Genomic DNA, 144,179 nt, shown 5'->3' with positions numbered 1-144,179 from the left:
AGCGGAGCAAACCCACTTGGTGTTATCAGCTGGTACTAACCATTTTGCAGGTTTCTCGGGTCTTTTTGACCCTATTTTATCAGTATTGGCACATAACCTCTTTTTGTGTTCTGGAATTTTTCCTATATACAGGCCTTTTCCCGTCACTTGGGTTAAGGTGATTCCTGGTTTTTCTGTGTCCCACATACACTGCGCCGGATTAGCACCATTTAGGCATTTAGGTTTCTTAGTTACTCCAGCAGCCTCATAAAAGGGTGGTTTCACCCCATAACACAACCAACAGTGTTCCGTAAGATTTGGACTGGTTTTGTTCAACACCAAGTAACTAGCATGGCATTAACCTCCAAAGGGGATTAATTTCAGGGGTTTTGTTAGGGGTTGGGTTATTCCCAAGGGTTTCACCAGGAGTTTGGGTGATTCGAGTAATCTTCATTTCAGGAGTTATCGTTATAATATTGTCTATTTTAGGAATTCTTGTTGTACTATCCATTGTTCCTTCAGCCAAATCATCAGTTAATATCTGGCTAGGGCCTACTGGCAGTGGATCATTTGGGACCACTTCCTTTTTTATGAGAATTAAACTGCCCTTATCTGTCCCTGGTTCCGTATACCTCACTCCCCACACTCTTCCAATTATCCATCCTACGTCTTCAGGGCTGGTGACATTTAAGAAGAGGTATTTGCAGTTTCCACGTCCTCCCCACCCTTGTGGTGGTCTGCACCCATATGGACGCCACTGAACCTTTAGGTACCTGTCTATACCACTACTCGGTATCCAACCAGGGGCTATAGTCTCACAACCCCAATAACTGCAGTAATATTGATTACTGTAGTTACAACATCCCTTTCCAGGAATCAAACTAGGGCACATATAGAATCCCAGGTATTCCCAGCATCAGGGTCTCGAGACAAGCTGACATAGGGGAGCATTAAAGCTTGGTTCTCCCGGTGTTATTTGGGTTGCGATAACCTGTTGGTCCTCAAATCGGAGTAAGGTCCACTTAAACGGCTGGTGGGGTTGGTAGTTCATTCCCTTAGCCCATGTTTGTGGTATACATATTATAAATAGAATAAACAGTATGCCTAGGATGTGCCAAAAAGGGTGGAATTTTTTTCCAATTTTGTTGTTAATAGTTTTGGATCAATTATACCAATATTATCCCTCCAATTAGAACCTTGGATATACTTTTTATAAGGGACTTTCAAGTCCCTTTGGGCATTGAAGTGGTTCTTCCAGTACTCCCGTATAGCTCTAATGACAAGAGTCAGTTCTCCACAGTATTTTACGTCTCTACCTTGCTTGTCAACTCAGCTGCTTCGAGCCACAAGGGGTAACATCGTCTCGGTAGCAGGGGTAGTCTTCAGGAGAGGGAGTGCTATTTTGGGTGTTTGCCTCCATTTATACAGTTCCCTTACCTGATTCCTTTTGGAGTAATATTTTGATATATTCAATTTATATATATAACTTATTGTATTCGATTACCACCATTCTTGGCACTCTTACAGACAACCGGTTTCACACCAACCTCAAAATGTTATTATTGTTATTTCATATCCCAGTCCCCTTTATGTCCATTTAAACTGTCTTGAGGGTAACTTTCAGATCTCCAGGTGGGCTCACAACTTCCCAAGACTGGTCCGAGTCTCTGATAGGTCCTTTTACATGGCTCGCATGAGTCCAACCCTTCTCTGCCGTCCGGATGGCGGTTTCTGTGGTGAGTAAAACAAGACAGGATCCTTCCCAATGAGGGATTAGTGGAGATTCCTTCCAAGTTTTAATTAGTACCTTATCTCCTGGTTTTGTAGAATGAATGTGCATATTTAATGGAGGTCGTTGAGATATCACACCTTGTTTACGTAACTCCTCTCTTCGTTTGGTTAGATGAATTGGGTATGGTCTCAACATTATGTCTTCAATTATTGGATGTTCAACTGGCATTTCTGTATTATAAGGCATACCATATAACATTTCAAAGGGAGAAACTCCCAAATTGGACCTGGGTTGTGTTCTGATGTTTAACAAAGCTAGTGGTAGACATTTAGCCCAGGAGAGTTTTGTTTCTATCATGATTTTAGTTAATTGTTTCTTGATTTCTCCGTTCATTCTTTCCACCCGTCCTAAGCTTTGGGGATGCCAAGGGGTGTGATACTCCCATTTTATGCCCAGTTGATTGTTTCCCTAATTACCTTTGAAGTAAAATGTGTGCCTTTGTCTCAGTCTATGGCTTCAACATTTCCGTATCTTGAAATTATAAGTTCTAAAGGAATTTTTACCACAGTTCGTGTCGTTGCCCAGGAGGTGGGAAATGCCTCTACAAAATGGGTTAGATGATCTACCATCATTAAGAGGTATTTGTAGTTACCACTCTTAGGCATTTCAGTAAAATCAATCTGTATTCGTGAAAAGGGTCTTACAGCTAATTCGCAACCTCCTGGAATTGTTTTTCGTTGATGTTGTTTGTTTACCCTTTGACAAGTTAAACAGGATCTATTTCCTTTGCTATATCATATATTCCTATACACATATACTGCAGGGCAAATTGGTTGACAAGGGCTTGGGTTCCCCAATGTGTTTTTTCATGTATTCTCACCACAATTTGGCGAGCTGAAGTCTTTGGGACAACTTGTCTCCCATCTTCTAATTGCCATTTTCCTTGTTGCTCTAATAGACCCATTTTAGTCAATTTTTCTTTTTCTACTTGAGTAAATTTATGTGCATAGTTTATTCTTTCAGACTCCATAGAGGAGTTTGGCATTATTTTTACAACCCCCAGAGCTGCCGTTTTGCCTCCATGTCTGCTAAATTGTTTCCTCTCATCTCAGAGGTTGTTCCTTTTTGGTGTCCTTTTATATGGACTACCGCAATGCTTTCAGGTTCTCTCAGGGCCCGGAGGATTTGAATTATTAGCTCTTCATGGATTAGGCCTTTTCCTTGAGAATTTATCAATCCTCTTTCCTCCAAGATTTTTCAAAAAGTTATGTACTACACCATATGCATATCTAGAGTCTGTATATATCGTGCCCCGTCTATTCTTCAATAGTTTTTAAGGCCTGTAATACTGCATATAGCTCACATGCCTGCATGGACCAGCTGGGGTTCAGGGTCCCAATTGCACACTAACGTTTTTCCCGTCTATAATGGCATATCCTGACTTCCTTTTCCCTTCTATCACTCTTGAAGAACCATCTACAAAGAATTTTTCACCTCCTATTAATTCTTCTTCCTCCAAATCTGGGCGTACTTTTACTTGTTCCTCTATATTACGTATATAATTATGTGATAATTCTTGAGCTGGTTCCCCATATAAAAATTGAGCGGGGTTTTGGAAGCTCATACTTTCTAATTCCAATTTAGGAGAAGAAACTAGAATTCCTTCACATTTGAGGAGCCTAGTATCAGTAATCCATTTGTCAGCCTTCTGCTGTAGTACTCCCCGAATGTTGTGGGGTGATAGTACCTTTAATTCCCCCCTGAATGTGATTTTTCTGGCTTCTTCTACCAGAAGCGCAGTGGCCACCACGGCTTGTAAGCAGGTTGGCCACCCTCTACTGACTGGATCTAACAATTTTGATAGATATCCTATAGGTTTTTTCCGTCCGGCCCAATCCTGCGCCGAAACCCCATACCCGGTACCCTCATCTACATTTACGAACAAATAAAAAGGTCTTTTTAGATCAGGTAAACTTAGGACAGGTACATTAACTAAATCCTCTTTCAGTTCCTTATATTTGGGGTAATTTCATGCTTCTGAATGTCTCCCCAACAAACAGCTGCCTCACATTTATTACTACCATCAGTGATACGTTCTAAGTTCATGTAAGAATGCACAAATCTAATAAGAGATGTCTACTGCCATGAAAGTATAATTAAAATAAATACAAGGAATTCTTCCTTAAGAATAACCAACTCAAATACACCTTTCTTTGCTGCAAATCCATCTAGCTATAAGTGGAACACCACCACAGACAATGCCATTGTTTAGGTTTCAATAACTAAGATACTCTTTACCTTCATTTTTTTTCCCTCTGTTCCCCAAATTTCTCTGCTTTTCCCTAAGTGCTGAATTTTAGCTGAAAAATGCAATTGGCTGGATGTTGGTTCTTTGTACTGCCTGTAACCCCATTAGAAACCAGAAAGCTGATCATCAAGTGTCAACTTGATAATCCAGAAAACAGCAAAGCCTGTTCATCACCCTCTTTGCCCTGAGTTCACCCAAGGCACATTTTTGATGAGTCAACTATCTTAGAGTTTTTAACATATTACGTTTATCACATCCTGCAAATTCCCTGCATCTTTTCATTGCAATGTGTTGAATCATAAAAATACTTTTCTCCTCTAGTTGGAGAATGGGCTTTCCCTTAATGACAAAACTGAAAGTCACTTGTGGGAAATGTACATAACCTAATGGACAGCTGTAATTACATTAGAATAATAAACAGATGAACAACTTAGCTCAGGAATACCATCAGAATAAGTCTGAGTCCTCTAAGCCTTCAATTATTCTTTATACTTTTTTCATACAAGGAATTTCATGGCGTATTAGCAGTATAACAGATGACTTTATGGCTATTTCAGATAAAAACTGTGAAAGGAAACAGATTTGTCAATAAAACACACAGCTTGAACTCAGGAAACCATAATACTGAATTTGGCACAGGTGAAGGGGAATTTTAAATGGCTTATTCCACTATGATATAGGAAGTGAAAAATAAAGGGCTAAATTAATAGTTGCTTTAAGTAGATGTCACTGATTCTTTCCTATTAATAATGCCTCTTTTACTCAGCATCTCTTCTCCCTGCTACAGACAGGTCATATATTTGCAGTTCATTTAGAAATTAGAAGACTAGAGACTGAATCCTCTTCCATGAGATTCATTCCTGTTTCATTGCTGCTTTTGCTTATCACCTTGGACATGGGGTTGTTTTTTTTCTGTCAAATAGCAGAGTCACTGTGATACTGTAATGAATCAGGCCAGCAAAACAGCTGTGACTGCATTAATGGTCACATTAAGGTATTTATGGAAGCAAAAAAAAGACACAGTAAAACCATGCATTTATTTTCCAACTAGGGCTCATTAATTGATGGCATTCTTCTAATACAGTTATTTGTGATACACAGTATAATTCAAATTCATAGCTGCAGTCTCAAGAAACAATTAGGAAAGTTTGCAGTGGGGGTAAATGTGATTCTTGACAAAAAGGAGGTATTTTTTTCTGTTTTAAATAAGCCTGGTCTAAGTCGAAAGACTCCAACAGACTGTTGTGGGCTCTCATACCTCTTGCCCTTATTATCTAACTTCTGCTTCTATTCCTCCTGTTTTTCTTGCTTTTTTCCTTTGCCTGACAAACTTGCCTCTTTCTGTTACATTATTTTTCTGCTGTGTTTCTTTTCCTCCTACAAACTAAACCAACGATACATATCTTCTTGTGGATTAGAGCATGCCCTTATAATATACCAAACATGTAGCTCTCAAACAACTGAGTGGATTAAAAGATGACAAGCTATTCCCATGAACATTCACCTACCCATGTTGTTTGCTTTCCTCTCCATCATCTTTTCCACAAGGAAATTTAAAGAATTTGCTGCAGTTTTCATTACATTTCAGATCAGAAGGGATCATCATTGTCTGCTGCAACAGCCACCCTGCAAATTTAAACTGAATTAAGCATTACCGTCACTAGAATAAGACACATCAAACTGTCCCAAGCTTCTTCAATGGTACAACATGGATCACAGAGCCTGTGAGGATTATCTTCAGGTGATCCCAGTAGGAAAATCTGATCTACTGCTTTCTGCTAAATTTATCTGAAAGGCTGCTTACTCCAAAACCATGCACAATCAAATTTTAAACATGTGATCAGACAGGAACTAAGACTTTCTGATCAGTAAAAGACAACAGCCCCTTTTCTTTAAAATTCCTCTTCAGTTTAGAGTTATCTTTGGACTGAGAGGAAAAAGTCTTCCTAATGCTACAGGAGATCAACAGAAACCTTTGAATAACAAGATCATGCAGAAGGGTAGCGATCAGCATAAGATACAACACTGCTGTGAGCATTTGCATCTGTGTGTATAGTTTAATCCTGCAAGAGTCTGCTTGGACAGAAGAACATACAAGCAGCTACTGAATACACCAAAACTGAAATGCTGGCAGCTGTGTGCCAATGAAAACAGAGGTAAGGAACTTTACAGTCCATTTACAGCCATAAATTTTGTTCACAGTAAATCATTAGCAATATCCTTTGCAAGTGCCACTGCTCACCCAGTTGCTTCAATGTTCTTAAGATCTTCTCTAATCAAACTGCCAATCATCTAACTTTTCCAATTTTTTCCTAATGTGGATCCATGAACTAGCTACAAATTGGGCCTTAAGTAATGCTTGCCCAACCGGCGTGTCGGGGTCTACTCCTGAATATAGCTGGAAACTCTTTCGCAAACGCTCCAGCCATTCTGTGGGAGTTTCATCCTTTTTGTGATGTTCGCTAAAAGCCTTATTGATATTCTGGCCTCTGGGGACCAAGTCTCTTATACCTTGGATTATTATAGTCCTCAGATATTGCATATGTATTTCATTTTGGTTATTCCAATTAGGTCTCTGTAGAGGCCGTTTTATATCAGCTGTGGGACCCTGTTGGTGTTGCTGGTCCCATATTCTCATACCGGCTTTCCTGATCATATCCCTCTCCTTGGCTGTAAACAGAATCCCCAATATCGCCTGCAACTGCTCCCAGGTATATACATTAGGCCCTAGGAATTGATCCACTCTCTCTGCAACCCCCAAGGGATCTTCCAGCAAAGTCCCCATTTCTTTCTTAAATTCCCTAGCATCTGCTGAATTCAAGGGTACTGAAACATATCCCATTTCTGGGTGTGCCCCTCCCATTGATATTTCCCTTAAAGGGTATAGTGGGGCTTCAGTTTGTTTCTTGCTTTTACTTCGTGTGACCGGTCCCTCGGTCTCAAAAGTATCGGGGGGTGCCTCCGGGTCCTCACATGGAACACTTGGAACGTTAGAGGGAGTCTTGGGTGGGGGGCAAAGGCTGAGGTAGAGGAGGAGGAGGTATATATGGTGGGGGCGACATGGGAACCTCCTCCTCTGGCCTAGTCTTTGTCCCCCTTTTTCTTTTAAGGGGTATAGATTGGCTCTAGTCTCTGATCCTATCCACAATTGGGCATATTCACTTTCTTCCAAATCAAAAAGCTTTTTCGAATTGACATAGATATTCAGGGCCTGACATACCGAATTTTCAGAAGACCCATATACTGGCCAATACAGGTGATCAGTCCTAATCGGTTTACCCCCCCATACTTCCATACAATACTGTATCATTTTTGCCCTGTCTTTCCCTTTTCTTGAGGGATAATCATTCCAATACTTAATCATTAAACCTAAAGGACTATCTGGAGGTATCTGAGATAACTTTAATCTCTCCTTAGAATCTCCCATGGGATCAGAACCCTTACTCTTTGTCTGTCCCATCTTCCGGTGTGCCTTGTTTCACTCAGTCTTTCGTACGCCCTCTCCTCGTGGCCCAGTCCCTCGCGGGAGATGGGAACCGCACTACTAAGAGGTCCACACTCGCTTCGTCCGCACTTGGACGTCTCACTCATGCGCACACCGGGATCCCAACCCCAACCGAACGGATCTCAGTTTCGCAGTATACTCACGTCCTCGTTTCTGTCCTCTTCGTTCGGGCTTCGTGCACAAAATTAAGGTGTTGCCGGCTTCATCTTTTATCTGCTATCGAATTTTGGGTTCGTCGGTGGAGAAGCTGGCAGAATGAACCACAAACAGGGGGCCACTCCTGAGAGTGGGGCGCGCCCGGCGCGCCCCCCCCCCAGAATGTGAGTCCCGTCAGAACTTCTCCATCCGAGTCACGGCACCAATTTGTTATCAATATTGTAGCCAATTTCGGTTTAAAGTATAAGTTTTATTAAACTGAGGAAGCGAGAGCTGATAAAACAGCTCTGGGTGCGCGGAGGAGTCCCCCCTCCGCCCAAGATGCGCACACGCGGTCCCTGGGAGGTGGTCCTTTATCTTTTTCGGTTCAAGGCTCCAGCCAATCCTGTCGCCCCTCCTCACTCGGATGTTGACACGGCTCTTCCCCATTGGTTCTCTTTGTTGCAGGGGTCTCATTACCGAGAAGTTTTGGGAAGTTTCGAGAAGCTCCCAGAGGCTTCGAGAAGCGTCCACTGCCAGCGTCCTCCCCTCCAGCGTTGCAACAAGACACCACTTCGAGCCACCCAGCCTTTTTCTCTCGCAATCCTGTGCAACGATACAACTGACCTCCCCCCCATTACTTACAGAGTACAACAGATAGAGTCAAAAAGGAGTATTGTTTCACATAACGACAGCCACAGAGAGCCTCCCTCCCCCCAAACTTCTTGATGAACAAACCCCACACATTACACATTGTAAGCCTATGGGGTCTCTATGGGTCCCAGCACCCCCCAGTGTCTCTTAATGGGTCCCTATGTGTCTCTGTGCCCACACCCCCACCCCCAGTTTGTCTCTATGGAGTTTCAATGAGCTCTCCATATGTCGCAGCACCCCCCAACATCTCTCTATGGTCCTTAGGTGTCTCTCTCTGTCCCCCCAGTGTCCGTATCCTGAAGGCTCCAGGGTGGTGGTGCCGTGCACGAGGTAGATGCCGGGCCCGGGCAGCAGCGGCGGCGGCAGCTCCCGGAGGAGCTGGGCGGCGATGCCGGGTGAGGGGACCCGGCCGGGTCCCGGAAGGCTGCGAGCCCCGAGAGGAGGGAACGGGACGAGAGCGAAACCTCTACCGGCACCACGCTCGCCAGCGGCATCTTGAAACACGGCCGCCGTGACGGCGAGGACATGTCTGGACAGGAGGAGGGGGTACGCGCGCTGCCCGGGGCCATGGAGGGGACCGCTTTCTCTTCAGTACCGAGACTTGGACACACGCCGGCAGCAGCGAGCGGCGCCCGCAGCCACTCCCACCCCTCCCTATCTTTGCCACCTGCAGTACCACGTTTGGACACATGGTGGCAGCACACTCTCACTTTTTCGATACCGCGGAGACGACGGGCTCCGAAACTCCCGCTCCCCGCCCAGTTCCCATCCTCCGGGGAGTGCTCCTTGGAGCAGTCTTCGCTGAGGGTTTTTTCCCGTTTTGTTTGTTTGTTTCTTTTTGCTTCGGGGGGGGGAATAAAAACGGGAGTGTGGGGAATCTGGGGACGGATGGTGTCGTTTGGGGTACCCCCGTGTCACCGGTCGGGGGAGCGATGATTCGGCAGAGGAGCAGGTGAGTAGAGGATTGGGGCGGGACCGCTGAAAAGAGGGCTGGTTTGGGGCTGATTCCCCCCAAAAGCCCTTTCTATGACGGGCTGTGCTTGTGGAGCCGGAGCCGCTGTGGTGGCCCCAAAATACTCCAAACCCCTTGATTCTGGGTCTGCAAGGGTTGAGGCAGCGGGGGATGGTGGAGAGGATACCCCCGCAAAACTGGGTGCAGCAGGTGGAGGAGCGCGCGGTGGGACACCAGGCACCGCTCGCTGCTGCCGCCCTGTGTCCAGAGCTCGGTACTGCAGCCCGGGCTCCGCGTATTGGCCGTGGCGCTCACTTTGTCCCCGCTGCTGTCTCCGGTAGTGGCCGGTGCAGCGGCGTTGCTGCTGGCTCCCGGTGAGCAGTGGCACCCCAGTGTCGGCGGGGGCACGGGGTGCTCGTGGCCGCATCGCGGTGTCCGCGCACCCGTTCCGCTCCCTCCGCGCGCCGTTTCGGTGTCGCATGCGCAACTCCCGGGAGCAGCATGGCTGCGGGCAGGGTTCTGGTCCCGGCAGCGGCGAGTCTCAGTGTGTTGAGAAGGGCCAGAACCTTTATTTGCCCTGCTGCTGATTTCCCCTGGTCATCGAGCTGAAGGCTTTAGATGTGGGAGCAGTTGATCTAGGGCTTGTTCATGTAATTTTATGCCATCTAAAAACTAAACGGAGTTTCTCTCATTAAAGCTCTACAAATGCCCTTTAAATCCTAGCGCTTTTAATGTATGAGATAGCTGTGGATGGCCCGGTACACAGGCTACGCGTACAGCACCCTACAGTACAAAATATGTATGACCTTCCTGGTCCCTGCGTGCGGCTGAAAATGAGTGTGGTGTCACAGGAGGTTATTTGAGGATGAACTGGAAATGTTCCAGGCCTTGTTTCTGGGGAAGTCTCTCGTTCCCAGGTTGTCCTGGTGCTCTGTGGACAGGCTCCTGGCCATGTGTTGTCTGTGCAGGTGTCCGGGAGGCTCCGTGCTTCGTCACGGAGTCGCGTCCTGCACTGAGGTGACTCTTAGTTACTGCCGTAGCTCAAGCACAGGCCCTCGCCAACGGCTGCAGTCGCTGTGAGTGCTGGTTTTTGTAAACACGTTTTTTTGCAGGGGATTGTCTCTTCTGTGAAACGTTTGCATGGGATTTCTGTAGTTAAAAAAATACACAACTGCTTTGTTTTCCCCCTCTGCTTGCCTGTGGTGAGTAGGAAGGAGAAGGAGAATGCCTGGCAGAGACGGGTAAAGAAGAGAAAGGGGAAGAAACAAGCCCAGAGAAGCAGTGCGGAAGATGCCAGTGAAGAGCAGGGAGAAGAGAAGCAGCAGCCTCCAGCAGGTCAGGCGAGAAAGTGCCCCTCCCAGAGCAGCGTCCCAGAAAAAGGAAGGCGGCGAGAAGTTGGAGTCTCAGGTGAGCCTCCTGCTGAGGGAATGGGTCGTGGGTTTTGGTGTCTGAGAAGTTGAAGGGTGAGAAGCAGTCTCTAGGTTCAGGCAGGCCTCGGTCAGACACAGCAGTGAAGCAGCTATTTATTTAACGTTTGTGCACAAACGGGTGTCCTGGCAAGCAGGCACACACAGCAAAGGCAGAACTTTGATTTGTATTTCCTTTCCCATCCTCAAGTTCCCTCCCTTGTTACCCCATTGGTTGGGGACTCCAAGGTTTACAGCCTCTCCGACGTGTATAATCTACGTGCTAACTGTCCCGCCTCTGGTTACACCTCCCCTTACTCAGTTTCGTACACCCCTTCCTCTTACTTCTTTCTTTCTCTCCTTTTAGGGTTTGATTTCATAACTCTCTGGCAGGCACATGGTACCCCAACTTACTGCTTAACTACAGCAGCAGTTTGCACCGGCTTAGCTTCATAGGCTGTACAAAGATAGCGTTCTTTTGCACCACAGAGCGTGTCTGTTGCCCACAGATGCCGTTGTCTTTAAGCACAGAGTGTGCCTGTTTAAGTCACGGTATTTCAAACCCTATGTTTCGTTCCCTGAGTAACTTAGCCCCAGCCCCAATATTGCAAAGTCTTAGTATTACAACAAAGAGGTATTCCATACCACAGCACGTCATGCCCAGTATATCAGCTGGGGGGTGTTACCCAGAAGGCCCAGATCACTGTTCCGGTCAGGCTGGATATTGGTCAGTGGCTGGTGAGCAATTGTATTGTCTTCCCTTGTTATTCCCCTATGATTATTATTATTGGTGGTAGCAGTACTGGTTTTGTATTTTACCTTAGTTACTGGACTGTTCGTATCTCAACCCGTGGCAGTTACATTCTTTTGATTCTCCTCCCCATCCCTCAGGGAGCAGGGGGAGGAAGAAGGAGGGGGCAAGCGAGAGGCTGCGTGGTTCTGAGTTACCGGCTGGGCTTAAGCCACGACACCTGCAAATCTGTTCCCTTGACTGAGAATGTACTTTTTCTGTTACAGGATCCCAAAGGAAACAGAGAAACTGTGAAAGTGGAAGAACCATCCAAAAGGTCCGGTGACAGCACAGTTACTAAAACAGAGGAGGGGAAGAAACACCCAAGAAGCAGAAGACTGTCTGGGAGACCCCTGTGGAACTGGTTGCAAATGATGTGCCTGACCTGCTGGAGGGCAAACTGAAGAGCTTGATGAAAAAGGATGTTTGGAGTGGCTCTGCCGGGTTAAAGCTCCAGGTAAAGGAAGTGAATTGTTTTGGAATTGGTGGTGGCTCACATAGCGCTGCTGTCATCAGAAGCTGACGGTATATGGTGTGCTGTTTAGCTAAAGGCACTTGCAACTTTTGATTTTTGTTCTCTTTACATCCTAGACTCCCAGAATTAATGATCAGAGATCTAGAGAAACAGGAAAGAGAGAAAATCGGCCAGCAGCTTGGAGTCATTCATCTTTGAGACCCACTTAAGAGAGGGATATAAAGAAATGAGAATGCCTGGAGAGCAGGCATTCCCTCATTCCTTGCTATGCCTCCCCATCCAGCCACCTCTCCCTTTTTCCCTTTCTCTCCTGCTCTGTGACCCCTTTTCTCTCTTCCTCCGTCTCTGTCCTCTGGCCCATTTCTGGTTTTAGTTTTTCTCCTTCTTGGTCGCTCCTTACAGAGCTGACACTTTATTTGTTGAACCCTTTGTCCTCTTTTCTTTTTTTCTCTCTGTCCGCATGTCCTGTGCCTCACCACTGTCCTTGTCTCTCCCTTTTTCTTCCTCTCCCTCTCCCCTGCCCCCACCCCAGCCTCTTTATGCTCTGGTGCTGCACTCTGTTTTCTTGCTCCATCTCTCACTGACTGTACCAAAGATGGTGAAAAATACTTTTTTGTTCTGCTCAGTCATAGCCTTCACAAAAAAAAAGGAAGCTTTAGACTCCCGCCCAGCTTGCTGGTAAAGGTTTTTGGGTATTTTTTTGCTTTCCCAGTTGGATGTCAACTGCCACCATTTCACCATGGTCACCCTTTCTTTTGCCGTGGAAGGACAAAGCAGAGGGAGGAATCCATTGTGGTCTGCAACACAAGGTACGTCTGTGACGAGTCTGCACTATTCCTAAGGTGCGTGTAGTATGGCCTTTAAAGATGACATAAAGAACGTGCCCAGTCTCCTCTGTTTTTTTCTATGAAAGATTTAAAGGCAAATACTCAACATAAGGTCCATTGTGGACCATGTTACACCTCTGCAAAGCTTCTTTTAGTTTTCTCTTCCTGAAAGAAGTGCCTGTGTAGTTAATATTAAATGATAGTGAGAAGATAGTTTTGCACTAAAAGAGGAAACGAACTTATTTGTAAGAGTTCAGCTGTTCAGAAGAAACAGATGTGTGGCTTTTGGGCTCAAGCGCACACTGAAGTGGCTCACGTTCAGTTTATCATTGACCAACCCCCAGCCCCTTCTCCGCAGGGCTGCTCTGAATCTCTTCTCTGACCAACCTGTAGCTGTGCTTGGGATTGCCCCAACCCAGGTGCAGGACCTTGCACTTGGCTTGGTTGAACTTCATGAGGTTGGCATTGGCCACCTTTCAAGTGTGTCAAGGTCCCTCTGGATGGCATTCCTTCCCTCTAGTTTATCAGCCGAACCACACAGCTTGATGTCATCACAGACTTGCTGAATGCACACTCAATCCTGAGTCCATGTCAGCGACAAAGATGTTGAACAAGACTGGACCCAACACCAATCCCTGAGGGACACCACTCATTACTGGTCTCCAGCTGGACATTGAGCCATTGACCACAACTCTTTGCATGCAGCCCCAGCCAGTTCTTTATCCACCGAGTGGTCCATCCATCAAATTGATGTCTCTCCAGTTTAGAGACAAGGATGTCGTGTGGGACAGTGTCAAACGCTTTGCACAAGTCCAGGTGGATGACATCAACTGCTCTACCCCTGTCCATCAGTTCTGTAGCCCCATCATAGAAGGCCACCAAATTGGTCAGGCAGGATTTCCCCTTAGTGAAGCCCTGCTGGCTGTCACCAAGCACCTTGTTGTTTTTCATGTGCCTTAGCATGCCTTCCAGGAGAATCTGCTCCAAGATTTTGCCAGGCGCAGAGGTGAGACTGCTCTGTAGTTCCCTGCGTCATCCATTTTTCCCTTCTTGAAAATGGGGGTTATATTTCCCTTTTTCCAGTTGTTGGAAACTTCTGCTGACTGCTGTGATTTTTCAAATATGTCACCTTTGTGCTGCACAGTTTCATGAGCCAGATGCAGAGGATGGCAGAAGAACTCACTGTAAAGGATTCACTGGCCACAAGCGAAGGCTGTTAGTCAGTGAGGCTTGCCGTTTGTTGTTGGTCAGGATGTCCTGTGGTCCGTTTGTCTCACTTTTTCATGTCTTAGCATGTGACACTTGCCTGCTAAGTTGTGACTCCAGCTGAGACATATATAGGTTTCAGTCAGTTGGGACTAATTAAATGTGCCTTCCCCTTATCTGAGAATGTCTCATACCGCAATGAGAACTGGAGAGTATGCTCCAGGCAGGTTGGCTCTGCCAGGGGACTGACAACCACACTGCCCAAAGAGAAGGTTGTCCAGGGAAACACTCCACGTATTTGCACTGTAAGTGCCTATCTTGATGGACTTCAACTAGATCTTAAAAATACAAATTTTTTATTTTATTTTTAACCCAAAGGAATGTGCCTTAAGTGGCTTTGGGCCAAAGTTATGCAGTTCATCACTCTCAGAGCTTGTGGCTATTAGAAAGGAGACCAGCAGATGGAGGTGGGTAGCAGTGCCAGTCTTTCACTATATGGGTAGTAAATATGCTGGCAAAGATTAGGTTCTGCACTGGGCCTCTACCACCATCATTACAGGGCTGTGGTACCCACAAAGGAAAATACTTCAGCGCTGTGGAGCTTCATCACTCTTATTTCTACAAGGGTTTAATTCTCATTTCTCTCCATCTGGTGCACATGGGATCTTGGTTCTTACATGCACTGAAAAATACATAATCAAGTTCCTGCAGCCACAGCAGGGGAGGTGGACATGGCAGTGACAGGAACAGGGACATGCTCTTCTTTCCTTCTTTGCTCTATCTGTACATTCTCTAACTTCTCCCTGCTGACCCTCTTACTAATATGGCATGAGCTGGCAGAAGGCATCCCAGCACCAGATATGTAAGCATCAGTTTTCCATCCTGACGTTCCTTCTTTCTCAGGGAGTCAAGGAAGCTTTTGGCATCTTCTGTGTAATTACTTCACAGCTCTTTCCAGGTTTTGCTGCTGGATCTCAAAGTTACTAAACAGGGTTGAGATACACTGTGCTGAGTCTTTGGAAGTAGGATGCAGGCAGCTCTTGGTGTATTAAGCAGATTGGTAGATCATGTGGAAGGGGAGAACTGGATAACCCATGCACAAGTTGAAGCACGGTCTTGAATTTGCTTCAGTGGAAAACCACTGGGTATTTACTGCCTGTAAAATACAAACTGACTTTATTAAATGCTCCTTATGAAAGGAACTGGCAATGGAGGAGGGAATTTGTTTATCACCTGCATGTAGAAACAGGGTTTACTGAAGGCACTTCGCATAATCAGGGATAATGTGAGAAAAACAGAACCAGGAGATCTAACGATAGCATAAGGATCATCCAAGTGCCCTGGGATGAAATGTAGCAGCTGTTTTGACACTGCTGCTACAGAACAGTTTCAGACAGTAAGTGAAAAACACTGTATCCAGTAGGAATAGTCAGGGAAGGGAACTAGACAAATATAATTATGGAGATGGAAAATTAGCCCAGTGATTGTGCTTAACGTGTTTTCTTTTGCAAAACATGCTGAAAGATCTCCAAGGGAATAACCTGACTGAGCCACTGCACTTCCAGCAATGCTGCTTTTCCAGTTCAAGGGGGCAGGGGGAAAACACCATTTTCCAACAATTGATGGAAAGGAACATACATCCTTTGTGAATTCACATATACTGTGAATATTTGAATTTCTGTCTTAACTAGGAACTGAACTGATGTCCTAGATGGAAAATCCCCTAATCTTAGAGGAGCCTATAATACACAGCTGGATTACAAAACTGCAGCTGTGCATGAATAACCCTACCTCTTCCTGTATTTTTAATCTGTATTGGATTATATTTTGCAGAACAAAGTGGAACATGAAGTAACCTCTTGAAGCTTTCATATTGCAGTGAATTTCATTACAACCTTCCTGCTTTCTTATAATGACCCTGCCTAATGCTTGATTGCATTTACTGTTGCCCTCAACCACTTTCAGCAGTTGCCTCAAGATGTAAACACCTTCATATATCGATGCAAAGCCATTAGATTATGAAAACAGAGGTCACTGCAAAGGGTACAATCAGCTGCTGGTCTCAGCTCTGAAAGCTCTATCCTCCATTAGTGAGTGTTCAGGTAAAGTTAACTTTCTTCTCTTTAGAAGTTATCTGTGAGCCTGTTTTTCCTTTAAGGATAGGCCAAATACAAGATAGAATCATAGAATAGTTAGGGTTGGAAAGGACCTTAAGATCATCCAGTTCCAACCCCCCTGCCATGGGCAGGTACACCTCCTACTAAACCATCTCACCCAAGGCTTTGTCCAGCCTGGCCTTGAACACTGTCAGGGATGGAGCATTCACAACTTCCCTGGGCAACCCATTCCAGTGCCTCACCACCCGTACAGGAAAGAATTTCTTCCTTAAGTTATTAATGATGAAGTATGAAAGACCTGTGCCTATGTATAGGACAAGCAATTAGTGTTTGCCAGGGAGATACTTTCTGATGGGGTGTGGGGATGAGGGACAGGCAGTTGTTTTCATCAGCCAGCCATGCTGAGCATTCCCAGCTTGATCCCCAGCACTGAAGAATTCTTCTGAATCTTGCATGTATGAAATCCAGATGCAAGCCATGATCTGGTGTTTATCAGTCAGCTTGGGACTGAGGACCACTCTTCCCACTTCCCACTATACAGGTCTTCACTGTGCTTGTCACAGTTTCAGCTGCTCATCCTATTAAAATTGATCCTTTGATAGCTCTTGAAAGTATAGAGCTGTGTTCAATGCTTTCTATTCTGCTATAGAACAGACATATTTGGTAGTGATCAAAAAGGTGCTAGGAATGTTTAGAAGAGGAAGAAACAATGAAACAGATACCATTATTCTCACAACAAAAGCAATGCTGTGGTAACACCTTTATTACCATGGTCCTGCCCCATGTTAGAAAAAGGCTATAAAATAGAAAAGGTAAAGAAAGTGAGGACACCTGGTTTGTTTAATTGTTCCTTAGACAAAGTGTTCAGCTGTCCTCTGATTCTAGAACAGAAGATAGGAAATGAAGCTAGAAAATACGAGATTTAAAACGGACAAAAGTGGTGTCAAAAATTGCTTTCATGCAATGCATGGTGAAGCCATAATGAGATGAAAAGTTTAAATAGATTCAGAAATTGATTCAGCACATCCATGAAAGAAAAATCCACCAAAGGATTTTTAGCACAACAGTACCATTTTTGGCTACAAATGAGCTATGCTGGAGAAGGATAATTGAATACAAATGAAGAATGCTGGAGAGTGAGAGCATTCTCAAGGAGTACAGTGATAAGCTCATTGCATTCTCATACTCCCTGCTGTTCATCCACTTTTGGCCAACAAGACACCGAGCCATTGGTCTGACCTAGTACAACAGCTATTTATGTTCTTATGATGCTAAAGCTAAGCAAACCTTCTTCCATGTCTTCCCAGGATGTTACAAATTTACTCACTGCATTATCTTTACTCAGGTTGTAAGAGAGAGGGAGAGAGAGGAGACGACCTGTCGTTTGATCCCACCCTGTTACTTCAGGGGCAAATCAGACATGAGCTGGAAACTTGAGCTCAAAGACTGAACTTCCTCTCTCTCTCTCTCCACCTTCCCTCCATTGAGTCCTATTTAACTGATAACACACTGCTCAAATTCTGCCCCCAGCACAGACTGTATGAAAAAAACCATGGGTCTGCAAGTTTTGCCTCATTAGAGGTAAGCATTAAGTAAGCATAGGTAAGCAGCTAGCCAATTACCTGAATAGTTATTAAGATTCCAGCTGTAAAAAACACATCGTTTTTCAGCTTCTCAGTTTTGTTGGGTTACCTGTGTTTGCCTGAGAACCAAAACAAGTCCCTCTGCAGCATCCAAACACATTTAAAAATGTCAAATAATCACTGCAAGTGTTACAGCAGCGGGGAAAAAAAAAAGAAAACAAGTAGGCTGTGATTTTTATGGGCTCCTTTATCACATCTGTGCCTAAAATAAATCACCAAAATAAAGGTTTTAGTTCCACCTTACAGCAGTTTGTTGAGCTTATGGCTGATGGTTAAGCTTTACGAATGTTTAATATTGCATAGCTGCAAGGAAGGAAGTACTGAGGACAGATGTTTTCAAAGAGTGATGATAGGATAATAAATTACTGCAAGGTAAAGACAAACTCTCAACACCATAGACTTATTGCTCTTATTTAGGGACCAAAAATACCTTAATACATTTGGTAATAAGTTGGCAGCAGTGTGTGGCTGGTGCTGCAATAGGCAGAGATACAGCGTACCAGCCATTTGTCGATCCTCTGTTCATCCAGGCATAGTTCTGTACATTCAGTATGGACCAGCTGGGACAAGCAGGGATTCCAAGCAGCCTCTATGGTATGAAGCATGCCACTTCTCACAGTCACCTTCCTGCGTACTGGCTGTTTTCTACCAGGTGAGAGAGGGAGTACGAATTCTTCTGGCAGCAGCTATGTTTTGGCACATACCACCTGGGCGCATTCCTCAGCATGCCTCTGGCAGCTGCCAGCACTACACACTGCTCAATTAGCTCTCTGCCCCATAGGGATTTTCTGATTTTTTCTGATTTTCTTGTTTCTTCCCAGGAAAGTGTAAGTGAACCTGACGGAGTAGAAGGTGAGGAGAACACCTCTCCATGGGCACTGGTTTGGAGCATGAAGTTTAACTTCAGTTTACCTACACAAGGTTTAACTTCAGCTCAACACACTTTTGCAAAGACCTGTGAATATTACCAAACAACAACAGAGGCTGCAAGCGAGTGAAAGGCTTATTAAATTTCCTTTTCAGTTTAGGAAACAGAAACTTTCTGGGAGACATTTAACAAGCATGGGAAAAAAATACATTAGGAGCAACCAAAGCATCCTCCTTTTATGCCAGGTTCATTGCTTTTCTGTTGCTTCTTCACTTTTATAAAGTAGCTTCTATCACAAGAAAAAAAAGGTGGAAAGGCTGAAAGTGCTGTTTCCAGGTGAAAATGTTTCCATATTGCAAGCCTGTAATGTCACCTCATCTTACCATGTTAAACAGTTGAACCCACAATGCTACTTTAATTCAAGCCTATTGATAATGTTGGTAAAGGAGGAGGAAAACAGCAACTACAATCTGAAAATAGCACTGTGAATACCTTTGTTTCACACGTGATGAAAACAGATGAAAATGAAATCATACAAATTGTAGTGCATGTATGAGGTGGCTGTATGAGTCACATGTGCATGCTGTGTTCAGCCTGAATGTAAGAGTGTTGACTGGAGAGACACTTGTTTATCTAAAACCGGCACAGTCCTCTACACAGTTTATCATATGATAACTCTGTGGTCACTGATCCTGGTTATTAGATCTCAGAATTTAGTCAGCATATTAGGGAACCAGCTATCGGAGACCTGCCCTGATGATTTCTAACTGAGGGACAACGAGGGCTCATGCCCTCTCTAACTCGTGGAGAATAATGCATGACTCAAACCAGTATCAGGAAAAAGCTTAGTAAGGCAAAGGGGAATATTCCAGCTCCACAACCAGCTATAAGCCAAGCATGCAGCAGGAAATAAGGAATAGTTGCTGTTGCCTATTTTAACTGATGTGGTATTTCTCATGCTCAGGAGAGAGACTGGAAGCAGGCATTGCAAAGCCACCATTGTTACATCCTTCATTTGTTAATGAAGTTTTTAAGTGTTTGTTTTGTTGAAACGGCACAAATTAATAATTTCTACCTTTTGCCCCCCTCCTCAAAAATTTTCAGACAGACTGGCCTTTTTCAATAGAAATCCTTTTTAGCTGAAGTGTCACGAGTAGCTGTTACTGTGAATAGAGGCCTGAGAGTCCAGGCCATAGTAGCAACACAAAGTGTCAACCCAAAGGCTATTACAATCTTGAATGGAGCTTGATGTCTACCTCAGGCACCAGTGTGCAGGGGCTGGAAAAGTAGTGTTACCTCCCTATTTAAATAATTCTGCTCTGGAATGGAGGTAGCCAGGGAGAGGGGTTTCCCAGAATTTCTTATCAGCATCTTGTCTGATACAAGCAACTAAGGGTCTTACCACTCCCTTTGCAGGAATAAGATAATTCATATGTGTATTCATTATTTTCTGTGCATCTTGCAAATATATTAAGAGAAACCTAAATTTTCTCTTTAGTTGATACCTGTACTAAAGAGAATTGATCTGGAAAACAAGGTTTAAAAATGTCTCAATTCATACAGTTCAATTTATTTTTCCCCCTTTTGCCTGAGGAACTTTAAAGCCAAATGCCTGATTGTACTCCTCCCATAAGGGAAGTGATACAGCATCAGTGGACTCACTCCCAGTCACAGCTGCCAGCCTAGTTTGAATGTCTCATACTGGGTACTCAGAGCTAACTCTTAAGCCATAGATTGGTTTAATATTTAAAAAAAAAATGGGCAGTTTGCTATCTGCCTAAAGACTCTGCACCAATTTATCATTATTAATTTCATTATTAATTGGTACGTAATGCTCTGAGGCAGATTGCACATACATGCAAAACAGAATGTAATGAAGGAAGGAATCAATGTCCTCTTGGCTCTTTGGTTTGCTACTAAACCCTGATGACAGTTCTACTTCGGCCACACACCTCATCATTTAGCTTATAAATTCATGGTTTCCATTGTAATCTTGCTGGGTCTTAGCACAGGTATAGAAAAGTCTTGTGCTCAAGCTGAGCAGTAAATAACTGAGCTAGCAATCATGAGAACTAATGTCAACATTTCCATGGACGTTTCATAGTGCTCTGTTGAACCAAGGCATGAGATCTCTATTCTTTTATTAGCTTTCCTGAGAGAGATATGATTGTTAATATTCATCTTCCTCTGATACGATTTGGCTTCAGAGACTCCATGGGAACCAGCCAGAATAGAATAATAAAATAACAATAAATTGCTTGTGGCAGAAATTGTATATAAAGTCCCTCTAATACATTCAGTCTCTGGACAGCAACAAGAACATGATAACTGAATTTGACTTTTAACACAATTTTGATGATTGATGAAGCAAATACAACCTTTAAAACAAAAACTTCTCCCTCCCCCCATCATGTCTGAGCTGTCATTAGAGAAATCTGGCCCACCTCTTTCATGAATTATTAGGAGAATATTATGAAATATTCTCTATTTATATACTGCCTTTCTCAGTGTTCCCATTTGCCACAAGCCCAGCCAACCCAGCTTATTTTGTTCTGGCATTATTAAAACTACTATTCCCATTGCAAAGGCTTCCACGGGAGATAATAATAACAGTCTCTTACATCAGATTCTGTCAGTTCCTGGGGTGATTAATATTCCTGTCTTCAAGAAGCACTGTATAATTTAGAGAGAGCATATTGCTTGGCTCATATGCTATTCTTCATGGTCTGTGAAGAGTGTATTGTGATCTGCCATTATTGCGTTACTGTTTACACAGCTTGAGATGCCTCATAAAGCAGTTAGGAATGAGTCAAAATTCATATAGATTCAGATCTGGGAAATGAGAAAACCTGACACAAAGATCATCAGCCTGTTTGTCCCTCTTCATCCCCCATGTCACATCCCTACTAACTGTTGCTGTTACTCTTTCTCTGCCTGGGATGCAGATGGCAGCTGTGTTTCTGTATGTACGTCCAGCGAACCCATCCTTGCAAGGATGATCGCAGACAATCTTCTGTCTCCAAAGCATCAAGGGCTCCTTAGAGTTGTTTTCTATATAAATACCATACCGTGTCTGTGGGGAACTGCTACTCTATTTTGAGACAAGTCACTTCAACTCCTTGGCAAGAACTGTCTAGGAGGAATCAAGATAAGTTTTTATTTTCATGGAAATAGCCATAATTTGGATCACCCCAGGAAGCCTGGTGATCAACTCTCATTTGTATAATACAGAAGTGAGTGAAGCAATCTTTATTTTGAACACAAGCTGTTCATGGAGTGTATTCCTGAACACTCAATGAAAGTTACATTTTAATTTATGCAGCTTATATACAGCGTGTGGGTTCAACAGCAAGTTGCCATGGCAAATCCAAGGGCAAATCTTGCTTTCACAAAGTCTGGTCTTTGACGGCCAGAAGTATCTGATTTTCCAGTCTGGTCTAAAACTAGAAATAAAAAATGTCTGGGAAGATTTGTCTTCTCAACATCAAAGGCAGCTGATGGCTCCTATGCATTTCGTGCATATGTTGCAGATTTTTAGATCACCTTGTTTCTGAAGTGGTTTCCCCCAGAGATCTTTATGGAAGTAGTCAAACCTTACTGACATGATGGGGTGAAAGCTGCACAGGAAAGGAGTTGGGGAATCTGGAAGGATGAGTGGATTGCCATTCAGTGACATGCTGGATGCAGATGTTGGAGCAACAGAAATAACATCTTAATGACTAAAGAACTCACCAATTCCCTCTCTTGGATACATACCCCTATAGACAAGTGTAGGAATGCAAGCGAGGTAACTTCCCCTCTAACTCTGGAGCAGAATGCAAGCTGTGACCTCTGGGTCTGTAGAATATGCAGCAGTGGAGAGGTGGCAGGAGTGCATCATGTAGTGTCAGAGCAGTCGTGATAGAGGACAGGGCTGGTGGTGTGGGAATATGGGGGAAATTAGAGACCACCTCCCCCAGTCCCCAAAGTTCTATTATAACACTGAGGAAACCTTGGGGTAGAATGCAGCTGCTGCTCCCAGGGTGGGACGTAGCTGGTGTATCTACCTGGTGATAGTTCCCCAGGCAACCTTGGCATATGCCAAGAGAAACTGACCAGAGGGTGGAGCGGAGTGAAGGCCCTGTGGCCAGGCTCTGTTACAGTCCCTGCAGGAGTGGGAGAATGAAGGCACCATGTCCTCATAAACCACGCAGCAGCTGCCTAACAAGGAAACTAGACTTGTATTTGTGAAAGCAAAGCGAGAGGATTTTACACCCATCAGTAACAAAGTGTGTGTGACTGGAGCCACTCCAGCTCCGCAGTCGTGGAGGTAAAAATTGAAACTCGCGTTACTATGAAGAAGCCTCTCCTACAAGGTCCAGATGAACAACACAGACAAACAACTGATAGTGGGAGAGGAGGCTTTGCCCTTGTGTAGGCAGATTAGGAAACAAAGCTAAGGAATCTTTAATCAGGAGAGACTATCCTTGAAGCTTGGTAGGTCCTGGGAGCACATGGACTTCATCAACACATGGCTTCACGCACCAGCAAAACATGACTCTAGCATGTGCTTTCAAAGGAAATGATGTAACTTCATGGAAATTTGGTGACCATTCCATACATGGCAAGAAGGTTACAGGAAGTTACTAACCCTGATCAAATTGTATAAATATGTGAAATTAGGAAAGGGAAAGCAGGGAAGACTCCATCATAACTTCTGGGATCAGTCAATGGGCTGAACCTGTCTTGTCCCCCATAGTGACACCCATTGGGTAAGAGCTTTATCTTCTGTGTGCTAGATGACTCACAGTAGCTGTTATTAGTGATTATAGTGTGGTTGTATATCACTTCAGGCTTGTGTTTGCCAGAAGATGCCAGTACTAAACACTTCCTTAGACATAAACGGTTGACCAAGTCTGAGACTGGGATTGAATCCATCCATACTCAGCCCCTCTAATACCTGAGGATTAGCTAGAAATCAAAGGGGATCCTTTCTGAACCTTGTAACTCAACGAGAGGATCTTCCCAACGCATCTTGTGCACTGGCCTAAGGCGACCACCAATTCTGTGAAAGGTGGCTACAGCAATACTCTCTGTGTCTAGGATGGGGTGGCTGTACAAGGTACTCTCTAAGCCACGAAAGATGGCAAACCTACTTCCAACATGGATATAGGAGAGGTATTCAAACAACAGGTACTTGTTATTAATCTCAGGTGCCATCCCCATTGTCTGGCTAATTATTTAATGTTTGGAAAATAGTGAATTACCCAAAAAGTGAAACTTAACGTGGACTAGAATTACTCAGGTCTGACAAATTCATAAATTTTAAAATAAATCAAAGGGAAGACCTCTCTGGAACACATGAAAAAATAACTTCAATGCCTTTAAATAAATCATTTCATCTGAAAACTACAAAAAAGTTTCTTCTAAGTGTTGCCCCAGACTGATCTTTCCAACTCCTCATTCTGAAGGAGCATTTTTATTTTAAAATCTGTCTGAAGGTGGAAGAAGAAGTTTTGAATACACAGATAATCACAGAAATAAAAGGAAAATTGAAATATTTCACTGAATTTAAAATCCACTTTGGGTGGATTTTGAGATTATGTTTTCTGAGCTGGATCTCTGTTCTTGCCCAAAATAGTCAGCTTTAGTTTAGCTTAGACTAAATGAGTCTTCCTCATATCATCTTCACAGGTTTTTTGACAAGACACTGAACTGAAAAATGGAAGTTCGCCCAACTCCACCAATGATCTCACAAAGTAGCAAAGCTCTAAAAAACATGAATCATATGAATTTATTTAGCACCATCAGACCAAGGTTAATATTTCACCAGAACTGGTGTGGAAAAAAACAGAAATCCAATCTTGTCCATTCACTGAAGAGAGCCAATGTGACCCTGCAGTTCACAAGTTTCCACTACTGAGGTAGAAGCACACCATCAAACTTCCAGTCTGGAACACATTTTTATAGGTTCTATAAAAGAAACACTAATGAGCCCTGAATATTCAGTGGATACAAGTCAGCACTGTCAGGAAAACCAATTAAAATTGGGAAATCCATGGCCAGCAGATACGGTCTGGTCACTGGTACAAGGCATCCACTTTGTGGCATGCAAGGACTCCAAGGGAAGCATTGCAGGAAACAGAGGCAACAGAGAAATTGTGTAGCTGGCTTGAACTTGGAAGAACTCCAGAAAATAAAGGACTCCATTGGTGAGGGACACAAAAGCTGGAAGACACTGGATCCACCTTCAGTGCCTTACAGGAGATACGGGCTAAAATAGCTCCTAGGCCAAGTTGTTCAGTGTTTTATACCTCTGTACAGTTTATTCCATAGGCTTGCATAGATACAGGGGCAACTTCTCTGAGACTACAGCTGTCCCTGGATATGGAAATGAAGACTCAGCAAGGTTCACACCCCCTTTTATCGCTTATGAGGGGTTAACTGTATCCAACCCTTTCTGTTTGGACAAGTTTAGTCTTTTTAGAGAAAGGTTTGGGTAGGTTGCTTTTTGTCATGTGTAGATTTTTGACATGAATAGTTATGATATTTCCGCAATAAATCACCTTGCTTGCATTCCTCGGGTCGGCCTGCTCATCAGGTCACAACCTGAACACCTGAGTCAAGCTGGAACCACATCCAGGCTGACAAGTCCTTTCTTCCAAACCAGTCAACCACCTGCATAAACCTGCAGGAATCACAAATGCATGTCTGCCTTCAATCCCACAAAGAGCCTCAGTCACAAGAGTGACTGCTCTTTCAGGCTCCTGAAACAATGCACACAACCCCTGTCTTAAAGATTTATATTCTGTAATTTAAAAAGCTGTTTCTCACGCAGATACAGATGTCCTCTGAAATCATATTAACAGAAGTGTATGTTTGTATTCTAAAAGCTTTCCCACTCCAGCCTGTATTCAGGTAGACACAAGCACTTCTGATACCCAGCAGAGGTCAGAGCCTAGAGTGCACGTCAGGCTTCAGGTCATACAGATTTCTTACAGTAACTGTTATTTTTTAAGTTGACTTCTGCAGACAGTGAGAGGGGAAAAAAAAAAACCAAAACCCAAACGAACAAATAAAACCCACCCCAAAAAACCCACCCCAAACCAGTTTAATTTAGCTGCTGACTTCCAGTAAACAATGGACAGCGTGACACAAGTCCTGCAGGAGCTGGCTGCAAGCGCAACTGCTCTGCCACCCTTCCCCTTTCACCTTCCCTCAACTGACATATACAGCTCACAAATTTACTGAAGGCTCTGACAGTCTTGGGGACAGCTGTAATTTGCAAGCATTAATGTATCTTTGTGTCTGCGCAGTAGATACTGCATAGCTCAGACATTTCAGGGCAGTGCAAACACAAGTTCAGATGCTGGATGCAGCATGTGCAGCATTTATGGTCAGCAGTGGTCAAATCAACTGCAGTGAGTGCTTGTGCTCAACTGCAAGGAGTAAGGCTGACCAACTGCTGTTCAGTATCTCATAATTATCTTTGGTGCTGGATTTTGGGTCCTTACCTGGCTGAACTGTGTGCTTTTCAACTTGCCTCATCGTTACTCCAGCAAAACAAGGAGACACTGAATGGTTCCTGTTTCATTCCCACACTGTGTTTTTCCTTCGCAGAGGTACACAGACATCGGCTATCAGTGAGTGTCACCTCGCACATGAGGTGTTCCTTGGGAAGCTAAATTAGCTAAGCTACCTTAGCTTGGGAACCTAACCTGAGCCATATGTGAATCACACTGCTACAGGAAGAGTCCTCTCCTTAACAGGGTTGAAATAAGCTAAATCCAGTCATTGGAAGTGGATTCAGGGGTTTCTTCATGCCCTGCCTGGTCTCAGGGTAAGAAGGAAGGCTGAATTTCTCTACAGCCACTGTGCTTAAGCTCATCTTTCTAGCCATGAAAGCTGACTATGCTCCTTCTTCAGTCTCTGCTAGCTGTACCTATGAGGTACAGATCTTTGCATCATGTCCTACTTCCTCATCTGAGGCTAAATCAAAGCCTTCAGTTTCAATATCCACACACCTGGAAGCTTCATGCTTTTTTTTTTATGTATTGGGAGTAGCTAAAAAATGATGTAAAAACATAGTGGTATTTACTTAATAAATCTTATCATTAACTAAATATATCCAACCAATGTGTTTTGTTACGCTTCATACAAGCCTGTCATGAGTATAAAGGAAAATTCAAGCAGCTTTGTTTATACAGAATTCTGTATCTCTGCAGCATACTCCATAGTGGTCTATTGCTTGTCATGACAGAGACATGAAAGATACATGCAATTATATCTCCCTGAAGATCACCATAAGCAAGCCATCCTTGTGCATGCAGGCAGGAACAGGAGTCATGCCGTGGAAGCAACGGTATCTCAGACTGTGGTATTATGTTGAGGTGACTTTCAAGTTCCCATTCAGATTTTAAACCCACTAGTTGTCACCTAGCATCACTCCCACCTCCAGACAGTGCAAAAAGGTATTCTGAGCCTGAAGGAAAGGCAAAATGGGAAATGCTCCCATTTTAACAGTGGAAGCGCATGTCCTGTCTGAGGATAAGGCAAAGAATTTGATGAACTAGTGAGTGTAGAAAACGCTTCCTGAACTGAATTCGCAAGTCTTTGGGTACCAGTAATACTTAGGACAAGTATGGCATAAAGACTTTTTTACTAAAAAAGAGATTGCAAATTTTTCGTGTTTGTCATAGGGCAAATATATAGTATCCCCAAGGCTTGCACTGGAGCTTCCCTCCACCATAAAACATTTCAGAGCTGCAAGCGATAAATGTCAGGCACTTAACAGTGCTCATGTTAGTGCTGTAAGGTGATATACCATTCAGAAAAACTAGAGGAAGGGCCTCTAAATTTCTAGCCTGGCTGCTTATGCAGCACAGATATGTTTAGTCCCAGTGAAGAACAATAGAGCTTCACAGACTTTCAGCAGAGCAGCTGCCATTTACACTGAGAGACATTTCTCTCCATTAATTGTACATAAATTGACCTAAATTTGAAATGGATAACCTCTAGTTACGGGCTTTATCCCTGATCTTTCAGCCAAGAGATGTTTAAATGCTGTACATCTCTTGGCAGTGTACCTGCATGAGGGTTCATGACATGGAGGCCATGTTATGTCTTCTCCCTAAGGCACATTAACGCTTTCAGGTTGATGCTGCAAAAAGGCAGATGGTTTTCCCTGCACCACTGCCTTCATAATGCCAGAACTCTGTGATTGCTGAAGTAATTTAACAGTAACTTATCTCATCCTTTTGGGGGGGAAGCAAACCTCCCTAAGAAGTACTTGCACAGACTATCCATGCATACAGAACAGATGGGGTAGAAGGCAGGTCAGAAATGTGCAGTCTTTTTGGTTTTACTTGCTTATGCAGCAAGCAAATTCTGCACTTGGTCCAGCTTGTATGTGTGGAAGAGGACCATACTGTCCAGTACCTGACTGAAAAAACAGCTCTGTCAAAGAGAGGAGAGAAAAAAAGATAATAAAATGTGAAATGAGAAAAAATAGAAAGACAATAGGAGGAAATTAAGTCAATGTGAAACCAATTATGTATCTCCAAATTTTGTTGAAACCAAACAGACAAAGTTTCATTCTTATGGGCATATTTTGCCATAGGAAGTGTTTTAATTGCTTTCATTCTAAATTGAGGTGAATAATCACTATCATAGCTTCCACCGGATATTGCATTAGCACAAAATCATCCCAAATCAGAAATGGGATGGTCTCTTGATACTGTACACAAACATAGCAGGGCCAATCCTTACCTCAAAAGGGCCTGAGCACAATAAAGGTGCACAGTGCCCACAGGACACTGTATGCTGACCTGAACCAAGATGTGGTGGTGTTTGAAGGCATACAGCATTTTCCCATTCTTCTAAAGTTAAAACTGAAACTTGTCATAGAAAGGAAATATTGTCACTGGAGCACATCTTTTGCTGAAAACTCAATTTTTTTTTCCAACACAAAGCTTTTTCAGTCAGTGGACTCCAAGCTGGATTCCATGTGGTGGTTTGTGAGGCCACAGAAAAGATGCTCTCTATGAAGTCATTGCCTTCACACCCTTTCCAGTTAAACCTTTGGTGTAAATACTACTTGCTGGAATCATTTGTACATGGAAAACAGGATCTGAAAATGTTGGGGAATCATGGGTGTAGGTGAAGCATTTCCAAACCACTAAAATGTAGAGGACCAATGATTTGGCAGTTACCACATTACTCCACAAAACAGCAACTTCACCATTTGAAAGAATTCCCTGTTCTATCTGCACATTTTCATAAGACTGCTACACACACGGACACCAGAAGCTGTGAGAGACTTCATTACTTGTGTCTCTAGATTTAACCTAGAGGTAAGTACCTGCTTTTCCCAAGTCGCTGAAGAAGGATATGCACTTGCATAATGCAACATCTCTGATGGAAACTGCTAATAGAAAAGCTCAGTTGGATAAGATGACCCTTCAGAGAGAAAACCCCATCTGAAGCTATCAGAAGTCAGCAGGGTGCCTGCATCTTATCAAGCTTGTTCTGAAAGATTGCAGAAGAGCTGGTAAATAGGAAGGCATTCTTTTATTCTATGGCTTGGCTGAATGCCTTCATTGTGGAAAACAAGCCCTGTTCCAGCCAGCTGTTATCATTTCATCCCCACCTCCCCATGCTTGTTTCCTTTGAAATGGAGCAGAATGTAGAGATTTCCAGAGACCAGTGTGAGCTCCCCATACTCTCCCTTAGCTAAACGGTGTAAAGGAACAGCCTTCCTCCCCTACATAACCTTAACCACAAACCTCACAGCAAGCCAGAGAGTCAGCCAAGAAATGTTTGTAATAGAGCAGTCGGGAAGATGCTGAAAGACCCAAATGCTGTAGTTGGGAAAAACACATTTCATCCTTCACATCTGGATCTTACAATTGATTTGGTCACCTCACGTGAGGCCAGAGACACTGCTAACACACCTAGGAAGTTCACTGCTATCTCTCAAAGGTCACACTGCATGCAGCATGGCAGAATCAAAAAAGAAAGCGTAACTGGAGAACAGAGCTACAGCAAATGGGGAAGAGTAATTACACCTCCTATATTTAGCTCATCTTTTCAAGGTGTTAAGTTAGAAAGACAGTTTTGAGGCTCAGCTGTAAAATTCACATCTCGTTTGTGTGCTTTTCTTAAAGTTGTGTTCCACAAAAACGTATGAGTCACGTTCTTATATAGTTTACCAAAAAATCCCAACCAACCAAACACAGAAGTATTTGCTCCAGGAAAACAATTCTTGTCGTCTTCACTTTCAAAGTTTCTTTAGGACAGCATATGCATGTTATTTTCTTTAATTCTTATTTAAAAATAATTACCAGTGTGTGAATATTTACACACAGTAATCATATATATATATATATATGCACACAATAATCATTGTTTGCGTGTAAATACATATACAAGTACATATGTAAGATCAACTACGTCATACTCAAAATCGTATCATTATGGGAGCACAGTCCTGGGAGCGGTCTTGAAGGTAAACATAGGACCAAATTCTCTTCTGGAGTAGTCCTCATGAGGCCATTGTTAACCTGCTGAGAATAAGCATGTCCTATTAGAACACGAAAGCTGTGTTCTTGCTCAGTGGCAGTCGTTCATCCCTCTGGAGGGCACCAGTTTATCCTCCTGATCTTTCCAGCAGGTTTATGGACGGATTTCTGTGAAGCTCAGGCAGATTTTATCCAACTTGCCTATTACACCTGGATCCATAGTCCTTCAGGGTTGGCACCAGAACTTCATTACCACGGTAGCAAGCTTTGCAGCACTACACAGCACCTGCTGTTCTGGAGCAGTTTTCTCCCCGTCCCTGGATCCTACTGCAAAGGACAACTTTGGTAGCCAGGCTGCTAGAAAGTTAAAACTTCCAGGAAGTGCCTTTTTGCCATTCCGCCTTCTAGGCACAGAGTCCACCCTAGGATCTACAACACTGTGTTATCTTGGGGCCGTTCTGCTCAGAGGGTGCTTAAAACCAAGCCAATAGCAGCAGAAGTAATAAAAATAACAGCGTTTATCAGCTTCTCGTACACTGTTACAGTTTTATTTAAGGTGTCAGCTCTCTGGGCAAGAAAAATGTATTTTTCCTCAGCATGCTTAACAAATAATAACAGTAAATTGACCAACAGATCTTCAGGACACACGGTACCAGTACACACGTTCATACTTTGTTCCCCCTTAGACCTTAGTTGTAGGCTTAATATAATATAGGCTATTGTCTTCCTAAATAAATCCACATATAGACCCATGCTATATAGATTCCATTTCAACTGATTATTTTACCACTTTTTGCACTATAAGTACAAAAACGATTTCATGCTAGATTAGTACAGATTGAGCAGATTAGGGTCTAGATATGTGTGGGCAGTGTATGCGATACAAAGATGTGATGGATAAATATGCACATATTTTGCCTTTGCATTGGATTCTTTGCAAATCACTTTCTTAAATTCTCCTTCCTGTTCATTGCAGAAATTTATTAATTCATTAATCTATATGTGGTCAAGGACAAAGGAGGCGGTAGGAAAATGTCAGGAGCTTACTCCTGGTCTAAAAAAGAATGGAATGTACAAATTGCCAAGAAGCTCAGCTGGGCAAGGGAGTTTTACAGGTAGATCGTATAAACTAGGGGACTTGAAAGCAGGAGAAAACCATGCACTGAAAACCTATGGAGACAGAAATAGGAGTGCTGAATTATGACGTGAAGCAGAAGATGATGCATGAATTTGAAGAGCACAGGAGACAAGCAAGGAAGGTGATTACCAGCTTTGCGTCATGCAGGCCACAATGGGAGAACATGACTATTACTTAATCTGAAAATAAGGAGGCTACAGTAACCAGGAAAGTACTAGGGTTTGGGTAACTTCTGTGTCTGAAAAGATAGTTCAAGAAATTTCTAGGGATAAAAATTCTGCAAAACAGAGTCACAATTCCCCTGCAGAATTCATAAATAGCCTAAAATCTTGTTTACAGTTGTCATTTCTATTTGATGGAGTTATTGTCAAAGAGATTAGCAACTCCTTTCAGTTCAGAGACATTTAAATTTAGTAGCAGGAGAAAGAAGTTTGTGAAGTGTGGAATCCACCCCTGCTGGTCCAAAACAATCAGAAACAGGAAAAAGTAATCAAAAGGGAGTTTTAATGAGTTATAGAGCTATTGTTTACTGGGGAGGGTTGAAAGCCTGAAGCCCAAGCCTGGAGGACCTCTGTGACCCTCCACTGCCTCTCCGTGGCAAAATATTTGCTTGAAATTACGTCAAAACAACACAATGTGAGTGTCTGAAGGCCAGCGGAGGGGGGAGGACGTTGAGAAAAATAGTGGAAATTCCCTGAGCCTCTGAATGTACTGAGGACTTTCCTTGAAAAACAAGGCAATAAACAGCAGCTGTATTTGTACATTCAAGCTAACATGGGCAGCGTCTCCCACAGCCCTGCAAAGGGGAAGGCAGCCCATGAGGCAGGAGCAGCTCTTTGCTCCCCAGCACCAAGAGCGTGCTGGGCTGACCTTGCTGGGGCACAAGGCTGAAGGGGGCAAAGTGCCCCCAGGCAGAGTGGGCTGCCAGTGTGACCGCAAAGCCCAGACCCTCCATGGGCAGCAGGCCCAGGGTAAAAAGATGCTGCCATTGTCTCATGGGGCTGTCAAAGTGAAAGCTTCTCTGGGGAATGAGGAAGCTCTTCTGAAGAGGGTCTGAAAACAGGAAGCTAAATTTTCCAAGGAAATTATAGAGAAGTGCTGGAGCTTTGGGAAATGGGACTTTTGTTGCTTTCCCATAACTTTCCCTGAGGTAAAAAAGCACAACATTATCTCAGCTCTCGAAAAGCAATTGGACAATTTTACTGTGGTGCTCACCAGCAGTTATTTAATCAGTAGCATGTGCCTGAAAATAGGCTGCTGCACCTGCCTGCTCAGTGCAAGAGAGCATTCTTCTCTGCCTGTCCCTGGTGGCTTCTTGGGTGGTAAGATCTTTGCCAAAATGCTCCTGACTTTCATTTAATGCAAGTCATGCTCTAGGGAATGGGTACAGACCCCATCAGCCTTTCCAGAAGCACGTGGGCAGGAGGAACTCAAAAGGTATAAAAATAAGCAAAAAGATGAACATTTCCCAGGGAAAATGGTCAAATTAAAATAAACAGCAGAGCTTGCCCTGGAGAAACAGCAACGAGCTCTGTGAGTGGCCCCGACAGTAGTGTTACTGGTGACAGGGGTGCAACATGCAGGTTTAAGTTACGTATTGTGACAGATGACCTGCTCAGCCATACACTGCGTGACCTGGAGAATTTGTTTAGCTGTCCATCAAAGTAACATTCCCAAGACAACAATCTGACCTGGGTACCAGCCAGATCCTTGGGAAAAGGGCAGTAAGTGTGATGGTCATGAGCTAGCTGGCCTACCAAGGCATTCCTCTCAGTCCTCACAAAGTGCCCTCATGCCAGCTGGTGGCATGATGCACAGCTTTGCAGCATCCCAAGAGATTCCCCTGGCAGGTGGGAATGGACACCTTCTGCACACCATAGAGCTAGACAGTGAGAGACGCACAGCACATTCCAGGTTAACAGTCCCTATGCTAAATTTGGTTCTTCCAATACCCAGATAAAAAGCAAGCTTCTACATATCACACCCTGGCCTGCATGATGTCACTTACAACCCTTAAATTTTGTCATTATTGCCACCAATAATCAACTGAAGAAGACAGTCTTTTGTCGGAGTCAACTGCTATTTGACACAGTACTCAACACACGTTAAAATTGCTATTGCTTTGTACATCTGTTTCACCAGATAAACTACCAAGTCAGACCAAGTATTTTAACTTCACCAACACCTACTACACTAAAAACAGGTCTGTTAAGCCCATCTTTGTTGAAGTTCCAAATAGCCATGTTTCATCTGCCCGAGGTCACTTAACTGGGCATATGCCTTTCCAAGGAAATGTAAAACAATAACTTTATCTAAAGTCATATAATTTTCTATTCACTCATATCACTCCATCAATAAGTCAAAATATTTTACTAATTAACGTGTAAAGTCAGGCTCAAGTAAGAGTTTAAAAGCAGAGAACACCCATAAAGAAACTTTCAAAGTGGCCAGCAAAATACAGATTCTTCAGCATTTTGCAAGGCCAGTTAATGATTTTTAGCCCATTAACATCCACAGCACCTACTGCTGCCACTAGAGCTCTAGACAGTCAGCATTTCTGCAGGTCAAGTTCAAATGAGCTGAGGCTGTACTCAACAAAATTAAAGCACTCAGGTCCACTGACTGCATCTTAACATTTCATACACACTCAGTAATACACGCTTGTACATTTACACACACACACCTGATTTTCTAGAATGTGCAATCATGAGCAGTACTAAGACCTACCAAGGACCTGCACTGCAATAAATGAGCATCTATCTGCAAGTGTAGTTCCATTTGATATATCTATACCATATACATTAAACAGCTCACTTTGATGTAAGATCCAAGATCACATTTACAAATTACTCTATGAGAAGTAAAATCTACAAAAAATACACTAGACGTGAGCTAATACGAAGTTTCTTGGCTTTTACCATGCTGGCAACTTGAGGTCCATTTCTGAATTCAGAATCAGGTTATGGATTTGCACAGATACACCAACACCTCTAAGAATATTCTGCTTATATACATAAGCAGACGCCTAACTGCAACCATTCTTAACATTTTTGGTGGTTATTTGTCAAAACTACAAGCCTTCACAAGCACTCATTCCATTGTCAATCTGGAAAATGCCAGCATGTCTCAAAATGTTATTTTCAAATGAATGCAGGTCATCCGCTTGACCTTTGAACCAGAAGAATACACATACACACACACGCATATATATATATATTTAAGCCAGCAATAAAAAATAGCTGTAATTTCCTTTCTTGATGAAGGAAAACATGTTTTGCCTTGTCTTGTATCTGTAAGCAAAACTGGATCTTGGAAAAAAAAGACATATAGTAAAAGGCACAACTACCCCCGCCTTCCTCACTGCTCACTCTCTCCTGCAATTGTGTGAAGTAAGGAAATAAAAGTCCGGTAGAGACCGAAAAACATGTTTTTCTTTGAAAGTCCATCCACAGAAATATTTACCAGCCATTGGCAAAACAGACACACACACAAAACTAATCTTTTTTTAAAAGCCAGAAACAAATACGTCCTACGTTCACTGAAAAAATGGAGAACATTTGAAGCCTCTGCTGTGAAAAACATGTTTTCCATTTGCTGCTTTTGTTTTGTTTTGTTCTTTACTGCTCACTCTAAGTCACCAAGGTTTTTTGCTGCTCAGATCAGTAGTACTGGAGAGTAATTCAGTGTATTTTTGCCTCCTGGTCAGTCACAGTCTTCCTTCTCCATGAATGGCTGCCACCAAAGCTGTACACGAAGAAAAGAATCTAAAACTCCACTCCAGTTGCTGTAAGTAATTGGCTAGTATAATGATCAGCAAAGGGTGGGTACATAGAAACATTCTGTGTCCGCACCATTCAGAGCAGCTGGAGCAATGTGACTCCTGGCAGACACGATCTGCAAAAAGGAACTTAAACTCCTCTTCTACAAACAGGTCGTGCCCAAGGAAGGAAAAAAAAAAGATAGAACAAAGTCCCTTTCTTTATTTTTCCCCTTCATTTTCTCAGTGTCCATTATGCTGAAATTGCAGAACTTCACAAGACTCTGAAGAATCCTTCATTAGGGCAGGAAGAAGGACGTTTAGAAAACACGGAGATGCAAAAATGTCCCAGAACTAGCATGACTTGAATTCTAATGTCACCAGTAAAGAGGCATACAGAACACTAAAAGAAATTTAAAGAGACTACTGTATCTGTATTGCAGTGATATCAAAATAATGGGCTGAACTCACCCTGAAAAACAAGTGGTTCCATCACCGTTGCCTTAACTAAGGCATACAAAACCCATTCTCATTCTGACCACGAAAGGGTCCAGTTCAGCCATAACTAGAGGAAATCAAAGGTGTCCTGGAGTGATGGAAACGCAGGTAAAATACTGTCCAGCTTTCTGAGAAAAAAAAAAAACAACAAAAACCACAAAAAAAAACAACCAAACAAAAAAACCCCAACCAAACAATATCCTGATTTTAGGAATGCAAAGTACCTTTAACCATACTGAGAACATTTGAGCTAGGGGCTGCTCTACAGTCCTGAAAAATGATGCAGGGCAGGAACATTTGGGAACATATTGGAGTCTCCTGCTTACATGCACTGGGAAGGGATAGAGACAATGGCTACACTGTTTCCATTATTAGAATCAATTTCGTTAATGGATATATAAGAAGAGAAAGTAGGGAGAGGCCAACTGCTTCATAGACATATGAATAATGAGGTGTTAAGTGTGCCATATCTGTCCTTACAAATCAAAACACTTAAGAAAATTAAATAGCTTCCAATAATGTTGTTTGATTAAATTGTGTCCCTCTTTTTTTCTGCTTGGATCAGAAGTGGACCCTGAGGTCTCTGACCCAGCTTTACAGGTATCATAAATACTATCACCCAGCATACACAATTATTGTGTGTCTTGCCACTTCAGTCCTCCATATTCAAATTACTGCAGCTGAACTTTCTCTCGATATCCTGTCACTGAAGATCTGAGTCTGGAATTGGCAGGTGGACAAAAGAGAAGAAAATAGAACATGGGAGAAGTTGCAGTATGAGCCCCCTTCTTTATCAGACAGTAAAGAATTCAGAAAGTTTAACAGCCCAGCTGGAGGGGAGATCTTTAAATCAGACTTGAAATTATGTTTGACTTGAAAGGTAAGTGTGACACAAATTTATGAGAAGTTTCTTTAATTCCAAGGCTCGAGACTTCTGAAAGTACTACTAGTAAGTGAGCAGAAGACACTCTTGCTCTTCTTTCAGACACTTTCTTATTTTGTGTACACTTTCTTCCCCCAGTGGTGTCTAAAGATATTCAAAATCTATAACCAGGAACTGATTAGTTCAAGGGCAATATTTATTTGGCAGTTGTGCCTACAGAACAAAGAAGTGCTCCAAAGAAGTGAGTCACTCAAATACCTTCCACAGAGAAGATGAAGTCTGACCCTATTGTCAAAATTAGGAATGAAAGGGACCTTTACAACCCTGAATAGCTGCAATGGCTTACAAATGCTTGTTGGAGGCAAAGCAATGCCAAGCAGAAGAGAGAGATCTCAGTGTTGATACTTCCAATGAGGAGCATACCTGAGTGCATTGGTTCCATAAGGCTTTCATGTGTCCCTTGTTGCTTATCCAGCAAACTATGATCAATATCAGTGGGGCTTCTCACCATACATACTAGTACCCAAGAGCAAGCTAAAAAAGTTAATCGCCTGGTTCAGTGAGTGAGTCAGTATTACAGGAATGGCTCACACCCTTCCTCACATGTACTTCCACTTGAAGCACATTGACTTGCACTGCAGACAGGCCAGGAGCCCCAGAAGCTGGAAGGCACTTGTCTACTGTAGACATGGAAGAATAGGGAGAAAATCATCCTGGCTGCCTATGAGAGAGACTGAAGAAACAAGAAGGAAGATGCTCAAGATAAGACATTTTTGGCATTTCAAAACTTCATCCCAGTTTTGGCTCCCACAGCAGAGCTGGCTCCAATGGATAGATATATCACAAGCAGTTTATCCCTCAATCCAGGCCATTGTGAAAAATGTATCCATCCATATAGTTTAGACCAGCTCACTGCCTTAGGGACCATATTCTTTATACTGAATAAAATCCACTTCTGATATTGTTTCAAAACCTACCTGTCCTGGTCTCGATTAGGGTCCCAGTTAGGACTGGCGGTAGGTACATGAAGATTCACTATACCTGCCAATGTGCCTGCCATTATTTGCTTCTCTACTGCAGTTCGAGCCATATGAATAATAATATCCCTGTCAACACTCTCACAAACATGATGCATAATTACAGCCACTTGTTTCCAAATATTCAAATCTATGATGGTAAAGGGAATCTTTATCATGACCAGGGCATCATTGCCCACAGCTTGTCTTAAAGATGCAATCACAATTTCCCCTTGTTTCCCCCTAGTTTGCCCTGCTGTAGGGTAAAATCTTTCAGCCCCCTCTAACATCTCCCTTTCTGGTGCCTGTGCTTGTGCTTGATTCTCATTGTCAGCACCTTTAGCCCCATCACTTGCAATACCCCTTCTCTGGGGCATTATCATCAAATCCAAACCCTCCTCCACATTCATCAAATGATCACACCACTTTCATCTTACCTCTACTCATGCAGCATAACATCAACTTCTAAGAGCTAAGTTTAGGAGTTTTTCCCCAAACAAGTCACAGAAACAGTGATGAACTGGAAACACTGCAGCAGCAATCCTGAGTCTTATAACATTCTTCTTCAACTTGTAAGTAGGCTAAACCAAGAAAAGGTACATCCAGTTTGTATTTAGCTTAAAACCTGCTGTTTCTTTACCTAATCTGGTGAGGGGAGTGAAGATGAGCTTGTCTGCTTTATGATTGGCCAATCTATCACAATAAATTGCTTCTCTCAGCAAACTTTGCTTCTCTGTTTAAAAGTCACTTGTAGTGAAAGGACCCACTCCTGGGTCTATGAAAATCACAGGAACTTTAATGAGAAAGTCTTCTGCTATAAGGCCTCTCTATATACTCCTGGTAAATGCATTCAGGTGGCCCAGGTAACAGCAGACATAAACTACAAATACACAACAGCTTCCCTTGTGATACACTGCAGATTACTGTTGCTACAGAGGTATGTGAAATAATTAGCCTAGAGTTTGAAGGCAGGCATTCTACAATCAACAGCGTAGCTTGCTGACAGGAAATTGGAGAGCCTGAGGGGATCCTCCCCTGTAGCACTCTCAGAAAGTATTTGGTGAGAAAGGAGCTGAACGCAGAGGAAAGGGTTACTGAATGTTGCTATGTCCTACTGCTCTATTTCCTTAAGCCTGAATACCAGGAAAAATACTCAGACATCCTAATGTCTCAGTTTTATGGGTGGAGCACACAGGGACAGCTCTGCAGATCCATATTTGCTGTGAAAAGGTGATTGGGTAGATAGAATTTATGTCCAAACCAAAATAAGAACAAGGATTTTTCACTGTTTACCATTTTCATCTATTGTGTTTGGTTTTTCTCCGTAAGTGCACTTTAATGCCCATCAGATACAGATGACCTGCATGCTTTTTTAAAAGAACCTACCAAATTTAAACTTTAAATCCAAATTTTTGACTCTTTGTGCAAATACAAAATTACAGATGTTAATATTCATTTTGACTATGCTCCACGGGCTCTGCTAGCAATGGTCCTTCAATGATGCAAACTGCCTACTGTATATGTATATGTATAGTTTTCTGCAGGACTGCAATGGACTGCATTCAAACCATAAGCGATTTTCTGAAATCTGCACTTCAGAACTTCTCATGGAGGCCTGATCATAAGTGGGAAATTACTCAATGACCAAAGCATGAGATGTCAGTATTTTTTAGTCATGCAATACTTGTAGGATTCAAGAAGTGGTTATTTGGGAAAAAAAAAACCAAACCAAAAAAAAACAACAAAATAAGAACCCCAAAACCCAATAACCATAAAACAAACCCCAAACCCAAACCCTACATGATTCATAGATACATGATTTTCATAGATACATTTTTGAAGATACACCATGCAAAAACCCTGAGGGTGACAGCATTGCCATGGTCAGTCACCTCTTTGATGTGAAGGTTGAGGGACAATATTACAAAATGATGTTCCAGAGGTGACACAGGATCAGTATTTAGTCATGAAGATGGAAAGGGTTTACAAATGCTTCCAATGGATGGGATTATCATCTGCTAATTAACCTTCAGGCTGTTTAAGGAGGCAGCAGTGTGGGCACTGAGGGGCGGGAGCAGCAGCGCACAGACAGGCACTTTCCAGCCTTCAGGGTGTAAATCTTCAGCTTGAATTATGACCTCCCACCATATCTGGTATGGCACCCCAGTGGTTAACAAGAGCCTTCTTTGTCCAGGGGTTGCTGTGGAGAGGGTTCCTGTACCTCAGGAAGCAGGGAGAAGAGAAGTTTCCTGTTTTGAAGTAGGTTTAAGAACTATTTTCCTCCAATCAGGCAGCACATGCCTGGGCAGGAAATGGAGAACACAGCTGCCAGCCCTTCTCCAGGTCAGTGGCTGTGCTAATCAATGCAGCCAAGGTTTACCCTAGCCAAAAAGGCCCCAGTGATAAGTGCGTTGCAGAGTTAAGGGGAGGACTTGTGGTGGAAGGTGCCTGGAGTGAGACTGACACTGGAGCGAGACCAAAACAAATCCAAATACTGAGAGGAAATGGGTGTTTGGCTTCCTCCCTATATGTACTTCTCACACAGCACATTGCGCCCAATATATGGCCCTGATAAAAAAGAGGTGTGTAATGAATTGTTGTGGCTCAAAACAATGCTCAGAGGCAGCAACAGTCATCCTGGTCACAACCTTTCACTGCTGAGGGAGACTTGCATGTACTGGGGGTGTCAAATGCACAGTCCCATCAAACACAGGAAACCAGTCAACATTTCTGCAGCTGGGTGGCGGCTTCCCCCCCCCCCACCTTTTCACATGAAATTTAGCAAGAGTGTTTGCTGACCTCCAGGAGTGAGATTCAGCTCTGGCCCCAATGAAGCTAGAGCTGCTGTTGACTTTGTGCCAACTCTCAGCCTTTTCACTTGGTGCCCAGTTTTTCTTTCACTGACATCAATTTTACACCTGTGTAACATCTGACCCTCAATGGTATTGCTCCTCACTTACACTTGCTCACCCTGAGTGATGTCTGAAGCATCCATCTGCCATCCTTCAGCTCCCAACTCCCAGTCTGATTCTTTGTGATGTTATTTCCTCTGGTGTTTAATGGAACAGGCAGCATCTCAGAGGGTGTGAAAGGCTGGAGAAAACCAAGAGTGACTGCAGTAGGCGAATCCATTGTAGTGTATTTTCAGCTACTTCTGTTTGTTGCCAGAAAACCTCTACAGGCATTTTGCAAATACAAGCACTAGTGCTTTGCATGCAGGATCGTCACATCCTATTGAGTAAAGATAAAAATATTTCTGGACACATCCTTGCCCAAGCTAAGTTGCATTAAACAAAGCTCTGCCTCCATAAGACATGGGCCAAAACTGATCAAGGACTTGATCAGTTAGGCATCTGGGCAGCTGAGAAGGAAAGCAAATATACATAGCAGTGAGGAATGAGTGGACCCAACTGTGGCATTGTATAAGCTCTCAGATTTTGTGCCATTGCATACAAATTTTATTTTATGTTATTTTTATTTACAAAAATGCTAAGCAACAGAAATCTCAGAAACTTCTTGCATCAGAGAGCCTTGGTGGCACCATGAGTCTGAACCATGAACCATGAACACACAAACCTCCTTCCTGAGAGGACTGGTGCTTTTGCTAGGGTACGTTTATGGAAAATGCTGAGTGAAACAATCAGATGTTAATTTGACTAAGTAAGAATCAAGGATATATTTAGAGTATTTTACAGTTGTGTTCCTTTGTAAGGAATACAAATACAGACTGGTTTCCCAGGAACTGACTCCACTATCCTTCTAGCCTCCTTTTCCTAAAGCATTCCAGAGTCTGTACACAAAAACCATCCTTGAAAATCTAGTATCTCCTGCAGTCTGTTGACTTTGGGACCAACTCCCACAAGTAGGTAATGGACAGCATGATTTCAATGTTGGTCAGGAAAAACTGGTAATTGTAATCCCTTTCATTGAAAAAAAAAAAAACAGGTACTGCAAAAAATACTTGCTACGAAGTAACAAACTGCTAGTACAGGAAAGAATATTCATCATCTTGTTGCTGTAACTCTCCCATTCTTCTCTTCCTCTCCACTCCCTTTGTGCTTGTCTTCACTTGTCTTCTCTTGCCTTTGACCAGGATGTAAACTCTTCTGGGCCCAAGACTGGGACATATGTTTGACAGGTCCTTTGCTATTAGTTTTGATGTAAAGAAGAGCACAGCTATAGAGTGAAGGCAGTGAGCAAACTATCCATCATAAAAGGTACATTGGTGTTCAAAAATCAGAAGACATGATCTTCATATGCCAGAAAGTATTGTACAGCACCCCCTACTATTCTGACTCTGAGCCTTGGTGTGAGGTGAGCTTGTGAACAGAGAATAAAAAGAAACCAAGAAAGTGAGGCAGAGTTGACATACCAGTCACTGAAGGATTGCACGGTTCTACAGACACAGGAGACACTGTCTTCAGGCAGTATGACATCAGTCTATAACTGCCCCCAGTGCTATTCCATAACAGCAAAAATAAATACCTGAAAGGTGGTTACCTATCAGTAGTTACTAGAAGTGGTTACTACCATACTCAACTCATCACAGCTGCCCGTATTTTACATTAAATTTCACCTGCCATCCCAAGGAATCCATGTGGTTATTAACATGCATTCACTTTTTCCCATCCTGCTTTAGTAAACAATTTCATTTTTTGTGACATGCAGCACCAGCTTACCTTTGAATAACTGAAATGCTTATGTACAGTGCAGACATTCCCCCATACATTAAGCCTTTCAGATGTCCCAGGCAGCCTTACAGAGATAAACACAAGGGACTAGCTGTCCTACGTCCTATGGATCTCTGTGCCTGGGCTTTGGGATGAGTGCTGATGAACCTATCCCTCTCTCATGGTTTCCCAGGTAGCATACTACCAGCTCAAGTGCACCAGGAAATATCAATATATTGTGAGTGCACCATCAATATCAAAATACCATCACAGTAGATGATTTCTCAGGCAACTAAGACCAGAGATTTATAAGGCAATGTTGGTTTCCAAAATTGTACCTACCAGAAAATAGAAAGTTTAGTTCAATGTAATTCTGGAGGTGGTTCTCCCTATACCACCCCCCCCCAACCCCCAATGCTGTATTGTTAGTTTGATGCCAGAAAATTTCTTTTGTTAAGGCCACTGACACCAAATAGTGAAAAAGAAACCACGAATCACAAAACCCAAACGTAAAGATCCTAATGAAGAAGAGATAGCAGGGTAGAAGATCATGAAAAAATGCCCTGAAAGACTGCTTATAATGAAACAGACCTCATCTTGAAGAACACATCCACATAATAACATCAAGAGGCTTAAAAATAACAATTAGGATGCACAGGTAGTATCATACAATAGACAGAGTCTGTAGAGCTTCATTAAAATGACAGAGTGCTAGTTTATGTTACAAGGATAAAAAATAAGACTCCAACATGCTAGACAGCCCTGATCCACAGCGGTATGTGCATTAGCACTACTTGAAACAGATTCTGCACTTGCTTAGATTTTGGCATGGACTTAAAACTGCTTGGATGAGGCTAGATGAGGACCTTTAAGCCTAGAATGTTCACCTGAGTTTTAAAATGAATCAGACTTATTAAATGGATAGTTGGATTATATTTTGAAGGAGATATTTTTTAAAAAGTTGACATTATTAAAAATTAGCTGGAATTATTATTTTTTTTTAAATATGCTTCATTCATCTCAGTGATTGAATAATGAAGTCTGAAAAATGGTTCCTTTGCATTACCCAGATCCTCTCCCTGTTTCTTCCTTTAACACCATCTATAGCTGTCAACCTGCAGGACCCCTGAGAGCACAGCAGGGTACATCCTCACTAAGTGGCTGGTGAGGCACTAGCCTGGGGTGCCCAGAGAAGCTGTGGCTGCTCCATCCCTGGCAGTGTTCAAGGCCAGGATGGACACAGGAGCTTGGAGCAACCTGCTCTAGTGGAAGGTGACCCTGCCCATGGCAGGCAGTTGGAACTCAATGAGCATTAAGGTCCCTTCAACCCAAATCATTCTATGATTTCACTTCTAGACAAGTAAGTCTCAGATTCTCCCTGGGGAAGATGATTCCTCTGTGCTGAACTCTGCTTGCTCCAAGGAATGTTTTATATGGTATGGCCACTCTCCACTACAGTTTGCTTGCAAAAGTGGATATTCCTCTTTTGACTGCAAAAGTTTGATTTGACTCTTTGGGTCTCCTGAACATGTTCACATGCATTCACCTTCCCATTCATCTATTTGTAACACAGATTGTTCCTTATTATTTTTGAAGAGAGTTAGAGGATAAACTGAAAAAGTTCAAGCAGTTCTTTTATGATTCTTATTTGCATTTAGCTATAAAGCTCCTAAAGCTTTTCATCATTTCACTACAGGAAATTATACCCTTGATTGTCTTTTAGACTGACAATAAAGAGAGTATAAGCCTTTTGCTTACTAATTGTACTTTTGGATTTTTTGAGAGATGGATCACTGCACAGATATTTGTTTCTTTTTCCCTACTGTACCCAAATTTCAGCTTAATTGCTCATGCAGCAGAGTCTTTGGGGTCCAAAATTAGACTGAACTGCTCCTGAATACCTTCCTTGGTGAACAGTGCAGGCAGGAAGCAGATGGAGAACGGGCCAAAAGGAACTTGTGAGAAGCACCCACTCTTTCCAGAGCCAGGTCACAAAACTAACCATGGGTAGTGCCTGCCAGCAGCCAGACTCTGAGCTACTGGCACAGTACAAGGAGCAGGGGTTGTCCCCTTGTCGCTAAGTCTGGGTTCTGCCGGAGTGTTTAGCTCCTTTCACAGGAAACAGGAAAGAGAAAAGTCCTTATCTGCTCCATGACATTTTTCACAAATTGGTTGTTTGCACCAAAACCTATGAAGTATCATAGTTTTTTGTCCTGCCGCAGACCAAAAAGGATTTTGAGTGAAGTGCACATTAGAAATAGCACAGCAACTACAAGACCACTGGATCTCTTTTACAAAGGCTTTATTTTGCTAGCATCATACTTAACTGACATTTTTCCATTATGTATCTAGTGATGAGAAAACTTTGCTATTTAAGACTATGTTTTTCAGCTGACCAGGAAAATTCCCCAAATTCTACAGCCCGCATTCTCATGAAAACATGTTTCTTCCCTTCCTGTGTCCCCCTCCCCTAGCACATTAGTATTTTGCAGCAGTTTAACCAAAATGTTACTCTCCTGGAAAACATTTTTAAGGTATTTTTTTCCAAATCAACTATACTGTGCTTGATTTTTTTTGTCCTTGTGTCACATAAACCTTTTCCCACACTTTGCTGAATAGATTAAATACTATATCTGTATTCCTGAAGCAGCTTCGGATGATGCTTTTATTGACATAAGTTATTTCTGTTGATTGACATGGACATCAAGGCTGTAGATCACAAGAATAAATCAGGGACGAGCACACGAAGATGGGAGAAGGGCAGATGACTGCTGGTCATAGGTGGGCCAGGGAAACACATTTAGTTCCATGAACCAGGGCACACACCACATCTCATGCTACAATAGAATCTGTAGGTGTTTCCATCTCCTCATCTACACCAGTCAGAGTATTAATGAAAGAGCTGCTACTGTGACTTTATGCATCTCCAAAACCATACAGTATTGCAAATGCTTGCTTAGAGGTGTAGTGACATAAGCAGGGTCCCCTACAGAACCAGAACCCAGCTCCATGTCTGTCCTTAACATAAGAAGGACATGGAGCTGCTGGAGCATGTGCAGAGGAGGCCATGAAGATGATAAAGGGGCTGGAGCACCTTCCATATGAAGACAGGCTGAGAAAGTTAGGGCTGTTCAGCCTGGAGAAGAGAAGCTGCATAGAGACTTCAGAGCAGCTCCCAGTTTGAAGCTACAAGATCTCATGGCTACAAGGATACCAGAGAGGGACTCTTAATCAGGGACTGTAGTGATAGGACAAGGGATGATGGGATCAAACTGAAACAGGGGAAGTTCAGGTTAGATATAAGGAAGGAGTTCTTTACTGTGAGAGTGGTGAGACACTGGCACATGTTGCCCAAAGAAGTGGTAAATGCTCCACCCCTGGCAGTGTTCAAGACCAGGTTGGACGGAGTCTTGGGTGACATGGTCTATTGTGAGGTGTCCCTACCTGTGGATGAACTAGATGATCTTAAGGTCCTTTCCAACCCAAACCATTCTGTGATTCTACTCCTGCATGCCAGCCTCAGTGAGAGAGACTGAAGCCCACAGAAAGAAGGATTTCCCATTTCCCTCACTGCCTGCTTTCTCTCTTCAGAACTCTGTGCACTAATGTGCAAGGCACTCTGCACCCTATCAGTCACAGTGAGACAGCATTGAAAGGTCAGAGAAAAAAGCTTTGGCTATACTAGAGCATCTGCCAGCAGGATGACCTTACTCATTAGGTACTTTGCAAAAGCAGAACTAACAGCATCTAAAGTGAAGTTGCTCAGGATGGTGTTAGCAACAGTCCTGATTTCTGTAGCATTCAGAGCGTCAAAGTAGGACCTGAGTGCTCCACACGCACCCTGCCTGGACGAGGGGCAGCTACGATGTGCTGCTTCTCCCTCTCTCCAGCCTGCTGGTGCTGCGCTCTGGGCTGGCTGCGGACCACCAGCCTGCCCTGGGGAGGAACGGCTGTTTCCTGAGTAGGGAGGGACCCACGGGGACAGCTCAGTGCTCCCGGGGGTCCTCTGCCCGGGGAGGGAAATGTGCAAAGTTGCTCTTTCGTGTGTGAGAGCAGAGCTCCCCGGGAAAAGGCAGCAGGGCTGTATTATGCCTCCATTGAGAGGAAGGGGGCGATCCAACCTTGCCTGGGGGTTAGAGCTGCTGCTGCCCACCCGAAAACAGGGCCCAGCCACAGGATGCTCGTGTTAACTTCACTGAGGCAGGAGCTGGCTTATGGGCGAGGCGGAAAGGCAGCAGCCTGGCGCTGCCTGAAACTGCTCTGGGTAAGAGTGGTTTGCGTGCGAGGGACCGTCCGCGGCTCCCCCGCGCTCGGAAGCCGCTTCCAGCGGCAGGTGACCGGGGTAGGGGGGACGACTCCCGAAGCCTGGCGCCCTCGGTGCTCCCGGGGCGGGCGGTCGTGACCCGTGGGGGAATGGAGCGGATGGGGGCGTGGATGCCTGGGTGAACGGATTAGGATGGATGGAGCGGGAGAAAGGTCGAAGAGGAGTGAAGGATGGTCGGGAGGAAAAAGGTGAAGATGGGGAAAAGGATGGAAGGAGAAAGGATGGAGGGAGGAGATACGGTGGGAGGGGAGAAGGCAGGAGGGGGAATGGAGAGAGGGGAACCAAGGAGAATTGCAGAGACGGACCAAAGGCTGTGGAAAGCGAGTGATGAACGTGAGACGTGAACACGCGACAGCGGGAAAGAAGGACAGGGTAGTGCTCTGCTCCCTGAAATGTTCGCGCCCTTGGGCATCCGTGCTCCTTCCTCGCCGCCTCTTCCCCCCGTAGGAGCCGGAGCCACCGGACTCGCTCCGCGGCAACGGATGCCTGGACTGGACTCCACGGGCCGAACCGGACCGGACAGAACAGGACAGGACAGGACCAGACCCGACCCGACCTTACCTGACCTATCCTATCCTATCCCAGCCCGGCCCCCCGCGCCTTTGCACTGACCGCCCCCGCGCCGGCCCCGCCCGCCGCTCCGGCCCCTCTGCCCCGCCCGCGCCGCTGCGCCGCCGTGCCCCGGAGGGGCTGCAGGGCCGGGCGCGTCCGCGAGGGGCGAGGGCGGCGGCGGCCCCCCGGGACAATGCGCTGAGCGCTCGGGGCAGCGGCAAGCAAAGTTGCGGTAGAAGATGAACAACGCCGGTAAGTGCGGGGGCCCGGCGGGATGGCTCTCAGCCTCCAGGCATCTTTTCCTCTGGGCTGGCAAGCGCCGGGCGGGTTTCCTTCCTCCGGTACCGGCAACCCTCCTTCCCTTGGGCCGGCACTCCCCGTCTCCAGAGCCAATACCACCGGGATGGCACACCCATCCCTCCTCGTCCGGGCACTGCTCCTCTGGGCTTGCACCCCGTCCCCGTCCCGGCATCCCTCCTTCGGGGCCGGCAGCTTCACTAGGGTTGGCACCCCTCCTCCGGGCACCCTGGGACTGTGTTTCCCTTTACTCCTCCTGCCCGGCAGGTGCTCGCTAGCTGCCCGCGTCGCTCCCCGCACCCCGGCGTTGTGCGGGCTCCATCGCTCGCCCCGCCGCACGGGGACGAGCAGCAAGCTCGGGCGAGGCGAGGGTCCGGGGATCGGCGGATCGGGAAGGCCGCGCCTGGTGGGGGCCGCGCTCTGCGCCCATCCTTCCTTTGGGAACACTGAGCCCTTCACAGAGCCCGTAGGAAATCTGCTGTTATCTTGTTTCTGAGTTTGGAGGAAGTGATGCTTTTTTTTTGCAGAATTTTCTCTCCATGGCAAACCCAAACCCTTCCTCCACTAACTTCCCAGAATTTTTGGAAATTAGGAAGGTGAAAGAGACAGGGTGAGAAGGGAGCAAATATCAAAGGCAAGGTGTTCAACCGTTAAAACATTAAAGGAAGTCACTGGAACATCGGGTCAAGCTTTACATTTTTCCGCAACACTTTTAGATTTTCAGGGGCGAGCCGTGTGTGTAAAACCCTAGCAATCCAGATAACAACTGTTGCTAACTCGAGTCATTTTGGGAAAATCTAATGCTGCGTCTAGAACCAAAGAGGAAGATGAATGGTCCCTTTTGTGTTAACCTGAAAATTATGGTGGGCACCTCACTTGTATGGGTACATCTTGAAGCCTCAAGATTTCACCGCGAGATACCTTGCCTTAAAACTTTAATGTCTTGGGAAACTGTGAATCATTGTTTGCCAAAGCACAGGAGCATACAGTCGGAAAGGACCTTCTGGGTCAGACCCAGCCCTCTGCTCCCGCACCACCCCTCTGTGTTTAAACCAAAAGGTTCTCTTTCCCCTTCAGATTGAGGAGTGTGACACCCTCCTAACCAAAAAAGTGGTGACATTTCCATTCTATTTTCTGATCCTGTCTGGACTGGACTCTGTCCCTCCCAGGAGACAAACTTAGTTGAACGTTAAGTGGGCCAGCCAAAAATTGCTTTATCTGTGATGCTCCAACCTCTCTTTCCTCAACTCTCCATTACTTAAATCAGATTGTCTCTAATTCGATCTTGTTGTTAGAGAAAAAGCAGTGTAAGAAATATCAGATGTATCCATTTGTAAGAACTTAAATTAGCAGGTTTGGGTTTTTTTTTTCGGGAATATAGACTGAATGGGACTACCTTCATTACCCAAAGCAGAACCCATTGTTACAGAACACAAGGTCATGTTACTCCTTTTGTTAATTCATCAAATTATATCTTAAACCAAAACTTTTTGGGTAGCTCTCCTCCTATCGCTTTCACAAAACTGAGAACCTTTTACCATGGCTAGTTCTAGTTTCCAGATCAGATTCATCACTATTTATTCTTGTGATTACACTGTCCTTTCGCTTAAAAATAGTTCTTTTCCTCCTCTGGTGTTTACCTCCAGGCTGTATTTATAGAGTGCTCATATCCCTTCTCAGCCTTTGTTTTCTACATTCACACAATGCAAGGAATGTCTCTCCCATCAGTGCAAAGCAGAACTTCCTACTGAATCTCAAGGAGAGGGGTATTTATTAACCAACACAACTCGGGGACCAGCGTTAGCCATCTTTGTATGAGAGTGAGTAAACCACAGCCCCAGTACACGGAGTTGTATGTGCAGGCGTATATGGAAGCCTTGATGCCACAGAAGCTAAAATAATGACAAACGGAAAACAGGAAGGGAGATATGGATTATCCTCAGAGATGCAGAACTGGTATGAAAAGAAAGATGAAGCAGTCCACCCAAGGTCACAGGAAATCTGTGGTATGAGGCAAGAGACAGACCCCCATCTCCCAGTCTCATAGGAGCTTCCAGCTTCTGAGTACAACTTTGTTTGCCAGGAGTTGAAGTGGTGCTGCCAGGCAGAATGTACATATGTTAGACTCCAGATTGTTCAGAGGTGTAAGCAGACTATATATTCTCTCAGCTGCTAATGAAAGTGATACAGGAAAACCTGCCTGTCATGGTTTAAGCCCAGCCGGTAACTCAGAACAACGCAGCCACTCGCTCACTCTGCCACTTCTTCCTCCTCCTGCTCCCGGAGGGATGGGGAGGAAGATGCCTTATGTACCTGTTGGAGAACTGTAACCAACATCATTGGCTCCTAGGAAGCCATATATGAAACAACAGGTGTACATAAGCTGTCCGCTCTAGTAGGAACTTCCTGTTGTGAAATCACAGCCAAATTGGAAATACCACTAGCACTTACAGTTAGACACATAAATGGCAAGATTAGAACAAGATCAGTTAACTGTCATGTACATGTGGGCTTTCACAGTCAGCCCCTTCCATCCCTCCAAAGTCTTGTATGTACTGTCTGCTAGAGACAGTGAAAATGCTTGAGAATTTTCAGGGTCAAGATTTTTTTGTGTGTGTTGAAATTCATCCTTTTCTTATTGTTTTGTATTTAGATGTTTCCCCTTTCCTAGCAGTGTTTCTCTGTGGGATGTTATGCTGTTGTATTACAGTTACAGATAGTTGCAATGAAGTTACATAGTAAGAAATTTGTAAGCTATTGAGCTGATATCCCAGAGTCATAATGCACTGATCTAGTCATAGAGGATGGACTCCAATAACTGTACAGAACAGCATTGTATTTCTGCAGAGTGAGATGTGCTCTGACAGCCCATCTGTTAATATTTCAATTAAGATTTGTAAGAAGACAACATTCCCATGGGATAGTTAACTACTGACTACCAGTCTGTCCTCCCACTAGTGGAACCTTGCTATATACAGAGTACTTTTGGTCACACATTTGGAGAGTATGCACTCCTAATTGAGGACAGATGTTTTTCAAAATTATCAGATTTATGCAAAAGCTGAAATCACAGAATCACAGAACGGTTTTCATAAATGTCTGAGGCATTTGGGAGCCAATCACCTGCTGGCTTTGAAGAGAACCTCAGATCTCAAGTGCTTAAAACCCCAGTCCTCAGAAGATGCTCGAGTATCTAATTCCTGTTCAAGTCAAACGGGACTGAGGTCCCTTGTGAAAGGAAGACTTGCACTCCTATGTCAAGAGAAAATCTTAGTCTAGATACCATTTCCATTCTAAGTGACTCCCATGCAACCTGTTTCCATTTTTTTATGTAACTTTTGTCATTTCAAACTTTTCTCTGAAATAAGTACAAAGTAAGTGATGCATTTACATGCTGTAAAACAAAGAACTACTTTTACAGCAAATACTGCAAAATTCATGACATCTCAGTTATTTACAGTACATCCTGGGGTCCTACCAGTGACAGCATTGGTGTTTTATGAGTTGAAACCTTTAAAGAGATTGTGCTTTCCCTGTAAATCATGCTACCTCATTTATTCAATCTCCAACATATTGAAGCAGGTTACACAGTTTATGCTGGGTACTTAATTTAGAATGACATTCAAATGGCTTATCTATATAGGCAGCTTAAACACACTCTCACTGTCTGACTTGGACAGCTGGCAGAATTGTAATTACAGGTTGGAACTTACAGCTTCCTGTATTGGAAGAGTAATAAATGAGTTTTAGGCAACTCTGCTTGGTTTCCCTTACATTCCTGGCAGCATTACTATAGGAGTTGGTGCCCATGTTCTGGCCAGTTCCAAACCCAGTGAAGCAGCATGTGCTGTTTCACTCCCAGTGGAGCTCTATGTGCTATTCTGATAGGAAGCTCTGTCTACATTCCCTCAGACCAATTTCTTCTGTGAGGAGTAAGCACCATGGTCAAAATATAAACCCATGTATTAGACAAGATGAAACAGAAGTACAGAATTTCTCCTCTGTCCTGCTTTGTGAGAAATTGGAGTTGTTTTGGTAGCTGAGGTGTGGAAATGTCTTCATTTGACTGTACAGTGCAGTCACACTGTTTCCAGAAGTTTCTGCATTTGTGCAGCACTTGGCACATGTGGCTCTTGTCAATGGTAGTAGTTCTTAGACAGCATTGTCATGCTTGTATGTGAGAGGGAGTGTGAGCATGATGGCTGCTGGTGCAGGATAAGTACTTTGTTGTTTCATGTCGTTGCCTAGTTCATAGACTAAAAGTGTTACCATGAAATAACTCCTATCCCTCCCGGTCCAAATAATTCTGTGTCTATAATAGTGTTTCAGCAAGTGACATGGAAATGAATTCCTGTGTTTACCATTATTCTTAAGTTTGCTTATTCTCATTTCCTCAATAACTGGGACTTAGGTTGCCTCAAATGGAGAATTTGATTCCAGTCTTTGGAAGAAGTTACAGATTTGCTTGATAAATGCAAAGGCATACACTGATGGTTGTGTAGTATTTTAGCAGTGCATTCTGATTTAAAAGGAAAGCATCTATATAACAGAATGGGTTAATTAGACTGAGGACTGGCTAACTGGCAGTAATGGATCTTTGTGGTACTAACCTCTGTAACATCATCAAATGGTGGGATGCATAGTTCTGGGACCGGGATTACATTGTTACTGTCCAACATCTTCCTTAGTAGGAGAGCAAATAGGAAAGTATCAGATGACAAAGTTGACTTTGTGGTATAAAGATTAGTGAAAGGGTAATTAACAAAGTAGGCAGTGCAGTTATATAAACAGATCTGGATCCTTAAGTTGGATCCATTCAAACAATTTACACATAATTACACAGTTTAGAGACAATGAGATCATAATGGACAAGCAAGTCAACCTGATACAGTAACAAGTTAATGGAGAATAGTGAGAACTGGGTGAAAGACAGTACTGAACTCTGTAGATAGCATCATCTGTACCCACTGTGGAATTCTTTCCATAGGTCTGCCCCATTAATTTTATAGGGACTATTGGAAAATTGGAAAAAATCCAAAAGAAAAGACTTCAGGAAAGGTGAAACTGTCTAACTGCAAAGATCTAATGAGTTCATTTGTTCAGTTTACCAAAAGGAAGACTGTACCAGGACATAGCTGTAGGGAAGTATATATCTTCCCCAGGGAAATACTGAATAATATAAGGAGTTTTAACCCCATGGAAGAAACAATAACAAATGCTGGACATAGAAGCCAGGCAGCACTAACTGGAAATAAGGGCTTTGTTTTAAAAGTGAGCAATTCATTACAGGAATAAGATAAAGATGTTGCTAAGGTATATAGTCCACCTTTTGCTGACTTCAGAACAAAGCCTTCTAGAAGACAAGTTTTAATTTTATTCTGTTACAGCAGAGTGAAATTATGCAGCTCCTGATGGAAGTTGAATGAGACTTTCTGATGTCCCTGTTTGGATATTCTCCCTCTACGACCTGTTTTTCAGGAACTTTCCATCTGTGGATTTCAATACCTTCTTTCTGGGCAGAATCAGCAACAGACAGGACCTGTCTGCATTGGTTTCCACTGGGGTTCTAGGTTTGATGCACTGTTGCAATGTGGTCCCTCCACCTGCATTATCACTCCCATCCAGGAGCTCTGCAGATCACTGAACTATGCAGGGCATTTCTGTCCCCTGTCCTCAACGTCTCCTACTTCAGCACACGTCTGAGTTCAATTAACATCCAAGGCCTGAAGAAAATGCAGGTCCACAAAAGTTCATTGGTCAGAAAAAGTCACTTTCAGCATCTTAAAAGATGCCTGAACTGGGTTGTGGCACCAGTCGAGGCTGGGACTAGTGTCTGGATTGTGGAGCTAAGTAATTGCTTGGGCTGCCATCAAAGACCACAAGCCTGGGACAAGTCTACAAATATCCCTGCAAATGTGAAACCTCAGTGTTTAATTAAGTGTTCACCCCAAAACAAGCTGCTTGATGGGGGACAGGGGGTGGTGGTAGTGCATATGGTATCTCATAAGCCTTAATTAAATTGTAGGCTAATTCCTAAATCTGGACAACATTTGAAAGTGGGCAGTTGCAGTGTTTCAGACAATACCCCACTCCAAAAAGTTTATCGTTTCAAAGAAACACTTGAACAGTGATGGCTGTATGGGCCAGTGGCCAGTTCAGGAGAGCCACCAGGCTACTGTTCACTGCTAAGAAACATGGAGGGCAGGAGAGCAATGTAATTTCATATGGGCCATGGCAGGAATGAAACCATGCTGAAATGCAGGTTTGCCTGAAGGAAGGTGGGTAAGGAGAGGAAGCGGTCCTTGTCAGTACAAGGAAACATTGAACAATAAGGGGAGGAGCAGGCTAAAGAAATTCCTATTCCCCAAGAGTTTCCTTTTAAGCACAAGGTGGGTGTGTCTCCCTCCAACATAAAACACATCCTAAAATAAACATGCACAATTATTTGTGAATATACACATTCCTTATGGTATGTGTATGGCAGAGTTGTTTTGTGTCCAGGACCTTTCAAGTGGCTCAGACAGCAAAGGAAGCAGAAACTGAAGCAGAATGAAATTGTGGTGGTAAAAGGCAAGCAGCAGGCTTTCTTTTCAGTAATTATTTGGGTTATTTTTTAAACAAACACTAGTACTCCTCCCTCCTTGTTTAAGGAACTTTGTGAAAGGCAAGATCAACACACGGAGGAGTTAGGAAAAACTATGGAAGGAATCAGTAATGACCAGTAGCTGGCACAAGTGGGTAAGAGTAGGACAATGCGATGCCTGTTATTACCATACTATGAGCAGGGTCCACTACCTTAAGCTCTCTTCCACTAGCAATGTTACTGAAGGTGGCAGAAGGAAAAACTCAAGGCTACTTGATTGCTTTTGCTGTAGACATTTATCACCTAAGACATTTTCACCTAAGAGAAAGTGCATAACTGTGCTTAAGCTATACTTTTTTAAGTGGATGTCTGCATAGTTATTTTACATAAAGGAAATGAGTTCAGTACATAATTTTATTTCAAATTTCTTTATAAAACAAAGTTTGGGAGATCCTGACATTCTCTACAGTTTGGTCTTCTTCTCATTACTCAGTGTTTCAGTATAGACACTCTGTCTCACAAGAACAAGAACGAGGATGCAGAGTCTGTGCTCAAGCCTTGTTGCATCCCAGGAATGGAGTTGGTATATCCTAGGAAAAGCCAGACACTGCAGGAAGTGGTATAATACCCCCACAGTGATGTTTCTTCCTTGGAGTTAATCCTGAAACCGCCTTGTTCTGGTAGTAAGGGGTCCACTGATTTCTGGTGGGAAAGGTGTAGGGACTCAGTTTTAGCTGATTTCATGCATTTTACTAAAAGAAAGTTAGTTTAGGATGTTCAGTTGAAATTGGTTGCAATATGGACAGTGGGACTGAGTGCACCCTCGGCAAGTTTGCCGATGACACCAAGCTGTGTGGTTCAGTTGATACACTGCAGGGAAGTGATGACATCCAGAGGGACCTCGACACGCTTGTGAAGTGGGCTGATGCTGACCTTACGAAGTTCAACCAAGCCAAGTGCAAGGTCCTACACCTGGGTCAGAGCAATCCCAGGCACAGCTACAGGTTGGGTGGAAAAGAGATTCAGAGCAGCCCTGGGGAGAAGGACTTGGGGGTGTTGGTCGATGAGAAAATGAACATGAGCCGGCTTCAGTGTGTGCTCACAGCCCAGAAAGCCAACCGTATCCTGGGCTGCATCAAAAGAAGCGTGACCAGCAGGTTGAAGGAGGTGATCCTGCCCCTCTACTCTGCTCTTGTGAGACCTCACCTGGAGTATTGTGTGCAGTTCTGGTGTCCTCAACATAAAAAGGACATGGAACTGTTGGAGCAAGTCCAGAGGAGGCCACGAGGATGATCAGGAGACTGGAGCACCTCCTGTATGAAGACAGGTTGAGGAAGTTAGGGCTGTTCAGCCTGGAGAAGAGAAGGCTGCGTGGAGACCTCACAGCAGCCTTCCAGTATCTGAAGGGGGCCTATAGGGATGCTGGGGAGGGACTTACCCTTTGCTAGGACAAGGGGTAACGGGTTCAAACTTAAACAGGGGAAGTTCAGGTTCGATATAAGGAGGAAATTCTTTCCTGTTAGGGTGCTGAGGCACTGGAATGGGTTGCCCAGGGAGGTTGTGAATGCTCCATCCCTGGTGGTGTTCAAGGCCAGGTTGCACAGAGCCTTGGGTGAGATGGTTTAGCGTGAGGTGTCCCTGCCCATGGCAGGGGGCTTGGAACTGGATGATCTTAAGGTCCTCTCCTAAATAGTCTATGGTTTTATGATTCTATAATAAGTGATGTAAAACTCCAAAAGGGAGATCTGGCTGGGGCCGGATTTACAAGATACTCAATACACTTCTATTCCCTCCCTGTTTTTAACTGGCAAGTTTTCAGCACTCTGCAGCCTTTGACTGCAGCAGACTTGCTGCTGGCTGCAACAGAAGCAATGGTACTTCAGTGACGGACAAATGTTTGGCACATAATGTTTCCAAAATAATCTGGAGGGGAAGTTTAGCTCCCCATTCTGTGACTGCAATAATGAGACATGCCCTGCAGCTCAAAGCAGCAGTGTATACTGTGAAGCAGCAGCATACACTACAGTACTGGAGACTGGTGAATATGCAGTTCTCTCTCCCTCCTTTTCCACAAGTTCTTGAAGCTGGACTAGATAAAAGCCAGATACAGAACAATTCTTAATCAGTACATGTGACTGATTAGAACAGACTTTTCACTCCTTCTGTGCTAAGATCACTTACTCAGTTTTAAACTAAATCTCTCTGATGTCTGATAATTCTAGAAAGACTGTTTTCTAACTACAACAGAATGCCAAACTGACAGCATTTTTCTGAGTGCAGAAAGAAATTTCAGCAAGGTTAAGCAGATCAGAAGAAATGGCCTCTTACATCTCCCAGGGTCTAACGAAACAAATGTGCCAGCATTAATTTAACGCAGATTACTCCAGTTGAAGATAACAGTAAGAAAAGTACCATGACAGCAAATATCGAACAATCAGAGAATCATTTTTAAGCAGTTTGCAGCCAGCATTACTTCATTTCAGTATGGTGCACAGCTGAATTTTAACTGTATTCACTTCCAGATGTCGAAAGTCTGCATTACAAAATACTCAAAATATAGCAGCACAGTAGCTACACTCCTGAACCTTATACTGTGATTTAGGATAGGTTTTTGCATAGGAACCATGTCCAAATGGTGTCTCTTGAGATGATGTTCTCCTATTTCATGTGTGTAGGGCATGAAGATTTTGCACAAAGAATTGTTCCTGTCTCTCTCATGGTGAAATAGTTTGTTCTGTGCTTTTTCTTACAATGGAGAGCTTCCCCTTTTCCACTAGAATGTGTTAATTAAAAATAGAAAAAGAATTAAAGATTTTTGATGGACTGACCATGTAGTTACCTATTGATGTCTAGGAAACCTTAGTAAGAGCAAAATGCTTCTCTTTACTTCTTACCATCTGTAACCATTTGGTGTGCTGGCTTCTTCACACCACATATTTCATCTCATCTAAAATCTCATGAGGGAAGATCCCTATTGTTGCCTATTTATGTGGCCTTTCAGCATTTCATTTAGTTATTTAAAGAATATTCATTTCAGGATGAAGACAGCTAGAAATGGCTGTGGCACGTAAACTGCACTGTGAGTAAAATGGCCATATATGACTTAATTCGTCTAGCTTCAATCTAGCTTATTGTCAGTCTGCTTGAATTCCCCTGCACGAGTGTCAGCACTTTCACTAGAAATAATCTGGAGACCCTGGTTGGCCTTGATTTACAAAATAATTCACTTTTTTAAACATGTACTGTCAGTGCAGATTGTACCTGCAAGGGATCCTAGCCTTTACGGGAGGTTAGAGGATATTTTCACTAAAGAAAGGATTGAAGAGGCTGTACAGTGAAAACTTAACCTAATAACTCCATATTTTGGGTTGAGGTATTTCATCCAGTGCATTACAACTGCATAACCAGTGTAAACTATTAGTCAAGCTTTTAGAAAATCATCTTAATACCTCAGGATTATGTTGGCTGACAAACAACATGTAACTCCGTATTGTTACCAGGGTAAAGGCAAATGGGAAGCCTGTGTGTCTGGGCACCATGTGTTCACTTCGGTTTGCCTGGGTTGAGTTAAACCTTGATCTGTTGGTAGAAACTAATTTTGTTCAATGCTGAATTCTGCAAACTATGTGTTGAAATTAAAATCATTGCTACAAAGTGCTTGTACTGTGTTACAGGAGCGGCTGCTATAGCTGAAAGACATTTCTTACATTGCGGTGAAACACTTCAGCATCACTGAATCAAAATGTTCATATTAATCTTAGGGCAAAGAGATTTCTGGGGCAGAATCAAGAAGACTCTGATGTCATTAGTACTTCTGAGTGCAGGGGTACTGGTCATCTGCGGGTACCTGTGTATGGTACCCTCTTGGCTCTGCAGCCTTACATCTTTCTTTTCCCACATGTGCTACGGCTGCATCTAGTTCAGAACAGTTCAGTTTTGACCTTAAGCCATGTTCCCTGGAACAGCTACACGTAGTGCCACATAGAAGCACAGAGTATGTGCTTCACTCTGTCAAGTCTCTCTTAAGTGCTGAACCTTTAATTGGTTGGACACCCTTGGCTTTAGAAGTTGCTGGTATAAGATAACATCTACTGCAGGGTATATTCTGCTGGCTTTAATAAGTGTGCTGGGCTCAGCAGTAGCAGTAATTTTTTCTCCTTAGTAGCTGGTGCAGTGCTGTGTTTTGACTTTTGGCCTGGGAACGGAGCTGATAACAATGATGTTTGAGTCTGACCAAGGACTTTGTGAGCCTCATGCTCTGCCAGGGAGGAGGGGAAGCCGGGAGGAAGCAGAGACAGGACACCTGACCCAAAGTGACCAAAGAGGTATTCCATACCACAGCACGTCATGCCCAGGATGTCACTGAGAGTTAGCCGGAAGGGCTGGTAGACTGCAGGGTTGGACGAGGTATCGGTCAGTGCTTGGTTGGGCTGGGGGGGGGAATTACTGCTGGTGCTGAGGTGTTGTATTCTCTTCCCTTGTTATTTCCCTTATCATTACTGGTGGTAGCAGCAGTGATTTGTGTTATGCCTTAGTTACTAAACTGTTCTTATCTCAGCCTATTGGAGTTGCATTCTTTTTAATTCTCCTCTCTGTCCCTCTGGGAACAGGGGGAGGGCAAGAAGGGGGGGAGGGGGGGAGTGAGTAGTGAATGAGTTGCCTGACTGGTTTTAAACCATGACAATAAGAAACCAAGATGACTGACATGGCTTTTCTCTCTTTTCTCCAGAAATCACAAAGCCACCACTAGCACCGAAACCAAAGATTATTGGTCATCTTTCTCCAGTAGCTGTCTCCAAATTTTCTCCTTCACTGCCAAGGGCTGATATTCTACATAGCCCAAACTCTATGTCGAGGGGTCCCAAACCACCTATCGCTCCCAAGCCAAAACTGTCAGCTGACACTGAGGGCAAATCAGGTGTTTATACCAACAATAACTTAAATAAATGCTCAAATGGGAAACTGGTATGTCTTGATGGAGAGCTGTATGAAGGAAACCAATGCAGTGCTGATTGCTCAGAATCTGAGGCAGAAAATGAATACATTGTAGTTCCTGAAGCTCAGCTGACCAGCAAAGACTGTGATGACTTAGAACATGAGCATGATCAGAACCTAGATTCCTCTGTGGAAAATGAAGTCTTGGGAACTCCAGAAGAGCTAGAGATGGAAGAGAATATCATTGCTAATGATGAGGATACCAGTGATCGAGAAGCCATGGAAGATGAACACCATAACTCTTCAGATATTGCTGAATCAATGGAACCACACTCTGAAGAGTCAACCAGAGACTGTGACCAGTCTGAAGCACTTTGTGAGGAGTCCTCAAATGCCCCTGATGGGGATAGTGATGCTTCCAAAAATGTAAATGAGGAGGAGGAGGACGTAGGTGATTATAGTGAAACCAAAAACAAGGAGGACACTTCTAACAACCTGGAACTGGTTAAGGACAACAGTGATTTTAAGACTGACACTGATAACACTATAAATAGGGATGAGGAACTAATGGGTGATATGCTTAAAGATACCACTGTAATGCCACTACCTGCAGACGAATCAATCCCAGGTTGTGAGAAGGCAGGACAGGAGGAGGAGGAACTGCTGGAGATTTTAGAAAAGGGAGATGGGTGTCTAGCACATGATGGTGACCACACTGCACATGCAAAGCTTGATTTAAACATAGAAGGGGACTTAGAAAATGATGGCTGTGCAAGCCCTGACATGCTGCCTGATAAGGCCAATGAAGAAATCACTCCTGGCATAGAACCATGTGAAGATGAACCCAGTGCTGAAAGTGGTTTAGGAGAGTCCATCCACCAAGCAGTAGCTGAAGAGGAAGAAGCAGACCCAAATGAGTCCAATAATACAAACACAGGAAATGACGGGGATGGCTGCCAGATCACTGAGAGGAGTGATGAGAAGACATCAGAGGTAGCCTGTGAAGCAAGCAACAACTCTGGGAGAGGAGAAGAGGAAACTGTGAATGCACAGAGTATGGATGATAGCTGTCAAAATGCTCCGTGTGAGAATGAATGTGATGAGGAAATACCCATGGGACATTCAGATGAGAATCTTCAAACAGAAGGGATCTCTCTGGATGAAGATGGTGGGATCTCTGAAAGTCTACCTACTAGTCCAGGGATGGAGCCTGAGCTGGAAAATGTGACTGTTGAAGAGCATGGTGAAAGTATGGTGGAAACCTCTAATTCAGATAAGCTGCAACTTGAAGACAATGAGGTAGAAGCAAACAGCCTCAGTCAAAGTGTCCCAAGTCCACCTCAACAGATCCCACTTGAGGAAGAGTTAGGAGTCTGTAAGCATGGCAAAATGAATGTCGAATGTGGGACCAGTCATGTCTTGCATGAAAATCTAGCAGTTCCTGAAGTGGTGATTGTGCCTGAAGAATGTGAGGAAAAAGAAACTAACAGCGATTCCCTAGATGACCCTTACGTGCTTCCTACAGAAAATGAAATTGCTTATGATGGGCAGACTGATTTAGGAGCTGATCACAATAAACAGGATGAATTGGGCATGGATGGTGAAAACAACTTGCTGCCCATTGATCGTAAAAGTATTGTCACCAGGACACGGTCGCTCTCTGGGAAAATGCCAGGCTACGTCCCAGAAACAGTGCCAGAAGAAACTGGACCTGAAACTGGTTTGCCATCTTCCCACAATGGCCCTGGTACAGATTTAAGCAATAGCTTTTTTACAGTGGAAGGAAAACCAATGGAAGCCAACAGGGCATTACGAACGAAGTCAAGACGTTTCATTTTATATCCTCGATCTTACTCTGTTGAGGGGAGAGAGATACCTGTCTCTGTTTACAGAGAAAGTGATGGCTGTGTACTGGACGATGGTAGAATAAAAAGGACAGAAGACAATTTGTCGTTGCCTTGTGTCAATGGCTCCTCTGGTAGTTTTTCCCAGAGAAATCATCCTTCATCATGTGGCCTATCTACTCCATCCTCAGTTGTGGATATACCACCTCCTTTTGAACTTGCCTACATCACCAAAAAGCCAATCACTAAAAGTTCCCCTTCACTTTTGATAGAGAATGATTCACCTGATAAGTATTCCAAGAAAAAGAAGTCTTCCTTTAAGAGGTTCCTCACTCTAAAATTCAAGAAAAAAGCTGAAAGTAAAGTCCATGTAGATGTTAATGTTTCCTCTTCAAGGTCCTCATCAGAGTCCAGCTATCATGGGCCTCCAAGGCTGATGGAGCTGGACAGGAGAAGCCTAAGTAACTCACCTCAACTAAAATCACATGTGGGCAAACTCCGTGCATCTGAGTCTCCCTCAGCTGTGCTTTTCTATAAGGACAGTAAAAGAAAAGGAACACCCAAGTCCTTCAGCAGGAGTGTGTCAAGAGTGGAATCTTTCGAGGACCGGACCAGACCTCCTTTCATGCCACTCCCATTAACAAAGCCCAGGTCCATTTCTTTTCCCAATGCTGACACATCTGACTATGAGAACATTCCTGCTATGAGCTCTGATTATGAAAACATACAAATTCCTCCTCGAAGATCCACCAGAGCAGGAACTTTTACTGAATTTTTTGAAGATCCCAGCAGGGCAATATCTGCTGCTAATGAGAATGATGGCTATGTGGATATGAGCAGCTTCACTGGCTTTGAGAACAAGCAGCAAATCACAGACCAGGAAACAGAAAGGTACTGTAATAAGCTATTATGTAAGACCTGTTAGCCTTGGCCAGACGGGCAAGGCCTCCCCTGCTATGTATCATAGGCAGATCCTCCACGTTGCTTGGCCTATACCCCTCTCAGGAAATGCTTAAGAGAAAGATTGGAAGAATACAAGATGAGCCTTTGTGAGTGGGGAAAAAAAACAAAAAACAAAACCCAAGCAAAAAAAAAGCATTTAAAAATACTTGGTTTATCCAATGGGTCTAATTTCTGTGGCTTGGGTGGGTGGGGGCAGCTTGCTTTGTTCTTCAGTAGGAAAGGTTTCTGACTTCTCGACTGAAGGAAAAGAGAGCCAATTTCCTGGAAGGGGTCCTGTTTCATTTTTTCATTCCAGTCAAGTTCTCAAAGCAGCAATATACACATAATTTATCTTTCCACATGCATCAGGGAAGTACAGACCAGAAAATCCCAAATCATGAGCTAATCAGACTAGACAATTAATTTTAGAAGTTGCTTTAAAGCTTATGATTATTGCCCTCTGACAGAGATGCTGATTTATAGATGAGTTAAATTGCAAACAAAAAATGTTCTTTTCATAGTTATATAGGAGGAGTGCACTCAAGACCTTTGAGTTTGAATCTGTGGTCAGATTATAGCATACAATCAGTGGAGTGCAGAGATGTAAATAAGAGTGTTTGCCATTAAGTTCATGTTAAACAGGTAATGAGAAAACAAGGTGCAAAGCCAGTAAATGAAAAGGAATGTCTTTAATGCAGTTGCGTTGTTAAATGTGTGAAAAAGATAAACATCTTAGAAGCAAGGGGTTCATGTCCATTTTCATCTATCATTCTTCTAAAGATTTAATACTTCTTTGTTTCTTTATTTGTTTCTTGTTTGTTTCTTTGCAACATTTATTTTTTCTGATCTTCTCCTCGTCATTGTGAATGTAACAAACAACGGGCATTTCACACGTCCCTCTTTTGATATTTCAGACTTGAGGAGTAAAAGAACTTTAACAGCTCTGAATAAATCTTGCAAAGGATTTCTAAGCAAGAATGATGTACAGTGCTTTGTATTTCTGAGAGAGACAAGAACTGGCAGGGGTGGGGGAGGCAAGTATGGCATGGGGAACAAGGTTGCATCACTGCACAAGCCGTGGACCCAAATGTGCCCAAAGCTGAGGAGTCTGGGATGCAGGCCTATGGTCCAGCTGTGGACATGTTGGCCGCCCACAGTGTTGGGAGCCCTAGTTCCAACACTGGGAAGTGGGGGAGCACAGTGGAGCTCCACAGCACACACATCTGCAGGGTAGTGCTGGGCAGAAGCTGTGCTAGCAGGGCCAGACAGCCTGTTCCTCACTCTGCTTTCAGCAGTTAGCACTCTGTGCAGCAGGCTGATGCTTGCGTGTGGAAAAGCTGGCCAGTCCTTTGTGTTCATGAAAAGCCGCCCATCTTAGGTAGTTCTTGAAGAACCAAGTTAAAAATACTAAAACTACGTCAATTGCTGTGACTTGGGCCCATTTATGAACTTCCTGTGGAAGCCTGTTGTTTCAAAGGGAGAGCCAATCCAAACTGGTTCAGGAAGTCTCAAGGTCAAGGCATGAACATATTTTTTCAGTCTGCTGCTTGTTGTGCATGCAGTTTTTGCTGTTTGGGGAGAAATGAAGGCTAGGCTCCTGACCAGCCCCGTTATCAAAATAACCAGGGTGGAGGGAAAGAGCATCAGGCAGACAGCAATGCATACATTGCTGCTGAGATAGCTATTATTTGCTTTATTTGTCAGGATATTTTGGACAAAGACGAAGCTTTGATGAAATTAAGTGGGTAATACACATCCAATAGCACAATATACTTGGAGAAACAGCATCTGGTTTGATCATAAAGCAAAGCAAATCCTACAACGACAAATACATGAACCTATTTATGCAAGCATATGTGATGTATGGACATGAATGTTTTATTTCCTACTAAAGCAGTTCTGCCTAAAATATCTCACAATAGATTTAAGCTCTATAATATGAATACCTATAAAACACAGCCCTACCACAACCACACAGGGATTAAAATTACTTTGAACTCCTGCCTGCTCATATCCCGAGGCATACTTCAACCATTTGAGATTACAAATGTGCTGGATTAAACCCTTGCAATATGTGAGACTTGAGCCCATGAACTTCTCTTTGGAGCATTCACCTGCAGAGCACTGGTATTTAGTGTCTGCTGATCCCTTATGGAACTGCTACATTTTTGATGAATGGCCAAGTGCAACTCTTTCATTCCATTTCAGAGAACAGAATGTGAGAGTGCTAGAAAAAATTATAATAATCCAGGAACCTCCAATATCCTGTTTGACTGGGGAAGAGCAAGGCAGGAGGGGGTTTTACAGAGATTGACAGGTGAGAAGATTCACTGTTTAATTTTCTTGCTTAAAAGTAAAGCCCATGTGGAGTAGATTCAAAGCAATAATTTCTAATTAGAAGCAATCAAGTTTATAGAAAAAGTACAATAATGACAGTGTTCTAGAAATGTATCTTAACTTAGAATTACCATTGCAAGAATAGAACTGGGAATATTGCCCCCTGAAGTGCAGTTATTGAAGTGCAGTTATCCCCAACATTTAGCTATGTGGTATCAATAATTAAACTCTGATTCAGGTGTATGACAGTATAGATCATCATTAGCCTTCTGTACAGTATAGAAATAGTGGGACATATGTGGAATTGAACAAAATTCCCCTGTTCTTTCTCCAGTCCAGATAGCCTGAATCAGACTCAATTTTCATTTGCTTTTTGAAAGTCACTTTCTAGCCCCTTTCCTCTGAAGAGCTGAGCTATAAAGTGCAGACAAGCCAATTGTTCTGCCTGAAAGCAAGAGACAGGTGTGCCCCACCTCTGGGACAGCACACTGTACCTTATGGCATTGCCTTGTCCCTGGCAGCTGTAAGTCAGAGCAATTTCACCAAAGTTACTGGCTAAACTTCCATCACATGAAAGCCAGAACTGAAGTATTCTGTCACGTCTTAAAGAATGGCTTAATTAACCCAGCTTGACCTTCAGAGCATCAGCCAAGCACATGGCAGTCTGATAAACATCAAGGGTATGGGAGACACCTCAAACACTCATTCTGTAGTCTACCATAGTACCACTTCCAGTGCTTTTAAGAGAGATGGAGAGAGTCTTTTGTCAAAGTTTTGGTACAGTGAGGAGGATGGCACAGGCTGGGTGTTTTCAGAATTTCATTACCTCGTTTTGCTTTCTACTTAGAATCCATAATATGGATTTACCAGTTTTGCCAAGTCTCAGTCATTCTTTCTGCCTGCCATAGATCATAGCCTCAGTATGCTTTCCTCATTGCCAAAATATCCTGGAGTATTTTGGAATCTTGTGGTTCACATATTCAGTCCGTCATTCAAAAAAATGTAGCTATAATTGCAGTTCATAAAACAACTCCGTTCTCCTGTTAGAAAAGAAACCAGAATTGTTTTAAAAGGGTGGTCTGCTTTACTCAAATTCACACACTTAAACTCATTCCAGGAGCATGAGAGAGCTGGGAAGGTTTCTGTAAAGGATATTAGAAGAGTTTCAGAAGTCTCTGCATGACTAGTTAGAGATGCCTTTCATTCAAATATTAATTAGACAATCAACAGAGACTTTAAAGGATTTTTCAGAAGATGGTTGGGATTAGACTCTGGCCCTGCAGATCTCTATTGCTTGTAAGCAAAAAGCACTTTTTCTTCTTTTATATATAATAAATGTTATTACCATTCTTTTCCTTTAAAGGCTTTTACTCTTTAATAAGAGGGTAAGTAGGAAAAACCTTCTTCCCCTCTAGTGATAACTCACCTCATGTGCTTTAGTCACAGATAGGTGTGTTTGTAAAAGTGTGTGTAAGAAAAGAAGTGAGAAAGAAAAAGGGCAGATAGCCTGCATGCTAGAGAATTAACTGCAGAGCTCATGCCATCCAGTGTCTATGCCTGAACTATGTAGCACTCAAAAGCCCTTAAAACCAAAACACAGTCTGTTTGGAAGGTTACTGTCATTAAAGCATGAACATAGAGATGCTAATTCCCTGCTATGCTGAAGTCCTCAGTAGATGTTGGCTTTATTAGCAGCTGGACTCCATTCTGACAGCTACTTTTCTGATCAAATTACAGTGCAGAGAAGGAGGAGTGTGTACATGTGGGCATCTTCATGTCCTGAGGGCTTGTAAGGCTGGGTAGATTTCTTTGTCTTCTCTGTTTACATTATATGAGCCAGTAACGCATTTCAGTGGGGTTACACAAGAGGAGAGAGTCCGCTGTGTATTGCAGATTTGCCCTGCATGATGGTTAGACATGATATTGGTGTGATTTAAGCATTCCCAGCACCACACACAAAAAAAAGCATGTACTGCAGACAGGGTGATGAGACTGCAGATCAGCAAGATGCAGCCTGTTTAAAATGGTCAGGTCTCTTACTGTCACTGAGTGTTCTACGCATGCCTTTCTCCTCTCCCACCCCCACCCTGAGCCTTACTGAGAAGATTTATTGAATTAGAGGTTGCACATTACAATTCTGCCGCCTTTCCAGAATCCACCGCTCAACAATACAGGGGCTATCTCTAGATTAGATTTGCAACAAACCCAGCAGAATGCTATTGCATTTTAAACGAAAATCTAATCTAGGAGTTTATGGTTTGTTGTGCCACCCAGCAAAGTTATTTATAATGTACAGCACATTTTTAATTATCCTACAAGAGTTCTTCTTTGACAGGACCCAAGGGGGTTAATGTAAAAACTGTCTTAAAGATTTGCTGGTCAGTGCCATACAACAATTAATTTTATCTTGAGCAACCAATTAGAGTTAATGGATGGAAGAATATATTTAAGAAGCAATCTGTTTTGCCAAGACCCCTTTAAAAAGAACCCTTTCACTTGAGTAATTGGCTGGATTAATTAGATGCTATCCTTAAAAGGCCTGGAGCAAACAGACCTTTCATCAGTGAACACCTTTTCGTGCTCTGGCTCATGCTGCATCAGCTTTAACAATATCACAGGAACGTCCTCAGACTTCTCCAAGGAAATACCAGTAGGTACTAAAGTACTGAGACAAGTGATAGTTGCTTGGATTCAGCTGTCTCAAATTAAATACCTCTTCAGTCTGTTGGAAGTTTGTCCTTGTGTCTTGAATACATTCAGTAAGTTTGGGCCAAAAACTTGGGTATTAACCCACTACATCTCCCTGTTGGGCCCTCTGGGCAGATGGACCTATACAAGGACAGCTAGTTTGGTGTTTCTGATGAAAGCTTCTCAGGAAGACTGGCTGACCCCCTTACATTCCAGGTATCAGACTGCATTCTTAGTTCTGAGAGTTGGCTACAAGAGCTCAGAAGAGTCTCTTCCTTAGCACACATACCTTCAGAAGAACTGGACTGCATACAGTACAACGTATCTTTTGAAGTCAGGTCTTCTGGATAAGGACAATATGTGAGCTAAAACTGAGCACCTCAAAATCTTTCCTTTAAACTTTCTGCCTTCACGCTGTCAGGCTTAATAAAATCTGGACAATGGCAGTGAAGAAAGAATGCATCACAGTGAACACACTCAGGGTAACAGCAACATATAGCAAGGTGACAAAAATGTAAAAACATGTTTTAAACTGTGCTAGACAAACAATTTATCTTGCCAATTTAACTTTGACTGCACTTCTAGGGGAAAACACTGCTTCAGTGCCTGCAAGAGATTAAGAAACGTGTGTGTAACTGAAAAGCCTAGGGACAGGGGGGGGGGGGGGGAGAAAGGGAATTCTGTAGTTCCCAGCATTTATTCTGATTGTTTCATTTGTGGGGGTGGGGGAGTGGGGTATGGGGAAAGATAGAGATACTGAAGTAAATTCAGAACTAAACCATAGTTTTGAATTGCAGAATTAAGTTCATTTTGATTTCCCAGGGCAGCAGGATCAGAATTCATTAATAGATCAATCCCAAGCCAGTGTCGCAAATCAACACAATTTTTAATCATTCCAAGCCTGATTTTTCAGTTAAAAAAGCCTCAGCCAAGCAAAACTGTAGCCAGCTCGAATTAGAATCTGGGAACTGAAACGGACATTTCAGGAGGCAGAGGAGAGCCACGCAGAGGAAAGTGTTTCCACTCAGCCTCATGTACCAGCAGTTCAGCTGTTTCTCTCTCTGGACATATTCTGGTTAACCACTGGGTGAGCCTCTGAAATGCAAGAAAATTCAGTTCACTTGATGTTTCCCCAAAATGCCAGGGAAAAAAAGTCCAGCTAGAAGGTCATGGTTAGTTTAGAATTCCAGGAGCTCCGTTTGTTTTCTTGGTAAGGCTGCAGGATAGTTGACTCTCAAATCCAGTAAGTGCTTTTAGGTCCAAAGGGAGTCCATGCTGGAAGGGCAACTTTTCAGTAATATTAAGAGGTTTCTTAGTAGTGTCAGTTCCTTTTCTATGTCTCCATATCTCTCCGAAAACACAGAAAGGGCTGCCAAACCTCCCTGCCCTTCTGATAGGGAGGTATTTATGCACACCCAGGTTGCAGGAGCTCAGGAACTTTAAAACCCAAGAGGCTGGGCACTGCTTTGTTCAGGACTGGTCTCTGTGAGGGGAGAGAAGCATTTCAAACACAGTTTCCCTTACACTACCCGAGGTCACTGAATCTTTCAGCACCAGCACTAAGAACTACTATTACAATGATGCAAGAAAAAACATTTTTCAGTGTTTTGCTACCCCATGACAAAATGGCAGGATGAGCCTATGCTGGCCTGAGAGCAAAAAACAGCTCAGTTCTCGGCATGTGTTTTGAAGGATCTGTCTAAAACCCCTCAAACTTTTCATAGTAGCAGAATTATTTTGGGGATCTTAGCTTAAGGCTAAGACATATTTACCATAAACTGCCACAGCTTCAGAAAGTCTGTAGGAGAGATTTAGGCCAGGACTGACCATCAATGAAATAGCCCTCAATAGTGAAGGACATTTTGGTCAATAACAATAAAGGTTGTATAATCTGTACAAATTCCTTTGTGCCTCTGGCTGCAAAATAGTTGGAGTAATGCTGATGGCAGTAAGAGAGGAGTTTCTTCAGTCTCACTCAAGTAAAAAAAATACTTTCTCCTCGTTTCTGGGTTGTTGTTTGTTGTTATCGGTTGGTTGGTTGTTTTTTTTTAACAGAGAATATTACTATTGTCATCTGGACAGCTTTCCTTCTGATCCTAGCTGTACTGCATTTTACCCCTGGTTTGTTCCCAGACCTGACTGCACGGCATTGAAAAAGCAGGTGATCCTGCTATACAGGGAAATGACAACTACCCTTCCATTTTAAGAGTCCTGCAGGGCAGCATGGTGTTCATTATGTTGAACTTACTGTATTTTCCATGGAAAATATGGAACAACGAACTGGCAATAAAATGAAAATAGACCATAAAGACTCTGGTTCCAAGTTTGAGTAAATAGATTACACCACCAAAAATAAATAAATAAAGAATAATCAGGAACATACCCCTGATCTCTGATCTATGATATGTGCCATTTCATCAGACAGCTTCTTTCTGTGAAATGTATCATCTCTTTCTAATTGGATTTGTTGTCCTGAAAACAGGGTCCATCGCCCAGTGTGCAACAACCAATTCACATGCAGAGCTGAAGCATTTGCTTACCCTGAGTTTGAGCAAAAAAGGGGTGTGAGGTGGTATCCCGCAGAGCTGGCACCCCCCCCCCATGCAAAATTCACAGATTTAGACAATTCAGTTCAGGTTAGTAACTCCTCATAACCCTGTCACCACTTAAAGATCTGTCAGTTAATTTACATAAGATCACATCACTACTATCTTTACTATGCATGCACAGGGAAGGGATACTTTGACCTGAAGGCATGATTTTTAGTATTATAACGAGGATAGTTGATCTGAAGGACACCCTAATCATGTTGTGCTGACATGTCGAAGTTGTATCGTGATGGTGTCCATGTGTTTCCAGGATGTATCAGTCTTCAAGGATAGTTTTTCCCGATTAGAGATTTGTTAGCCCTGTTTCTTAATCTGCCTATACAAGGCCAAAGCCTTCTCCACAGCTATCAACTCTTCATTAGGCAGTGTTGTTCCCAGGTCATCCTGACCTCTTTGGAGGCCCCTGTATTTGTTCAGGCTTTTCCATAGTAATACAAATGCTAGGCTTTTAACTATATATCTACATAAGTCCCAATTTTCTAACTATATGCCTACAACAGATTCAGAGGTCATAGTCAGAAGAGTATTGGTAAACATGGCATAATCAGAAAAGTCACTATGTAAGTGGAAACTGGATGAGAAAACGATACTGTGCCAGATGCTCATTTGGGGTATGTTGGCATGCTCTGTGGATTTGTACCTTTGAGGATCTGAGCAGCTGTTTATGATTTGACTGCCCTGGTAATTCAGTCTAGCACCCAAAACCGAGTGAGAGCAAACATTTTCCAAAAGGGAAAAATTCATAAAGAGTTCTATGTGAACAATAATCTGTTCTGAGAGAGTTTAACGGAAACCCCTGTATGCTGTAGCCTAAGATACAGAAAACCCAGTCTCTGCTTCTCTGAGGTCTGTTTTTTGTCCCAGATAATTTTTTTCATTTAAGTGATAAGTGAACGCATTGTTTAGGGCAGGGAACAGTGTACCTGCTGCAAAACATCTTGCTATGCCATACCATATAGGGCCAGACAAGGTCTTTTCAGAGTGATTAGAATTACCTCTTAACCTTTTACAACCTTTTTTGCCAGTGGCTTCAACACCACAGCTTGTAAAGTAACGCCTATCTGCAAAAGGGTTTTTGTGCGCATCAGTGATTTCCCCATGTCAGTCATGTAGCCAACCCACTGGGAGTGTGTACATCACTCAGGTTACCATATCCAGATCAAAATAGATAGTAATTTTTTACCTTCCCACATTGCTTTAGCCTCTTTGATGGACTTGGCTGTTTTGAGGTAAATGTAGAATGCAGATCTCAGAACTTGAATTTGAAAGGAACAGGCTGATAGGTTTACAATATTTCATCCTGAAAATGTCAAATATCACTTTGGGGCCCCACCCAAATCAGAATTCTTTGGTTTAAAATTAGCACCTGGACCTCATCCCGTAAATCAACTCACTGTGGCTTTTTCCCCCCATAAAGTTTACTTTGGGATCCACTGATAGTTCAGAACCTTAAAATCATTCATCAAACCTCTGAAAGCCCGACCGAATCTAACCAGATTATTGTTCTGATGTATTGTAAGTTGAAACCAGTCCTGTACACACGTATGTCATCCTGCACAGTAGCTATTTGTTTGTTGCTCTTCTGCAGAGTTGGTAGGCTGGGATGCAGTTTGACACCTTATCAGGATACACTGTTCCTATACCTCTCCCTTAACTCCCTTCTAACCCCAGCATGATTCTCAGCCTGAGACACATGTCAAATGAAGAGTTTATGACAAGTTACTGTGAGGCTAATTGTCTGATTGCAGGATGTAAATATGTAAAGCACTGTGTGAGATCTCTTTGCCAGCTGCTGCTGAAGGTACTCATGCTGCATACTTGGACACGTTTATACTGCTGGATCTGAAAGACTGATGTTACTGCATTGAAAGGGACACCTTAAAGCCATAGAAGTGTCATTTCCACTTTGGAAATGGCCATTACAAGTCATGGGTGTCTACTGCTCTAATACCACTTTTGAAATTCCATGTTCTGCCTTTATTTCCCCATGTGCATGACCAACTGTTTGGTCGAAATTGAAATCAATAATACTATGACAATGCTTAGAGATAATTCTCTTATCTGGACTCATTATCATGCAAAGTGTTTGTAACTTCATTTCTAAGCACGGCATTACTTGCAAGAAATTCATAGGTTGTCAGAGTATCCCAGCAGATTCAGACTTTGTCAGGTATTGGTGGTGTGTTCCTGCTTCTTCTCCTAATTTAAGACTAAAATATGCCTCTTTAGAAGAAAGGAAAGAAAAGAAAAACTGAAAACTGGCATTACCTGCTTTGGAAGTACCATTTTCTCTGTTATCTAAAGTTGTGTCTTTCCTGACACAACTCTGAACAGCTTAGAAAAAAGTCCAAGAATGTTTCCCACCACAAAGCCAAGCCCTCTGTCTTCCACCAGTTCTTCTGTCTTTTGGAACTGGGTGCCAAGAATTCAGATTTCCATTAATAAGTAGATCACTAAAAAATCTGGCTGCAGCAAATGATTATTAATTCAAGTTCAGTTTTGTGTTTGCATTACACTGACACCATTTCCAAGCTGGCATTTTCCTTTAAGTTTTCACTTCTATTACCAATCAAGAATTATGTTAAGCTGGATCTTCCAAAAGGATTATAAGGAGTTGGATCCATTTGCTACTGTAAGCATCACATTTGCCTAACTGACACCTAATCACATCTCAGTCCAGGCTAGATTCCAGAATCAGTAGTGTAGTCCCAGCTGTACCATATGTGCAAAAGTACAGAGTGGATGCTATATTGTACAAATATAAAGACACTAAGGAACAGGACTTGCCAAAATATTCTAGTTCTGTGGTTCTTAGCGTAGTCAATAACCTCCTTGTGCAGCCATGAAACACATCTAGACCCAGGTTTTTACCTATTTAAAACTTTATTATGGTTGTAGGAAAGCAGAAGCATTCTGCCAACACTAGGTATCACCAGAAGAGCCCACACTGCACCAGAAACATGCCTTTGTTCTGCCTAGCTCCATTTGCAAAACTCCTGCAAGTGCTTTGTGCAGACCACAGTGTCCAAAGCCCTCAGTCTTACCTGCTTTTTAAACATGACCTTGCTCTGGGATTAACCATTTCTGTTACAGAAATGACAGCCAAAGCACAAAGTTGTTAAGAAACATGCTGAAGATAATGATAAAGAATTTGCAGTAGGGCAGGAGCTTCAGCTTTGCATCCCAGATCGTGGTCTCCCCACAAAGGTGTACTTCTCACACTGAGAGGACTAGCTGAAGATCACTTCTTACAGGAGAGATCTTCTCCTTATTAATGCAGTCCTATGTCCTGGCTCATTCTGTCACTGATTTATGAGAGGAATAAGTCTTTCAGGGGGGTCAGAGTGAAATCAGAGGGTCTTATTCTGCTCAAAGATCATAAGTATAAATATCAAGTGACTCCACTAAAGTCAGGGTAAATTCCTCCCAGTTTTTCACCACCATATCCAAACTCAGACTGTCACTAAGATATTTTATAGAGGAGAATAGGGCAAAAGTGCTGGGTGGTTTCACTGTCAGAGGCCATTTGTGTTGTGAGTAGGGGTTGCTCAGCAAATCACTTGAAACCCATCCTGATAATTGGTAGATATTTTCTTTGCTATCTTCTGTCCCTTGACAGATGTGCAATATGGCAAGTTCCAACATGATGGAGATGTATGGCCTGCATGGTCTGGGAAGGAAGAAGAGTTTCACAGCACAAAACAGAGACTTTTGTCAGTGCCAAGCACTTGGGTCTTTTTTGCCCTTCTCAGTTCAGGTTTCCAAGCATTGGAAGGATTCAGCATAGCAAAAGTTTGGCAGAGATGGGGACCAGTAGTATACTGGAGAACAACAGGGCTGTGATTTAGCAAGGGAAAGAAGAAAAACAGAAGCATAAGAAGAGCTGTACTCATTGCTTAAGGAAAACCTCTGCTGGTGCTTTTGGATAGCAACGTCCTAGGTGCCTGTGAAGCTAATGATTTAATGAAAGTAAAAGCTCTGTGGTGGCTGACATGCGATATAAATAATGTGCTCAAAGGAGTCTATAAAGGGCAGAGCTACCTTTAATAACCTATTATGTATTATCAGCTGCCCCATTGTACCTTCTGGCATGGTGGGGCACTGGGTGCGGTCCAGCCAAGCGTCAGCCCTTGCTAGTTCATTGCCAGGTCATCTCTGGGGAGGAAGTGTTCCTTGTTTACAGGAAATGCAGGACAAGGGCTGGAGCACCAGGCTGAGCACAAGCTGAGGCTGCCACAGGTCATGGAGAGGGGTGTCACTTGTCCAAGGCCTGAGTCTACTGTGTTGTGTTTTCTGGCATGTCCAGCTTTTAGTGTTGCTTTGTTTTTCCTAGTGGTTCTAAGCCACAGGGCTGGGGAGGGGAATCCTGCATCCGGAGTACATGTGGCTGAGCCTGAAACATGGACTGGCTGCACAGGTTTGTGCAGGAGCCTCAAGCCAGAGCAGCCTATCCATCTCGGCACACCTGGGACATGGCTGGTAAAAATTCACTGTCAGGCTTTCTCTTATCCCTCCTCTGCTTATCCTGATCCAGGCTGGGCCAGAAGACATTCCCTGAAAGGGAGCCCAAACCCTTGCCTGGTCCTCCCTGCCTGCCCTTCCAGAGCAAGACCTGCCCCAGCTCCATTGCTCTGTGAGCACCTCCAGGAGCATTGGTTGAAGGTGGGAGAGTTTTGTCTCTAAAGCTGTTGAGAACTGAGCACAAGCCTTCTGCACCCGACCAAAACTCCCCGTACCCTCTACTATATCCTGCACCACACCAGTGCAAGAAAGAGCAAAATTCAGATTGAAACGTTTGTGGTATGAGGAAGAACTTTCTGGCCTTGGCAGCCCAACAGCTTTGCCTTGAAGTGTGAAACGTGATTATCCCTGTGTTACTTTGCCTTGTCAGGCTATGTATGTTACTAGCAGACATCACGCCTTTCATGCCTTTTTCAGACTTCAGCTGTGATATTCCTCTTGATGATCTGCTGTAGGAGGGAACTGGCTGGCTAAACACATGCTGCACTAACAGGCATTTCCTTTATCGGCTTTAAATGCATTTGGACTTTAATTTCCTTTAGTAATGAGCCTTTCTTTTGCAGAAAGACTAAAAAAAAAACCACCCTGATTTACAAATAGATGCAAGAAATAAATAATCAGTTTTAATAAAACCAGGTCGTTCAGCACCCCCCTGCCTCTCCCAGTTACCATCATTGCACTGAGTTCATGTGATTTTAATTTTTTGCAATAAAAATGTCACTGTCTGAGAAAGACAGAACTTGAACACTCTGCTGGCCATGTGACTTGAAAGAAAGCCAGGGATGGGGATATTGCATGTAGAAAAAAGATGCATTCAATCCATTTGGTTCAATAATAGAGGGGTTTTTGGAGGGCTGTGTGTGTTTTTTTCTCCTTCCCCTCTGGATGGAGGGGATTTTATGTACGTGGGCTTTGCATAACCCAGCCGTGTTCAGGTTAGATTCTGGTCTCCCCTTTGCACTCAGTACCCTATATCCACTTACGAGCTAAGATACCCATGACACAGGGATTGGAATGGGCACAGGCCGGGGTCTGTGGACAGGAAAGTTGTAACAGCAATTTACTAGTCCTCTGTAAAATAAGCATATCCAATTCTGTGTTGATCTCATCATCACTCAGATGGCTTCAGGGAGGTTGTACTTGTCGAGGACAAACCCCACAGAGAAAGAAAAACTACTGGAACCTTCCTATGTAGTTCCTACAAACCTTTGTTGCTGACTCAGGTCAAATAATTGCCAAGACAATCACCAGTACAGACAGAAAATTATTTAGGGTTAAAACTGACATTTGTTTCAGAGCTTTGGTGGATCTAGACCTAACTGAACTCAACCCCACTGCCTCTGTCTAGCAAAGAACCGAAAGAATTGTCTTTCAGCAATCTAGATCTGTGGTTCCACTAATGAACGGATGAAACATCCTAAGGAAAAAGCCTTTATATCCCCACAGAAGGCAGTGCAGAAGTGCCAAGAAACCCAGAGAGTTCACTTACTTCCTTTTGCCACTGTGTGAAAGCAGTGAATATGCTGAGCCATGTGTTGATAATTACTGGTAACACCAGCTTTTAATAGTAGTTGTTCCACTGTAGGAATGGGACCAAGGATGTGGTTTCTAGCCTCTTCTACTGCTTTCTTCATCTTGTGGTGACAGTTTGGATCAAATACTGCTTTGATCTTTACTTGCAGGCACTTTTGAAACCATAAGAAATTTCCAGAAATTAAATCAGGGGGCTCTTTGGCCCTTCAAGTATGTGGTGGTAGTTAAGTTGCATTATCTCTATCCTGGGGTCAGCAGTAGCAGTCATTTTTCTCCTTCTTAGTACCTCATGCAGTGCTGTGTTTTTGACTTTCTGCCTGCAGAACAGTGTTGATAACACCAGTGTTTTTAGTTGTTGCTAAGTAATGTTTACTCTGATCGAGGACTTTGTGAGTCTCATGCTCTGCCAGGGAGCAGGGGAAGCCAGAAGGAAGCAGAGACAGGACACCTGACCCAAACTAACCAAAAGGGTATTCCATACCACAGCACGTCATGCCCAGTATATAAACTGGGGGCAGTTACCCGGAAGGGCGAGATCACTGCTTGGGTCGGGCTGGGTATCAGTCGGCGGGTGGTGAGTGGTTGTATTCTCTCCCCTTGTCATTTCCCTTATCATTATTATTATTGGTGGTAGCAGTAGTGGTTTGTGTTATACCTTAGTTACTGGACTGTTCTTATCTCAACCCATGGGAATTACATTCTTTCAATTCTCCTCCCCATCCCTCTGGGAGCTGGGGGAGGAAGGTGGGGAAGTGAGCCAGCAGCTGTGTGGTTCTGGGTTGCTGGCTGGGCTGAAACCACAACAATCTCATTTGCAGTTTGCATCAGATGCAAAGAAAAGAATTATCAGCATCTCTAGAAAGAGAAAGGTTCTGTCCTTTTTTTTTTTTTCCTTTTTTTTTTTTCTGTTCTCCTCCCCAGATCCTATTAAAGACAGTGTCAAATGTTCTCTGTTTCCCTGTCCCGGCACTTGCCTCCCTGGTACTCCCACCAAAGTGGAGGTGGCAGGGAGATAATCCAGTTGTCATTTACTGATTACTGCCACAGTGGTTATAAAACCTGAGCACACTCTGGGCTCTGCTTCTGGAAGTCATTCAGCAACGTATCCCTTGCCTGACCTCTTGAGTGTTATTAGCTTGGATCATCTTTTATGCTGTATATACCTTAGCAGACAAATTATGTTTGGTTTGAATATGAACACAGCATAGGCTCCATAAATGCTTGTTCACACTGCTCTTTACACTGAAAGTATTGAAGCACTGAAACCTACCTCCAAACGAAAACAATGTCCTCCAAGGAAGCTTACTCCAGCTGGCTGGTGATGGTGTGTTACACTCTTGTGATTACCAATAAGCCACACAGTCTTTTTCTCCAGAAAGTGCACTTTGTTATACTGAAATTTTAGAAGTCCTCCGTCCCTGAAGGAAGTGCTCGGGAGCTGGGATGTGGGAATCTGGACGTCCACATCACACCTGCTTTGCCCTGGAGATGGGCTCAGTCACAGGAGTCTCCCACTGCCCTGCTCCCTCCCATATGACTGACCTAGCGGGAACCCCTGTGGCACTAAAAGTGCATATCTGAACCCTACACAACTACTTGCTGCTTCAGGAAGGTGCTGAATTGCCCCTGACTAACCACAAAATTCTAGCACAGTTATGCTGTCTAAATAGATTCAGCTGCATGGCAGAAATACGTTGTAAGTCTGTTACAACACACACAATCATACCTTCTATACTCCACTGGCATTTGAAGGGACATTGCCAGCACAACTTAGCAACCTAACCAGCTGCATTTCAGCTGTATAAAGAGCCACTTGATGGAATGGAGCTATCATAGAGCATAACTGAGAGTTCCAGGGATACATTAATACAAACACCTTACAGGAAAGAGCACTCCTCTCCCCTCATGATCACTGCTGGCGCACAGGCCATGAAGCAGAAGGCAGGTGACATTTATAAGCCTTTCTTTAGGATGGATCACTTCATGTTCAGATTCATTGAACAAACTGCAGGTAATCTGATCCTTATTGGTGCAGAGGACTTGTCTCACGCAGTGGAAGTGACAGACCTTAGGTTTGGATTTCCAGATTTCCAGCAACTGAGTTGTTTTGGGTTTTTTTTGTTGTTGTTGTTTTTTTTCTTTTGAGGCAGTTGGTGGCACTAAGGGAAGAGACAAGATATCACCTGTGTGTGTGGCCAAGCAATGAGCATACAGGCAAGCGTCCTTATGTGAATAAAAATACATGGTCTTCCTAGACCTTTATTATAGTAACCTTGGCTGGGTATTTTTGCCACTGTTAAATCCCCCAGTTAAATTCTTACATCTCACTAATGCTGACTGAATAAAAAATCCTAAAGAATTCATGTGATCACTACCGAGGAAAGGGGCAGAATTTGCTAGGTCATTTGAAGGATAGGTGTGGAATTAAAAGAAGGTCAAGTATCTCTTTGAGAACTGCACATTCAAGTTAGATAAAATACAGTATTTGCCAGTCTGTGAGTCCTGTTTTGTGAGCTCTCACACCTGCTTTGTATCTCCACAGTGCTCCCTCACTTCCCATGCACAGACCACCTGTGCTCATCACACTTGTCCAAACTTGTGCTATGGAAGGATCATACGTAGTAGAGACTTGTGTCTTGATTTTATTAACAAAAAATCAACAAAATTAACAAAAAATAGCTAGTGCTATTACAGTGGTCAGCTCAGCTTCTCTCTCCTTGATGGCTTCATCCTCTCTAAAACATCCTTTTCCTTTGAGGTCAAATGCAAACATCACTATAGAAGCAGAACAACCAGAGAGTCTGTATATGCCAGAACACGTTTTCTGGATGTACCAATACATGTTCACAGTGAAGGTAATTAGTAGAGTGCATCTATGCAGTTTCTCCCTACTCCATACCTATCAGCAGTTCTGCTAATTATAATGTAACTGATGCTAAATAAAAGAGTTGCAGTTGTCATCCTGCATTTATTCAGTCCGTTTAAGGTTAGACTGTCCCAGAAGGCCCATTGCTTCCTTTGTGGTGCTAGCTAACTCTTGAAATGATTACAGACAATTGCTGGAGGAGCAGCAGATAATGAATCTGCAATCTGCTCTCATTCAGCCATATTGTTGCTATAGGGAAGAGAATTAGCTGAGGATTACCATGTCCATTCAGGTACTGCCAACTCTGGGACTATTTCTGCCCTTATTCTCCACACCCGCACTTTTATGAGCATCTTCCATTGCATTGAAGTTTATTCCTTGCAGAAAGTGTATTTAGCAGGACTTTTAAAGAACTAAAGAAAAATATCAATTAGCAGAATAAAGAAACACAAGGTTTTGTATTATTTATGACTCCTATATCGCTATATAGAGAGATTATATATGCATATTTATTTAATTTTGAACTATAGTCTATATAACTACAATGGTTAATTTTATAGAAAATCTTATCCTTATTGGTATAGTTTAAGGTAATGCATTTGTCATGATGTCATCTTATTGGTGACTCTATTATCTTAATAAAGCAGTTTATTTTTCTGTTCTCAAATACCTAGTTGGACGATTTCTCCAATAGTGGCAGTTTCCCAACATCAAAAGCAATCTACATAATCTCTTGGAAAGTGCCAAAACAAGTCCAGGTGATTTTCACAGGGTGCATGGCAGCTTGTACTAAGATAAAAGACTTTATGTGTGGTGATGGTAATTGTTTGGGCATACCTGAAAAGTTTGCTCTGTGGATAAGACCTTGCCCTGCATTACAATTACTTTCTCTATTGTCCTTTCATAAAATTTACCAAAACCTGTTGTGCCTCAGAAGTCATCATTGCCACCTATCCCTGCATCCTTGTTGATTTCCTCCACGCACCTGGCAGTGGGATTAGTGAAAACAGAGCTGTCTAGGGCACTGTCACCTGGTGACCAGTTCCTGGGAACAGTTCAAGTCTTCAGGAGCTAGGAATGTATGGGGACCACAAGAGTGAAGACATATAAAATGGATGAAAGGATGTGAATTCATTGGAGTAAAACATGCTGGGTATCAGCAAAGGTGTTCTGCCCAGGAGCTCTGTGACAATATGGACCAGACACAGAAGTAAAGACCTGAGTGCTGCTGGAGTGGCTGGAGAAGGGCAAGATTGGAGTGGATGGCACAAACATGTCTGTGCCCATCCCATGTGCAAATGAGACCCAGAACATTTTGGGACTTCTCTTTAAACACAAGGCAGTGCCACTGGACTGCAGGACTACTATAAATGAAGCCCATGCATCAGTTCAGCAATATTGTAGGTTTTTGCTACTCTATGAGTCTTTAATAATGCCATTCACAATGATTATTGCTCTTATATACAGAGAAGTTCTTCCCAAATTATAATGTGCTCTTACATTAACAAAATGCAATCATTTACCAGAGAGAGAGATAAGGAGGGGGTGACTTAATTTCACATCTGGTGTGGCAAACAATTACACACTGCAGAAAGGCTGTGTAAGGAGAAAGACTGGCTAAACTATTAATAAGCATCCTGAGCTGCTCCTGTGTCTGCCTTGTTTTTGCTTTCGCTTGTGCTGAGGCCCCTTTGCTGTTGTGGCCATGCAGGCTTTTGGAAGTGCTGTCATGCTGCCCATACTGAAAACCTGCAGCCAGGAATAACGACCAAGAGATGCAATGGTGAGGAGCAGTGGTGCTCCCCAGCCCTCCACCGGGCCACACCAAATGCACTTGCCAGCCTGTGAGAGCTCCTCACTCTGCAGGAGGGAAGCACTGGTGCCATGAAACAAAGGCTGCAGGCTGCACCTACAGGGGAGACACAGAGCCCTGTCTGCAGCTTGGGGTGAATACACATACTTAGGGAGCTCCCTCCCCTCTCTCCTTCCTCCTCCCTCTCTCCTTCTCCCTCTCTCCTTCTCCCTTTCTCCTTTCCCTTTCCTTTCCTTCTTTCCTCTCCACTCCTCTTCTTTCCCTCTCCCCTCCTCTTCTTTCCCTCTCCCTCTCCCTTTCCCTTTTTCTTTCCTTTTCCCTTTCATTTCCAAAAGCAAATGAGAGTCTGCTCAGTGGCCCTGGGAGTCTCTGTCTTCATTGCCTTCCCACTTACCTTAACCCATTTTTGCCCAGCCTCCTGTCTCTCTAGCACTGGCTTTGAAGCTTTGTTATTTGTTCAAATCTGGGGTCCCCAAGAGGGAGATTACATGAGGCAGAGATGCGAAAGCAAATTAATAATGTTTCAAAGGAAATGAGAACTAAAGAAATCATTTTGTTTGTAACCGATTGTTACAGTATCTGTATTTCATTTTTAATGAGCACTGAGACATTAGTATGATTTTATTACATCCATTTTGAGGGGCTGACTAGGGAGAAACAAAGCAGTTCTTTGGGCTTTTTTTCCTGACTAAGCCAGAATATTAATCCTTTAGAGAAGCTTGAACAAGTTCAGTTAAATTCCCACCACCACTGCTCCTTTCAGATCCTTCTACCTGCCTAAATGGTTGCTGTTGAACCTGGTAGCAAAAAAAAAACCAACAACTAAGCTTGAGAAATCTTGCTATCTATCTATGCCTAGCAGTTCTGCAGGGATTCCCTGCCCCCTGACTGGTTACCTCTGGGCAGTTGTGCATTTCTTATTTCTGAGCAACAGCAAGTGTCTGGGAATAACACCAGTGAACCAGTTTGTTCTTTGTCTCTGCAGTGCCTACACTGAGCCCTACAAGGTGTGCCCACTCTCTGTCATATCGATGGAGGTCGTCACATCAGATGAGGAACAGAAGAGTTCAGAAGATGAGGAGAGCAGCCCTGGTGATCCCAGCCTCATCAACAAGGTAAAAGAGCAGAAAATGGGGAATGCATGAAACCTGGAGAGGGAGAAACATTCTGCAGAAGAACCTGGATTCTCAGGTCTCTCTGCTCTTCGCCTGGTGCTTATTTAGAAATGTCAGAGCCATCAGATCTTTGTGGCCACCATACTCCCCAGTGCTCTAGCAGCAATTTAGCCCTACAGCATGTGGTAAAGCCAAAGAACTGCAGACCTAAGATGGACAATGGAGGCAATGTAGCCAGCAGGGAAGACCTGACTTGAATGTCAGGAAAACATCTCACTTGGAGTTAGCTGCAATCTTGAGAATTTTAAAACTACATTGAATGAAATAATGACAAATACATTAAAGGGACCAGTTCTGCATTGGCTAAAAAACTGAATAAATAATTTAATAGGTCTCAGCCATCTCAAAATTCCTCATCATGGGAATATGCACTCATGTTTGGGTTTATTTTACTGACTTCTGACGAGTAAAACACCTCTTAAACAAATAATGGAGAAAAACACAGAAATACGATGACAGCCTAAGACCAAACAAGGCTATTTTAACCTTCAGTAAGCAGATTAACAATTAAGTTATTAAAGAAATGGCATGAAGTAGTTTTAGGCACAAGTTTATCTTTGTTTTCCAGAGATTTTGTGTACATGTTCGTAAAACCTAGTATGAGCCTAACAATCTGTGTCTCTGAGTACAAGCATCCAGTGCATAGCCTGTTTGGTATGCATGATACAGATGAGTATGTTCTTCTGAAGTCTTCCAATTTCATCCCCAGGAATGAAGGTTGCAAAGGAAAATAGCAAATGCTGATTTCCTACACATCTCTCTGGCATTCATTTTGGCCTGGTCTCTCAGTGTCAGTACAGCACAGCTATAGCTTCCTGATCATAGATGGCTTGTGTCTGATCACAGACGTGTCAGAGCCTTCAAAAGTCTGTGCAGATAGCCCTCCAAAACCAAACTTAGTGGCTACATAAGAGTCAACTCTGTCAAGGAGGAGTGTAAGTATATTGCTTCTAGACAGATTGGATCTCTTCAGCATTTCCAGAATGTGAAGCTTTATTTAGGGGCAGGTGTAGAGAGAGTGAAGTAGAAGCTTCTCTCATCTGAGGGAGAATAGTTTCCTTTGATTTCCCTGTATGTCATGTCACTTTTAGGTCTACCCTGCAGGGTGCTGAGCTGCCTCTGGTACCAGTGGAAAAGACTGTGGTTTGATCTCCTTGCTGACATGAAACAAATGAAACAGTCACAAGCATTTCTTTTTTTTTCCTCTAAGAGTCATAATTTTTTTGGTTGTTTGTTTTCACACTGGTTTTGAAAGATAAAAGTCTTTAAATTTCTGATATTCCCTGTTAATTTTTTTTTTTTCCAGTTCTATTAGCTGACAAACTATTAGCATTTATGGAGCATACACCTGTGTGTTATCCAAGCTGGTCAGGTTTCTTAGCATCTCTTACTTGTGATGCCAGTGGAAAAGTGACAACAAAATTGTGACTTGAGTTCAGAAGGGAAATGCACGCAATCACTATGCACTTGGAAGTAAATTCAATTGCTAAAACCAATTTTAGTGCCTTTTTTGTAGGGTTTTACTCACACCACTAGGAAATGATGGTTTTCGAAATGTCTCCCTTATTGCATCTCATGCATTTTAATTGTTCTGTTGTGCTGGGGTAACCATGCGGTGCAGCTATGCTGCAGAAGGCAGCAGCACTTTGACAAGGATGTGCTTCAGAGTCTAGCTGGAGGTATCCCTCCCACTCTTCAGACAAACACAGACTAAATGTCTGTACATGCCTGATAGAGAATCAGACAGGTCCGGTTGGTTGGTTGGGTTTTGCTTCCCGAGATAACTGTCAGCAAGGATCACAGTACACAGGACCAGACTTCCACAAGCTCCTGGGGAGCTGTCTTAAAACATGAGTGTAGGCTGTATTTTCAAGATGGCTGATGAATTAGTGTATGTGGCTATTTACCCTGCTGAGAGGCAGGCCAGAAAGTAGACATTATCTGATCTGCCTATTATAAATTCTGGCTGTAGGAAGATTAGCTACTCTGCAATCTACTGCGCTCTAGCTACAGACTAGAAAGATGTTGGAGGAGCAATAATTTCAGCCCTGGATGACAGGCTGAGAGAGCTGGGCTTGTTCAGCCTGGAGAAAAGAAGGCTCCAGGGAGACCTTAGAGCAGCTCCCAGCGCCTAAGAGGGCTACAAGAAACCTGGAGAGGGCTTTGGACAAGGGCCTGCAGGGACAGGCCAAGGGGAATGGCTTTAACCTGCCAGAGGGGAGACTGAGATGAGCTCTTAGGCAGAAGTTCTTTCCTGTGAGGGTGCTCAGGTGCTGGCACAGGGTGCTCAGAGAAGCTGTCCTGCCCCATCCCTGGCAGTGTTCAAGGCCAAGTTGGACACAGGGGCTTGGAGCAAGCTGCTCTAGTGGAAGGTGTCCCTGCCTGTGGCAGGGGTTGGAACTGGAGGAGTTTTAAGTTCCCTTCCAATACAAACCAGTCTGGGATTCTATGATTCTATGCATAAGTCATTTGCTTAGTAAGCCAAGTCAGGGATCTGTACTTGTATGTGGAACCAAGAAGAGACCTAGAGATGAGAAGCGGCACTGAGACACCTTTGTGCATCTTTGTTCTTGTAGCTTCACTAGGATAAGCATCACTTTGGACAGACAAAGGGGGAAAACATTCAGTGCAGGGCTCTGACGTGAAGGATGCAACAGATGTAACTTTTGTCTTTCACTCATGCCAACCACAGGACAGTGACACAGGAATCTTCCAAGGTGCCATGCAGCCCACAACGGTTTTCCTACGCTACTGCTCCTGCCTTCTTTTATTGTCTTATGCAAATCTTCTGGGTTCCAAGGGAACATCAGCTGCCCTGTCAAAACCTGTCTCTAAAATAACAAAGCACAAATAAATTGTCCAGTTTCCTGATGAAGTGATGTATCCCTTGCAGCAAAATCCTCAGGACAACACAGAATGGCCATACAACATGGAAGAGTTCAGAAGCACTGTCACTTGGGGAGAACTGAAAGGCATGTTGGTCTGGATGCCAAAAATAGTACCATGGATTTTGAAATGAGCTAATCTTGTTAAAACAACTGTTGGAGACTGGCCTACTAAGAGCTGAATTTGGATTTTATCAAGAGACAAACATCCACAAAAAAACCCAGAACCTTCTGGGGGTTTATGGGTTTGATTTCTAATTTAAACAATAGAAACTTAGTTTCCATTTAGTTTAGTTTAAATAATGGAAACTTAGTTCAAATAATGGCATGAAACAGCCTAGATGATAAAATCTCCTCCCTGTGTTCAGATATATGATTTTCATTTGCATTGGGCTGGATTCTACCTGCTGCCTTTTGCTGTCATCAATGAATTCCATGTACCCCATGAACTCCAGCATGCTTTGTTTTTTTCTCAGCTGCTTTCTTCTAGCCTGCTTGCTGGAGAATCACAAGGCTTGCAGCTTGCAGCAGAAATCCCCTGTTTCTTTTTAAGGCTCATTTTAATATGTAAATATAATTTAAAAAATAGCTTGGTACACATATTTCCTGTTATTGTTTCAACAGCTCGTCAACTTTGAATCCCTGCCCCATGGGGACCAGATTCATATGAGTGTGGAGAGATTGTCAGGGCCTGCTGGAACCTCTGTTCTGTGAACAATTCAAGTCATAGTCAATAATATATGCTGAGGTGTTTTTTACATTATAGGCATTATTTTAAAGATCAGACAAAGAAAGGCTTTCATCTCTACTGTGTCACAGGAATTTTTATTACTAAAAACCTATTTGGAATGGAGCAGGTATAAAAATTTAAAACAGGAGGTGGGTTTTGCATTTCTGCCCTTATTCCACTGGGAGTGCCTCAGCCTACGGAGAAGCTGGGCATTTGTCATCAGAAGTCACCTGCTGCTTTTGGTTCTCCTGTATAAGACTAACAGTGAAAATTCTTTCTTTCTGGTTAAATAAGCACTTCATTTCCTTCTCTTCAGCCTGCTGACATATGATAACAGCCCAGAGAACTCAGATGCAGGGAATGCTGTAGGTTTTCTTAACCGCTGTGATTCTACTTGGTTATACTATAAAAAACAATGTTTTTTACACTGCTGATGGAGATTCACTCTTTTTTTAACTCCTGCTAAGCTAATTTAGAAGAGCTCCTGAGCCATTTCTCATTCATGTGTCTTTTATATATGTTCATTTAATTAAATCCTTTCCAGCTGATCAGAAGGTGACCCATGGCTTTTCTGTACTGGGCCCTCAAGGTTATCTGATGGCATTTGAGCTGCATGCAGAGAGGTAAACAAACAAAAAACAAAACAAACAAACAAAAAAAAAAACAAAAAAACCCAACAAAACAAAACACCAAAACCAAAACAACCAAAAAAAAATAATTAGAGATTCCAGTTAGAAACAAAAACCTTGTCTCAAATAAACCAAGGACTTTATCTCTAAGCTCTCAGCCTTCACTCACTAGACAAATGCTCAAAGTCCAGGATGTAGAGCCCCAGATTCTTCCTTTCATCTTTGAGCTGGATTCAAACCTGAACTCTGTGATTGTTTTTTACTACTAAACAAGATAAATCCATCTTGGACTCACCCAGCTAATGAGCATTAAAGGAATTAAAGGGGAAATGAGCTTAATAGCTCAGATTTGACTAGACACCAACTTCAAAGTGAGTTCCCTTTGGCAGAACTTAGTTTTTGTAGCAGAATTTCCAGTTTTAAAAGGAAGATCAGAAGTAGACAATATAAAGTCTACTTTTGAGAAGCTCATCTCCATGGTTTGAAATGGACTAAATTCAACACATGCTGGTAGGTTTCACCTATTGCTGGTTACGATCTGAGTTTTTTAATTGCCCCAGTAGTTTAAGGAAGATGCTGCATATGCTGGATCATCAGCTGCCCTCCATAGCTTGTGCCTCTCACTTTCTTGTCAGAATCTTCAAGCAAGAGTTTTCAGACAGTTCTTTTCTTGTAGACACTTTTTAGGACTTCTGGCCAGTTGATCCCTTTTGTTACTAACCTGCTTCAATCTCCAATTGTTACAAAACTGAAGGCAGCCCCAAGACAATTCTTTTATCACACCTAACCCTCCATCTAGCAGAAGAGAAGCACCCAGCAGGGAGGCATGAATTTTATGCTGGATCCAGAGAAGATCAAAACCTATCTGATGCAGATTAGAGATCAAACTTGCAGGCAAGGCAGAAAGCTAGGTGCTAGCCTTTAGGTTCATTGTGGAAAAATCAAGCCTTTCAAGGGATTCACTGAGATGATAGTACCAGCAATGCATTTGCCTTCCTACCACTACATTGATAGCTCCACCTGGGGAAGTAGGTTAGGCTTGGGGAAGGACAAACACCTGTGGGACAAACCACATAAGGGAGATGCAGCAGAGGCCCCATGGTGGTGTGAAAATTTTCTGAAGTAAGTGTACATGGAGATGAAGCACAGGTTTTGGGACTCCATGGGGATGAGTAAGGGCAGTAACCCATCCACCAAGTTAAGAATTCATTTTTTCCAGCATCTTGCAGAAAGCCATGCAGACAGTCCTGTAATAACACTATACAATGCGTTGTCTTGGGCCACGCTTCAAGAGCCATTTCCATCACTCTGCTTGATTCAGACTGTGTCACACACATGCTAAAGGTATGCTGATCAAACAAAACAACAGTCTTAAAATTAAACCTAATAGTCAATGGAAGGCATTTAGACTGTGATCATTGCACAGTTTGCACCACAGTGATAAAAGGCTGAGTCTTCCTTTACAGGGTACCTTTGGATGGAGAAAGTAGCATCTGGGTAAATGGGATGTTGTAGCATCAGCTATTTTATGAACTCTGTTAACTTAGCAATGGTATATAGCTAACCCTACATTAAGCCAGTAGGCAGAGGAACAGTTAAAAACACTCTCTTAAATGGGACTGTAAACACAGGATGGAGTTTGAGCTGAAGAACTGAAGTGCATCTCAGAATATATTAAAAAAAAAAAAAAAAGTGATTAATCTGGGTGAGTACCTGTAAGAATTATAGTCTATAAAGCACTCGGGAATTAATTAATACAAATTCTAGGACAAATTAATACAAATCCTAGGACAAGTAATACAGCCATAGCTGGAAGATAAAGACATTTCTTTCATTCAGAACACGGTTCTGTCTGCCAGTTAACTGTATATGAGCTCTGAAAGTAGAGTTTAGCCTAAACCCAGCACTGTATTACAAGGGACTGGATGCAGACAGTATACGAGAGATGTGACCTTAGCTGGTGGCAAAATGTGAAAGTGTAGCGAGGCAAATAGCATGGAACCAGAGCAAAATGGCATAAAAAATTCAGACCAGAATTCAGACCAGATGTGGCTGGGGTTTTGCCACTGAAAACTCAAAGCGTTCTGGCTAGTCATTTAGGACATAGGTCTAACATAGCTAATCCTATCCAGACTGGCATGAAGGGGAACTTCATATAGAAAGGATCCCTAATGTTGCACTTGTGAGAAGGCAGCATGCGAGGTGGGATGCTTCACCCTTCTCCCAGATAGCAAACTAACAGGCAGTGGACAAAAAGGGGGGCAACAACCCAGTATGGCAGATGGAGGGGACCTGTGCACAGAACAGGGAACATGAAGCCAATCCACAAAAAATCTCACCACAAGCAGGGCAGCTACTGACTCATGGCAGCAGTACATCAGCTGCCTTTGCTGCTCCTTATCCACTTCCAGTGGGTGGGCTCGGTTTCCAGACTCCATTAATCATTCTGTTTTGCAAACCTTTAACCTTTACATATTAAAATACACGCACACACACAAGAAATGTGCTGGAGCTGGGAATGACAGATTTGTGTGCCTTGAGGAAGCACCTGATTCAGACATATTTCAAGAGACAGCTCTTGATTTATACAGCCTGGGAGACAGGAGATGTGAACAGCTTTTCCTTCTCTCTTGCTGATTCGCAGAGCCAGCCTGAAAATGTCACTTGTTCTTGTAATGCCTCAGTTTGCTGTTGGCACTGCTGTGACATCACTGTGAGCTGCTACATAGTTCATAATAATTACAAAAGGGGCATTATGAAGTCACTCAGCTCAGAGGCTGAAGCTTGGAAACTGCTGTAGACCCTAGGACACTAGTGCTCTTGTGCTGGGTACCATCCAGATACAATGCGTCTACCCTGAGGAATCTGTGAAATAAGACACACGCATAGGAAAAGGCTAAGAGAGATGCAGTTTGTCCATGTCAGCATGGCAAGAGAGTGGCACGCACAAGAATGGAGCTGCTGTCTTGATCAGTTACCCTGCTTCTGAAATGCAAAACTCAGGTTACTCCCTAAGTGCTCCAGATGAGTGGCTTGCACAGTACTAATACTTCAGTTTCAGTGAAGTGTTCTGTGACCTACTTGTGCTGCTGTTAGTCCATACAAACTCTGTTCCAGCCCCATGCAAACAGATTTGCCCCAGGCCCACAGTTTTTAAAGCTGGATCAGGAAGCCAATCTGGTTCTGATCAAGGTCCTGTAAACAGCTGGGCTCAGAGGGGAGTGCCTGGCACCATCAAAGTACCATCTAATCAAAGCACAGCCCGGTAGGGCCTACATCAGATGCCTTGGCATTGCTCAGGACAAAGCCAGAGCATATGAATGACTCAGTATGGTGACGTGAGCCCTACATTAATGGGATCACTACCACACAGAGAGGGAATCCTGCACTAGTTCAGTGCCACATCAGCACACTCAACATGGGCCATTAGCCATCTTTCTCCACTGCTCACTACTTGCGCCTTCTCAGCCAGTACGCTTGTTCTATCAGAAGGCACAAAAGGGACATGGAACCTAAAGGCTCTCAGTTTGAACTTCTTAAGACTAGCACTTCAGCTGTGCTCACACATGTGCTCTGTAAACAGCTGCAGGACTTTTGGTCTTTATTGTTCTAAACAAAATCTTTCTGATGGTGGTGTTCTTCATTAAACATTGGGAATCATGAGCTGTTGGAGGAGAAACTATAAGCAAGTCACAAGTCATCTTCAGGTCTCAGTTTTCCATCAGTATACTTGGTATCTGTTTGGAGGAGGGCTGTAGGGCTTAGTTTTGTCAGCCAATGGAGAGATGATTGCACAGTATTACCTTTGCTTTGCAAGTTATGCTGATCACCTGAGCTGTATTTTTCAGAGTTGGCAATTTCATACTGTATATTGCAAGCATATACAATATACTGTGGGATGAGGAGACTCAGTGAAGCTGAAAGCCAAGGGTCCCCACATGGCTGCATGGCCTCCATCTGCTAAGCAGAGGCATGCAGTGAGGACTGGAGTGCAGCTTCTGAAGTGGGAGCTGGAAAGGGACTGCACTGCAGGGCTGGGCGCAGGCTGCAGGGAGCAAGGGTGACTAAAAAGCTTGGCAGTGTTACAGTAATCACTTGGACTTTATTTCAGAAACCTGGTGCTTGAGGGCCTGGCACCCCCCCTATCCCCTATTCCCAGAAGTCTGTCTCCGGACACTGTCGTCAATCTCGGAGTTCATTTCCTGGTTAAACAAACAGCAATTAAGTAACACAAGACAGGCAACGCCTAGAGACACTGTCTCAAACTCACCCTAGACAGGCCGTGTGACACTGGGGTCCCTGTGCTCCGGCTCTTGGCTAAGACATGTTAATCACAGGAGGAATTGCAGAGTGTGACAATGTGTGTATGCAAGGGGAAAATAGGCCTGGCTTCCTGGGGGAAATGCTCTCTGCTTCCTGGCACTGCTCGTCCAGAGAGGACGAGTTGGGCACCAGCATTGGGCCAGGTGACCCCAAAAGATACACACCCCCTTTCATTTTCATCTGATTTGCTTTGCCTGCATAGAGGAAATGGGAGAGAATAGAACTTGGTGCCTTTAGTGTGTTCCTGCAGCAGCTGGGACAACCAGGAGAAGCACATCATTACCATCTTCAAGAGGTGCTCACAAGTGGAACCAGGGGGAAGGGGGTGTCCTGGGTTCAGCAGTATTTGCTCCCAGAAAGAAAATGAAACTAAGGAAAACATCTTTCTAGTGCATTCTATTGAACTGTAGTGTCGTTCTCCACAAGTAAGGGATTCAAAGCATGCTTTTTGGCACCCATTAGCTAAAAGACACAAAGCACTAGGGAACGTACTCTCAGACTCCTGGTTCTAAAGGAGAGATGGATTAGACATCTGAGACTGATTAATAGTCCATTTTCTGTATTTTGTTTGACCCTTGCAGTCTTCATTTGCCTCCCAGTAAAAGTAAACAGAAATAGAATAAAGATGAAAGAAAAGTCACTGTGACCCTGCTTGTTTTCTATACATGAAGCCTCATTGATTTAGCTCATCATCACTGGTGTTCAAGAACTTTTTCACTTGTATTCACTACTGACTGGATTGTAATCCTCCTTGGGGGTCTATCACCCCCAGCATGAAAACTCACAAAGCAGCAAGGGACCTTTAGCCTCCTCACAGAAACAGTGACCCTTCCTTTGCTCATGTGTGCAGTCAATACTGACATCTCTTTGCAACATGTTTTGACTGGTCCTTAGTTCCCCTGAAATAAGCAGGGGTCAATCCACCTGTTGGTGCTTCAGTTCCTCACTTTTGTATGAATACCTAAAGTTACTAAAACTGGAAGAATCTTTCAAATGTAACTTCTGTCACATATTCCTCTTAATTTATGGATGTTGGGCAATGAAATTGCTTTATGTCTCAGCTGACCTTGCTACTGGAGTTTTTACAGTCCAAGTATTCATATGACAGTATTTCAGCTTCCAGCACTTCAGGAAATGTTTCACTCTTTCCTACATTTTTTTTCAGTGTATTGCAGGCAGAATGAACCATAAAATTTGAAAAGGGAAAAAACCTCCTGAAATCCAGAAGTTGATCCCTCTGTAGATACGAAAGGTATTCACCAGGATGATGTAATGGGACTTTGAGCAACTCAGATACTTGTATTGTGTGCCACAACACCTGCATCCCCAGGGAATGCTAATGAGAAGGCAGGACAGAGAGTAAAAAGTCTATAATGCATTCATCTTGAACTGGCTTAGACATTTTCTATTGCTCAGATCTGCTATGTAAATTTAGGGTTGGGGTCCTATCAATACTTTTTATGAGGGCTTCCAATCGAGCTTCATGTTCTCTGACCCCTCCAGCCCCCTTATGCAGAATTTGTGGAAGAAATATAGCCACAAACTTCCCACCTGACTTATACCAAGGGACTTCACCATATCTCAGAAAGTCCCAGTCTCTTCTGAGTAGGCTTTCAGAAGCAGGATCTGTAAGCAATAGGTTTCCAGCATACCTGGTCTGGCAAACAATGTCATGCACTCTTGCTGTTGAGCTCATCTCCCCTGAGTCCACTTCAGGTCACTTGAGGGCTGCTTTTCTTTACTACTACTAGACCACTCTTTTAGTTCCTTACTTAAACACTGCTAAGTAAGTCAAACTTTTCCCAGCAGATTCTTTTCAGTAAATATTTCCATGCTTTGGTCATTTCTTAACATAAGGTTGAGTCATGAAATAGGAGCAAAATACTCTAATTAGATGCTCACACCTTAGAGCCCTACACTTTGCTTCTGTCACAGTTTTCTGTGTCTTCCAAGATGCCTACCAATGAAGTGGATGCCTCTGAGATTTCAAACAACGCTGTCTGCTGGAGTACAGAACTCTTTGCTCTCTGGAAATATCTATGGCCATTTAGCTTAGACATTTTGAGTAGCATGTAATAAAGCCCTTTGTGCCAATTGCTTCCACATATCTCACAGCAGTGAGAACAGTTTGGAATATGACCAAGAACTCCCTTTTCCATGTAGTTAAGAGTACTAAACACATGGTATGTGCCTCAACAGCCATGAAGCTAACCTGTTCAAAGCTAAGCACTTTCTACCTCTCTGATAAATTCTGGACCTGTAAAAATCATCAGAAAATTTCTCTCCTCCTTCAATAAGAATATGTTTTTCAAACTCGATGTCTGCCTGAGCAGCTGGTATATCGTACTATATTGCTAGAATCTGAATTGCGGAAACACCCTGTCATGGAAAGGACTCCAGGATGCCAGACACAAAGAATAAAAGCCTGGTTGCTATTTTTACTGAAGGAATATGTCAGTTCAAAGTGCTCTCTAACACTGCTTTGCTTCTTGGAACGAGACATCTCTAACTGTCTCTGGTTTTTGCTGTTGACAGAAAGAAGGCCAGTCCAGAGCTTACCTCATTGCCCAGGAGCTGATGTCTTCCGAAAAAGCGTGAGTGAACTGTTACAAACCTACCTGTTGTTCTCCTAAAGCTGAAGCTGTGCAATCCACCCTTCAGCAGTGGTTTGACAGTAATTAATAAAGGTTTGTCTCTTTCCCCAGATATGTGGAGATGCTCCAGCTGTTATGTATGGTAAGGAAACAACTTTAATCACTGAAACCTAATTGCCCTTCTGGTTAGCTGCAATTTAGAAGACATAAAAGCATTGAAGGGGCTAAGATGAGTTTGAGGAGGAATGTCTTAATGTGAACCATTGCAAAGGAATACATCTGCCACTAATCTGCTCTTGCTACAGATCCTCAAATTTAGTGTTTGTCATTCACAGAAGAGTGTTGGCCAGCAGGGCTTGCTGGGCTTCTAAGACTCGTGTAAGATGCAGAATAAGCCTAGTGCAGAGGAGATGGTGATAAACAGGGATGAACCCACTGTCTTCAGAAAGACAGGAGCAGAGCTATGAAGCATGGGGATTTGGTTTGAATTGATTCTGTTTGCTTCCTTTAAGCTTCTTTTTTCTGATAATGCAGTATCAGTAATATCAAGTGTGTCCTGGATATCCTTACTCTGACACAAGCGGTCACCATGGGCAAAATACAGACTCTGGTGTCAGAAACTCATGAAGGAGCACACATCAAGAATCACTTGTTGTTCCTGACAGAGAGCCCTTGCATGGTATAAACCTACTGGTGGCTTTGTCGCAGAAGACTTCGTGTCCCTTTAACAGAACTGCCACTGCTTTCCCTGGAGACTGGTACACAGCTTAGGTAGCCTTGCTCTCAATATCTTTCTCGGCTGTTAGCTGCAAGCAGTAGGAAATAACATGCGCCACACAACGCATGCCTGCTGCTGCTTGGAAAGAAATACCCTGAGAAGGCAAAAAGTACCGCCCAGTTATTCTTTGGAGGACACCTCAATCCCTAGCAGTGGGCAGGAATGCTGATGGGGAGAAAAGTAATGTGTTGCATTATTTGACACTACTGTACATTGACACCAGCAAAGCCATAGCTGTAGTTATTCACTCTCCCCTGGGCAAAGTCCTTCTGGATTTCCAAAAGAATCATAGAGGAAAAAAACCAAGGAGAAAACCATCTGCCAGCTTCTGAATCAAAACAGAAAGAAATATACACACATGAAATTACCATGCACAGAGAGTATTATCCACTCTGCATCTTCATTAGATGCATCTGATTAAAATATGCTTAATGTATTTAATTTTCCATTTCCAAGTGCATTTGTACTTTGGTACATTATGGACAGCATGTAAATTCAGGGCTGAACTAGAGTGTGTGTACAGTGCACAGTATTTAGTGGAGGTGTCTAGGAAAGGCCTCTCCTTTGCCTTCTATCCTAGCATTTCTCGTATACCCCTAGGAGATAAAACCGGCTCACTAAGATGGCCTGAAAAACCCTCAATATAGATCCAAATCTGGCTGCACACCCTCCCGGCTGCTGTAGCACGGTACTCTCAGGGTGCCTTGCCTATGCTGCTGCTGAGCCAGGAAAGGGATGCTTCAGGACTTTCCCAGTGCCTTCAGGACTTACTCTGCCATTTCCTCTTTCCTCTAGTAAAACCCTGTGTGGTGAATTTGCCTCTGAGGCTATATGTGTAAATGAGTAATTTATACATTTTTACAATAATTCTATTTTCTGCCTGTAGAAAACATTTGAAAGGAACAGGAAATGTCATTTTGGCGCTCTTTTCCAAGTTGACAGCATTAACATGGGACAGGGGTTCTGGTTTATATCTGTACTAAATTTTTCTGTTTTAAAACGGTTATGGATGCAAGTGTTGGACTCCAGCTGGATGGACTCCAAACTGTTGGTAATCCCTAATAGAAAGAATCTTCATAAAAATTGCAGCTCATAGATTAGTCAGGGAAAACCTCTGCTTGACTGCTAAATTTATCTGCCTCAGTGCTCCGGAGTTGGCTCAAGCTACCAGGGAATGAAAACATAGATTTTTCCTGGCTTGATTCAAAAATGCGACTACTCCCTGCCCTCCTGTTGGGAAACTCAGACACTCTGAGCAGCAATGTGTTTACTACAGAAAATAAGTGTCATTACCTGGAGCATGGCCTGGCAGTCCTGGAATTAAAGTGTTGAGGCATGAGGGAAATTTGGTCTGGTTTCATCATACTTAATCATTAGGTTTGCATCAGCTGATTAATTTACCAGAGAAAAGATACCAGTAATAGCACTCCTATACCTGAGCAAGTTCTTCTATTTCTGCCAGTCATCAATTTTATTTAGAAGCATTTGTTTGGATTTTATGTATCAGTCCTGTAACAGAATTTTTCACTGAATCCTATTTTGCTGAGATTTGTTTCCCTGTCTGCCCATCCCACTGGAGCAGAGGGATCTCATGAGTGTTTTGCATATGCTCATGATTTCATTAATTACAAAAGTCAGAGCACCAAAAGAGGAGTTAGAATTTCAAATTAAAATAAGAGATACAGCTAAACTAAACCCTTGAGTGAATGCATTGGTTTGCAAAGCTTAGCCACTTCTAAGTTGTGAAATATCAAAATCACTGTAACCATACACTCTTCACTTTCCCTGTCCCAGTTCTCATTGTCTCAAGTTAGAAAGTTTAGAAAGATCTGCATCAATTTGAGGATGAAATTTTGGGTGCATAATTTTGATTAATGATTTTCTTCTGCAGTGGAAAAGTATCCTTCTTGCCCCAGCACACACTCCTTTAGGGTTCCTGGAGGGCTCTTTCAGCATACTCAATAAGCAATTTTCTCAAATAAGATTTAATTGTTACTATGAGCTGGCTTTCAAAGTAGTGAGGAAGTATGAATTGCACCTGGGTTGGAGACTGAGAGGAAAGAGCAGCAGCCAGTCTGTTTTCACACTACTGCTAGTTCAGACACTCCTTAGTTTAGAAGAGATCAAAAATCTTTATGGCAACAGGATCAGAGGGTTCATGTCTGTGTAGAAAGCCACAGTCCCACAGTTACCTTTTCCACCCCAACTGCTGTTGCATCTTTATATTCAGCTGTTGCCCAGTGCATTACTCCAGAAATCTAGAGAAACCATTACCAATTTTATGTCAAAGTCCTTCATACTACAGGAGTATTACTGCCTAGCTGAGGCTTTTCAATACTATCATAGTGCAAAAAGTTACAACGAATCAATTGCTCCTTTTTTGCATATTTGAATAGCCTTAGGAATAGTGGCATCAGTAAAAAACTGTGCTTCACTGTGCACTGGCTGTTGACACAGGTCCCACTGGCAGATGTCACAAGCAACCACAGTGACCACAGAGTCACCAAACTGCCCGCAAGGTACAACACCCTATTCACAGCCAGTTAGGACCAAAGGCTTCCTCAACAGCATATCTCAGCTCAGGCAAACATTTCTCTCTGTTTCTCATCACCAAGTTTGTCAAGAGAACAGTTTCTAGATGCTCATATTCAAGTCTCATCTTTTATAAACCTACATGCTGGTAAGAAAGGCACAGAAATACACCACTGCTCTCAGAAACGAAAATAAAAGGCTTTTCTTAAGCCTGCAGCAAAAGCAGTTTCCCATCTAGTTCCCAGGCTTGGCTGGAGCTGCTATTCATTCAATGTAACAGAATCTGTTTGCCCTTTCAGTGGAGACTTTAATAAATTGATTGATTGCCAGAACGATGACATTTCCATACACCCACTCTGCTATTGAACTGAAAGAGTGGAAACATTGTGTTAGCTCACAAACCCAGTATCAGTTGGTGTGGTAGTAGTGATAATAATCTAAAGGGTTAGCTGTTATTTGCCCTAGTCAGAGGTAACGTGATTCTCTGGAGCAGGGAGTTAGAACTCATTCTGGACTGAGCAGATGGGACTGTCAGAGCCTTGCAGTTCAAGTCCCTGATGTCTTGGTACTTACTATTTAGTTTTCAAAAATTGGTTAGCCTTTGCATTTTCTTCAGGATCATCTAATCCTCAAACGTTGTCATTCTTTCCTCCCATTTTTCTTCCCAGTAATGCAGGCTGCACTTGCCATCTCTTTCTTAGTGCCTGCTCCTAAACAAAAATGCTGCAAGTTGCTTTCTCAGCCTAATGTTTCACACATCACCTCCGAGAACCAACAGTTAGGTGTATTTACTTCCCTTCAGCCCGTCTGTTTTAAATGACTTCACTAGAAGTACACAAATCAAACTGTGTGTGAGTGACTCTGACTGCCTCAGGATCCCAGTCAGTACAGGATCAATCATTTGCTTGATAGTGTACCGTGCTCACAGTTATTTTGTCTTTAGCTGTTGTACATAAAATCACCATTGTTGCACATAAAGCCCTTTGAAGTAATTTTTACTCCACTCCAAGGCATTTAGTGAATTAAGGTACCTAAAAGGACAGTTCTGCACTGAAAAAACCACCAGCCCCAACACCTCCCAGTTCAAAGGAAGTTGATCCTGTTTCCTGGTTTGCATTTTCCTCATAACAACGGGCCACAATTGTTAGAAACACCAAGACCCAGATTTATTCTTCAGCATCTGAAGATATAAATAAGAATATGATATGAATAGACATGTGCTGGTTCCCCAGCCTCTGGAGCAGCTTGGGATCCAATCTTGCGCTGGACTGAAAAATATATCTTAGGAAATAAAAAAGAACCAATCATCTTGGCACTCAAATCCCTAACCCAAAGATATCTAAATGCAGATTACCATGAAGTCAGGCTTGCTGGTTAAACTCTATACTTTCACAAATCTTGTGGGCAGCACATCCTCAAGAACAAAACAATAAACATCTAATTTAGGAGCCACTATTACATGTTAGACAAAACAGAACTCCATCTTTCAGATTATTTACACTTGCAGGGAATGACTGCCTGAGCCTTTTTTGCTACTGTGAATTTCTTGGATGATGTTCAAAGTTCTGCTGGACCAATCAAGTCATTACTTTCCTAATGGAACGCTTTAGTGCCTGGAGCACACAAATAAGGGGTAGCTGGCTGTTAGACCCTCTGAAGCTCTTATCAAAGCCTAAAGACACACTGCTACAAAAGAATAGCCTGCCCTCACTTACAGTAGGCTGGGGCTTTGTCCTATTTTATTTATTCATTGTTGTCTCCATCAGCAGTGGGAAAATAGCTCTGTATTGGCCAGGCAGCTTTTGCATTGGGAATGCTGAGCCAAAATAGCCTTCAGATAATCTGCATATAAAAGGAGAGGGAAGACACCCTAGCATATTTGGCATCAGGAAAATTCCCTGTAACAAGCCCCGCTCATACAGTATTTGCAATGCATACTCTACACCTTGCCAGTTCTAAAACTCATTTGCAGTGTTTTGGATGAATCTTGTGTACTTGTCTGCCTGTGCGTGTGTGCTGAGGTCAGGGTTCCTGACCCATATTGTGCCCTGCAATGGCAGGATAAGAGACTAATTGTGTCTGCTGCGATGGTATTTGCCTGGCAGCATTTCTGCTGAGCTCAGGAGGAGAGATTTGGGAAGATCACTGCTCAGTACAGATCAGGGGTCACTCACTCTGCAACATGAGATGTGCCACTTTCTAATTCAGGGGTTCCACTTTGACTTTCTCTATCAGGAGACAGGCTGCTGGCCCTAATGAAGATGCCTCCAAGAACCACCCATGAGTCAGACTTGGCTCACAGCATACTCTACAGCACATCATTCCTGCAGTCAGCTTCAAGATGGAGACTCTCTTCTTGCCCTTTGAACTCTTCACCATCCCCTCAGGTGTAATGCCTAGATGTCCAAAAGAGCCCTGGATCCTTGCAATATGCAGTATCTGTTGAATCCACCTTCATTTTAGAAGTGAAAGTTAAAGCCTGCACCATTTTACAAGACCAGTGGAGATTTCAGTCGAATAAAGTTCGGGCTGCAGTAAGATTTCCTGTTGTCCTCCCTGGCCCACTCACAAAGGCTCAAATATGCTTGCTTCACAACATTACCAGTTCATTAAAATGTCAGTGCGACTCAGGAAGCAATTACAATTCTAGATATACATGCAAAATGGTTTTTGGACGTAGGCTTTGTTATTTACTGAAGGGTATGGAAGTACAGATGCCAAGGGGGATTTGTGTGCACAAGGTAAATGGTGTGTACAGACCTGATGTCTGCAGCTGAAGAAGTGCCAACATCCCCACCTGGGGACTGAGGCAGGAAAATGGCCATAGTTTTCCACTAATGCATCTGCTCTGTACATGCCCTTTATGTGTGTGTGTGTGTATGTGTGTATATATGTATATGTATATATATATTTAGGCATATAGATATGGGCAGTTTTTTCTCCTGGGTAAACTACACGCCTGATGCAGTGGTTTAGCTGACAAGAGATTAGTTTTCACTCTTTTCACTAGAGTCCTGCAAGGTTAAATATTTTTAGGTTAATAAAGGCTAACCGGCAGCAGGGCTGAAATGCAGAAAGGACCACAATACGTATGGGATGTATCCATCCTGCAAAATGGCTGTTGATGTGCATACAGGATTGCAACAACTGAATTTTGCATATTCAAAGGACTCAAAGCATATTCAGCGCTATTACTGGAGAGATTTAATACACAGCGTCACTGTTTCTGTACCTGCTCGTAACATCAGGGAAGCAAAACCCAGGACTAACTTTGTCCCATTAACTACCCCTTTTGCCTTTGTATTAGAATATCAAATTTCACACAGACGTTGAATCTCAGGCATGTTAGGGATTTGGCCATTGGATGCCTGTAAAGGGCTTATATATGGGTGTCTAAAATGTAATGAAAAGTTTTATGCTTCAAAAATGCATTTTTATGCCACAGTTTCAAACCTTCTGTGTCACTCGGTAGCTTGAGTTATGCTTTCACATGCACACACAAACTGGTGTATGTAGACTGGTGCAGGTGTAGACATAGGACAGGAGTCAGATCATAGGCTCATACACCCTTGGATGAGGCTGAGCTCTGTGACCACCATGCCAGAGCCTTGAACTGAACAGCTTCAATTCATGCTGCTGTTCTAAACAAGTTTTGACCGAGCAGGGAACGATACAGACCCAGTGTTTGGTACCTTCTGTGTTTGGATGTGTGGCTTGGGTGACAGACTTGAGGACCTTCAGGTACCATGACTGATTACAGTTAATGAGATTGCAAAAACACTTTGCATTTGATTTATGGCTTCCCAGGCACTCAGCATTTTCAATAGTGACACCATTCTTATTTTTTTTAATGGACATTTATAACGATTCCTGTCATGCTGCAGGGTGTTGGTAATCATTAGGAAGCTGGCTATCCAGGCAAGTGGAATGAAATCATTTGTCTGAGAATTAACTAGAGTGAAAGGCACAGGCAAGTAATGACTAATTCAATTCACTGAGATGCTGTGGGAAAGGAGCGTTAATCTTGTTGCTCAGCTATGGTGGGAAGTGGACAGATTCAGAGCTGTTCCATGTTCATTTGGAAAAGATTACATGTCTGTAACATAATAGGTTACCTAAGCACATCAGTAGTGAACTTAGTACATCTATTCACTTCTCCAGGCACAATAAGCTGTAAGCCCCCTTTGGATTCTTTCCCTTTCCCCAGTCTTGATTAATTGTGATAACTGAGGACTTTGAAAGGTTGCAGATTCCTTTGACTTGGGAAAAGCATCCAGAAGATGGATTGACTGGCTTGGGTGGAAAGCCTCTGTAGTGTACACTGGCTGAAGCAGGTAGTTGGCTAGGCTCACTCACACATCAGAAAAAAATGGGAGCTGGAATAGCACAACATTGGGTTTATTTATGGTACTGGGGCAGGATACATGGAAATCAGACCCAGATAATTAGGAAACACAATATGCTTTCAGAAATGTTTATGATCTTGTTTTATCCAGTATATAGCTATTCAAAACCAAAACTGTCACCATGATCTTTTTTTCTAACCTAGTTCTAGTGGCTTTCAGCAAAAAAATGCTTCCTCTCTCATTTTTGCTAAAACCCCACAGGGTGTGTGTGACTTTCCTTTGGCTAGTATCTATCAGATATTCCAGTCATTCTGGGTCATAGTGAGCCACTGTGTACATTGCTGTTGACAGTGTTACAACAGAAAAGCCAGGACTGAATCTGAGGAGACTAAGAACTGCTCTTGCCTGGAGTCAGCTCCTGCTGGTGAGGTGAGAGAAATGTTGAAGATCTTTGCCCAGAACCTCTCCTGCTCCTGACAGAACCTTTCAGCCTGACCACAGTCATACCAACCAGACCCTCAGCCCACTGAAATCAATACAGCTACCTTGACTTAATCAAACTAAAGTGGACCATCTAATGTAAGATATGGATCCCCAGTGAATCATACTCTGTTGAGTTGCTCATACCTGTAACATCAGCAAGCTTCATGGAAATAATTTCCTTCAGACTCCTCTTTAATTATTCCACATACAATACTTCACTAGACAGAAGGAAAAGTCATGAGAAATGCCATGGTAAATCCCAGTATGGCCCAGAGAACTTTGTAAGATTGTCCCTAAAAGTTCAGGCAACAAAATCTGACTTTTTGGCAATAGTTTTCATGATCACTAGGTCCTCACAGAGGAAGATAATCAACCTATCCCATCCTGGTTCAGGGCCAGATGAAAGCAGCTTGGCATCTTTCAATGAGCTGTGCAACCTTAGAAGTTTTGTTTTTATCAAGCCCCTGCTTCCTGTCACAGCACATGTGGCCACATCACATACAGTGGGGTAGAGGCCAGGAAATGGTCTCTGGGTGGAACAATCCAGCTGCCATTTCTATTACCTCATGCAGCAGCATCACCTCAGTGGCTGTTAAAGCAGCTGCATTTTTTTTCTTCTGATTAATTGGCTCCTATGGACTCACAGAGTGTGTTAATGTATCTTTGAAAAAACACTGGTTTGAATGATAATGCACTGTTTGCAGAGTAGCACATGGAAAAATACATTCAAAGCATGGATCTGGCCAGAGTGGTTAGACACTAAAGCTTGCCCTCACTCTAGTTCTGGGGCTGAAGCGGAGCTCAGTGTGAACCTGCTGGAAGAACAGCTCCTGGTGTGATGGCCTTGGGCTGACAGGATGCAAGCAGGGCTTTAACACCAGCTATGCTGTGACTAGATGCTCGTCAGGAGCTTTCAACCCTTACAGTTAATGTGGCCTTTCCACTGATCTGCTGTTTTGATTATTTACTAGTTTTCACTCTCACGTCTTTTTTCCTCATCTTGTGCAATAAAAACTCTGTACACTTCATAGCTTACTGGAATGCAGAAAAAGTTTGGAAAAGGCACTCACACAATCTGTTTCTAAGCAGTTGTACATGAATGCCTGGTTTCTGCTCTCATCACAAACCGGGATGTACTTGTTTTGCATGGAAAGTATTTGCTGGCTGTTGGTGGTATGATTTTCTAATGCCTGGTGTCTAATACAAATTATCACTGCAGTTTCAGATGGTGGCCTTATTCCTCACTTCTGAGTCAAAGCTGCAGAAACATCTATGCACTCTTCAACAGCTGCCCTATTATGTATCGAGCTGGCTACATTTTAATACAGAGGAAACTGCACCTGTGCCCACATAAGCTATAAATCACTTCAGGATCAAAACCATTTCAAAGATGAGGAAAAAATGTCTAAGTTAGGTTTCATGGGAAAAACTATTTGTTCCATAGCTTAAATTCATAGCTTCTTCCTCTCTTTAAGATCAGATTTGGAGACAAGAGTTGCAAATCTTAGACATGTTTTTCATGTCAAGCTGTTGGACCCAATGAAGTGACAGGAGAATCTCATCCTTTTTTAAAAAACTCATGTTTCTGGTTAAGAAACACTACAAAAATGAGACCAATTACACCCAGAAAAGCTGGGGGGGGGGGGGAAGCCAGGGCAACAAAAAGATACCAAACTCATTGTACACATAAAGGTCTGATGGCGTGGTCAACTGAAATGTTCAAATTTGGGCTGACAGCATCGTGGAGTTCAGCTGAAAATCTGAATGAACTAATGGATGGAAGAAAACATATGCTGTGATATTCTTGCTATACTGAGCCCACTCTATCACTACAGCTGTCATATCTTTTAGTTTCTAGAAAGCATAGATTAGGAGTCAAGAAATTGTAATGATAATTTCAGAGGAGAGACTTGAAGTCTGTTTGCCTAATTTCTGTATTGTTGTTCACAGGATTTCTATGAACGTATCTTGAAAGTGCTTGAAGGAGGAGATGAAAATGAACAGGAAGAAGTTAAACTCAAGCAGGGCTTAAGTGAACTCCCTGAAATCTATGAATTACACCAAGACATTCTGGGAGAATTGGAAGAAAAAGTCCTTAAATGGTAAGTATGCAATGGCATAGTTTGATGGCCTTAACATACCCTCTGCAGCATGTGGGTGAACTCACCAGTGTTCCCTTGACCCCGTTAGCAGGGAAGCTGGGACTCCAGCAGAGGTGAAAAGAGTAGAACCTGAACTACTCTGGCAGATTTTGCATGCAGGTAGGAAGGCAGTAAATGTAGATGCTGCCAGGCTAAGAAACCAAATACTGAAACATTCATGCAGCGCTCAGCCCACGGCTCTGAAACAGCCAGTGTGAGGACAGCCTGCATATGTATTGTCCACTGATGCCAGTTCATGGTCATCACCAAATGGCTTCATACTCATGGCCTGAAGGTCAGAGACTGGTACTGTGGGAGGCAGGAACAGCAGACATGAGAATTGATCGTAAAGAAGATCATCTGCTTACAGAAATCTGCACAGCAACTGTGAAGCTCTCAGCAAAGGGCACCCCTTGTCCCCGCCACCAAGGCTCTGCATGGGCTAGGCTTCCAAGCCAAATAGACACCGCCAGCCTGCTAAGGGCCTCCACCTAAACCAAACATCCTTACAGGGCCAAGTCTTTCCATGAGAGAATAAGACCATGCCTAGGACAGACAAAGCTCCAAAACTCATTCAGTTAAGGAGACCTGTGACTTAAGCCAGGCTGACAGGCCCTAATCTATCAAACTGGTGGAACATTTAAGAGAAATTACATCTGCAGACCCAAGCTGACTAAACCTACATCAGCCAGCACAGCCCCTGGCCTGGCCTGAGCAACTGTGGCTCTGACAACTTATGATTGACACACCTTTAGCCCCACACCTCCACGTTCCTGGACTCTGGGAGACAGTGATCACTGAGAATGGCTGATCTTATCCCAGCATTGCCACTGAGCAGTTAAGGAAGTCCATTAGATCAGGAGAACTTTTCAGTAACAATCCTAAATGTAGGGCACAGCTCTCCTTGTTAGCCCTGCACTTTCAAGTCAAAGCACACAAGGAAAGAAAAGGTTAAAAGAACTGTATATTGGTTCATGTCCACCAAGGGGCTCTTACAAATGTTGGAAAGACTTGAAAAATTTCATCAATGGTTTTTGAGTTATACCCTCCTAACACAAACAGAAGTGGTGTTTTCCAGCTGGGATCTAAAATGACTTGTGTCCTAAAGAAGTCACAGCCCTACTTCATCAGTATGCTGCCTGTTCCCTAAGACAAAAGGGAGACAACTGGAAATGCCCAAAGATTCTGTCCAGAACTACTCTGTGGCAGTGGGGAAAACAGAAGGCTGCATTGCAAATGCTGCCAACACAACAGCATGACATACAGCACAGGGCTGTGCTCATACAGGTTCCCAGGTCACCATCACCCCTGAACCTTCCAGTAAGTCCTTCCCTGTGCCTGTGCTCCCCCAAATACTCCGTTGCTCTGACATCCCCAGAAACTTGTGTTCCACTCTAACCTCTGATGTCTCTTTTGCAAGCTCAGATTTTGTCTAGTTCTCTCCTTGTACATGCTTCATAAATATTTCAATGCTGTGCAACCCAGTGCTGAAACAGGTGATGGTGGGATAGTGCTGACAAGGGGGCAATGAAGGAGAGTGAAAGGTATGATATTACAGCTGAAGATGTTATATTATTCTTCACAAGCTGTGCTCAAAGCATTGCAGCACCTAGAAGGTCTGTTTAGAGAAGTGGAAGCTGTGTCCAGAAAGGAGACATTCTACCTACTATGTGACACATGGCACTGCTGTGGCAAAGGCCCAGCCCAAGGCTCAGCCCCTTATGGTGCCCATTCTACAGCCCCCCATTTTGTTGCCCAGTATGTCAGCAAAGCACTCCCTTTTTCCTGCCATTTAGCCTAAGTTTTAGCAGCACAATGCCTTTAGCCATTGTGGGTCTGATACAGTGAGAAAGAAGTAACAGCTCTTCTTTCCTTTTTATTTACATATTTACTTATTTGCTGGTTCTTTTCTTTCTGTGCCCCTAGGGAGGAACACCAGAAAGTTGCCGATGTTTTCCTCTCCAGAAAATCAAGGCTGAATCACCACACAGCATACATTATGCAGTTTGATAGGAATTTGGCTTTGCTGGATGAAACCTGCGTTAAATGTTCCCAAGCGGCTGCCATAATTCAGGAGTTTGAGGTAAGGCTCCCATGGTTTTTTACCTGCACCCACTCATGGTTGTGCCACAGGGCTTAATCAAAGATATTTTTTCTGCAACTCCACCAGTGTTCACACTGAGTAGGAGAATAGCTCTCTTCACACATTCCAGTGCTAAAAGTGAGATGTTCACGTGCACATGATGTGTTTGTGTGTCTGCTGCCCATACAGCCATGTCTGTGCACAGAGAATGTATGTTTGTGAATCTACAGTTCTGAGTATATTTTGTGAAATATATGCACATAGTGGAGTAGTTTCTCGGTCACATATTAACTTAGTAAGGTCTCTGAGGATGTGTTAGAGTTAATATTATTATTACAATTTCTTTGTATCTCCTCTGCTTTCACTGCATTTTCCATCCTTTCTTTTGTAGTCTAGGCAGGTTGAAGTTAGGGTTAGCCTGTATAGGTGCTTGGCTGCTGGCAGTGATCAACCCACATCTTTACAATTGCACTTCTCTGCATTTTAAATGCCTGCTAACTGCTTCCTCTGTTTACAGAGGATGTTGTGACAGGCAATACTGAACTGCACAGGAAGACACAGCCTCCACTGGCCAGTCACATACAGGATTCTTTTCATCTGCATTCCCTGAATGATCTGTAACCTCTAGTCCTATAACCTCTGGCCGTGTAGGAAGAAACACACATTTTTCAGTTGTGTTAACTCAGTCACCCGTGCTGAATAACTGAAAAACACCATCAAGATACATATTACAAAATCCATGATTCCTGATTACATTTTAAAGTACTGGCAATGTAACCACTTCACATAACTTCAAAAGCATAAACCCATATGTGGATGGAAAGCTCAGCTGGGCTACACTGACTCTATGCAGTTAAAATTGTTAAAAGCTATGCTGCTTTATTGTTGTCTATAAACCCTGTTTCTTATTATCTTTATCTGGTAAAAAAAGCAACAATGTTTACTTCAGTGGCAGAGCGGCTGTAGGGATAAATTAGTGATCAGACCTTAAAGGTTATTTATAACGCCAGCTCTGTGGGGCATGGATTGTGTTTTTCTCTGCAGCACATGTAAAATATTAAAGATAACAATTAATTCCAAAAGACATTTGGAAGCTAGCACTTACAGACAGACACCTTGCAGTCACCACAATGATTTCCGGTTATCAGCTGAGTGGAGCTCTGAGGGCTTACGCTGCTCTGAACAAGAACTTGGCAAATAGAGGCTCTCTACTGAGAGCCTGTATTCACAGCATCCCTCCCAGCCACACGCCTAACTCTTAACCTTGAGAATTAGCTTTTATTTCTAAGCAAGCAGATGAGGCTTTTCCTAGGATGAGATCAGCAGGATTTAGCTCTGGAATCAGTGGGCTCTGTAACTTCTTGCCGTCTTGCATGCATGAATGCACACACAAATGGGGGGGGGGGGGGGGGGGGGGGGGCATGTCTCAAGACTTCCCTTCAGCATTTTCTTAAAGCATGACCACCATCAGATTTCCAGTCTAACAATACAGAATTTAGGGCCTCATCCTTTTTTTGCTGGCACCTCTGACCTGAGTATGGGGGACTGGGAATGCTTAGCAAAACCCTGAATGCACATTTGTTGAGATTAGCCAGCCAGTTAGAGGAGTAATACAGTAAAATACAACATCTCTTCTGCCTTAGAAAATGCTGTCTCTTGTTGACTGGGCCTGATATGTGGTAGCAGTAAAGGTAAAGAAAAAAATGGTACTGCTTTTCCATGTGTGTGTTAAAGCAGATCACAACCTTGTATATTTCTTGTAAACACTCTCCAAATATTGAGTTCCAACTCAATCACAGGGAGATGCTTTGCTGTATTTTGCTCAATTCTATGTCTTGAAATAGGGCTGAAAAAAACTTCCAGTCCAAAAAAGGCATGATGACAAGCTTCATTAGGATCTGATACCTCTGTCTTTAAATGCTATCCTAAAATCTTTACCCAAGCTTTACCTTCTAAACAATACTTGGTTTCCTCCCATTTCCATCTGAGTCCAAACTATTTGTGAATAATGCCACATGAAATAAGGTGTTTACAGGACTTCTTTATAGTCACAAAGCAACCTGGGTAAATTAGAATGGTTCAGTGGAATTTGTGTATGCAACTGGTAGTAAATTTTCACAGTACCATCAGGTGGAAATGACAGTTTGCTGCTGAGTTCAGACATCCCTGATCTTGTGTTTCCTTTTCCTTCCATTGAGGACAGCAGAGCTCTGGTAGCAGCCCTCAGAGTGTGAAACACCAGCTCTTGAAAGTGGTGCAGCGTGTCTTTCAGTATCGTGTGCTGCTCACAGGTCAGTAAATTCACTCTCAAAGGCACTCAGTGGAAACCCTCCCATGATGTTCTGTACCTCCACTGTGCCACGAGTTGATGCCAAGACATCTAAAATAGGGCTGAAGCAGTGTGGGATTTCCTGGGAACTTCAATGTGCTTAATACAGGATTCAGGAAATGTCAGGGAGCCTGGGAAGGAGCACACACTTCTTCAGCACAACCATGCTGAAAGGTCACAAAAAACTGTAAAGTCAGGTGCTTTCAGCCATTCCTTCTTGTCTTTTTCCTTCTGTGAATTAGGAGACACAGAGTTCAGCCTCACTGCCAGCAAATGGCTTTGATGTTATTTGTCAAGGGCAATTATCAGAGGCAGTAGGGGACAGCAGTCCCCAGCAAGGGATCTCTGCACTGCATCCTGGATGACAGTGGCAAGCACCATCTCTTTCTACTCCATCAACAAAGCAGTTGTGTCCAGTACTGCACCCTAAGTCCTATGTACAGTAACCTAATGCTAGTGATGAATTTAAGTCAAAATCCCAGCCCAATTTCTCCACACCGTAGTAAGCAGAGATTCAAACCTACATTAAGAGTACATTTACAGATCTTACATTTACACTAACACCCTTTATATTCAGGACCATCCCTATCACTCCCACCTGGAGTCTCTCTGAGGGGGTTGTGTTCCCTCTGGTGGCTTGTTCTCTGCAAGCCACAGCGCCTGTGAGAGGAGCAAGCTTTCTGAAGCAGGATGTGGGCCCTAGAAAGAACTGTGAAGTTTAGGTGTGTGACTAATGAACATGTCTTGGTGAAAGAAATGGTGAAATGTAACAATGAGTCTCAGTGCTGTTATGTGATTTAGTCAAGTCAGAACCCAAAAGAGCAATGATCCATAGACATAAAGATGAAGAAATGCTTTGGGAGTATGTACATGTGTGGGTGAAGATGAGTTATGCGTGGGACAGTAAAAAGGAAGCCATAAACCCTGCCCATACTCAGCAGCCAATGAAGGGCACAGCATATTAGAAAGGACTCCTACAAATGCAGCAGAACAAAGTGACCATATGAAATTTTTACTCACAGCAGATTAGCAGCAGTTTCATCTTGCTCCAGATGCTTTCATCAAGGATGCAACTCATTATTCACAGCTGCTTTTGTTTTGGTTTTTTTTTTAGTACAAGCAATACAAATGAACACTGAATGTCAATAGCAGGACTTCTGTTCTGTCCTCCCTGGCCATGTCTCTGTTGAAGCCCTTCTCCAGGCAGTACCTCACAGGCTCACAACAGACTTATAGTGGATTTAGCACAGGCACACGAACACTGCACCTATGAAAAAGGACTTGACGAGTCCCTGTCAGAAACAGCTCCACTATGCTCCATTTTCTCTGCCCATCTCTGTGGTCCAACAGAGGTTTGCTTGCAATCCTCAAGCATGGTATTTTGTGAGAGAGCTGGAAGGGTTTCAGTGCAGCTCCATTGATTGGATTCCATCTATGTTTGAAGCAACTTCAGCTCCTCTTTGTCCCTGGTACTGGCACTAACTGGGAAAATGAAAGCTTTTGTATGTAGTAAGGTCTGCTGGAGTAAGATATTCCAGGAAATAGGTTTACTGCTTCAATTCTTCACCTCAGGAAACCAAGCCCCTCTTTGCCTCCTAGAACAGAGTGGGTCTGAAACTGCAGTCCTTCAGATTCACCAGACAACGAAAAAAATTTCAAACGTGCAAGTATGTTTATGTGTCCATAACAGTTTCTACCAGAGAAGGAAAGGTATTTTATGAGGATATTGGTTGCCAATTACTGCACTTCAGCCAAGAGGAGTTGCCCACTCAGTTAAACGTCCATAGCCAAGGACAGAGCTTACAGCTGTGAAAAGGAATGCTAAATATTGCCTGGTAACATCACACAACCCCTTCCTGCCTGTCTGAGTAGAGGCAGATGCTTTCCTGAATAGCATGTAACAGCCAGGTAGATTTCAGGATGCCAGGGAGGACACAACACTAGAAAGTCTATGGATAGGATATTTGAGGGAATATGGATATGGTATATTGATAGGATATTCAAGGGAATGGCTATCCATGCACAGCACTATTCTCAGCACAGAGGCCCAGTGCTTGGATGCAGAATTTAGGAGCCTGGATTCATCATCTGCTTCTGGCAGGAGGGTGCTTGCTCCTCAAGAATTCACCAGTACTTGTGAAGGTGTGAGGATGGAGGTTGGACCCCTAACCTTTCCTTGCTGAAGCAGTCGTGGTCAGCTATTTGTAAAGTCAGCTCAGAAGTAAACAGATGAGAAGAAAAGGCCACTTTGGATGGGGCTTGAAGCAACTTGGTCTAATGGAAGGTGTCCCTGACTGTGGCAGGGCGTTGGAAGTGGAGGAGCTTTAAGAAACCTTCAACCCAAACCAGTCTGGGATTCTATAATTAAGATAGATTATGTTTTAGCTAATAACAATGTAAATTATGTGGATCAGTATTCTGATTACTGGATGTCTGTGTGTGTTTGATTATTTTCTACAGATTACTTGAATAATCTTTGCCCTGATTCTACAGAGTATGAAGCCACACAAGGTAAAAAGATATGAGTAGAGCAAGTATTCGGCTTTGCTAACTCTGCTTCTAAAGAGGTACAGGATCTATACTGCAGTATATGGAAGAGGATATTTTTAAGATTTTCTGTTAATATGTTAGCTATAAAATCTGTAAGAACGGATCACTGATTCAGATAAATTATTTAGGGCAAGAACCCCATCTTTTTTTCATTGAAACCTGGGCTTCCTGTGGTTTTGGCATAATGAACTTGTACAAGAAATAATCATCTGCACAAGCATTCAGTAGTAGCTTAGTCATTGGGGAAATCCTGGTCCTTTTTGGCTCCATCTGTATTTAGCCTGGTCATTGTAAAGTCGATTGGGATGGTTCCACCTGGTTGGCTGTGGTATGCCTGCTGTGAGAAACCCAGGAGGTTTTAATTGTGTATCTGTATTCTGATTTCTTAAGCTTAAGTAAACTTGAAAGACATTGCATAAAAATCAGTTCTGCACAATCAAGAACAAATCCAGATGTTCAGCTGTTAACACCATCCTTTCCACACGTAAAATGGACAAAATAGAAGTCTGTTACTCCCACTGAAGTCAAAGCAAGGTTTAGCTGTGGCCTCACTGGGAGTATTTTCCAGGCTGGAGTAAACATGAATAGCATTGTATTAATGAAAGAAACCAGTTCACCCGTGTTACTCTGAGTATAAATCCAAACCAACTCACACTAATAAGGTCTGTGGCTGGCTGAAGGTCAGTCTTTTCTGCCCAAGAGTCGTCTCATGCATGATTTAGGGCCCTGGTCACTGACGGTGGGACTACACCCACACCAGTAGTTTAAACAAGGCCAGGGCAGATGCTCAATGCCTGTGGCCACAATTGCCTGTGTTGTTTGTGGTTATCAAACAATGGTGAGCATGCTCTCAGATTACATGCAGAAATGGAAAGGATGCCCTGTTCTACAGAGGAAGAGATTTGAGACAAAGATCTGAGCCATGTTATGCCACTACTGTCAGGGCTATCTGTCATGCCCTGGCCTAGGTCATTTGCCAGTGGACAAGCCAGGTGTTAATTCATACCACCATACAACTTCCATCAGGAATGGATGACCTGTCCTCTCCTCCTCTCCCTTGGCAGTCAGGGGAAACAGATCACCTTAGACTGCCATGCTTTTGGATGGCTAAAGGTAGGTTACATAAATGTCTCCCTGCTATAAGCTCCAACTGTCAAAAATCTTGCAACTAGAAAACATCACAAAAAGATTTTGTGCTGTGCTAGGTGCTTAAAAAGGGACCTCATGACCTTTCTTGGTTGGCACAAGTATGATTGCAGAGTTTCACACAAGATAATGGTAATAGTGAAGGGGAAATGACAGCACTGTGCCATATCCGAAATTTGCTCAGCAGTTGCATTCTAAAGGTGCCAAAGAAGTTAAAGCAGCTGCTGCTGGGGATGCTGTTTCCTTTTTACAAAAAAGATGGCCTTGCAAACAGAAGGGATTTGGGCTATTTTCCTACTCTTTTATGTGATTTATGGTGTTTGTTTTGCTTCATCCCTCAGCTGCCTTATTCATCGTTTCTGAAATCACAGACCGAGCCAATGACAGCATGCTCCAAGCGGTGAGTGCCACCAAGACACAAGCTCTCCTGATTGATAGTCTCTTTTCTGCACATCTGCTGAAGTGAATACATATCTCTGCTAAATTCTGAAGCCTCCTCCAGGGTGATACTGAAGGGCTTATACAGATCTGGTTTACAGTATTGTGGACATGGAGCGGGGCTGTGCCCTGTAGTGTCCCTGTGCAAGATGTAAGTCATCACAGCAAGCAGCATCTTGGGGTTGCTGGAATGGTATATGGAGCAATGAAGTGAGAGATGGGAATTTTTATGGTTCTGTTTCTAGCCTGGGATGGTTTTAGATATGAATTGTTGAAGATGTCACAAATGTACTGTGAAAAGATATATTCTGAGCTCACTTTTGTGATTTTTCCACAATTCTGGAATCCAGAATTCAGAAGAATAGGTCACGATTTATAGTCTTGCAAACGATCACATAATTGAATAGACTGGCCAAGACTTTTGTAGGTTAGAACTCATGTCTAAATACAGATTTAGGTATCTAAGTAAGTTACATAGCTTTCCAAAGTAATGAACAATTTCGGTAGGGTCACTGTGATTTATGAATATCACTTATGTGATATTAGAGTCCTAATTTACTGGTAAAGGTTGCCTGCATGTAGCTGGTCTTATGATTTGTTTACAGGGACCTAGGTCTGGTTTGTGTCTAAGATGATACAAGTTTTCTATTGACATCAGGAAGCGGTGTTGGGAGGCATAGGAGGCAGCAGAGAAACTCGAGACACAGGATCCAAGAGGTTCCAGAGGAATTCAGCTTGGTGGATCTCTGGGTGATAACTAAAAGCAGTGCTTTTCTTTTTGTTATACCAGCCACCCACCCCAGCAGCTAAATTCTCTCCTGAGAGCCATGTTTGCATTACCTGCACAGACCCTGCATTCACTTCAAGTAGTTAGGAAGAAGTACCTACATTCTTTACAGTCTAATGAAATGTCGCTCAGTTTCAGAGCAATTCTGTAGAGTGGCCAGATTACATTTCTTTCTGTGATAAAACTCTAGGCTTGTCAGACCAAGGAAATAGTCAAAATACAGCCCCAAATTTCAACAAATGCTGTTTTAAGCACTCCTTTTTAAGGCATTTTCATCACTAAGGAGATGTGCAGATGCTAAGGAAGATCTTGACTGTTAGGTGGTTTGTGCTCAAGAGCATGCTTGTTAGAGAACAAAGCACCTCATTCCAGACATCCTGCATTTCATCCAGTAGTGAGTGGTTACGCTGAAGTGTTCCTTCTCAAAAGGTGTCTCATCTGAAGTATTTTGTCATTGCACTGGGGCATAGGGATTTCAAGTGATTTGAAATGTATCATATTTTTGGGGAAGCTTCCACATTTTACTTTTCATTTGAACACTGCTGAATTTAGCACCCTGCACTGGGATTTTGCTGTACCTTTGCTAAATTATATTGCAACCATCCTTCCCTATGGTTAGTATCAATTCACTTCTTTATCATTTCATTTACTGAACAGACAGCGGGTTGTTAATAATCACTCAGGCACCAAAACACTGGGCATCATTGCAGACAAAGGGAAGAAACTAAGTAGTAGCCTTTTTATTAAGTGCTTGTTTTCAAGTAGGACTTTAGGTTAAAAGGCTTAATGCACAGGAATTGTTAGGGAGGTCACTACAACTAGGGTGGAGGTCACTACAGCACTGCTGACTTAGCATATTCCCTTCAGTGCCTTTGCCCTCTGACTGCAGGGGAATGGAAGCACTGGGTGACGCAGTGAATTCAGATTGTGACATGCTAAAAACTAGATTAAAGATGTCTTCTGCAACAGCTTGGGAGATAAAAAAAAAGTTTCAAACCTCAAGGTGCCCCTCATCTGTTAAAACCAGAGCTTTCATGCTCCATTCAGAGGAGTGGAAGCACTCTGCTTGCACCAAATGAACCCAAGAGCCAAGAAGGTTAACGTATGCTCACATCTGAAAATCTCTGCTGCTCAGGTTTAAAAGCCATGTCTCTGATACATGTGCCACGGTAAAAAATGGAGCCTTGTGTGCTTATGGCCTGTTTCAGAACACCACATTCAGTGAGGATCTTCTCATGGCCAGTGACAGACAAAACCCAAGCTTTCTAATATTTGTATCAGAAAAGGATAATTGTAGTTAAAAAAATCCCACTATTTCCTGAACAGAGAAACCTGTCTTCATGGATCTGCCTCCTTCCCCAGCTGATAGCTGGAAATTGAGATGGAGGCTCTGAACCTGCTTCTCCAAAAGTTAGTGGCAAAATAACACAGATCAGCATCAGTGGGTTTCTGGTTTTGTGCAGAGATGACCTCAAGCCATGACAAATGACCCAAGATTTTGAGCATTCTGAAGGTCAAGGTTTTTAACGTCAAAACTTAAAATTCAGATCTGTATTTTCACTCAGTGCAAACATAAAAAGGCTTGCACCTGTCTATTTGCTTTCGTAAAAAGTATGGACCTGCTTATTTGCTTTAAGTCCATTTCTGCTTTTCTGCCCCAAGCTTTTCCACCCCCAACCCTATCCTGGCACATCTACCTCAGAGTGCATTCCCCCTTCATACAGTAATATCAGCTCATTTGCTGTGTTGCTGTGGCTCTGTGACAACCCAAAACATTCAAACCTTCATTTTAAAGACAGAACTTTTTTTATTGCTCCTGACTGCTGAGAAGAAGTTCCAAACATGAATCGTGTGTAAACAAAGCAGCACACTCCGCTTCAGCAAGCAGACAGCCTGAACACCTCTGCTGAATATAAACTATCAGCTGTGCTGGGCTCTTTGGTTCCTTACGCTCAGCTTTATTTAAAGATACTTTGGGTACCAGCACAAACTATTTTGTCATAGCCATTACACCAGATAGGATGGGGCAAAAGTTGGGATGGAGGTATTTACAGATGAAATGGCAGTGCTTTACAGCCAAATGTAATGGTGAAGCAGGAGAGGGAAAGAAAAAAGCAAAAAGACTTGACAGAACAGCAAGTACCTAGAAATGATGATGTAACTACAGACTAATTCTGAGTGATGTTCAGCACTGACAGTAATAACTAGTAGTTAATTGCTACATAAACACTATTCTGTCTCCAAGACAAATGAACAGATGTAGATTGCAGGGAGGATGTGGCCTAACAAGACTAGAGTTTTATCATAAAGAAAAATGTCATCTGGGCTCTCTACAGAATGACTCTGAAACTACAGTTACCAAGGAAAGTTTTCAACAGGGTTGATTTTGAGATTTTTTTTCCCCTCAGGCAAAGAATTTGTAACCCTACTTTTCCATTATTAAGCATTCTTTGTATGAAAATAATACATACTTCATTATAAACCTGAGATCTCAAGAAAAGCTTTCACAATTATCTAAGAACTTAAGGGATACCTGTATTAGAGGTTGAGAACTGTAAGAGCTCAGCTCCTAACAAATCAAGGTTACACATCTTTTCTGGCATCTCTGCTTCCTTAGATTTCACTCAGATTTATGGGAGACCTGTATGAATGCTTTTCTGAAGTTAGCAGTATCCTTCAGTGGCCAAAATCACATTTGCTGTGTTGCATTACCATGCAATGATTTTAACCATCAAAGTTACAAAGTCACAATCAATTCTTTTCTTTCTCTCAGCTTTTTAAAAAATGCAAAGAACTTAAGAACTAGCTCTACTTCCAGAATAGACTGAACAATGCCACTTGAGAGAGGGCGTTCAGAACTTGTCATGTATCTGGTTGAACTTCTAAGCAGTAATTTAGACTTGGCATGTACCTGGAAGGAGGAAGATTTCTGCTGCCACTTATCAAGTCATCAAACTACACTCCTAGAATCTGACAGGAGCATTGAATTATGCTGTACATTTTCTACAGAATAACAGTGATTCATGATTAGCTGGTTTGTTTTATGAGAGTAACACTCCAGCAGTTTTTTCCTGGCATCTATTAACTCAGGATTTTCAGACACATTATGATATTAACTGTCTCCATGGCATTTTCATCAAGCAAAAAAATACTGTTCACAATTTTCAGTTGCGCAAACAGAGGAGTAAGGAGTACCACCACCACATAGCATTGCCTATCTGTAACTCTAGGAGACATTCACTACTTGAACTAAGCAGGGCGTGTATTGCTTTCTGAACTTCTCCAATCTGTTAGAGGCCCTTAGATGTTCAGAGCTATAAATCATTGTTGGCATTAACAGCTGGTAAATTCCTTGGGGAGGTGCTCCTCCTACATGGACGTAATGATAACAGGATGGAGGCTGCAGTTCACTGTTAAAATGACCAGAGGATTTCAGCCACCCACATCTGCAGTACCAGCTGGGCAAAGCTTCGCTTTCGTTTTTTAATTGAAGGATATTTGAAAGGAGAATGATGATAGTTTTAAAGAGAATGAAAAAAACTATCTGAACAGGGAATTTAGGGGTTACTGTAAAGACATTATACACCCCCTCTGCTGCCCAAATTCCCAGATAAATGACTGTCCTTCACATGTGATGGCTGTTTGACTTCCTACAGGAAATTAGTTGGAAACAACTCTGTCCATTTCCTGGTGAACATGTGTCCACACTGCACACATCAGCATTACAGCAGGCGCCTCTGCCAGCAGTCCTAAGAAAAGCTGAGGTGTATCTGAGCTGCAGCAACTTCTCTTCTCCCTCTTGTAGAAACCCCAATACTAGCACTGGCCATGAGAACAATGCTCACAGGAGGGCACTGCTTTTTCTGTGGCTGAAGGACAGGTTTCCATTGTGGAAGCTATCAATGTGACAAGTTTTGCTAGGGCTAAAATACCCTTTAGTGATGGGAAAGTCCTTTGCAAATGTCAGCTGTCCTGGTCCCTGGTATTTTCTGTCCTATTAGTTTATACATTCTGTTTCCATTTTGCTAGCCTATAGTATTTTAAAAGGGACCTGAAAATTTCCATTTGTTACTTCCTGCATTGCAAAATAGATACTTGATGGCTGAAATTCTTGAAAATGTGTCAATCACCAGTTACACTGCATGGTCATAATGCAGTCTTGTGCTGTTCAAGGCTTGTAGGTGTTTCCATCTGCTTGATATATGGTTACTGATTAAGAACTAAACTTAGCATCATGCTAAAGAAGTGTTATATTTCACCAGGGCAGTAACATACTGAGGCACTTCAGACATGCTGGGAAAAGCAAGCTGCGATAGGTACATTAGTTGTATCACCTGAAGTCCAGGGCAAATCTGCTTACTAGTTAACCTTCTAAATCCTGTATTGCAAAACCATTAATCCCTTATCACAGAATATAAATCTCTGGGTTATCTGTGTCATGCCACTAATGCACAGGCCTTTGGAGTGGATATCATACTTAGTCCCTGCTTCCAGCTTATTAGTTCCCAGAGCAACAAAGTCAGCAAAGAGGCCAATGTATAAACACAGTATGGAGCTAGCAGGCCATTTGGAAGGTGAACTGAGGTATCAGAGGTAACAGGACTGTCAAAGACCACAGCAGATGTGACTGCAGGTAATGAGGTTTTATAAAATCTGTAAGGCTGGAAGAAGACTTTCTGGGCATAAAACCCCTGGGCTCAGTTCTCACTGAAACTGAATTCTGTAATACCATTTTCAGGGAAATGAAGTGGTAAGGAGGGGTGAGGGAAGGGTTGCCACCATGCTGTTTTCTAAGCACTCTTTCTCTCCTCCCCAGGAAAACTTGCAGAAGCTGATACACATTGAGCACAGTGTGAGAGGGCAGAGCGGTCTCCTCCAGCCAGGAAGGGTGAGTGCTGCAGGCAGACCTATGCTGAAAAGGGCATTGTTTACAGCCAGCTGTATTTCTGGTGTGTGGAAGGCCAGATTTCAGACATCTAGAAGTATTGTTTAATGAGCTACTGTGATAAGGGTCAGAGCTCTGCTTTGTGTAAAAAGCCATCACTCTGGCAGTGTACAGAGGTGTGCTGAGAGCCTTAGGCTGGGAAAGACATGTATTGGCCCTGCCTTCACACAGAGCAGCATTTCACTTTCCACTCCAGTTGTCCTCAGCCACCCCATGAGTAGTGTGTTTTGATGGAGCTGCTGTTTTTCTCCCTATATACTTCTGTTAAAAGGTTGCAACATGAGCAGGAATCTCTTGCAGCCTGGAAAGACTTGGAGTTTTACTTGGCTGGGTAAGAGCCTTAAATCAGGGGAAATTACTTGTTTTAAAATTTTTATTCCCCCCATTCCCCAGTGGTGCTCTTAATGCAAGACATTGTTTAGAAGCCACACATGAACGTAAGCATGGGAGAGTGCATATCTCCATCTTGCCATCCACATCAAATGCACATTTCTTCTCCTGGCTTTTAAACCCGTTGTCTCCTCAGCTCCAGCCTGCCTCTACACTTCAGGAGACTTCTTTCTTGAGTTCTGCAACTCTGACTTTCCCTTCAGTCCACCAATATCTTTAGCAAAAGTCATGAAGCGATTTTCAAGGCATGTATACTCAGAGTATAAGAATCCTCATCAGCCAAATACTGCAGTCAACCTCTGGTTTTTTTTCTCTGACATCAGTATTTTCACCTGTCCTAGCCAGGTAATGCTTAAACAAATTCTGCAAAGCCCAGCATACAGAATTTGCAGGATTGGTCTCTCTGACTGTAAACTCTTGTAGAGTGAAAAACTACGCCAGATTCTGTTCTCCATCCAAAAAGAGGAGACGGCTGTTAATCCACTGATGTAGTTCAGTTATTCTACACCTTTTCAAATGTTACTGCAATCAAGTTATAGTATGTTGGTTTAGCTGCTTACATACATAGTCCTGTCTACATACATAGTAAAAGTGTGGACTAACAAAGTATTGTGTTTGCAAGTATGTACAGACTATGTTGGCAGGCATGTAGTGTGTTGAAACCCAAGGTCTCAGGCTTTCTTTTTGGTCTATTTTAGTGGATTTTAAAGGACAAGAGTTATTTTTTGAAGCTCATTATATGTCAGCTTTGCAATCTGTGACAGTCACCTCTGAGCACTGTCCACAGTGAAGAAGCAGTGGGCTGACACAAGTGTGTTTCTGTCCAACTCAGTACTGATACATGCGCAAGCCGTGAAGAGCAGAAGGGCTAACCCAGGCAAAGACGAGTAAGGCTAGAAGCAAGTGTTGAACTATTTACCTCTTCCTGTGCTGATGAAAGCAGTGAGAGTACTTTTCCCCAGGAGGAATATTTTCTTTTCTCAGTAAGATTCAGAATGAGAAGTCTCAGGATTACAGTCTGCTGTTTTCTCCTTCAGATCTTTGTTAAAGAAGGAACACTGATGAAAGTCTCTGGCAAACACAGACACCCTCGGCACTTGTTCTTGGTAAGACTGCTTTTACATTTTTACTGTCTCGTATTTTTTCCTGCACTTATGTGCAGCCCTGAACCCTGGCAGAAGACTTTCATGCTGCAAGTCATTTAACCACCAGCAGAGATGTGCTGAGTCAGTTTTTTGTGGCTAACAGGGCTGTAGGGAAAGTGGCCATTCCAGAATCTCCAGGAGCTAGTTTTAAGAAATAGTGATCTCAGCAGTAGTAACTCTGAAGCCTACTGATGAGTACTTCCTAACAGATGGTACTTGCTTCCTTGCTGATCTCTCTTCTCAAACACTTGCCTCTTCTAGTATTAGGAAAAATATCCTGAAGCTGTGGCTAAAGCTGGGACCAAATTCAAAGTTGTTACCATTTTGTCTCCTGGTGAGTTTGTAACTGCCATCATAATCCACTACCTATGGCAAATACTGAAATGTCAGAAACCTAGTTATTGTAACCAATATAGAGAATTTTTAAAGGGAGATCAGATATCTGGTTGGTAAAACACATTGAGATGAAATTCATTTAAACTTGGGATAAACTGAGATACGTTTCAAGTAGTCCAGAATGGTTCTACCAGCTTAAAGGTTACAAGAGGCTGTATTACAGGAACAAAGACAGCACAGAAGTGAGTTTCTGGCACTTTCTAGATTAGAAACTATTTTTGATTCCTGGGGAGATTCAGCTGCTCAAACACAGATGTTAACTGCAAAGAGAGAAGTGTCTCTTGGCAGCTGAAGACATTACAGTAGCCAGTGCCCTGTTGCTGATAGATGCTCTCAGTATTCAGAAACAGCGTTTCCGTCTTTCTTTCAGTCAGAAAGGCAAGCTGTGGCAAAACATGCTGTCATGCAAAGTAAGTGGTGAAGCTAGACTAAACCCTAGTAGCCACTTTCAAGAACAAGGGGCACACAGAGCTGGCTTCTTTCCTGCTTTAACACATAAAAGTTGCAACCACTTCAGGCTTCCTGTGTTAGGCCTCCTGTTGTGGCGGGGGTGATTTGAGCTTGGAAACAGCTGCAAACTTATTGGCAAATACCTGCGCTTAGGTTCAATGATTTTTTTACTCAGTCTCCCCTCCCTTGAAGCTCCTCAGGGGTATGGCAAAATTGCAGGAAAGCCAGTCACTGTGGAATATTGGTTTTGCATTATCTGCTTGTCACTGCTAATGCTGTGGATTATCTGCTGTACCACCACCACTCAAGCCGCTACCACTCATGCATGCTATAATGTGGATACATTAAGACAACTATTGCGTAGTTACGGCAACGTGTTTTCATCTTGACATGTAGTATCTTTACTGCATCAGTCTTAAGGCTCTACTAATCACTGCCAACACATTTTGTAACAGCCAAGGCCTGCATAAACAAACCCTTCCTTCTGGCAGTGCATCTAGCCCAGCCAACGCTCTGTCTTGGTCCTGATGCCTGGGGAGACTGTGTGATTAAAAAACCCAAAACCATAAACCCCAAAGACTAGAATAATCTCCTAAACACCGTCTCTTAAGCCCCACATTTACTTAAAGCCCTTTTCTTCTAAGGACCGTACGATAACCCTTTGCAGCCACTGGCAGATCCCTGGTGGGAATTTGTCCCAATGTAGTAATAAAAAAGCCTCTTTCAGAACTGGCTTATTTATTTTTGATTCTTCACATGTGAGCTGCCACTCACAGAGCTCGCGCGAAACACTTGCACAGGTGGCGGCTGGTGTAGCTTTGGGTGAAATAAGTGGATTTGCCTTGGCTATCCAAGCTACATTTTTACATAAACAGCATTTCCTGAAGTTCTTAGCAGTGAACTTCCTCTGACTGAAGCTAAATCAAGCTCAGGACCTGGAGAGAATTTCAGTGGAGAAGCATACACTGAAGGATAACCCTGAGAATTTAACCCTGACACATCCAGGAGAAGAGCACACCAAACTAAAGTTGTAGCTGGAATATGCCACAAAAATTGGCTGTGTCCCAGACTCCTACTTGGCCTGTGTGTTCAGGGTGTGCTTTGATGCTGTGTGTGTGCTTGTGTTCTAATATATGCTCATAAGGAGCGATCTATGTCTGTGCAAAGCCCATATAGGCATGAGTGTGTAGGACACACATTTAGGGGCTTTTGATGTGCATATGTTTCTGTGGGTGTATGTTGTGTGTATCACAAGGTTACTTGAGCTGGCTGTTTTGTCCACGCTGCTGGTATTGTTGAATCTGGTGCTTCCTGGCAGGATGTTTGCTGTGTGCCTGTTTCCTGAGTCCAGTCTCTGTTTACAAGGATGCTGGGGCCTCTTTGCAGCACAGTATGGGCTGCTGACACTGGCAGGCTCCCTAACTACCCCCCAACCACGGGCCTTAGCAACTCAGACACTGTCTCTTATCTCACCCTCCCAAGAATTTCTCTACAAAGGCTGCTTGTGTTGCTAGTGGAGTGCAGGAAGCTGCTATCAAATGGGAGACTGTTTAGTGCTCTAACTGGCGGGGCTGGAATACAGGAGGCTTTGGAGTAAGAGTTTGGAAAATGCAGCCCCAGCACACATTCAGGCTGCTTCGCTGACACTCGGGGGATGTTTTAACACAGACTTGAATAGAACACCACAGGGTTCATAATGAATTACCCTTTAAAACATTCAGAAAAGACAAACATGTGGTAGAAGCTTTTAGACAGAGAGTGCATTACATATGGATGCCAGCAGTTCAGCATGGCATAGATAAGCTTGTTGGGATCAAGAAATTTGGACACTGCAGGTTAGAAAACTTGCACTGCTCTCTATTATTGCTGTCTTCTCTCTTCTCTGCATCTCTCTTCACAGCTTTAATTCAAAAATATAGTATTAGCACCCAATTGGCTGTATTTAAATGTCTGTCACAGTGGAATCCAAATGAAGCTGGTTTTCATATACTTCTTAATTTTTTGAGAATTTCTGCACTTAAGATGCCTTGTCTCTGGCATCACAAAGTATTACCTGTGCCTTGGTTTTACACTGCCTTGCACATCTTTGCTCATAGAATCCCAGTACAGTGATCAGGGGGCTGACTGAGTCTATGCATATTGATACTGTTGTGAGGCCTGGGAAAGACAACAAGAGAACATGACCTGTCCGTTCAAGGAAAGCAGAGAATGCATACACACAAGCATTACTTTGGCAATGTTATGGTTCACTGATACTGCTATTCCTGCTAGTAGTAAGGGGAAGAGAGGCCAGCAAAGACCTACAAGGTCCAGTTCTGCTGTTTCATAGAACCACACACTGGTTCGGGTTGGAAGGGACCTTAAAGTTCATCCAGCTCCAGCCCCTTGCCATGGGCAGGGACACCTTCCACTAGAGCAGCTTGCTTCAAGCCTCATCCAACCTGGCCTCATATATTTTTGGCACAAAGGTGAAAGGCTGCAGTAACGTCTAACTGATAAAGTTAGGCAGACAGCAAAGAAGAACTTATCCCATTTAGTATGAAGCTGTTTGAAAAACATGCATTCTGCAAGGAGTTGTGAGAATTATGTAAATATTTGGGATGTTAAGATACAGATTTTTTTCCCCACATAAAATGAAATAAAGTTTCTCATTTTTGCCCTTCCATGGTCTCTGCTGCAGCCCACAGACTCAGCAGAGCTCTCAGAGGTATAGAAAAGTTTTGCCAGCAGTGAAGTACAGTTACTGATTTCAAAATACACAAACCATTCCTCCTTAAATCAGTCCTCCAGACTGCAGAACCTCTCCTCACTTCCACTTCCTTTTTGCCTCACCTCCTCTTCACCTTTCAAGGGGGGGAGACAGGGGGACACACCTCAAGAGAGCCAGAGCTGCAGCATCCTGGGCAGTTAGTTGGTATTGCCTGGTAGTAAATGCAGAGCCTGCCTTTGCAGCTTGGACGTGGCACTGCGCTGAAAACAAGCAGCTGTTTCACCCAAGATGAATAAAAAAGAGCTGATTATCTACTTGTTTAGCCAATAGTGACAGTCAAAAATGGGAAGAAGTCAAGTCCTCGATGCAGACTCCCCAGAGTTTTGTGGAAATGCAGGTCTTGAGCTAAGCTCTGCAGCTTAGGCCTGTCTTTAGTAACAGTCCTAGCAGTTAATTAAGTTACTACTTGCTCTGGGTATCCCTCGCAAGAGTAATGCACAGGCCTGCAAGCCATATTGCAAATTACGGATTTTGTCTTTTTCTTCATATAGATGAATGATGTTCTGCTGTACACATATCCCCAGAAGGATGGCAAATACAGACTGAAAAAGACCTTCGCTGTGTCAGGCATGAAGGTAATGCCTCATCTGTATTACAGGCTGGAATTAAAGTTGTGTAGTGGGCTGCTAATGCTTTGCTGGTTTATGTCTCATATCCAGCAAAAGGAAAGAAAGGATAGACCTGTTATCAGGGGATTCCCTTGCCTCTTACTGCAGATAGATAGAAGGAAAAATAATATAAAGCAAACATATAAAAGATTAGCCATAAGGCTGTGACTTAGTACGACGGCCATAATAGTATGACAGGCTGCATAAATAAGGCAAGCTAAAATCAGATTTACCATCTGATCATGAAACTGGAGAGAGAAAAGATTTATTATCCCATTTTGTCCATTCCTATCTTCATGTCTCCAGCCAATGCATGGCTGTTCCCTACAAGAGATTCATTAGGGCTTAGTCCGCCTGGTTTTAAACTCCTGCCACTCGAAATTTACATAAGCTTTCATATGCTTGGTTTTCATGTGTCCTTCAACCGGTTTCACCAAAAGCATTAATGGGTTCAAAAAATGATTAGCCAACTTTATGGGGGAAAGGGTGCAATGGGAGCTATTACATGCAATGACATAAACACAGTCTCTTCTTCAGGAAATGTCTAAATTGCATATTACAGAAACTGGACACAATTGTGCTGGTTTTACACTCCCTAAGCATTCATTGGCTAGTACCACTAGTACCATGAAGCTGTGTTTCTCTTAAGCGGCTGTTGCTATTAGTAGGCAACTAATACACTACATGGCAGGGAGAAGGTTTTAGCTGAGCTGTAGCTTTAAGGGTTTGTTTTGCTCTTGCAGAGCCTTGTGGCAGACTGGCATTCACTGCAGTGCTTCAGTGTATAATGCCTGCATGTCATGAAGAAAGTTATCTCCATTCATTCCAAGAACAGCCAAAACTTTTGCCCAAAATGCTCTGACACTTGTCAGTCAGACTAAACCTCTCCTAAGCTTGTTGCATTAAAATTGAACCTTCGTTGGTACTTTACTTTTCTAGCTGGATTAAATGATTTATTTTTTCCTTTAGCACCACCACCATACTGAAGTAGAGAGCATTCCTCATTACTCCAGCAATGCAAGACAGAAAACCCTACCTGCCCATCTCTTTGCATTGAAATATTAAACAGATGGCTGGGATATCATAAATCCATATGCACTGAGACTCCTATGGTGTACTGCTTATAGACAGTTTAACTCATGTACACACTCATGTTCATGGCATTTGTTTCTAGGTCAGCCGTCTAGTGACAGAAAAAGCCCAAAACGTCCTGAAGATTGAATGTGATGAATACTGCCTGACCCTGTCCGCAAGGTACTGCTCCCAGACAGTCATGGCAGAGCACGTTACATTCTAGAGCTGTCTCTCTACATTAGTCTAACCAACACCTAAGACTTAACTAGTGCCTCATTCTTTTTTGACTCAGTTTCAGTCTGTGCTGTTGTGACAAACAATGGATGAGTGCGTGATTATGCCATGAAGGTATTCGTTATAAATGCAAAAAAGCCCATAAACTATAACTAATTCAATTCATCTACTGACTAAAGACTAGCAGTTGGGTCTTCAGAACATCTTAAAGGAAAGAGAAGAAAGTCTGTTACTAAGAAGCCCAAGTGCTTTCCATTATCTTTCACACTTTTCCCCTGTGACATTGAGAGTACGTTTTATCTCCTTTTTATAAGGTTGTTACCTCGTATCACTAGGGTTGCAAAACTGCTGGTAAAAACAGTTATTAAGTAATACCATGCAACAGATATAAAAGCATTTAATTGTGCTTCAATGACAAAGCCAAACTTAACCTTACTGGCAACCTCATGGGTTCCTCAAAAGGAATTCCACTAATGAGTTTGTGTAGTGCCCATACTGATTGCAACTGGGAGTCGGGATCCCTGGCCAGGAATCATAAGCTAATGTCAGAAAGAAATTGTAGGTCGGCTTCTGATTGGAATATAGCAGTGTACTGTATTTTTTCATGCTTCTAGCTCAAAATTATCATGCCAATTTACTTAAAGCTATAGCAGAAGGGTGGTTGACTTGATTTTCAGGTGTAGTTCACTATAAAATACTAGCAGTGATACTAAAATTAAGTCTTCACTGCTTTTAAGTACTGACTTTTCCACCATCAGTCTCCAGTTACAGCATGGCTGGAACCACAACAGACTTCCCTGAATTACACAGTGCAATAGAAAGGCAGGGAGAGTACTTATTACTCAGAATCAGAATTTGGAGCTCTCAGGTTTCCCAGAGCACTTGCCACCTGTGGGCAGTGCTCAGATACCTGACAAAGCCTTTGTATTCATTTCCTTTTATAACCAGCAAACGAGAAGATGTCTGAGATTTTCTTAGAGCTGCATGCTCATCAAACCCCTCAGAACATACACAGGACTTCTGAAGTACCTGCTGTCAGTTACAAAAGGAGGATATGTACAATCCTTCTGTACTGGAGAAGGGAAATAACTGCTGCATGTTCCATTTATTCAGGACGGCTGAGGTTGGCATCCCTAGTGAGAAGCTTGGAATGTTCTGCTTGAAGTGTTATGTTGTTTCTTGGCCTTCTGTACTCATATCAAGTCTCTGCTTAGTAAGCCTAAACAAAGCATGTTTAGGCCAAGGGCCACTATGAGCTGTGTTTCTTTGGTAGCAGACAGAATCAGGGCCTGAGACTAAGGCTGCCCTTCTGATAAGAGCCAGACAGAGACTGGCTCTTACCAGAGCAGATAGAGCCCCTTTCCCTTCCTTGTACTGCTCATTCTGGGACCAAACTGCTGTAAAAGTCACCCAAGAACATTTTTTTCCTCTCTTTCTGTACTGGCTGGCAGCACTGGTGAGACACCAGTGGGACAGCATGCTCTTCCTAACCCCACTGCACAACATTCTTGGCCTGCTACACTCATCAAAAGGAACAGAATGACAGTGATATCATGGCAACAAAATCCCATCCCAGTCCGGTTTCTGTGTTCCATGGATGTCTCCTACTGTTCAGGAGACTGCAATGACAATTTGACCCTCTATTTGCTTAAGGAAGAATATATGAGCCAACAGAGATATGATAGCTCAGCACAAAAGATGCAGCCCAAAAATCACAGAAGGAACCAATGTTGCAATGGTGAATCAAGGTCTGAGCTTCTCTGAGCATCAGAGGTTAAGTAAAAATCCCTTTGAGCCTTCATGCAAGCAGAGAAATAGCTGATTAAGAACAGGCTGGCTGGTGTCAATTGAGATAATTTATCTTACTCACCAGCAGACAGGTGTTATTCCCACATTTAGACACTAATAACCTATGCCTAGAGATGTTTAAGGAAGTGGAGAAGAGGCTAAAGGGGCCAGTTAGGTATCAGACATTTAATACCAGATTGTCCCTTTTACCTGTCTTTCCCAAAGAGGTTTTAATTTACAGCACTATATTGGCCATGATTTCCTTTAGGGTTTTTAAATCCTATTCTGTAAATCGTACCTTCATTCTCAAGTGAAGAGAATTTCCAAAAAGGAATCAGCAAGAAAAAGGTTAAAGCCAAAACTTCTTTTAGTGTTTTCCAGGCTGCAAACACGATTTGTCTAGAAAATAGAGACATCTTCAGACTTCTTAGAAAGGGTAATTTGACAGGACTTTTGGCAGTAAAGACGACTGACTAGTAGTGTGGCTCTTGCCAGGGATGATCTCCTGTAACACAGGGTTGTGGCTTGCAGAGGTTAGCCTATATGCAGTAGTTACACTGGCTCAGTTTCTGTTCCAGGCTCCTTGAAATTTACAGAGGCTGGTGTTTTTCAGACAAGGGCTTATGCTCGAAGTACAGAGGTATGCTGAGTCAGAGATCCTCGATAAATCTGGCATTTCCTCTCTTTTTTTGTGTCACATGTCCCCACCCCCATCCCCCGTTTTTTTTTAAGACCACAACAGGCAAATTGTTCTCAGATGTCTGGTTTGGTGCCTTCATGAGGACAGTGTGAGGAAATCCCAGCTGAACAGCAGCTGGCAATTATGCCACTGCTCATTTTTACAACAAAGTCTAGTAGGTAGCTTTAATGTGAGTGGCTGGCATGGCTTAGGGTGGGGAGACCATGCTGAATTGCATTGCCTCCGTGACTGATGCTGGGAACAGCTAAAGTGCACAGTATCAGGTGGACAGGAAGCATGCAGTTTGAAGTCACAGCAGGAAAAACAGCTAATGCAAGCAGGACAGCTTATGGCTGTAACAGAACAAAAGCATCTGGGAAGTAACAGGCACCGTAAGAGCCCTGCTTCTTTTTTGGGGGACAGCTGGATTGATATGGAAGTACAATGTGATCACTTGTTTTGCCTTGTGCAAAGGGGGCATCTAGGGGCCAGTCTGGAGAACTACTGGCCTCCATGCAGAACAGCAGAGGGAGAGTGCAGAACTCCCTCCCCAAATTGTTGTCCTGGCCTCTTGTCACGAGACTGGAGATTGTCTGTGATGGAGCCAGAGGAAAATGAAAGCATTCACATCTCCACCATAACTTCTGTATTTCCCAACATGAATATCATCTGAGCATCCCACTGTAGAGATGAGCATAAACATGCTTACTTTGAGCAACCCATGCCAACAATACATGCCTTGAGTGTCTAAAATCTAGGGCAGACATTGTAAAAATAAAAAAAAAAAAGACATTTCATGTCATCCTATGTGATCCAGGATTGAGCAGCTTATAGTAAAGTCAGAGACTACTTGGAAAAAAAAATCTGGGCATTTAGTTCCTTCTCAGTGACAGTCCTAACCATGGGTCTACACTAATCATTCTGCTGAATGTGTCAAACAGTCAATTTTGTTTCTGGTCAGAAAATGACCAGTTAAATGCAGTAGTGAGGGAAAACAAACATTCATAAAGCAAAACTTTTCTCCTCTGATCCAAAAACTCCCTGTTTCAGTCCCTGCTGTGCATAGCATTGACTGGTCTGCTGTATTTCATTCCACAGCTCTTGCTCGGAAAGGGATGACTGGTACAGCTGCATAAGCAGACACATCCCAGATGACTACAAAGCTCACAACGCTTCCACTTTTCACAGCAGCGTGGAGGTAAAAGGAGGCTAAGTCTTTCAATGCTGGAAAGGCAAAGAGGGATGAGAAAGAGAGAGGAAAGGAGGAGGGTTATAAAATGCAGAGTTCCTAGTGGCAAGATGTTCTTAATAACTTCATTTAGACCAGTATGCCAGACTTAAACAACACTCATGGGTCACCAGTGACATGTTAATTGCACTCTATACTCTGTGGGCTTTCCTTAAATAGGAGTTTTGGAGGAAGATTATTTTGTCCTAAAGGTAATTAGTTTGGATGAACTAAAAATGCCTATAAACTTTTTAAATTTTAAGAAAACAAACCTACTCAGTAGTTACACTAACGTCATACACACAGTAGCCACTCCAAAACCCACCAGCAACAGTCTAATTGCACCAGCACAATTCATATATATGACTGTCATCAATTTCAGTTGTACTACTCCCAGTAAAGAACACTAAAAATGCATCTGACAAATAGTAAAAATGCTATTTTAGGTTATGTAGAACCCCAGTTTTACTAAATAAAATTAACTAAGTTAAAAAGAGTGCTGACGAGACCACAGCTGGAGTACTACATTCAGTGGTGAGCTTCTCAGTGTGAGAGAGACATGGAAACCTTGGAAAGAATTCAACAAAGGGTCAGAGAGATGATTAAGGGAATGAAGCATCTCTTCATCAGCCATCTTGAGGAAAGGCTGAGAGCTGGGGCTGTTCAGCCTGGAGAAGGGAAGGTTCAGGGGGATCACATCAATGTGTACAGATACCTGAAGTGAGGCTACAAAGAAGATGGAGTCAGGCTCTTCTCAGTGGTGCCCAGTGACAGGACTAGAGGCAATGGGCCTGAAGTGAAAGGACGTTCCCTTAAACGTCAGGATACAGTTTTTCACTCCAAAGGTGACTGAGGGTTGGCACAGGTTCCCCAGGGAGATTGTGGAGTCTCCATCCTTGGAGATATTCAAAAGTGCTAGATATGGTCATGGCCAACTGGCTCTAGGTGGCCCCGCCTGAAAGGGGTGCTTGGACTAAATGACCTTCAAAGGCCCTTTCTGACTGAAAGCTGAGAGCTTTTTACGGATATTACTTCAAAAGCTGCTAATAAAAAGGTGGCTTTAACTCACATTCTTACCTGGCATTTGTATAAACAATGACTCAGATCCTTGTCTGATGTGGAAGTGCCAGTGCCTGGCCAGTAATAGATTTATGTGGATTTTTACCTTTTGTGACTCTGGCTATACAGCACCATGAACTGACTGGCCACACTCTTTCAGTGCTGAAGCAGCTCTCACTTACAAGGTGCATTAGGAATTAGAAAATTTAGGGATCTTAGCAGCTAAAGGTAGACGAAAATGAGAGAATTGCATGTGATGGAGCAGGGTTGACTATGTGGACTTTGTAAGTGTAGATGCTTCATTTGTTCTTGTTTGATTTTAAGCTAAGGGAAAGGCTTGGAATACCCTTGGGTGAAAGGCCTCCCACTCTGGTACCTGTGTCCCATGTCATGATGTGCATGAACTGTGGCTGCGACTTTACCCTCACTTTGAGACGACATCACTGCCATGCATGTGGGAAGGTAAGAGCTGTACAAGCTTCTCAAGGAGGCTTTATGCACACCTCTAGGACACTGGCTGCCGTTCTGTAACTGCTGCAAACTTGTAGCAACATCAAGACCAGAATTTGCTTTCTCACAGAACTTGTTAGTGCTTTGCTAAATTAGGTTCCCAATGACTTTAGTAGGAACAACAGTAACCTTCCTTTGAGGGTCAAATTAACCCCTAAAGGCCAGTAGTTGAAGGCTGCCAAGTCCAGCCATTATATCTTAGCTAGCTCAAGACAGTGAAGCAACACACTACAAATATAAGCTCTATTCTGGACCAGAGCAGTAGCATATCTAGTCCATGTCCTGGCCCTAATAGCAGCTAGTAAAATTCTCTTCCAAGGAGAGTGAAAAAACTCAGCAGCTGAGCATGGTTTGATCAGTGACCAAAGAGAAGTTTCCTTTATGCTCCATTGAAGAGCTACTGCCTTTTGTTCTGAAGCCAAGAGGATCTATAAGCTTTCTTGGTTTTGTCCCTTTATCACTGACTCTTAGGGTTTTGTTCCTACACATAAACCCGCAGTCCTGTTTTAAGCCATGGCTGTATTTTTTTAATCTTTTTTCTAATTCCACAGAGAAAAATTAACCTGTACCTACATAGGGACAGCGGGAATGTGCAACCTTGCTTAAAACCACAAATATTATTAACAAACCTATGAAACCAGAAGTAATATTAAAGTGGTCTTTCTGTGATTCACTAGTACGGAAGGTGTAAGTTCCTGGGAAGAGGTGTACAGCAATGATGTGCAGCCAAATACAGTGATCAATTCTGCTTGGTTTATAACAGCACACATCTACAACAATCACATTCCAGTCAACAGACTTACCCCAATTGCCACATTTTTAGGAGAGAGTCATACGTGGTCCCCTATCCATCTTCCTCTCCCAACCACCTCAGAGGATTTGTTTGTACCTGCATATATATCCATTTAAATTATATTTATGTGCATCTCTCCTTGCTGGAACAGATTGTATGCCGAAACTGTTCAAGAAACAAGTACCCTATGAAGTACCTCAAAGATCAAGCAGCCAAAGTCTGTGATAGCTGCTATGGGGAACTTAAGAAAAGAGGTAAGATTCCTTCGTTCTTGGCAAAACTGACAATTTCCTGTCTGTATGATGGGGAGGCTTTAGGATCTGCCTACCATGTTCTGTTCAAGCACAAGGCATGTGTATTGAGGTCCCATGAGTGGCAGGCTGCATGACAGCTAAAACTGTTTTAGCAAGGCAGGTTCTCTGAGGGCCTTTGATGAACCAGAACAACAATAAAAACTATGTCCTGTAAGGAGCTGTTGAGGGCACAGGGTTTGTCTAGTTTGGAGAAAAGGAGGCTGAGGAGTGACCTCATTGCTCTCCATAGCTTCCTAAGCAGGTAGAGACAGAGCTGCTGATCTCTCTTCCCTGACATCCAGTGACAGAACACATGGAAATGATTCAAAGCTTTGTCAGGGGAGGTCCTGACTTGACATGAGGAAACATTTCTTGACCCAGAGGGTGGTCAAACACTGGAACAGGCTTTCTAGAGAGGTGGTCAATGCACCATGCCTGTCAACATTTATGAAGCATTAGGACAATGCCCTTAATAACATCCTTTAACTTTTGGGAAGCCCTGAGGTTCCTTCCAACTGAACTGTTCTATTCTGTGATGTAATTATAGGCGGTAACTTTTCTCCATAATTTCTAATGAATTATCCATTTAAATAAAACAATGGCTTTACAGTTGCTCACTGTCCTCATCCATGTAGTAGCTTTTACAAAAAGAAATGCTGAAGTAAACTGCAGAGTCACTAAGTGCTTTCCACATGGCGAGTTGATCTGTCTACAGATGAAAGCATAAATTCAAAGCAGAAGAGTTACTGCCTACCTGTAACTCCATATTATTGTCCTACTATACACATCCCTTCTCCAATTTAAATACACATCCAAATCAAAGATAAAAGGGGAAGCATGGGTTATATATATATGAACAGAGACCAAACATGAAATAACATTCTTGCACAGCTATTCATGTAGAGTCTCTAAAAGTAGGCACATTATACTGGCAAGGATAAAAAGGTGGAGGAGACAGATGAACTTGTTTCTCTATCATGATTTAAGAAATTCATCACTAGCTAGGCAAACATGTGAACAGATATTGTCACAACAGCCAAAAAAGCATCCCCAAGCCGCTGTGTGTCCAAGAAGTGATAACTCAGATTTGTGCTAAAACAACATTGTGCTTTACTAAGAGCTTCCAAATAGCGTGCACTGCCAAAGTGAGATCATGAAGATAAGAACTCAGAGAAGTGGGACTGATGGAGATTGCCAGGATAGCTCTCTCCCATGCAGAACTCAAAGAGAATAGTTCATACAGAAAAAATGTCCCATTAGCAAATCTATCCTGCAAAGGTGTTACAGAGCAGAGACAGATGGAAAAGCCGTTTGCTTAAAGCTAATTTTAAATTAGACGAAAACAAGCTGTGTTTTGTTAGCTTTCTTGCAGGCTTCATTCAAGTAGCTGCAGATTATTACCATTAACCTAGGGTGACACAAAATCTACCCAGGTAATCATACTTAAAGGGGCAATTTGAAAGAAAAGCTAAGATAAAAACTAGGTATGGAGTAACATTTGCATTTTCCTTAGTCACTTGCATTAGCATGTGTTTCTTAGCCCTAATCCGATATGTACCAATTCATCCATTTCCCCCTTCCCTTTCTGAATTTTCTCAACCTTGCAGAGCGGCCACTGAGTGTGAGCTTCCCTCCAACTTCATCCAGGTGTTCAAGCAGTGCCTTCTCCTCTGTCTTCCACAATATGCATTATTCATCTTTTAAGAAACAGAAGAAAATTCCTTCAGCTCTTACAGAGGTAGGACCAGGCAGCCTGAGAAAGGCAAGGAACTGTAGAAAACTCTGTGCTTGTAGTTCAGCAGCTCTGTCCATAATCTGTTCTGTGTGCAGTGGTCTCAGCCCATGCCCTGGTCTACTTTCATCATACAATTACTTTTATTCTGTTTTTCACAATAGTGTTTTCCCAGCTATTCAGGAACAAGGTGCCAATCACCTTGATATAGTCTAGGTAGCTACCAGCAGGTATTTGTTGTTGTATCAAAGAGAAGAGGGTGGCAAATATCTTGCTGAACTCATTATACAGCTCAGGCACTGGAATTTCTTGAGGTTTGTTTGTGCTGAGGTGAAACTGAGCCAAGGATACAAGCATGTAGTACAGACACACTAATGGAATACTGAAAGAATGGGCATTAAAGCATTGCTTCTCTGTTTCCAAGGAGGCAGCATGTGTCTAGCAGCAGGAACTGTCTCACAGTGGCATCGCCCCACAACTTTTTCCAGCCTGCTTTACCCAGGTCTTGGAACATTTCTGTTCTGCTGCTAAACACATGCTTCCTGATTTCTCCTACCCTGCTCCAGTCTTCTCTTCTGACAGTGCTGCAAAAGCTGGTTTTGACTCTCTGTATGTTGTTTCTAAATCCAATACTACTGCAGTTTACTACTGTAACTAACGACACACTGCATTGCGTGTGTGTGTATAGTCCCATCTACTCAAAACCAGGATCTTTAAGAACATTAAGTGCTTAGATCTCACTTCTGAGAGAGTTAACTCTTCTCAGAAATATTATTTCACAAATGAAACCAAGTCATAGTCAAGTGACTAACGTAAACTCATGTAAAACCATTGCAATGTCCTAGATAAGCCCACATCTTTGAAAGTGTTCAACTACAAGACTGTAATCCCCTTTTGGAAGCAGGTACTTTCACTACAAAAAAACAAAAACAAAACAAGAAAAAACCAAAACAACCAGGACTAAGAAAGAGGACAAGTTTGGCCCCTCAGAACATAGCTGTAAACTTGCTGAACTCAATAGTAACTTGACTGCATATTTTCCATCAGAGTTACCAAGAAGCAAGTTTAACCAGAAATCTTTAAACAGTTAAAAGGATCTGTAATACCATGCTTGCATCTTTCCTGTCTCAGTATTTTTAATGGTCTACTTATGATTTAACAGACATAGACCTGGTTGTCTGGTGTGAGGCAAACACTCATAATTGGGAGGGGAAAAGCTTTTGCTGTTATAAATCCTAATTTCTCCTATGATGCTCCAGGTGGCAGCCTCAGAAGAGGGAGCTACCATCAGCGGTTACCTCAGCAGATCTAAGAGAGGCAAAAGACAATGGAAGAAACGCTGGTTTGTTATCAAAGGCAAAGTCCTCTACACCTACATAGCAAATGAGGTACTGTGCAATCTGACTTGAAATAGTTTCCTGTGTTCTCTTCTTTACTCCCTGCAGGCAGCACAAATAAATGTGAAAGGTATAAATGGCAGTTGTCACAACTACATGGCTTCTGAGCCCTGGTGCTAACAGACTGAGTCTCCAGGGAGCAGTCCAGCTGGACCTTGGCAACCCTCCTCACAAACTGCTCTTCATTATTTAACTTCTTGCTCTTTATGCTACTATAAAGAGTGAACCTTCGTCTACATATTTACACCTAAAGACTTCAAGGTCCTTCCACATTCTCTGGTTACCTAGTAACTCCCACATATTTTGAAAATAGATGGTGCTATGATCCATTTCTGGTGGGGAAGAGAAACTTGTAGCTCTGCAACTAAAACCAGAACATATTTGCCCTACTAGTACCAACAGGGAAAGATAGGAAGCAGTCTGCAGAGGTGAGAGTAACGCCTTGTGTATTGACCTGTAGGCTCTTCCTTACAGCTAATGAGGCTGGATATTAGCTAGATTATTTTTATGTATTTTGTCTCCTCCCAGTCCCTTTTCTTAATTTCTTCTCCTTTGTGAAGAGCTGCAAAACAAATAAACTTCAAGGAAGTATAATATAAAGTCTGATGATAACTGGCAGATTTCATAAACAGAAGCATAAAAATTCACTGTGCTGAACAAAAGACACAGAATGCAAGAACTGCTGTAGCAGCAATATTTGGTACTTTAAGCCTTCAAAATACTTTGCAAACATTATTTATTTACACTTCCATCACCATTGTGACAGTTGCATGAAACAATATTATCCCCTTTAAATAAGCAATTAAGACCATTAGCATCAAAAACTGTATCTAATTCATTTCTCTTACCTCTGCTAACCTTAAGAGTGACAATTTCTGGTTCAACAGTAGGGAAAAAGCAATAGACGCTTCATTACACTTTATATTCCCAGTTTGCAATTTAGCTTCTAAAAGCTAAATACAGTGACCAAACCTGCAGCTGTCAGTAACAGCTAGACTGCAGTTTGAGTAAGTATTATTGTTTTCTTTACCTTGTACAAAGCAGTGTCTGGCAAGCAAAATTAATGGATGTTTCTTGGGAGCAAGTTAATTGCATTACCAGCTCAGAAATTTCAAAGCAGCATTTTGGAAAAGCCAGTATGCTGTCAGAGACAGCGCAGATCTCTAAAAAAGTTGCCAGTGCTATGAAAGGAAATGACAAGGTACCAAAAAGACTATGATTTGTGCTTACAGTAAAAACGGTTAAAAGGAACCTAACTGCACGTGGGTTTCAGACTGTCAGAACTGTTGCTGTCCTGTCCCATACTCTCAGTAACCTCTAGTTCACCTCCTGGACCATTATGTCAACGTGATTAAAGTAATGGCTAATTTGGCCTTCATGGTCATATGGATGATCACAAAGAACTGGACTTTCAGAGGCAGCATTCGAATTCTGGACCAAGGCTAGATAAGTCCATGCAGCACACATACACTGCTCCTGGTTAGGCAAGAGCCACAAGTCCAGCAGAAGATTCACACTACTGCTTTTGCAGCCATGTCAGAGAGGGGTTGTATCCTTATTTGTTTTCAGAAAGAGCCCTCAGACTGTTACAAGCCTTCTCTGAATTTTGGTTCACTTCTTGTTTGCTTTTAGGACAAAGTTGCCACAGAAAGTTTGCCTTTGCTGGGTTTCACCATCACCCCAGAAAAGGAGGAAGGAAATACGGATACAGTTTTCCATCTCTACCACAAGCAGACTCTCTTTTATAGCTTCCGAGCAGAGGATAACAATTCAGCACAAAGGTACGGGGGTAGACTTCCACACTAGTGGAAGCCAGTGCACGGGTCCAAAAGCTCTTCCCTCTCCTTCACTTTAGAAGGCTTTCGTAAGACGAAACAAACAGCTTTCAGAGTGCTGATTAAGTCCAGTCACGTGACTGGCATGGGTGACATTAAAAACCCACCTGGTGTTTTTCATTTCCTTCAGGAAGGAGAATTTGATCCTTGGTATAGGTAAAGAGGAGGCTTAGTCTCAAGAGTTATGCCTAGAAGCTCACCACATATGGTTACTTACATAAACTTCTCTATCTGTTCTATTTATCCATCTCTTAGTTTCCTCATCAACAAATAATGGTTTAGATTTCCCATTCTAATGCTACTGCTTCCACACAATAAAAGTTATTATAACATTAGTAATAAAAATGCTAGCACCCCAAGACACACAGGGAAGGAAGTGAGAGTCTATGAGAGTTGTGGGGTTTTCTTGCTTTTAAACATACTTCAGTGGTTTCACCTTTCCTATTGTAAGACAGCACTTGTATTATCTTTGTGATTTTACAATAAATTACTGGTAAAGATTGTACTGGGACTCTTGTGTTCCAGTACCCAGTTCCCTGCTTTAATAACAAAACTGTAACTTCTCATTAGAGCTGCAATAGGAGATCCAGTCCTTTTCTGGCTTTACTTTCTTAAAACACGTATTGTTTGAAGATAAAAATACTTATTTAAGTATTAAATATAAGTTTTATATTTAATACTTATATTTAAATAATTAAAATATAATTACTTCTATTAAATATATTTAATATAAATATTAAATATAGGAATGTTTTCCTTAAAATATGTATTTTCTCTGTAATGCATATAATTTTATATGCATCATTCTTTCTTTCCTGCCCTTTTTAGGTGGATTGAAGCCATGGAAGAAGCATCCATATTATAGCAGCTATCACTCAATGAACTTGGAACAAATTCTCAGACTTTTATACTTTTCCAGCAACACTCCCTATCTTACAAAACTGAACAGTGTATTTCAGGCAAACTGGCTACGTACACTGGATATGAACTGTTTCCAGATCGCTCCTTTTCCTTCCTCCTTCTTACATTCGCATAGATAATATTTATGGTGATCTTTATATCTGTGCAAGTTCAACCTGCACTATAAGCTTCTTCTCCAATTCCATAGTAAACTAAGTCTAACATCAAGACAAGAAAACACATGGAAATACTGACTACAGTAAGTAACAGGCTTAGTTTTACTCACTCTAGAGCACTGTCATATTTAATTGGATTGGTTTTGATGTCTACCATGAAATGAGACAATGTAGTAAACAACAAATGCTCATTTAAAGCACTTTATTTTTATTGAACTATAACTTCAGTTTTTCATGTTTCGAAGGAGTTTTGTGGCCCAACTTATTACTCATCCAGTAACAAGTGCCAGTGTGAAATTATGCCCAGTGTATGCTAAAATGCCTCCACAGAAAATGAACACCACATTCAATTGACCTGGTCTATCAATGCTTCACTGACTATGACCCAGGATAATCACTTACCATCAATCTATGATTTTACAAAGATCACTGTTAATTTATGTTGAAGGGTTTAATTTCATACCACTGCAGTACTTTGAAATGCACTCTAGTAGCTCTAAATATCCAAACATTGAATTATATCTTTTCTCCCTAGATACTGCATCAGACTCAAATCCAAAGGTTATTTTTAATTTATTATAAAGCTGCAGACAGTTTTTATTTAACACTAGTCTACCTAGTAGTGTTAAGATTTTTACTATCATCTATTTAAATAGTCTATCCTTGTTTCCAAAGCTCCTATTGTTTCTGCTGTTCTTGTTATGAAAAATGTCATCAAAAGTTTAATCCATATAACCAGCACACCATTTGCAATATGCTGGTGGGCTGAAATGCACTTGTCTGAACCTGCTCAGCTGGAGTGCTTGGAACTCCTGTGGCTAAATGCATCTTCCATCAGACTGCTGTTGTGCACTATATCTCCAGGGCTGGATTCTCAGCAGCCAAGCGTCTGTGACTTCAAAGATGCTGTGCTGCTTTATAACAGCTGAGGATACAGACCTCTGGAGTTCGGGGGGGTTTGAATTTGTTTGTTTTGGGTTTGTTTTTTATTTTGAATTTTATTTTATTTTGGGGGTTGGGGGGGTTGTGTTTCTTTTTTTTTTTCTATAAAGAAGGTTGAGAAGTTGTGTTTTAACCATTACAATAAAATGGTTTTATGTCCTATATTTGTCATAATATTTGATTGAAGAATAGAACTGCATTTATGATTAAAATATATCTTTGTATAAAAATACCATGTTCAAGAATTTACTTACATTAAAATATATTCAGGGGTGGATTTTTATTACTTTTTTACCTTTCTTCAAGAAGCTTAATGGATATCTGAATTTCTGACCCTAACAAACTGTTTAGAATTATCTGAATTTTTAAAGGTCTATAATATGTATCAAAATGATAAAGGTAGTTCAATTTATCACCTGGAAAAATAAGCTTAAAAACCCCAAATGCCTACCACTAAATAAAAATATAGTTGTTTTGGGGTTGATACATCTGAGTCTGTTAGTTTCATAAAGCAAACAGAAACCATGTATGAGAAAAGTAAAACTTTTGTATTTAGTTAATAGATGAAAACCAATGTTCATCAATGAACACTCTTTGTTTCATGTTATCATGGCCTTGCTACCAATACACTGTAAATGTTACTCCTCCCTCATGTTACAACCATAGCCTTGCTACCAATACACTGTAAATGTTTATCCTCCCTTAAAAATATTTTGCACTGGCAAAAAAAAAAAAAAAAAAGGAGAAAAAAGAAAGAGACTATGTTGACAACAGACTGAAATCTCTAACCATGGTCCCAGACAAAAGAAAACTGCATTACAGACTGCATTACAGAACAACAGTATTATGAAGATTTAGGTGCTGACATTTAGTGACTGTCATATGACGTTTTCAGTTATAAGCAGGAAATTAATACATGAAATTATTTTGTTGTAAAAAATAAGATACAGTGCTATTGAACATTGTTTCAAGTAATGTGGAAAAATAAAAGAGCAAAACATAAATGCAGTTCTACAGGCTTTTCCTTTATACTATTTTTACCTTCTTTAATTCCAGCTTTGGAGTTCTTGCTGCTGTTAACAGACACCTATTAACCAATTCTCTGGCAAACTAAGAAAGAGCATCAAATCATAATATGGTAATGGAGGCCTTCTGGTAGAAACAGGATTTAGACCTAATTGCTACAACGGCATATTTCAGTCCAGGCTGCATTTACCTCCTGTAGAGCTCGCCTACCAATCAACTCTACTTCAGTTACAGGTACAAATGGTTTCAATACAGCACAAAGAAAGAGGAAAAAAAACTTTAAACATTCTCACAACTTCAGTCCAACTGTTAATCTAATTTGAGCAAAGCCAAGTACCAGACAGAAATTACCCTCATTTCAATCACCTTTTAGAAAATTTTAACATCTTAGAGATACATACTCAGTTTACCAGATGCCATTTACCTGCAAACGCCTCTTTCTTCCTAAGCTGTAGCTAGTATTAGTCTTTCAAAACAAAGATTTAGTTCCACGCCTTCACAAATGTTACAAAAAGCAGATCTGTAGGAAGCCACAATGTACTAGCTACTCTGTCAATAGCTCAGATGCAAGCTGATCTCATTTTCTGCTTACTTTGCCACTCATGGAAAAGCATTAAATTTATTAGCCATTATCTACTATTAATATTGAGATCTATCTTACAGTATATGCCTACTTAAAATCTTTTTTTTTTCATCAGCTACATTATTTCTTCAAACAAAGTTCAAGTCACTCTAGAGCTGGAGAGCGCTCAGACAGGACAAGACCCCATGCCAGGCACACAAGCACCGCTGGTCTAGCCCTGGACTACACCAGTACCCTTCCTGAGCCGATGCTGTGCTGCTAGAGCAGACAACAAGCCCGCTTTTGCTAAGAGACAGTGACAGAGATACGAGGGCAAAAAGCCCACAAGATGGAGGTCACCAGCTTCCCTCAGCCCTGCCCGCCATTAAAACCCAAACACAAGGCACAAAGACTCATACTTCAAAAGTCATCTAACAACAATTAAAGATTTAAATTGAATGTGGCATTAACAAGGCTGTACAGTTTATACTGTTAAAACGTTCTCAGTCACTTGTAACTGTGGATTCTTCCATGCTAGATACCAGCTTTGCTCTTTAAATTTTACCTCAAAAGCTTCAGGAAAATTATATGAAGATTTTAAGCACCTGAAATGACAACTTAAAACAAAACAAACAAACAAAACCAACAAACCAAAACTAACAACAACAAACGAACAAAAAACCCCAAAACCCACACCAAAACAAACAAAACCCACCAAAATCCAACAACAAAAAAACCCAGCCCAAGAGAGCTCTACCATACTGTCAATCCCAAACATTACAAACACATGAATAACACTAAATCCTGCTTTTATTTTGTGTTTCTTTGCCTGCCCTGACTTTTGACCCTCTCTTAGTCCATTACGTACTTGTACTGCCAACACCACCACCACCACAACCAAAGGATTTTTGGCCTGAGCAGTTACACAGCTCACCTTTGCATCAAAGCACCTGTTTCCACACCTAAAACATCTTTCCATCCCTGTAAGCGTGCACATCTCCCATCTTACCTCTGGTCAGTGAGGAATTCAATCGGCTCTCCTGGGTGATGTGCAACTTCCACAGGGTCTCTTCCTCAGGTGGCAGCGTTGCACAGCCTTTTCTTCTTTTGAGGCGGCTATCGCGGAGGGAACAGCCAAAGGGTCCCTGTGACCAGCAGAACAGTTTGAAAAAGACCATCACTAAATTCCTCTCTGAACCACGGCTGGGACCAGTAAATACTTCCTGAGAGGAACGGCTGCCTGCGGAGAGGAGCTCTCACGGCTACAGGTGAAACGCGTTGTGAGGCCCCGGCTGGAGCCCCCGCCGCCCACGCACCACCGTGAGGGTGGGAGCGGAAGGGCAAGGTGGAGCGGTCCGGGGCAAGGAGTGAAACGGGGCCCGGCAGAAACGGTCAGCAGGGGAAGGCACTGGTTAATTTTTGGTTTTTTTTGCCCCATCCGAATCCATTTTAACTGGTAATTAGTTAAATTCACTTCCCCCAAGTCAAGCCTGTTTTGCCCATGACAGTAACTGGCAAGTGACCTGTCTTTACCTCAACCTGCAAGTGTTTTCATCCCATTTTCTTCCCCTGTCCTGTTTAGGAGGGGGAAGTGAGCGACTGGGTCAGCATCTGGCTGCAATCCAAGGTCAGCTCACCGCAGCATGGTAGACAGATTTCATTATTTTCTTTGCTGCCAATCAAGTTATTAACCTTTACTTCTAGAGTGTCCCAGTGCTCTCTCATCTTTTTAACCTCCAGCATCTTCTATTGATCGTATTTCTCTCTAGTCACAGCTAAAGCCAAAAAGGGGCTATACAAGCATGGTTTACTAATGCTCTTTTAGAAGTTTGTTAAATAAACTTAGCAAATTTCAGAATTATCCAATACTGTATTCCTTATTAAATCAGTTAAGGGCCTACACATTCTATATTTCACTGAAGTTATTGCAAGAGCTACAGCAAAATTTGTCAGAATCACTGCGTTTCTTGTTGCCAACCTCAGCGCGCACAGTGCAGCTGCACAGCAAGCAGGACTGCACTCCGCACCACAACTTAAGAGTAAACCTGCTGCAAGGCCTTCTCTTGGGTGGCAGACACAAGGAAGAACAAGGAGATAACTCCTGTCCTCCAGACCTTTCCTCAGCTTGCCGAGCAGGAAGCAGAGGAGGCAAAAGCAGCATATTATCTCTGATTCTAGCATCTTTCCATTCTTTCTTTCAGTCAGAGACTTGCCAGCAAGTGGAACGAGGAGTTTATGAAAAAGGAATGAAAGAAGATGGGACATCAACTAAAAGCTACGCTAAAGAATCTATAACCATTTGTTACATTTAATTTGGCATAACACACAGAATTTTGGAGTTACAGTATTTTTTAGCTATTAACTAACTTTAAATAAGCCCACAGAGAAGACATTTGTCTCACTAGGGCACAGGTAGTACATTTGTGTCACCTACTTCTAGAGGCATCCCAAAAAATAACAACAATAACAGAAATAAGAGCCTCCCACTATTACAACTAACTACCTGTGAGCTGCAAATTCAACATTTCCAAAATTTCACGCAGTTGAGATTAGCACAACAGAACTCAGAATTTGCTCACTATTTTTAAACACAAGAAACAAACTAAATCACACACTCAGAAGTTATGACACACCAGTACTTTTATTTCAATAAAATCATTAATACTATGAAAGCATGTCATTTTAACTCATGAACACCTCCCCCAATCCTCACAACTATCCATGCATATACACCTTGGAACATTTTTGCAAGGTAACACTAAGCAATCTTACTTGGTTTTTCAAATTCAAATGTGCAAAACATCCAGTAGGGTATCTGCAGATTTTGCCTAAGAAGATACAGAATTCTCAACACTGTATTTTCATTTCCAGTACCACTCAGAAAAATACAACTTTAAAGCATTAAAGCATTTGTCTTCCAGCAATCAATAGCCAATTTATTCATCCACAATATTCAAAACAAACCAGAATTACTACAACATTCAAGCTACAGAATTTTGCTTTAACAGTCTAGTCTAGACCACTGGTCTAAGTGGAATACCCTGCTTCCCAAAGTACCTCAGACCTTGGGCTTTAACAAGGAAGTAAAACATGTATGCTCAAAAGCATGGTGATGTGAACAGATAAACCCACCTTTTCTCTAGGCTGCTAGATCAGTTAGGATCTAAAGTGAGCAATCTTCAGTGCTAAGGTCCTCCCACAGCAAAATTCTCACAATGCATAAGCCTCTAGGAGAGGAAACCCTGCTGAAACAGGCCGTACACTCAGGTACGCATCCAGTGGGGTGATGATATAACATGCCTGGAAATTATCATCGGCACACACCTGCTTTATAGGCTTAGCATCCCAGTGATTGCTGGCCTTTTCTGTTCTACTTCATTATGCCACAGCAATACTTTCACAAGTACACATGCATCCGGTTACCAATATATACCATATTATCAAGAAAATCCTTCAGAAACTAACACCAGTTTATAGACACAAATGTTTTCATTTTCTCTTGAGTTACCAAAGATTATTAATACCTATTGATAGTGCAGATCATTAATTGTGCAGGTTTATGTAAGAATCCTTGACAGCACTCGTAGAGCCTTCAGATGTGCATGCTTGTATTTCCAGTCTTTTCTCAGACAAATACCAAAGTTACTTTAACAAGAATTCTGTTCATATTAAAAAAAAAGTAGTGACAAGTCAGAGATGCATTCTTAAACACAACGCTGAGGCAGAACACTTGAAAAGGCCAAGAAACAACAGCAGCAGTTACATAGGCAAGAGAAGTAGCCTCCCCAGCCAGGACGCCTGATGGACTGCCATACAGCAGAAGGGCAGAGGGCACACAAGGCTATTGCTGCAGTGCCTGAGTGCAGAATCACACCAGTTTTCAATATACAAAGCCAGAAGAAAAGCAACCTATGTCAAAAGAGGTTACAACACAACTGTAAGACAGAACAGATGGAGGTGAGCAAACCAATAAACAAGAGTTCATCCCTCTAATTTATCAGAGCTAAGCCAATTGGTAAATTCTCAGATGCACCACGACCACTGGCAAAGCTTTGTCATGACAGCTAACATGCCTTTAACCAAGCCAGTTAAAAAAAGGCACACACACACACACACATCCCCCTCCAAGGATACTCTTGCACACTTCTGAACATGGAGTAGTGAAAAGGATTTAGAAGACCTACTGAGGGAAAATGACTTATCTAGTAAGCAATTATAGAACAACAACTGCAGAAAAGTTAACAACTGGCAAAACACAAACATGCAGCAAGTCACTGAAAAGTCCTGGCTCTCTCTACGCATCAGCTGAAAACCTCAAAATTTCAACCTACTCCACATACTGACAGGTAGAGATCAGAAAAGTAGAAACAAGCAGGTTAGCAGTCAAAAGCTACTGAAATGCTGGCCCTCCCTTTTAAGGTGTGTAGGGAAGAGAATCTGCTAGTCAGCAAAACAAAATTAAATATAATTACCAAGGAAAAAAATAACACATTATTTCCCTGAAGAGCTCAAAATGAGATGTTTATATAAAGCAGAAATTTAACTGAAAGCATCCTAGCCTACTTCCTCCCCATTCTATACATTCTAATATTCCTGTTCATAAAAATAACTCTCAAAATCAAAAGCATCTTTATTCACAGTTGGACTCTCCTCTGGTTTATTCAGCGACAACCGTTCACTGAAGAGTGCACAACTCAAGATAACCATTGTCAATATTATGCCTTGTTAGAGAATTCTCTGACTACAAGATTCAAATCCTTTTCTACCTAACTATGAACACACAACTGGTGTGAAAAAAGTAATTAAATTTTTTTTTTTTTTTAAAGTTAAAATTCTGATAAAAACATTTTAGGATAGCAAATAAAGAACAAAACCAGATTGTTTAAATTCACTTACAACTATGATCCAACAGATGCACATCACACAGTTTAAAGCCAGACTAACAGTTTGTTCCCTTATTTCACTTTAAAAAGGTGGGCTTTTTTTTCCAAATCCTCTATTTAAAAAATATGCTGTACTCATACAAGCTGCTCCACAAGTCATTGTCCTTGATTTATAACAAGAAAACACATCCTTACCCTAACATCTAACCTACTGTTATGAGAATTTGGAAAATCCCTAAATTTATGTGTGTTACAGAAAAATACTTACACTATAATACTATGTTTTATGAAGTTAAAAAAAAATTTGCTTTTGAAGGGATGTGCATGTCTATATTTTGAGAATTTGAAGATTCTTCATATATTTAACATTGCAGTAGTGAACACCCAAGACATTTTTTAAAACATTATCCTTTATTCATGTATTGCAAATACACGTGCTTGAATGTTAACTCCAGTTTTGTAACAACAAGACTGCAATTCATACACGATTCCTCATTTCTCATCTCCCTGCCCC

At 42.6% G+C, this 144,179-nt stretch overlaps 1 protein-coding gene and 1 long non-coding RNA gene across 4 annotated transcripts; both read left to right on the top strand.

Annotated features, from left to right (window-relative positions):
* The first annotated feature begins 10,479 nt into the window (after window positions 1-10,479).
* LOC130603637 (uncharacterized) lies at window positions 10,480-12,171 on the top strand. The gene is made up of 3 exons (XR_008973229.1): window positions 10,480-10,672; window positions 11,689-11,918; window positions 12,053-12,171. It is a non-coding gene; the product is annotated as an uncharacterized LOC130603637 (long non-coding RNA).
* A 34,284-nt stretch (window positions 12,172-46,455) lies between these two features.
* Window positions 46,456-136,972, top strand: FGD5 (FYVE, RhoGEF and PH domain containing 5). Of its 3 annotated transcripts, none has more exons than XM_057417492.1 (21): window positions 46,456-46,569; window positions 58,543-61,483; window positions 80,887-81,016; window positions 92,179-92,237; window positions 92,349-92,379; window positions 102,327-102,478; window positions 104,444-104,600; window positions 106,807-106,891; window positions 109,390-109,440; window positions 110,967-111,025; window positions 116,667-116,738; window positions 118,223-118,291; window positions 122,438-122,521; window positions 123,729-123,808; window positions 127,428-127,527; window positions 128,941-129,078; window positions 130,071-130,173; window positions 131,820-131,950; window positions 133,204-133,332; window positions 134,974-135,122; window positions 136,005-136,972. In XM_057417492.1, exons 1-21 carry the CDS (start codon window positions 46,518-46,520, stop codon window positions 136,039-136,041), a joined length of 4,809 nt encoding a protein of 1,602 aa, XP_057273475.1. In that variant the 5' UTR covers window positions 46,456-46,517; the 3' UTR covers window positions 136,042-136,972. The 3 variants fall into 3 exon arrangements, with proteins under 3 accessions (XP_057273475.1, XP_057273473.1, XP_057273476.1); XM_057417490.1 differs by having other exon boundaries at window positions 106,804-106,891; XM_057417493.1 differs by lacking the exon at window positions 46,456-46,569 and adding an exon at window positions 47,024-47,185 and having other exon boundaries at window positions 106,804-106,891.
* Window positions 136,973-144,179: the final 7,207 nt, after the last annotated feature.

Source organism: Pezoporus wallicus, unplaced genomic scaffold, assembly GCF_028554395.1.
Source record: "Pezoporus wallicus isolate ANWC-B61680 ecotype Strahan unplaced genomic scaffold, APGP_CSIRO_Pwel_v1 contig_8542, whole genome shotgun sequence".
Lineage (NCBI taxonomy): Eukaryota > Metazoa > Chordata > Aves > Psittaciformes > Psittacidae > Pezoporus > Pezoporus wallicus.
The sequence above is the reverse complement of the archived record's forward strand: the minus strand, read 5'-3'. Positions and strand labels throughout refer to the sequence as shown.

Bases quoted from the DNA above. Each gene is read 5' to 3' on its own strand.
- FGD5 (XM_057417490.1), top strand. From the start codon at position 46,518: ATGGAGCGGGAGAAAGGTCGAAGAGGAGTGAAGGATGGTCGGGAGGAA. The intron at 81,017-92,178 runs GTAAAAGAGCAG...TGCTGTTGACAG, and splicing joins ATCCCAGCCTCATCAACAAG to AAAGAAGGCCAGTCCAGAGC. The intron at 104,601-106,803 runs GTAAGGCTCCCA...CATTGAGGACAG, and splicing joins CCATAATTCAGGAGTTTGAG to CAGAGCTCTGGTAGCAGCCC.